The 120,008-nt window shown below is 33.7% G+C and overlaps 1 protein-coding gene across 1 annotated transcript; it reads left to right on the top strand.

The window, feature by feature from the left end:
* The first annotated feature begins 317 nt into the window (after nucleotides 1-317).
* SOHLH2 (spermatogenesis and oogenesis specific basic helix-loop-helix 2) lies at nucleotides 318-62,487 on the top strand. The gene is made up of 11 exons (XM_031960700.1): nucleotides 318-399; nucleotides 10,963-11,177; nucleotides 21,510-21,571; nucleotides 21,650-21,754; nucleotides 25,588-25,690; nucleotides 32,090-32,200; nucleotides 34,391-34,538; nucleotides 34,975-35,066; nucleotides 35,794-35,915; nucleotides 55,671-55,933; nucleotides 57,829-62,487. Exons 1-11 carry the CDS (start codon nucleotides 352-354, stop codon nucleotides 57,847-57,849), a joined length of 1,290 nt encoding a protein of 429 aa, XP_031816560.1. The 5' UTR covers nucleotides 318-351; the 3' UTR covers nucleotides 57,850-62,487.
* Nucleotides 62,488-120,008: the final 57,521 nt, after the last annotated feature.

Here is a 120,008-nt window from a genome sequence, read left to right on the forward strand (position 1 = left end):
CCCGGGCGAGCAATCCCACAATCCATGCACCCGCACCGGCACGCACAGCCAGCCCGTGCCGATGGCGGAGCTCGGGCCGGGCGGCCAGGTGCGAGGGCCCCGGGGCTAGCTCCGTCGGGCCACTTTAAGGCCGGGCCGGGCGCGGGGCGAGGGCGCACAGCTGCAAAGGCACGAGCCATTTGCGTGCTGGAGCAGCAGCAGCGGCGGCGGCGGCGGCGGCGGATGCAGCAGCAGCGGCGGCGGTGGCGGCGGCCGCCTCCGCCCCGGACTGGGTGGTCCTAGACTCAGGTTGCGCTCCCGCGGGGCCGCGGCGTTCTCTGGGCTCCCCCGCAGCACGTGGGCGGCGAGGTCATGGCGGGTTCAATTACAAGCGCTGATCGCTACGGCGGCTTTGCCAAGGTAAGGGGTCTGGAAAGTGGCCGAGCCCGGGCCCCTGGTGCCGTGGTATCCCCGGAGCGGCGCTCCCGCTCCCTCTGCGCGCGGGCGTCGAGGACGCTGCAAAGGGGCAGCGCAGCCAGAAGCTTGCCTTAGCGGGGGCTGCTGCCGCTCGCGCCAGCCTCCACCCTCCGTCTCGTGCGGTCGAGACCCAGCTTCCCCGGGGCAAGCCCCGGTCCGGTTTAAACCCCCTGCGGCCGGTGAGACTGAGAGAGCGGAAAGCCGTTATCTGCGGCCCCGCATTTCCCCCAGGCCTTGGGGTGTGGCCCGCCGATGCTCCGAGCGGCCAGATGAGGGGGAAGGACAAGGGAATCGCAAAAGGGGGGAAACAGGTGGACTTATTATAAGTCCTCGTGCCCTGCCCTTCCATTTCCGTGAATAAAGGGACAACAATTAAAAGCCATTTGTTTCACTCCCTTAGTTTTAAAACTTTTTTATTTTATTTTATTTCCTAGGATCTCATGGTGTGCACAGCTTACCTCTTTCTGCTCGTTAATAACTGATTGGAGTAGAGTATGAAATAGCCTTGCAATAGTCTGTGTTTTAATCCAAGTTTTTCATAGTAATACATTAAACTATTAGAATAGTAGAATCCAGAATTTTACCAGAAAAAAGTAGAGTGTCGCTGTTCCTTCATGCGAGTTATGGTAGCTTTTATATTCTTCCTGTCCTTCATGAAATCTCCACGTTTGGAGAGGGTATTATGCATTGCTTCCTAAAGCTTGTTCTTTGTTTCTTAAACGTTTTAACTTGGCCAAAATGAACTTCCTAAAAGTAATATGGAAATCCAGTGAGGATAGGGACGGGGAGCTGAACAGAACACGTTAGCGGGTCTTTCTTAACTGAAGATCAAAGGAAACTTATTTAAATTCAAAAGAATTAATACTGTATAGGAATATGCTTTTAATACCCAAACAAATATGAATTTTGCCACTATATACCCCAAAGCCGTGTAGCTGAGCAGATAGAACTAGTCTCTGTCTTCCAGAAAGTTGAAGCCCTAGTTGTGTTCCTTGTTGTATTTGGGCAAAGTGCTGCATGGTTAAATTTCTCCAGGCATGGTGGTTTAAATCCCTTAACTCCCAAGGAAACAGGAGTCCAGCGTTTGCTCTTAGAATAAGGGTTTTTGTGGTGCAGCTGCCACTGATTGGGTCAGTGCTGTTTGTTGTGATAACAACGACATAAATAACAACTCGGTAAAATGCAGGAGTAGTTTGCTTTAAGCACTTCTGCACCTGCTGTTACTAATTAAGGGCTTAGTATGCTTCAGATTGCAAATGACAATCCAGTGTTTTAAAAATGTTAGTGGCTAGGGTACGCTCTACATGTTAGATGGGGGTCAGAACCCAAATAAGTACTGGAATATTTCTTGGTTATTTTATATTTAAAAGCATTCATAATTTTTATTTGAAAATGGAAGTGTTAAAATAAGAAAAAAAAGAATTTTGTGCTTAGATTTTTTTTTTTTTAAAGCATTTAGCTTACCATACCAACGCCAGATTTAGTTGATTTGTTTTTGTTCAAGTCAGAAATGTAACTGTTGATCACAAGTGCAGATTTGTGGCATTCGGTTATCTTTCTAAAAAAGACTACTAGTTTCAAAAGAACTGACATTTATATTTACATAAAATCTCTGCATTATCTCCTATCCCACTACAGCCTGGGAGGTGGGTTTAATAGGTAATATCCCCCATTTTATAGATAAGAAAACTGAGGTTTATTAGAAATTGCTTTTACTTACTCATTTCTGCCCCTCCCCTGACTATTCCCTAAGGATAGTCATGGATGTAATAAAACTGACTCTTGAGGACACAGGATGGTTAGTCAAAAAAATTAGTTTTAGAGTGAATAAAACCTGGGTTCTGCTGTTTGTTTACTCACTACATCCTAAGTCTTTGGACATAAAGTAGGGGACCTTATTCTAACTCTTGAATCTTAAATTCCAAAAAGTTCATTTTAAACTGAATAAAAATTTTACAAGTTGAAGATTATTTAACATGAATGACTAGAAAATGATGCTCAGTTTATTTCTTTCCTTTACTCAATTTCCTTTTAGTTAAGCCCCAGGAAAAATTGTAAAGCAGGTTTCTTCTTACCCACCCTAGCCACTCTCTCATGCCTTCTTCAAGCTCCAAATGCATTAACCCTGCTTTCCAAAGTAGGGCTTGGGCACCATCTAGACCTGCCCCCCTGCTAACATGCTGCAAGCTTGTGCTCCTCTATGCTAATATCCTATCTTTGCTTTGTATTGCAACTAATCTGTAGACAAATAATTTAATTTTAATAATCTTTATTTATGTTTAACTTTCCAGAGGGTCTTCTTCTGTAAATAGTTGGAGGAATGCTTAAAGCAGGAGAATCTTAGGTTTTTTGTTGTTATTGCCAAGGCTCCAGTTGGCAATCTGGAAAAGCCCTACTACACACCTCTTCTCAGAATATTGTTTTTAACTGCATAAAATAAAATGCATAGGACTGGGAAAGAAAATCACTTATATTGAAATATAGTTATTAAAATATTTTTAAAAGCAAATTTTTGGACCCTAGGTTAAAAGCCCTAGCCTAAATAGAGTAACTGGATAAAGAACTGTTTTTCATGATTATGTATTGATGGAGACTCCTCTATCTCTGAATCAGAGACCTCAAGAAGAGTTTCTTTGGTTTACTCTTAAATCCTTTTACTTTACAGGTTCAGTTTTCTTCATTTAACATTAAAATCACAGCAATTAAGACTCAAGAGGGTTGGTGATTTCATCAGATCTAAGAATAGAATGCTAGCCTCCTAACTAAAGTTCCTATGAACTGAAGGCTGGTCATATTTTATTTCTAACAAAGAAAAATGCATTAGTAGATAAATTCACACACGAGTCCTTAGAAATAGCTGGACTTCCCTATCATTCCTTGAAGGGTGTGACTTCCTGATTTTAGCTAAACTATTTCCCATTCTGACATAGTTTTCTGTAGAGCTGTCTTAATGCTATACTATTTTGGTAAAAGGCTAGTAGCATAAGTCATGCTTTCACTTTTATGATTTAGAAGAAAGCTATTTACTGATTCATTTTTCTTTTTCCTTCACTGAAGAGACTGTTTCCAGATTATAAGCTTCCTAAAAATCCTTTACAAATAGATAGTTTGGGATCTTGGTCACCAAAGATGTAGTTTTGGGTTTCTGAATAGCATCAGAAAACTACATTAAACAGAAACTTGCTCTAAATTTGTTTTCCTCTAAATTTATCTAAATAAAATACATTATCAAAATTAGTGGCCAGAAATCTTTTGAGATATAAAAATTAACTACTACTTAACAAATAATAGGTATCCAGAAGATATCAAAATCTCTTGAATGATCGCTGTTTCCAGGAGAGTAGTTGTGTTACATTGTGTTAAAGAACATCATTACTTTGATTCAGTGAAAACATAAGTCATTCAAGAAGAATAGGTGCCTTGATTTTTTAGGTTTTTAATGTTGTCAGGAGAAAAACATCAAGCTTCCTAATAAAACAGTAAACAGCTGTGGTTTCTTTTCTTTCCTCTTTTTTTTTTTTCCTTCCTTCTTTTTTGTGGAGGGATTTTAAACTTTGACAGTTTTTTGAGGGATTTGAGAGGAGTGACCCAATCATAACAGTGCATAGGAAGATTAAAATAATATGGATAGATATAAAATGGGATCAATTGAAGATAGAAAAACCAATTGGGAGATTTTATAACAATTTAGGTGATAAGAAATAAGATTCTTCCCTTGATTCCATCACTTGTCAAGCAGATGCATTCTTTTTTCCACTGATTGACAAATTCTAAGAACAGTTTATACTCAATATCAGCACTTTTTGATCACCTACTACCTCCACATTTCCTTATACTCTGAATTCCATCCCTTCTCCTCCCATTCCACTGAATTTCTCTTGTTGAGATTGGAATGTCTTCTTCAATATCTGTTCTGACTTGTATAATTGAGATTATTTATTATTGTGGAGTCATTTTATCTGTCCAGGTGACTCCATTGCTCAAAACCTTACAAAGGTAATTTATAATCCACTAAGGTCATGGTTCTTCATCTACTCACATTCTGACATCACCATATATTTTCAGCTTAATTTTATAAATCTCCCCTGGATATATTCCTATTATGTATTTTAACCCTTTTGGACCACTTGTCAGTCCTTATCCATGTCTTCCTTGCCCAATCTGCTGTGGTTTCTTTTGAAGAGATTTTTCCCTTTCAAAATGACAGGTGAAATAAATTGTGTAAAGCCTGTCATTATAGTAATAATATTTTAAGATAAGGGTAAAAGGAGGGGGAAAAACTCTTATAGTGATTCTTGGGAACTGGTTTTTACCTTAAAATTTTCTTCATTTCTTAAGATCCTCTTATTTATGTTTCATTTATTTGCTTATTCATTCATTTATTTATGAAAACTACTTTCTTTTTTTCTTTTTTTAATTGAATTGAATACATAAGAAAAAACAGAACAGAAAAAGAAAGATTAGAAAAGGAAGATTAAAAAAAACAACAACAAAGCAGAACATTGTCATATGCTCAGCAGAACATCATGGAGGATTCAAAATATATAACAATAAATTTTCATTTTAAGAAAGCATATATAATAATAGAAGAGATTATATTCTTGAATGTTCATCTTTCCTTTGCTTCCTTATAGGTTATTCTTTTTTTTCCCCTTCTATGCTCCAATCTCCCCCAAGGAGGCTACAGTGAAGTACCTATATATATATATATATATATATATATATATATATATATAGTGTGTGTGTGTGATACACACACACACATATATACACACACAGATATATATTTGTCTGACTAGAGAGGAGTTTGTATATGGATATATGTACATGTGTAGGGATGTCCATGTGGCTATATATGTGTGGGTAAGTAGATGGGTGTAAATATATGTAACGCATATATTTATATCCATCCACTTACCCACACATATACATATATACACATACTCCTATATAGTCAAGTATGTGTGTGTATATATATATATATAGTATATATGTATATATACACACACACATACAGACATACACATTTACCTATATGTAAACATGCATCTAAATCAATATTAATATGGCTGATTAATACTGTAGATTTTTTTCCTGATTAACTCTGTTTGACTTTGTCTAGATCAATAATGACTAAGTGCTGCTTTTTTTTCCCTAATAAATTCTACATCTGATCCAAGTCATAATGTTTGTGTATATCTCTTATTTCCTATCCCTGATAACTCTTCTACTTTAATTTTGCTTCTTAATTTGCCTTGTAATTAGTTAACTTCCCCCCACCCATGGATCCCTCCACCCATGGATCCCTCCCTTACCTTCTCCCCCTACCTTTTCCTTTGCTCTTCTTCCCAATTCCATTAATCTGCACATCTTATCTCCTGTTAATCTAAAACACCCTTCTGTACCCCACCTACACCACCGATCCCCCCCCATCCCCTTTAGCCCTTTCCTGTTAATCTCCATATCTTATCCCACTACTATAACTACACACTCTTCTGAACACCACCTTGTCCTTTATCCCTCGCATATTAGTCTACACACTTGTCCCATTGCCATAAATTTACACATCCTTGTATATCCCACTTATCCTAGTCTCTCCCCCTTTATTTCTTAATTTGGAGGGGGCTGTACCCTTTGTGGTACATATGTAGTATTGCTATTTAACCCATTTCCATATGAGTAGGTTTTCTGAGCTACAAGCCCTCCTCGGCTGGGGTACCCCCCCCTTCCTCACCTCTGTGTCTGTTCTTCCTCTGGACCTCATTTGTATAACATTATTATTTTTACCTTGTTCTAGATAGTTTTGCTTTTTTAGAATCAGATCATACTCAACTACCCCAATCTTTCTTTTGAGCTAAACAATTATTGATGTCAATCTTAAACATATGATATACATTTTCATCCAGAAAACAAATAATTTGTCCATGAAACTAATCTCAAATATTAGCTCTTATATGTAAAATATTCTGTAAAGTTAGGATTTGGTTGAAACAAAGTCCTGAAAATCTGAAAGTTCATTGGAAGTCCATTTTTTTTTTTTCATTCAATATTATGGATAATTTTGCTGGATATGATATTTTTGGCCACAGGCTTAGTTTTCTTTTAATTGCTAGCATATCTGATTCTGGGACCAGCAGTCTTTTATTGTGACTGCTGATAAATCCTGTACAATTCTAGCTCCAGCATATTTTAATTGTTTTTTTTTTTTTTTTTTCTTTTTTCTTGCAAAAATTTCTTTGATCTGGGGGGTTCAAAATTTGGCAATAATCTGTTTTCCACAAAGGATCTCTTTGGAATGGTTATAAGTGAATATTTTTTTATTTCTACTTTCCCCTTATGTTCTATCACTTCAGGACAATTTTCTTGAATTATTTCTTGCATTGTCTTGTCAAGGTTCTTTTTTTGATCACAGTTTTAGATAGTCCAATTCTTAGATTTTCTCTTGAGCTGTTGTTTTTCTTATAAACTGTTTTGCATTCTGTTCTCTTTTTTCATTCTTTATATTTTGTTTTTTTGCTATTTCTTGCTCTGTTATAGCTTCACTTGTCCAATTCTAATTTCCAAAGAGTTATTTTCTTCTTTAAGACTCTTTTCTAGTTGATTAACTTTTTTCCATAATCTTTTTATTTTTCTTCGGTTTTTCTTTTCTTTTCTTTTTTTTTTTTTTTAAAGTTTCTTTTCTCAATCTCTCATTAAATTTTTAAAGTTTTTTCGAGCTATTCTATACATTTTCTCTGGGCAAGGATTCATTTAACATTACTCTGTGGGGTAGGAAACTTTTTTTTTTTCTTATTTATTTATTTATTTACTTACTTACTTACTTACTTCGGTGTCCTCTGAAGATGAACCCGACCTTCCTTTCTCTCATAGTAAGTTTTTATGGTTGGATTCTTTGCTTTGTTACAAACAGGTGGAATGCCTGTTGTTAGGCAAGAGCCAAAAAACCTTAAGGCTTGAATTTTCAATTCACTTTTAAAAATTCCAATGAAATCACCTGGGAGAATGGCTGAATCTATTCTGTTAGCATGTTCCTTTTTTTTTTTTTTAAATGAGAAGTATTCGTGTAAATAGCTCTAATTGTGTGGTGAGGGGGTGATGCCTGTAGCTCTGGCCTCTGAGAGTGCCCGCAGCCAGCAGCATCCCTTCCTTCCCGCTGCCTCTGCCCTCACCGGCTGTGCTGCCTCCTCTTCACCCAGGGCCCTCTCTCTGCAGCTCAGCTTGGCCTGGTGTTCCCAATCAGCAGAGGTTCCCTCAGACTTCCCAGACTTAGACCCTGGACTCTACTCGAGGTCCATCCTGGAGGTAAAAATTCCTATGCTTCCTGTTGAGATTCCAACCAAACCCAGCTCACCCCAAGGGTCCCATTAGCCATTTCTGTGGAGCAAGTTTGGAGGTGTTTACACTTCATACTGCTTAATCCTCCACCTGCATTCTTTATTCAAATCTTCTTGGGTTGTTCCCTGAAGGCCCTAATTCTGCCCCAAATCTCTGCTTTTCATCAGTAGTCTGTATTTGCCCTGAGCCACACATTTTTTTTCTGTTTGTAGGGAGAGCTTGAAACTGACCTACTCCATCGTCTTCCCAGAATCCTATTCATTCATTCTCACTTTTATTTGACTGCACCATTAGCATTTTAGTTCTTTTTCTCCAGTTACTAATGTAGCATTGCTCAAAGACCAGGTGTGTTATATTTCTTCCCTTCCCCAGAGTTTTCCTGGACCATTAAGGGGGTTTGGAAGAACCTAACTAAACTCTGCCAATCTCAAGCCCCTCCCAGTTGTGCTTATTCAGTTATGGGGCTCTCCTGAAACCAGTTCCCCTTAACCACTTGACAGATCAGCTTTTACAAAGGAAAAGTTATTTCAGGAGTATAGCAAGAACACTTCCAACATCTGGGGAAGGAAGAAGGAATAGTTCATAGCTTAACTCAATTCCTAGAGCATGGTCTTACCAAGTTACAAGTCCAAAGTTCTCCTGGGCTTCCATCCTAGCATCTAAGCTTCCAAGGCAGCAACACAGTCCACAATCCTGTTTTCCAAGGATGCCATGATTCGAGAGAACTCCCTGGGAAATCTCCATCTAGAATTGAAAAAGACAAGTGAAACAGACTAAAATCCCAAATTTGCTTCTTCTGCTACATTTAAAAGGCCTGGGGAGAAGGTAATCTTTTCCCCACACTTAACTCAATGTTAATTTCTGTAGTTTGGGTGAACAGAACCTTTACCTTCCTTGACTACTGCTGGCAAGTGTTATAATCTGGTATGGTTTTTAAATTTTTATTTAATTTTCATTTCTAGAATAAAATAAGCATTTCCAAACACAGCATAATAAAATAGATGATTGCATGTGAAACTGCAAATCTATTATGTTTAACTTGCTATTCCTTTTAAATATATAATAAAAATTATCACGTTAATTTCTTTTTTTCCCCCATTCTCTCTGGCTACTAGTAGATGTAAATTTGTATATGTCTGTGTTTATAGGTGTATATACACACATATATGTATGTACTTATGTCTGTATACACACACCTATAGTGTATGTGTGTATACATAATGCATTTATGTATATGTTGTGTATATATGACATGTACATATACATGTATGTAAAATCATTATAAATATAACTTCCATTTATCAGTTTTTTTTCCCTGGGTGCATATAGCATCTTTTGTAGTTAAATTGAGTATTTTTAATATTTAAAATAACCTATTCACTCCATGTTGTTCTTAAAGCAATATTGCTGTTACTGGATACAGCATTCTTTTGGTTCTGCTCATTTTGTTCTTCGTCATTTTGTGCAAGTCTGTTTTTCTAAGACCATTCAAGCTCATTATTTCTTGTATTTCATGGAAGTATACCACAACTTGTTCATTCCCCAAGTGATGGGCTGTTTTTACTATGGTGTTTATAATGATGCAGCTGAAGAAAAGAGGCTGTTTCCACCCATATTGCAGTGTAACACAAATGTCTCCTCCCAAGAGCAGATTCCTGCTGTCTCCCATATGAGTGTCTTCATCTTAGGCAATCTGGGCATGTGAAAAGCCCCATTATACTATAGTTTCATTTTCATTCAACAAGTATTTCAGAAGCACATTTTACAAGTAGGCATTGGTCTAGATTCTTTCTACTTTGTTTTGTTATTTGGAGTGGAGGTTATTTCTAAAACTTGATCTCTCCATCTTGCTCAGTTAGAAGTACACCATTCCAGTTCTACTATCCAGCAGCATGGAAGATTTGATTTTTTTTTTTTTTTTTTTTGGTGGTGATTGTTTGGTTGTTTTTAAACTGGACAAGCTCACCCCTGCTTAAATCTAGATCTAGATTTGGAATGGACTTCAGAAGCCAGCTACTCCAGCTCCCTCATTTTATAGATAACTGAAGGTGGTATTGTGAAGAGATCTGAAGCTTTTTGCCTAAGCTTGCATGACTGTGAGCATCAGTGGCAGTGTTTGAACTTTGATCTTGATCTCTAAATGGGAATCTACGTTAACTGCAGTATTCTCAAGGAGTGGAGAATTGTTTTGTGAATATATATTTTTAGCACATCCAGTCTTCCTTATTCCTATTTATGGTATCATCTATTGCCTCCTTTCCCCCTACTTTCCTCCTCCAAATTTAATCAGACTTGGGATCTTGAATAATATATAATTATCCTGCTGCTTTCTGCCCTAGGTAACCTTTATGTAGATTCTCTTGTTCTAGGTGCCACATTTAGGGAGAATATTGATAGGCTGGACAATATCCCAGAAAACTGACTAGAATGTGAAAGATCTCAAGTATATTTAGTCTCAGAACTATTTAAAGCAAGTGGGGATGTTTACCCTGGAGAAAACAAAATTTGAGGTCATGCTTTGTTGTTTAGTTGTGTCCAGCTCTTCATGACTATATTTTTTGGGGGGAGGGAGGCAAAGATACTAGAATGGTTTGCCATTTCCTTTTTACAGATGAGGAAACTGAATTTACTTGACTTTCCCAGGGTCATGAACTACTAAGTGACTGAAGCCAGATTTAAACTTTTGAAGATGAGTCTTTCTGGTTCCAAACTCAGGATTTTATCCACTGGGCCACCTAGCAGCCCTTGGTTATAAGCCTCCTTCATAGCTTAAAATGTGTCTCTGGGGGGAGGGTAGTTATGTATAACTCCCCTTCCCCTTTCTGATACTGTGTACATATAATACCCTCAGTCAAAGAATCTTCTGAGGATCCATGGACTAGCCTGTCTGGTGGATAGACAGCATACACAGTTTCTAACAGATATAGGATAGATAAATAAGTAACTAGATCCTTCCCAACTTAGTGATTCTATGAAAAGTAGACTATTGCAAAACAACTACCCAGTCTTTATTGGAGAAATTATCAGGAATAATACAAACTATGCTAATTTAATGAAGTCTGGTTATTTGCATCATTTATTTTTCTTTGACAGCTATAAATCTTCTCTCAGACTTCATACTAATTATCTGATGGTTGTACTTTCCCCCATCCCACCCCCCATCTCCTATAGGCAGAAATTGACCTCTTATTAGTTGGAGATGTTGCTGTTGGGAACCTGGCTGAAATTATACAGAGATTATTTTCAAATACAGCTGAAATCACAATCACCATTAGTGATGTGAAGAGTGCTGCGGTCTTTTTGGATGATTTCACATTCAACATGATTTTCCTGAAGATGAATTCATTGCCAACTACAGAGGAACTAGAAGCTATCAAATTAATTAGGTAATTTTTAAAAAGATGAGTAAAAGTATAACAGGATATTTTTTGATTATAAAAAAAAACATTTGTTTCCTGTGCTTTTATATAAGTAATCTATTCTACTTTAAAAAGTAAAAAAATAATTAGGTGGGGAAATTAGTTGCTTACATTAGTACTTCTTTAAATCCAGTAGCTATTCCAGGGTAGCATTTATAAACTAAAAACAGAATAAATAAAATGAGATAAAATGTACCTTTATAATATATTATTCATACATTAAATCTTAATGTCCTTGGGCACATTTAGCATTGAGCTATTTAGTTGTCACTGCCCCTTGATTATAACAATTGTGCTTCCAATATCCCAGCATATGGAATCTGTCTGTAGGCCGATGTTTATAGGTCACGTTGGCTGTGAAGTGAACTTGCCTTTTTTGGGAGGGAGAAAAGAGGGTTGATATCCTATTAATGTGTTATTTTTATTTGGAGAAGTTCTGGGATGAAAGCAGGGATTAAAGCACTATATAAATTCCAAATGGTAGTTATTGTTGATATTATTTAGAGCAGTCTCATTATTCTTGTTCTACCTTAAAGCTCTGTGGGCTGGCACAGGACAGTTCCAGAGAACAGAACCAAGGATTGAAGGGATGACCTGCCCTAAGGCTATTTCCTATGGGTCTAATTCCCTTCAGGAGATCTGGACTGAGCTAGTTTTCTAGAGACATATCTGTGGTACCTTGAAACTACCAGGGAGCTCCTATGAAGCCAACCTAAACAAGTATTGCAAACTCTTCTCACAAAATACATACACAGACTGGGGCCCCCAGGTTGAACTGGCCAGGCTAAGGCCTCCTGGACTTAGGTAAGAGGATCCGTGTGGGGATATCCTAGGGATTTATACCACAAGGGAAGTTTAAAGTTGGCTGGTGCCCCTGCACTAGGTCAACTTAACCTTATCACAGCAGTATCCTGCACATTCCTTTTAGATTTCCCAGTGATAGTCTAGGATAAAGCATGGCCACCTTGGAAGGTCATAGAAACCCTTATTTCTCTTTTGGAAAGAAATTTATAATGTGATTTTCCAATGATCATTTAAAAAGATGGAAGTGATATGATCCTATCTAATTATAGAACTCTCTTGCCTTTTGGGTAAGATCTTTTTAGGAGCAGCAAAAAAGATAGCTCTTCCTCCTACCTTTTCTTTTGCTGTCATAGCAACCTAAACTGCTTTCTGAATGAAGCAAGAAAAGTTTTGGGGAAAAATCTTAAGAATATCAAAGATGTTTTCTGATAGCCAAGATGAATAGGATCTTTAATTGTGATGAATTTTGACTGGGAAGCCATAAGGAAGCCTTTCTAATGGTATTTATTTAGACTTCGTCCAAAGTCAGGTAAGCTGGTTATCAACAGGCATTTTATGTTCCAGGTACCATGTTGAGAATACAAATACAAGCAGAGAGAAAGCATCCCTGCTGTTAAAGAGCTTACATTCTAACAAGGGAGCATATCCAGAAAACTGAACTGAAAATTTTATAAGGGCATAGAGAAAGTCCAGAAAGTCAGCAGGGAGAACCAGCCCATCAGGGAGAAGGTTCTGTCTCCCCGGCTTCTCAGCAGTACATCATATTTAAGGAGGACCTGATCACTGAGAACTATTCAGGAGTCCCCTGTATCCTCTCAGCAAAGGAAAAAGACAGATAAAGGTTCACACTCTATAATCTCATCAGGTTAGCTTGGTGACTCAGTGGGTAGGAGCTGGATCAAGAGTCAGACACAGCCACAGGGCTGTCCAATGGGTAAAATCTGGGGGGTATATTGAATTTGGTGGGGGTAGAGAAAGTTCAGAAGGTCAGCAGCATAGCCCCAAACCACATCAAGACCACTACTAAGTCACTTGACATTCTTATCAAAGAGTTAGAAAATTTTATCTCCAATAGAGCTTTTCTTGCCTAGGGAATCAACTAAGAAAAAGCTCAGAGATACAAGAACATTCAATTAGTTTGAACCAGTTTATATAAAGTGCAAGGTTATGATGTAGGTAGGCTGATAATTTAAATTCTTACAACTTCATGCCAATAGGTTCCACGTTGACAGATTTAAGACTTGTTACCATATAAAATGTGGAGTTTCTGTATTCTTTAAAAAAAACTATTATGCATAAAAGGAAAAGGGGATATTCATTCATTTAGTACTTCGTTGTATACTTTGTAAAGAAAGAAATTTTTTTTTTGTAATAATAGTCATAGAATAATAGAAGTTTTTAGAGTTGGAAATAAAAATGGGAATTTGGGTCCAAGTGAACTTTATTGTTCCTTTTAGCCTTAAATGTTGACCATATAAAATACTTTTTTTAAACTCAGTTTTTTTTAAACTATTATTTGTAAAAGGAAAAGGAATATTCATTCATTTAGTACTGCATTGTAAACTTTGTAAAGAAAGTTTTTCTCATAATAGTCATAGAATAATAGAAGCTTTTAGAGTTGGAAATAAAAAGAATTTGGGACCAAGTGAATTTTACTGTCCCTCTTAGCCCTAAATGTTGATCACTTATGAATGTGTTCAAATGACTGCCTCTTCAACAATTATTAATTTTTAGTATTTTAATAACCCTAAAGATCGTATTTTAAGAATCATTTTACCTTTGCTTTCCATGTAGACCATGAATACAAACAAGGTTAAGTTTCCTTCTTAAAGAAGAATCAAAGGGATAGATAGGAAGAATGGTTTATGGATGAATATAAACATTTTTCTTAAAAAGAAACTAAGGGAGTAGGAAAATGATTTTGATGAGGAGCTGTAGAGACAAGATCACTGGAATTGGATTTCTTGGTCTACTTGGCTGCCAGGAATTCTGAGTTTCATAGAATCCATATTGGAAATAACCTCAGAGAACCATTTCCACTGGTCAAGAATCTTTTCTAGACTACCTGCCTACAGTCGCCCTAATGAGAAGAAATCACTTCCTACCAAGGCATCCCTATCTATCTGTCTATCCAAATTTATATGTATGTGGGAATATATATATATATATATATATATATACATATATATATATATATACACACATATATACACACACACATATACGTGTGTCTAAGTCTGTCTCTCTAGAATGTAAGCTCTTTGAGGACAAGGACTCTTCCATTTTTGCTTCAGGATCCTCAGCACCTAATGCAGTCCCTGGCACTGAGCAGATGCTCCAGGGAGTGTTTAGTGCCATCTTTGCAGTCACCCAAGTTAGGGGCAACTGGATGATGCAGAAGACAGAGCACTGAGCCTAGAGTCAAGAAGGTCTGAGTTCAAATTCAGCTTCAGATTCTCACTGATTGTATGACCTTGCACAAGTCACTTAACTTCTGTGTACCTCAGTTTCCTCAGTTGTAAATTGAAGTTAAAAATAATACCCACCTCCAAGGGTCATCATAAGGATCAAATGAGATAATATTTGTAAAACACTTAATGCAACATGTGGAATGGAGTAGGAAGTTTATAATGTTTGTCTCTTTCCTTTCTTCCAGGTTCTCAGTCCTGTAGTTATCCTACTACCTTCTTCCCCCGAGTCTCCAGTGGGTTCCCAAGTCTTGGTGATATCTCAGAACATCTCCTTCTGTCTTTCTCTCTTCTCGGACACTTTTTCCTCCCCATCCCTCCAGTTCAAACCCTCATCACCACTTGCCAGAATGTTACAATAATCTCTTTGGTCTTATCTCTTCTCTTTTTTTATAATCCATTTTCCACACATCTAACATGAACATTTCAGAAGACCGTGTGACTGTTTCTACTTTCAGGGGAAGCTATTGTCATTAGAAAAAAAAAGTCAATTCTCAATTTTTTTTATTTTAAAATTCTTTGTCTTTCATACTACCTCAGTTTCTAAATATATCATGCTACTATCCCTTGTTTTTTTTTTTTTTTTTGTTGTTGTTGTTTTGTTTTGTTTTTTTAAGAAACAAAAGAATAGTTCATCAAAGCTAACCCACAGAACATCCAAATGTTATTAGTAGATGTATTCAAACTACTTGTTTGGTATTTAAGTCTCTACTTTCCTAAACTTGTTTTACATCATTCTACATCTTAAAATCTATAGTGTAAGCAATCTTATCTATTAGCAGGATAGTGTAGTGGAAAGGAACAGGATTTGGCTTCCGAGAAACTGAATTCAAATGATTGGTCACTTAACCTGCCTGGGACTTAATTTCCTCATCTGTAAAATGAGGAAATTGGAGTACATTATCTGTAAGACCCCTTTCATTTCTTAATCTATGATCTTAATACATAACACTCAAATCTTATGCTGCAATGATTTGCTAGCCATTCCTAAAGGGTCTCCACCTCTACTTATCAGAAACCATTTCCCTTCAAGTTTTAGCTCAAGGACTTTTTCCTTTTTTGTTAAAATAAAGCCTTTCCAGCTTTTTACAGTTATTTGTTAGTGCACATATATATGTATATGTATATATACACATACATACATAAATGGGGCTTTACTATACTTTAATATCATCAATGATTTGGCCTGGTTTCAGATGTCACTAAAAGTTTTTTTTTTTTTTTTTTCCCCATACTCTATACTGGTTTCATTCACTAACTTCTCTCATTTTACTTTATCAGAAGCTGTTTGGATTTTTGCTGATTTCCTGCTGCACACTAACCTGTTTGATTCTACTTATTCTTTCTGTGTTGTTTAATGTATATTTTCTCATATATTTAGTATATATTTTCTTTGAGAAATGCCTACTTTTCCTCTCCTTTATCATAAATTCTGTGATGAAGTGATCACATATTCCTAATAGAAATTCAGATTTTATATGTATCCCTAACTTTTAATCCCTTCAAATTCTTAGGTGATTTACTTGCTTCCAAGCCCCTCTTTTGAATTTATGTATCCTTTTGTATCTTTCTTCAGATTAATTATGTCTTAACATATAGAGTATAGTTTTCTGCCTCCTTAAATATGGTTTGTAGAAAATCTGAGTATGATTTATAATCACACACCAATTAAGAGAATAAGAAGTAACAAAATTAAACAGCATTGATAATAAAAATAATTAAAACAGCTATATTTACTGTGAGACCCTGGACAAGTCACTTAACCCTAACTGCCTCAGCAAAACAAACAAACAAACAAAAACAAAACCAGCTATATTTGAAAGGTGTGGAGATCCTTTTAATAGTAAATGTTTACATATGGTTATTTTAATTATTTATAATGTATTCCTGTGTTAAATTTTTCCTTTTTCAAAGAGATATTATTTAGTAATGGTGATAGAAAGGTAGAAAGGAAAGAATATGTAAACTGTATTTCAAACTCTGAAGTAAATAATCAGATTATTGTAGTTAGCAGTTCTGTAAGTTGATGAAATACTATAAAAGTTAGCAAAGCATTTTGTAAATATGGAGGTAGATACTATTATCTTCATTTTTACAACTGAAAAACTGAATGACTTGCCCAGAATCACACAGCTAATAAATATGTGAAGCAGGATTTAGGATTCTTAAATCCAAGTCCATTGCTCTAGCCACTGTGTCATCTTGCCACTGCTTAACTCATACATTCAATTTACATTTGAGATATCTACTGCAGATCATTTTAATTTCTCTGGACTTTTATCTGCATTATTAAATTAGAAATTTATTTAGAGTTTGAAGGGAAAAGTGAAAAGGTATTATCTTGTCCATTCTCTCATTTTACATGTCCTGGAGAAAAGAATTGAGTTGTCAGACATCACAAAACTAGATTTGGCTTTCATGTTTTAAAACCGCAGGTATGCTCAGCAAAAGATAGCATACTAATTTCTTAAGCCTTCAGTTCTCTTCCCACACAGACTTCTTAGGAAGCAATGAGTTTTTCACTTCAGCAGTTCAAGATAGTTAAATCCAAAAAGTTCAAGTTAATTCAGAATACAAACTTACATCCCATAAAGTCCTTTTAAACATCATGAAAGATGATGTACCACATTACCATTGCTTTTTGAGGACTTCGAGAGCTGTAAAATCTTTTTCAATTATAAACTTAGAAATCACAAACTATCAATGTGGTTCTCTTGGTCAGTCCAGTATACAATTATCCAAGCTGGGTGCTTAAAATCCCTGCATTTTAAAAAATGTTGATCTTAAAGTAATAAAGTCTTCCTTAGTAAATTCAAGGAAACTGATAGAAAAATACTTTAGGGACAAAAGTCAGCTCCAGGGAGTTCTGAGAAGGTATACAGCCACAGTGAATGATGATTGGGATATACATTCTTTATTTGAAAAGGTGAATATCTAACTTTTCACATTAACAAATATTTTTTGCCCATTAAAGTATCTATGTTTAAAGCACCTTGAATTAAACTTAATACATATGCTCTCACCTTCAAGGAAACTGGAAGCTTTTAGAATATAAATTATAGGTTCCTAGGTAATAGCATTATATATTTTTACCCAAAAGAGACCTCTGAGATCATCTCCCTGGGTTCTTTCATTTATTAGATTAAAAACCAGGTCTGGACAAGTTAAATGATTTTGGCTTAATGATGTATGATTGGCAGTCAGGGTTTGAACCCAGGTTCTCAGATTCCAAATTCTTTCCACTGTGCCATAAAGTTCTTCAGTTTTTTAATATACACTTAGGCTTTCTGATTTAACGATCTTTGTCTAAGAAGAAAAATAATAAACATATTATTTGACAAAGACAAAAGAATCAGATCCTTTAAGCAATAAGAAGTATATGGGAATTGGGTTTTATCTTTATGCTCCTAGAAATTAGCAACCCTGCTGTATAATTTAATTTCTTGATTGGGAGAGAATATTATTGATCAGCTGAGGTTATGAGCAGACTATTGGATTCTGGGAATTCTACTGATTATTGATTATGGCTATATACAAATATATAATCTCTGATCTATAGGAGGGAAGCTGTCTTGGTTGGCAGTTGATTCTGTATTAATGCCCCAGAGATGAAAGAATTGACTCTGCTTTAAAGCTCATAATTTGAAACTGGTGCATAAAAATACACATTCATAAATCTGAAACATTTTAGTATGTGCTCCAAGCAACTTTTGTCATTTAATTTTTTGAAAAAATATTTTTTTGAAGTAAGGAAATTGAAATTATATGTATAAATATTTCTGAGTGAGAAAATTTCCTAGCAATATTTTTGTGAACTAAAAAAACATTTTTTATTTCAAAAGTTGGACCAAATGCCCCACCATAATCCCCTCTCAGTCAGAATTGTGACTCTTTACAATTGCTTCTATTTTGCTACTAATTGTCTTTTCATTCAAAACCATATGTTAAGCACCTTTTATATGTGTGAGACATTATAGTTGGCCAAAGAAATTAAGATGAATGAGTTGGGTCTCATTCCTCAGAGAGTTTTTATTGTGCTTGAGAAGATAAATCAAGAACTTTAACATAATTATTATAATGCAAATAAGACTATAGCAAATTCCTACATGTAGGCGAGGGATTTACTTCGGATCCTATCTTTACAAAGAAACATGAAATATCGGCGTTATTCTGCTTCTCACTGTCATAGCTACAGCATTTGTACAATACATTATTCCTTGAGGCCAAATATCATTCTGAGGTACCACTGTAATTACCAACCTACTATCCGCTATCCCCTATATCGGCACCACTTTAGCAGAATGAATTTGAGGGGGATTCGCAGTAGACAAAGCAACACTCACACGATTCTTTGCCTTCCACTTCATCCTACCCTTTATCATCATAGCACTAGCCGTTGTTCACCTACTGTTCCGTTCTTTTTTTTCCTTACCATGGTAACTCTATTACTATGTCCTATATTGTCAATCATGCTATCATATGACAGATCCATTCATAATATATTACTGTAATACAATTAAAATATATTTATATTTGTACAAGCAAATATACACGCACATTTTTTGAATGGTTAAGAAACACATAAATGTTATAATAAATGGCGGCATATAAATAAATTTATATGCTATAATAAATAGCATATAAAATGCTATAATTAAAATAAACGTTGTTAGCAATGTTAGACTCTGCTTAACCCACACCCTAGTTCTCATGGCTCCCAGCCTGGCAAGGTTAAGGAAGGACAACCTATCTGGGTAATAACTAGGGAATGAAAACTCAGTTTTTAGGGGTACACTTTGGGGTTCAGGCCAGCTGCCTTCTGCCCACAGCTCTTCCTTCACCAAAAAATATAAAATAAAAATTTCACTTTACCTTGCAAAAGATGGGAAATTTGCTTGTTGAAATGGGCATTTAAAGAGTTATAGTTTGTGAATTATTATCAAGTATTCTTCCAACCTCTCAGGATGATACAGGCAATGAATTGAGGAAGATGGAGATGTTTAAGGTGGGTGTATTTTGTGCTTGATTAAGCTGGGTATGGTATTCTTTTTCTTGCTGAGGAAATCATGCACTAATAAACTTGCATTATATTCAAATTATTCCCTAATTTGTCTGTCACATTGTGAATAAATTCACATTTCAAACAAACTTCATAGTGGAACCAAATACTTGAATACTTGAAGGATTTTTTGTCTCATCCATTTGGATATTCCCTCCACCGATGCAGATGACAACTCTTTGTTTCAGTGGATATATGATTTTATCAGTACAACAGTTTATTTCAGTTCACATATCAGTACAATAAATGTTATTTAGAATTACTGTAGTAAAGAAACTTCACATAAAGACCAGCTTTCTATCGATAAGCCTTTCCAAACTTAGCTTGGCTGATCAAGACCAAGAACTGGGCTTAGAGTTGTGGACAAGCAGAATGGCAAGTAGAAAGTCCCTTCCCTCAAGAAACTTAGATCTTTGCTACATGTCAAAGAAAAATAACAGAAGATATAAATCTAATCACCAGGCTAACACTTAAATTTTGCACCTTTAAGTTCTCTCTCAACTGGAAAAGCCTGAACAGTAATGAACTAGTGGGGAGGGCATTAGGTCTACACAGAATTGACCAGCAAGTAGTTGCTAAGAAATTAGAGCTAGATAGTTGAGATTTTTCCTCTTGTAGAGAAGATTACTGCCCCATCAGAAATAGAGGGCCCAGGAGACTCTTTAGAGGTGGAAGTGGCCAATTGATGAGAAGTTAACAAAGAAAACTGAGAAGGAATATTCAAATAAGCAGAAGAACCGGCAGAATTCAGTGTCGTGAAAGGCAATAGAGGAGAAAATTTTTAGCATATTTAGGAGAGATGGCATAATCAACAGTGTTAATCTCCCATTTTTTTCTCTTTTTATAAAAATACTAACGTTTCTGAGCCACTTTAAAATGTGTAAAATCCTAGCAATAATGCTGTGAGATTGGTGCTATTATCATCCCCCTTTTTCTGATAAGAAAACTGATGCTGAGAAAGGTGAGTAACCTGTAACAATATTCACACTCCATTCTTCTGGACCCAAGGACCTGTGTTGTATTCACTACGCCATACTGCCTTTCCCTCATCCTCAGAATAGCTGTTTTACTATTTTCCCTAATATCTATAGCTAACCATACTGTATCATGAGAGCTCTTTTCCTCTTGTGAAGCAGGATCCAATTTGAGTTGAAATTGGAATTTCATGGAATTTTTTTTTTTTTTTAAAGAGATGTCACTTTGTTGTTGTACAGTCATTTCAATTGTGCCTGACTGACATCATTTTAGGGTCATTTTACAGATGGGGAAACTGATGCAAACAGGATTAAGTGACTTGTCCAGTCAGTGTCTTCCATTTAATCTTCCTGTCTCCACACCTGATACTACTCTATTGCGCCACCCAGCTTTATTACTTTCAAATTCATAAAATAAAATCAATAAGTATATTAAGCACCTAGCACATGGAGGACAGAAAGTATATTGGTAGTGTTGTAGATTTTTAAAGGAGTTTTGATTATAGAATCATGCTTATAATTGAAAGGACTTGAGAGCATTTAGTTGAACACAGCAGAATCTTATGGATGAATGAAGTGAGACTAAGTGATTTACCCAGAGTTACAGAGCTACTGTTTATTGAAGAGATTAAAATGTTTTGTAATGAGCATATAAATTATGTGTGTATTCCAACTAGCATTTCTTACTGCCTAAAATAATTTATTCTTTAAATGTGTTTTAAAATATTTCCCCCAAAATTTTATTTACCATAGTGTTGAGTTCTGCTTTTTTTCTTTTTTCTAAATGGAAGAGTAAACTTCAGCCTAATCCATATCATTTTTATCGTAGCTATGTATTAGTGGAAATCAATGAGGTTTCACCATATTATCCTAATTTTAGATTGGGCAGCACCCAAAGCAAGTCATTCTTCTTCTATTCTAGATAAACTAAACTGAACTTGGAATTTTAGAATATTGATTTTTATCATTTTAACTGGATGTTTCTCCTCTTCAGATTTGGCAAAAAGAAAAACATACACTTGCTGTTTGTTTTTATAATCCCTGAAAATTTTGAAGGTATGTGCCATTCTGATAGACTCTTATTTTCTCATCTAATGAAAACTGCTAATCAATATTTAATCCAAAGATTCTTAGATTGTATTTCAGGCCACGGAGCAGATATTATTTTAACAGAGCCACTAACGATGGAAAAAATGAGTATTGTTCTAAATTACTGGAAATCCTTCTTCTCAAAAAATGGTAAGTGAAAAATATATTTCCAGAAGCTTAAAACATATTATATCTTTAAAGCATTATCTAGTGTTCTGAGATCAGTATCATATCAGTGTTTGACATTTATATATTAATATTCACAGTACATTAATATTGTACACTATGACAGAGTCATAAAGCCAGAGGCTTACTAGAAGGGATCACAGATATCTTTTAAACCAGTCCCTTCATTTGTCAGATGAGCAAACAGAACCTTATAGAACAAGGGTTCTTAATTCATCCTGCATCATGGACAAAATAGGAGTCCATTCTCAGAATCATTTTTTTAAATGTACAAAATAAAATACACAGCATTACCAAAAAATTATACTGAAATGAGTTTATAAAATATTTCTTAGCCAGAGATTAACTGGCTTCTCTAAAGTGCTAGAATAAATTAGTGATCAATCTGAGAACCAGATTTCTGGTTCAATGTGTTTTATACTACATTATATTACATACTACATTGTAACAACCATACTAGCACCCAGGACACCCCAGAATCAACCGGAGTCAGGATAAGCAAAAGTCCTCAGTCTTTATTCTTGGTCTTAGACGCAGGATTGAACAGGATGGAAGCAGATTCTCCACGACTGCCTTCTCCCTCGTCTCCTGCAGAGAGTGTGTCCCTGGCTAGCTTTTCTCCATCCCCTAGTCCCTCCTACAATCCTCTATACACTGATCATTGAGCCAGTACGGATAGTGGAAAGGACCATTTTCCAAGCATATGCCCATAGAGTATTGTCCAATCAGAAGTTAGCCTCAAGCGCTCAGCAGTCCCGATCTCAGTGTATTGATTCCATAGTTTCAGCCCTCTACACTACATTATTCTACTTTTGAATAGGGTAGCTTAAAATAAAATTCATGATACCAAAAATGCTGTTGTGATTGTATACCACCTAAGTGTAACTGTGGTTCAGAAGTCCAGACACCAGGCTTACAGGAGCTAGAATCACTTTTTTTGGTAGAATGGAGCTATTCCCCAAATCTCTCCCCAAATCATTTCTTGTCAGCTTATATCTTGCTTTCAAATCTCAACATATTTGGGTAGAGGGCTGCATATAGAAGATAACCTTTACTTATTTCACCCCACAAAAAAGGATGCAGAAAAAACTAAAGAACTTACAGGAGCCCATAACAGTCACAATATTTTCCTTCCCTGTTTTCTAACAGAGGACCTATATAGGGCTCCAACTTTATGGTGCAACCTTATTGATTTTGGAGTCTTGTTAGAGGGAAACTTGGCTTATTAGAAAAGCAACCCCTTTCCCACGTGTCCTGTACCATTTTAGTAATACATGGCAAGAGGAGAAGGTAAAATCCAGATTTTGCTCTTTTGAGACCTCACGGTTCAGGCCCTTTTTGATCTTCGATTCATGAGCTACAACCACTGCTAGTCAGAGTTGGGGTTCAGGAATACTTGCCACACCTTTAAAAGACTAGCCATGAAATTCCCCTTTCTACAATTCCCAGCCAAGAGGTTCCATTGCTGCCTTTCTGTGCTACGTTCTTGAGATTGAAATGGTGATGGTTTTATTGGAATTGAACAGAGGAAGGGAGACTTTCTCCCTTACTTTTCCCCACCAAAACTCAGGGATCCAGAACTCCATGGGTTGTGCTCAGCTGTCACTAAATTTCTCCTCAAATTTCAGCTCTGCTTCCATTTATAAGCCCATTTCTGATCCCTATCTACTATATGCAAAGTTATGTTCTGAGTATATAAAGACCCCTGGAAAGTCTGTCTTCAAATATCTGACATTCTAGAGTACAACTTAAATCTACAATAGCCTAATCTGATCGAATTAGATTTGATTCTGACACATCCTCCATGGAGATGTTCATATCTCCTAAGGAACCATAGGGACCTTCACACGTAAAGTGATCAACAGTGATCTCATCCTAACTCCTTAAGCTTTTTTTTTTTTTTTAAACTCCTTAAGCTTATGAAGCTGTATTGTGAAGTAAAATATGCAGTCTTCTGCATATGCACATTAATGTTTTTTTGGTCAATTTTTGGGCAGCCTTTCTTTAGTCTTTAAAATCCTTATATCTTTAAAGATATAAAATATTTGTATCTACTATATGCTAGACACTATGCTAAGTAAGCACTTTATAAATATTATGTCATCTGATCCTCATGCACTTATGAGGATCCTCATGCCTCATTATCTCCATTTTACAGTTAAGAAAACTGGGACACAGAAGTTAAGTGATTTTTACATGATCACACATCTATTAAGTGTCTAACCAGGGTTTGAATTCAGGTCTTTCTGACTCCAAGCTCAACACTATCCACTATACTAGTTGCCAAAATGCAATGAATAATGCTATATCAGTGTAAGTTTATATAAGTAAATATAAAGTATTCTCTCATTAATACCCTACATTATTATAATACTTTGTGATTTTCAAAATACCTGAATATAGGGGCAGTTCGATGGCACAATGGATAGAGCACCAGCCCTGAAGTTAGGAGGACCGGAGTTCAAATGTGATCTAACTCTTACCACTTTCTAGCTTTGTGAGCTGAGGCAAATTACTTAACCCATGTCAGACTCTTACCACTTTCTAGCTTTGTGAGCTGAGGCAAATTACTTAACCCATGTCAGACTCTTACCACTTTCTAGCTTTGTGAGCTGAGGCAAATTACTTAACCCATGCCTCAGCAAAAAAAAAAAAAAAAAAAAAAAAGAAAAATCCCTGAATATACAATGTCTCATTTCACTCTCTTTAGGGTCAGCAGGTTAAGGTTCATCCTCATTTTATATTTAAGGAAATTTTGGTTTCAAGAAAGTTAACCAATTAGTGAAAATTTGAATTAGAATTCAGGTTTCCTGACTCTTTTGTTTTTACTGAAGTTGTTATCTAAATGGTATAATGTTTTATTTGCCATTTTGATTTATATGAAGAACAGCTTCCAGACGTTATCTCTGCTAATACCATTGATTACCAACATCTATTGATAATCTTTCCAAGTCTGGGGTCCCTAAGTTAGGAAAACCTCACAAACAGAGGTGATATTTGTACCTCTTCTTGAAAAACCACAGACATAGGATAGGAAGAAACAAATTAATTTAATTTGTCTTCTAGTCTCCAGATAGTACAGTACTTAAATGGCTACCTGGTCCTTTAATTTTTCTGAACATGATTATAGAACCCATTTGGTAACATTCCAGGGTCTTGCAAACTTCCCGGTCTCCAAAGCGCTTCCTAGAAATGGCTAACCACTGACCAAAAGCTTCTTCCTCAAGACCCTTCTCGTAAATGGGAATACAACAGCTGCTTTCTAGCACCTGTTCAATGTCCTTTCACATTTATAACTCATTCTTGTACAACAGGAGTTGATCTCATCTTTGTTCTTGGGCGAGGCAGCTGCAGCACATCTTTCAAATGTCATATTTTGATGGTGCAGCTGTCCATTGCAGACTCATGTACATTTTTACCCTCTCGAGACACTTACCTGAAAACCAGAGCTTGATTTTTTTTCTGATGCATTACTTATTTGGGTATACCACTTCTTCAGCTGTTATAGGGTTATTCTAGATAGAACCTAGCTGGAAGACATCCAGTTGTAGCATGTAGCATACTGTTTGTTTTTCTTTGTATGCCTTATATTATTTCATGCTCTATTCATTCAAATATTCTTGTAGAAAAAAATTTTGTAGGCTTCTTTTGATTTAAAAAGCATTATATCATTAAGCTCCATTGAATGAAAAGTGACAGCTGCTTTCCAAAGTAGAATTTCTGCATTTGATTAGTAGCCATTCTGTCAGTTTTTTCCTGAGTAAAAGGAGCCTATATTGTTCTCTTTTAAATTTCAGCTAAGGATGACAATATATTCAGAGGGGAAGACTCCAGATCATCCCTACAGAGATCCTTTAATGCAAGTCCACGAGATGGTTCCACTGATCTAGTCCCTCATAGGTTAGTTTCTTGTGCTTAAAAAATTCATATATCATTTCAATCAAATTTAAATATTTATTTAACAAATATTTATTGTACTTTCTGTAAGAGTACTTTTTCAAGAGTCGGAGGACCTAGGTTAAAATCCTAACTGCCAACTAAACTATCTCTGTAATCTTGTGTGAATAAACCTCTCTGAGCCAGTTTCCTTATCAATAAAATAAAGAAATTGTGAAGCTGTGATTCTCACTTGCACAAATGCTCAGAATAATCTAAGAGTATGTCACAATTGAAAAAAACTAACAATTTAAAACTGCATAACTAGAAATTTAGTGTTTAGACCAATCAAAATGACGGTCACAGTTGTATTGTGAAGTGATTAGCACCTGTAATATTGACTTGAGCTCTGGGAACTGTGACTTTATTTTTTTTTAAAGCTGTAGATCATCTCAGTGCTGGTGATAGGCTAGTGAGAAAATCATGTAATGGTATAATTAATCATTTAATAACCATCAAAGGAATTAAAGTCATTAAACTTGGAGAAAAGAGAACGTCAGGTGATATGGAACATGCTAATTATCTTCAAGTGTTTGAAATACTATTTTATGGAATAGAGTTGAAACCAAAGGTGTATATCCAATAAATAACAGATTTCACTTCTATTTTAGGAAGAACTTTCTCATAGGGCTATTTAAAAAAAAAGGAATGGGCTGTTTTATGAGGTAGCTCCTTCAAAGACTTGATGATCATTTTTCTAGGATGATTAGTGACAACACTAATTATACTTCACAATTTTCTATTGCTTTATCATTTTCAAAAATATTCATATGTGCATAATAATATTTCAGTCAATCGATAAGCACTTATTAAGTACTTACTATGTTTCAGGTCCTATGATAAACACACAATGAATACATAGACAAAAATGCAAGTCTGTGCTGTTAGGAGAATTTGAATTATAATGGGAGCACATATAAATACATATAAAATGAATACAACATGGTTTTGGCAAGAGCTACACAAATATCTGGGGGATCAGAATAGAAAATGTGGGACTTGAGCAGAATTTTAAAGGAAACCAGGGATTTCAAGCAATGGAGGTGAAGAGGGTGTATGTTCCAGGCTTGGGGGACAACCAGTGCAAAGACAGGGAGACAAGACAGAAGATGGGGAATCACATATAAACCTGAGAAGACCTGTAATGGTTGGATTGCAAAAGTGTGAGAGTAAAATGTAAGAAACCTGAAAAAGTAAGAAGGAACTACACTTTTAAACGTCAAATAGAACAATTTTATATTTGTTCCTAAAAGCTTTAGGCAACCCCTGAATTTTGTTGAGTGGAAGGGAAGGACTTTGATGAATCTGTACTTTTGGAAAATTACTTTAGAAGTGATATATAGAGGATGAATTGAAGTAAGCGAAGACTTGAGGCAAGAAAACCAAATAGGCCTTTGCAATTGTCCACTTGACAAGAGTCACTAAAGTCTTACATATAGAAAGAATAAAGGATGAATGCTGCAATTCTGTGTAGAGATTTAGTGTGTGGGAAAGTGCCGGGTCAAGGAAGGCATTGAGCTAAGAAGATTCACTGCCCTTGACTCCATGGCCAACTATGAGTGCGTTAGATTGCACACTGGGCCTTCAGTCAGGAAGACTTGATTTCAGATTTGACTTCAGACACTAGCTGTGTGATTCTGAGCAAACCACATAATCTCTGTTGGCCCTTAGTCTCCCCAACTGTAAAGTGGGAGTAATAATAGCCCCTGTCTCCTAAGGTGGTTGTGAAGATCAGAGGAGATAACATATATAAAACATTTAGCACAGTGCCTGCCAGGGCATATAGTAAGCAATTAATAAATGCTTATTCCCTTTCCCTGCATGTAATAAGGAAGTTTTAATGAGGAATGGGTCAGTAGAGGAAAAGAAAATGAACATGAGGATTCAAAATATGAAACAAATTTCCATTTCAAAAAAGTCTATATAATAAATAGTCTATTTTGTATTCAGAGCTATCCATCTTTTCTTTACTTCCTTGTAGGTTTTTTTGTTCTCTGCTGTGAACTTTTTAATTTATTCTTTTTTTTCTCTTACCTCTCAAGAAGGTTACAATTAAGCATGAATATATTTATATATATGGAAAAAGAGAGAAATAGATATAAACAGACATACACATATGCACATACATATACATCTATATTTACATATGGATATTCACAGACATCTATGTAAGGCTATACTGTGCTTATTTGTACTCTGTTTCTCTGAAGGTGGATAGAATCACCTTTATAAATTCAAGTCTTTACATATTTTTCTAAATATACCAATTCAATATTTCTTACACTACAGCAATATTCCAACTTTATAATACCTAGTTATTTAAAATAGTTTAAAACAATATTAATATGGCTAGCATGTAATATAGTTTCTCTATTTTTCTCTTGACTAAATTTATTTTAGCTTTAACTTTGAGATCAGTGATTATATTTCCTTTCCCTGCTGACTCCTCAGCTTTACTTCTATCCACCACCTTACCTTGCTTTTACTTAACCTGTCTCAAGATCTCTTCCTTATCCTCTCCCCTCATTCTTTCCTTCCCTCTTTATACCATAAATTCTCTAATTGATGGGCATCCACTCAGTTTCCAGTTTTTTTTCATTTAACTTGCTCAGTACTCTTTGAACACATTCAGGTTCTGAAGGGACCATTGCTTCTTCTCCCCCATTAGAATATTAGCATAATATTATATAAAACTTCTTCAAATTGCTCAAATAGTTACCTTCCAGAGTTTCTGTTGACTCATGTTTGTGTTTTAAAGCTAATCCTCACCTCTGATGTTTTTCATCAGCAGTGCTTGAAAGTTTCTTTTTCATTAAAGATCTATTTTTCCCTCTACAAGATTATATTCACCTTTGCAAAGTAAGTTATTTTTGGTTGTAAGTGCATAGATTTTGCCCTTTGGTATATTGTATTTCAAACTCTCCAGTTTTATAGTAGAAGCTACCAGGTTCATATTATCCTGACAGAATTTCCTTAGTATTTAAATTTCTTCTTTATAATGCTTATAGTTTTTTTTTTTTTTTTTAGTTCTGAATTTTTGTTATGACATTCCTAAAACTTTTCTGTCTTCTTTCTTCTTACCTCATAAGAGAAGGGATCAGGGAATGTTTTCCATTTTCATTTTGCCCTCTGGTTCTAAAAAATCTGGACAGTTTTCATAGAGAAATACAGTATTTAGGCTTTTTTAAAGATTCCAGAGTTTTCAATGATTTTTAAATTTTCTCTCTTTGAGCAATTTTCCAGGTTAGCTGCTTATAATACTAATGTATTATTTTCTTCTTTTTTTTCAGTCATTTTATTTTGAGCTAACATTTCTAGCTATTTCATGAAATCATTGAAATATGTTTTATTGTGTTTTTCAGAGATTCCACTCGTTGGCTAAGATTTGCCACCTTCTATTACAAACTATTTTTTCTGCTTGCAATTCTTTTAGTTTTATTAATCTCTCCTTTGATTTTCAGAATTTCTAATTTGGTAGTTTATTGGGGATTTAAAATTTGTTCTTTTTTTTAGCTTTTTAGTTGTATGTTCAATTCATTGATCTTTCTTTATCTTTTTCATATATGCATTTAAAGATATAAAATTTCCTCTAATAACTGCTTTGGCTGAATCTGATAAGTTTTGGTATATTATCTTATTATTGTTCTCTTTGATGAAATTATTAATTGTTTCTATGATTTATTGTTTGAACCACTCATTTTTTTAGGATTAGATTATTTAGTTTCCAATTAGTGTGTATATATATATTTTTTTTCAGTTACATGTAAAAACATTTGTTTTTTAAAACTTTGAGTTCCAGATTCTCTTCTTCCTTTTTCCCCAATCTACCCCCCATTGAGAAGAAACATGTGAAGTTATACAAAACATTCAATGAGTTTTTCATCTATCTTTCCATGGCCTTTTATTATATGTAATTTTTATTGCATCATGATCGGAAAAGGATGCATTTAATATTTCTTTCTGCCTTTGATTGTGAAGTTTTTATGTCCTATATAGTCAGTTTTTGTGTAGTTATCATATACCACTGAGAAAAAGATATATATATATATATATTTTTTTCCCCTATCCCCATTCAGTTTTCTCCAGATATCTATCATATCTAACTATTCCAAAATTCTACAAACCTCCTTAACATCTTTCTTATTTATTTTGTGTTTAGATTTATCTGTTCTGAGAGGAGGAAGTTGAGGGTCCCTTGCTACAATAACTTTGCTGTCTATTTCGTCCTATAACTCATTTAACTTCTCTTAGAATTTGGATGTTATACCATTTAGTGTACGTATGTGTATTTCTATGTATAGCTATATATACTAAACATATAGATATATACACATACACACGTGTGTATGTACACATATGTGGATGTATACATGTATATGTAGATGTATGTGTATATATATATATACACACACATATATATATATATGTATATATATATATATATATATACTCTTAGTACTTCATTGTCTGTAGTACCTTTTAGCAAGATGTATTTTTCTTCCTTATCTCTTTTAATTTGTTGTATTTTTGTTTTTGCTTTGTCTGAGATCAAGATTTCTACCCATTTTTTCTTTTACTTCTTTCCATCTCATTACATTTCACACGTATTTCCTATTCTAATTCTCCACCCTTGATTAGCAAGCTCTCTGTTCTTGCTGTGTTTTTGAGTAAAGTGGTTAGTCCAGCTTTGTCTTACCTTGAATTAACAAGGGTCTTTTCACTAACTTAGAGTTCTGAGGATTTACCTCTCTATAGTTAAAACAGAAAACTGTATTAGGGCCCTCTAAGGCACTTGAATACCCCTGCACTTTTTGTGGGTCCCAGTCTAAGTGTTGCTGTACCCTTCTCATCATTGTCATTCCTTGAGACATCTCAGGTCCCCATTTTGAGTTTTTTTGTTGTTTTTAACCTTTCTGTAGCTTTCTCTGGGGACATCCTTTGAGTATTGGTTGCATGGAATCTGACAGGACATAGGATTTGTCATTGGTTATTCTGGGAAGTTGAGCCTCCAAAGGGGAGGCAGAATAGTCAGAGGAAGTAGAACCTGAGTTGAATTTTGAAGGAAGGAAGGAACTTCACATACACACATGAGCCCTCCTCATAAGCAACGTTCTATATAACATTTAGCAGATTTATGTTTTTATTCTTAATAAATTTCTAAGGAACATAAGAATATCCATTAGGCAAAATGGAATCACAGTCATCCATGGACCCTTCAAAAAATGGCTATATAGCTATTTGTATTCTCATTGAATATAGTAATATATAAGTCACAGTTTATACTTGTCACACTTCTAAATATTTTTGATAACATTGATAAAGTACTTTCAGATTTATTGGGAGACAACTAATGAATGGTTTTAGAGTTGAGTGTATTTTTACCCTAAGCCAGTGAGGATAATCTAAGAGGGTGATTTGAGTATCTCAGATTTTATATTACAAAGATTTCCCATTTATGGACATGTTTCAAGATTTTAATTTCTGAATTAGAAAAATAAGTTTTCTGATACTATTTATAATCAGAGATTGGGGAAAACCCTGAAAAGCTTTGAATCTTTTAGTATTATACCATCATTTGCTGCTGCTTTTTTGATCAGATGGCTAGTCTGTAAAATCTCTTTAAGTAAATACTAGGGTTTGGGGAACAAGATTATTGCCATTTTTTTCATATGGCAGGTTATCTCTGTTGAAAATCTCACACTAATATGGAAATTAATAGTTAATTATTTTTTCAAATAATGATTTGTATAACTTGAACTAAATGCATTAAAATTAGACTGTAAATTTCTTGAGGGAAGACTATATTTTCTGATGTGTTTTTTTTTTTTTTATTTGTATTCCATCAAAGTTCTTAAGTAGTGTAGTACAAATAGTGTAGTATAAATAGTAGATGATCGGTAAATGTTAAGTGAATAAAATTTAAAATGTACTGAATTTTCCAGTGATTAGGAATAAACCAAGAAAGAGAATGCATAATTTTCTTCTGTTTATTTTTCTTATTAGTTCATGATATGCTAATCAATCTCTCCATCCCACTTGTCCATAATGGCTTTATCTTTCTGGTAGAATATGTGCTATTATACAACAATGAAAAACAATAGCTAATAAGGAAATAAATGAGCAATAATTTGGGAAATGGAGTGTTCAGTTAATTAAATACTTAACTGAGTTTCAACTACCATGATGTGTTAGTTTTTAGAAATATTTAAGTAGAAAAGTTCTTTTTGAAATAAGTACTGTGTTATTTGAAATGTATAATATTGAAAAAAAATACAAACTGTATCCTTTAGGTTTTATGTTGGTTTGTTAGGTTATTTACTTATTCCTTTGACTCTTTATGATATATTTTTATTTTGTTTCTAGTTCCAATTCATTAGGAGACAACCCTGGAGTTGGACAAAAGACTTCATTGTCTGATTCCAGGAAAAATAAAAAGATTTCTCTTCTTCATTCAAGCAAAGAAAAGCTGAGAAGGTGAATTTATATGTAGTTATACTACTGTTCCCTTTGTAGTAAAAAAAAACCTTAAATATATGGTTTGCATAATTCAATTGATAATAACTCTATAAAAATCATTATGATTATTGAATAGAGGCCTAATGTCTAATAGACTAAAGAGTGGTTCAATCAGTGACTTCGTTTAAGGACCAGAAATACTGAATTTTAAGGGAAATCTGTTTGCTGAATTATAACGTTGTAAAGGAATTGTAACAGCCTTCTCCATCTTCTCTTCCTTTTCCTCTCTCACTCTCTCAAAAAAGGTTACAGAGGAAGCAAGCAGACATAGTTTACCTTCTCTGGCCACAGAATAAAACTACCCATTCTCAAAAATGGCAATATGAAATTGATTGGCATTGATGGATTGATAAATATATATATTTATGTTGATAATATATATTGACAAACATATTTAAAATACAATTCCAACCCTCCCAAAATAAAAAAAAATCATATGTATGCTTGTACATATGTAAAATGTCAAATATATGCCAGTCATTGTGCTAAGGATACAAAGAAAAGTTTTTCCTTTAGTGTCTACTCTTGGGTTCACAATCTAATGGGGGGACACAGCATACAAATAATTATTTACAAACAAGATACATACAAGGTTAATTAGAGATAGAAGGGAGGTACTAGAATTTTAGAGGAATTGGGAAAGGCTCATAGTAGAAAATGAGATTATATTTGGATCATGAATTAGGAAATCTACAAGACAAAGATGAGATAACATGTTCACATCAATCTCACATCAATGCCAATGTTTAATTCATTATTAGCTGTTTTGTTGGGTTCTTGTACAACAAGAACATACAAGAACAAGAACATAACAAGTGGTTATGACAAAAATAGATAAAGCAAGAGGAAAAGGATTGGACTATATTAATGAAGTGATATTTTTTGAAAATTCAAGTCATATTATTAGCATTCATTCAAAATTAGCATCCTCATGCAGTTTATCTTGCTTCCCACCCATGAAAACAAATCTAATACTAACCAAACTGTTCAAAGAAGATAAAACTAGAAGTATCATGAACATCCAGCCGCCTACTCCAACTGATCTGAAATCCAAAGTATTATTTATTTCGGGAAATTTGTATCAGCACAAGAAGAACCCAGTGAACTGACCTAAGTAGCCTCCTAGTATTTTTCTCTATTGAAAATGAATTGCAAACAGATTCACTCTGCTTCAATCTTGATCTGGTTTAAGTCAGAATTCTTCATTCAGTTAAATCTTGTATCACATTGATCAGCAAACACTTCATCAAGCACCAAAATATACTGGCTACTTTTGTTATGACCTGGAAAAACATCTAGAAAGATCAAAATCTCTCCTCTAAAGATGCACTTTATAACTTCCACTCTGAGTAATTTCTATTTGAAATCAGGCCAGCAGGCTCCCATAATTTGCATGATTTGTTCTAACTAAACCAGTATCCTTATTTTCTTAGATTACAAAAATTAATTAGTGAGTTCTTGGGTCTCCCGCATCCATTCAGGAATTTATGTCAAGACAGGATGTAATGAGAAGATCTTTGGATTTGCAATCACAAGAGAATTTTAATCCTGTTTTGAGACATATTTATGTGACCTAAAACAGTTCCTTTAATATCTCTAAATCTCAGTTTTCTTTTATATAAAATGGAGATGATAATAGTTGTATCACTTGTTTCACAGAGTTGTTGTGAATAAAACATTTTTAACCTGCAGAGTACTATATAAATGTAAAGTATTCATATTGCTATTATTTGCAGTCTTATGATTCTATCTGTTCATACATCTTGAAGAAGAATTGTACCAGCTTCTATAGAGTGACAGTGGGAAATGTTTTTGCCCTGGCTACCTGAACATAGTACTACTGAATTGCAGGATTTTTCCTTAAATTCATATTCTGCCGGATAATCCATGAGGCAGTAGTGATGGAGCAAGTGTAGCACTGAGTTATATTATAGCACCCAGTGTTTAATCCTTGAAATAGCCAGCTTCCTATGCTCCTTTTTGAGCAACACAGGAAAAAAGTACTTATAAACAACTGAGAAAGCTATTGGCTGCCAATAAAGCACTGATTCTGTCCTGTGCACCTTATTAGAAGGAGGCCTAAAAGTTGGGTTGTTTGTGTGAAATGGTGGGTCAGGCTTGCTCCTAACGTACAGTATTTTTGAGCAGAGAACGAATCAAGGATTGCTGTGAGCAACTGCGAACTCTCTTGCCATATATAAAGGGGAGGAAGAATGATGCTGCTTCAATTCTTGAGGCAACCGTTGATTATGTGAAGTGTATCCGAGAGAGAATCCCTCCAGCTATCATGGTTCAGGTACCTTCTCAGTTCTTTGAATTCTGCTTATACAAGACCTTCAGGGATCTGTGTTTTATTATTAGTCCTCTTAAAGATCACAGGCCTTATCCACGGCACAATTAAAATCTCCATGAGATGCTGTTGTGATTAAAACAAAACAATAAATAAGATGGAAAACTGAATTCTCTGGTAACGAGCCTTGTGGGGATGAACTTTCAAACTTAGCTCTCCTGGTCCTCTGATAATAGATAAATAAGATGAGCAGCCAACTTTCCCAGCATGACTGCACCTATCAGAGAACTAAGAATCACTTCCACATCACAGTGAAAAATCAAAAGATGACTTTAGTGGAAAAATATCACTTATGGAGAAAGGCTGGAAAAGACATATCAAAAATTGTCTTGAGCTATGTGGAATTTGCATTTACCCCTGCTGCTTTTTTTTTTTTTTTTAGATTACAAAGATGCTTCAAAGCAACAGAAGGTTTTGTAAGAAGCAGCATGTAGCCAACCAGCCATTCCTCTCAAGTACTGTCAAGACACAAAGGTAGGAAATGAGCCGTGAGTTCTTATTAAATTCAAGTTTTTGTCACTAACTTACAACTTTTGGCATAGGCAAAGTACTAAGCCACTAAGCCTTCACTCAGCTTGATAATTTATTAAGAAAAGGGACTTTTCCCCTCCTTTCATTAGTAGTTGGGGGATTTTTGCTTTTAGTCCTTGGAATGTGTACTTATGTGAAATGATAAAAAACAGACAACAATTTTAGATCAACACAGTATTCCTTGGTATTTAATTATAACCTCAAACATTATAATTGGGCTCTTATAAGCAGTTTGAGCTATGATAATCTAATGTCCTTTCAAATGACAATGCATCATGGACATTGGAACACTATGAATTGAGTTAGATCAAGTCTTTGGATCATGTTCAGCTCCTTTCCAATTAGGAGGAATTTCTGGGCAGAAACTTTTAAGGAATATTTATTAATATATGAAATGGCACAGTAGAATTTAGTTAGGTAATTAAGTTTATTAGAATATACAAGTAAAATAAAATTACTTTGTATTTCAAAGGCAGTCAGTTAAAGTTTAAGTTAAACCAAACAATATCCCAAAGAATCTGGGAGTCTAGTCCACATTTTTGTGACAATACAACAATGATGGTTTGTTTTTACTGCTTTCATGATAGGACTAACCATAGAGTTTAATGTTTTTCTTAAATAAAAATGTATTTAAGGTTTCTTCCCTTTTCCTCCCTCTTTCACTTTTAAGGGAACGTAATGTGGTGACAAATAGGCAATCACCTGTGAAAGAAATCAGATTCCTGGGTAATAAGTGCTTGAATGTATACTCTCTTCCTGCTTCAGAGTGCCCATTGGATGAAGCCTTGAAAGGTGATGGTCGATATCTCCTCAACTTCTTGCAAATAGTTTGTACTAGAATATATATAGACAGATATGTAATTTAGCTTGTTTTTATATGCATCTCCTGGGAATTACTGATTTTAAAATTATAGTTTGGTTTTGGTTTTTTAGTCTGTCTCTTTGAAGGAACTAATGAGTAAACATTTGTTAAGAATTTATTAGATGTCAGATAATATGTTGACCTCTAGGAATATAAACAAAAGAGATACAGTTCGTACTCTGGAGACTATATTCTAAAAGGTCAAGATTACATATATAGAAAATGGTGACTACAAAAGATGTGCTGTGGTCCAAAAATATGGGAATGATGAGTGGGAGCATATTTCTATGCCAATTCGTATCAACTGATATGAACATTTCAAAAATAATGACAATATTTCATCACTGTTTTCCAAAGCAAGAAGTGGAAAGTGTGTGTTTGCAGGGAATTGGGAGGAGTTGACGTAAGAGGAGGGAGTATTTTCATAGGACAAAATTGTAAACTTGTGACTGGAAATGGTTAGATGATATGATATACACTTTTATTAATCAGAACAACATAACCCTAAGGTAGTAGCTGGAGGACAAAGTCCCTTTGGTATTTAAGTGGTCTATTCAAAGAAACGATGGGTAAGCTGGACTTGAAGCCCAATGACTTGAAATAATGACTGTGTTTATTATTTGTAAAGTATCTGAGGATTTGGAAGGAAGGTCCAAGTTATGGAGAGCCTGTAAAACCAGGCAGAAGGATTTATTTTTAATAATGGTAGAAAATAGGAAAGTATTATTAGACCTTGAATGCTGATCAAAGGTACATTTTCTTTAATTTCTTAATTTTTCTTAGTCTTTTTGTCTGTTTTTATATTTTCTTTCACAGCATAACATATATGGATATGTGTTTTGCCTGACTACATATGTATAACATGTTAAATTGTTTGCCTTACTAATAAGAGGGGGGAGCACAGGGAGAGAATTCCAGAAAATTTGGAATTCAAATTTTGAAAAAAAAACTATTAAAATTATCTTTACATGTAACTTAATTAAATCTTAATTTAATTAAACATTAAATTTTAAGATAAAACAGCAAAAAACAAAAAAAAAAGGAAGGTAAGGAGAAGAATGATAGAACAAAAGTTAGCCAGCATTTTTTGAGTACCTACCATGTTTTAATCTCTATGCTTATCACTGGAGATAAAAAGACAGGCAAAGAAAAATAAAAGCTCAGGAATTCTTCTTTCAAGAGGCTAATGCTCTAATGGGAGACAACATACAAACAGCTATGTAGAAACAAAATCTATACAGGATAAATTGGAGATAATCATCAGAGGGAAGCCACTAACATTAAGGAAAGAGGTCTTTCAATAATAGCCTAACACAAATATGAAAAATTAATTAGAAAAGGGAAAAACCAGAAGAAGGGAAATCCACTAGAAAGATCTGTTGCACGGTGACAAAAATCAGTTTTAGAAAAGTTATTAAAGGAAGTGCTTTTCTGCCTTATTTTGTGTGAGGTAGGATTGATGCTCCCTGTGTCTCCAAACTTACTAGTCATTTTCCCGAGTTTCTATTAGCCTAAGCCAATGTTGACTAAATTTCTGAAAAAAGTTTCTTTATGAAGAAATCACTGTCAGTTGCCTTATAAAGTATTCCATGACACAAAATACATGTACAAACCATCTCTGCTCCATTCTGTTTCCCTAAATCTACTTGTCATCTAATGGCATTTCTCTCCTTTTAAAAATCCCACCAATACATTCAAAGCTTATTTAATACATTGTTCATAAAACCTTCTCTAATGTCTCTGTTGCACTGATGAATCTTCTTCCTAACTCTCTCAAGTCTTCCTTTTCTATATCAGATATGTTGATTCTTGATTGTATTCTAAATTTCACATGTATTTGCATACCACTGCATCTTCTTCTCTAATCAGTTCATTTAGTCTTATATCCCCCAAATTATGCACCTTCTAACATCCCTTTAAAGAGTTGATTAAAGTTTTTCCATGTTTGAATGTCTTCTACCCTACATGATTTTAAAGAGTAGAAAGCTTTTCATATATTTAGTATTTCTCTTAGTGCTTGGTATAATATCGTGTGCAAAGATCATTCAATTTTAGAGTTGAAAGAACTTTAGAGATCATGTAGCCTGACTTCTTCATTTTATTGAAACTCAAAAAGGTTAAATAACTTGTTCAAGGTTATATTGGTATTAATTAACAACTAAAATTCAAACCTCCTGATACCAGGTCCATGAATCTTTGTTATTTCATGTGGATGCTTGATAAATATTTATTAAATAGCAATTCACATGTAACAAGCGCTGAGATTCATTCTCACAATCCATACTTGCATTGGTATATTGGGTCTCTAAAACATCACTTCCTTTATTTCCCTTCAGGGTTCTAGGGGTCATCATGAAGTATTAAAGATTTCTCTAACATTGTTGCTCCTAACTCCTCATCTAGTATGTTCCCTCAATATCAGTCCCCAGTCAATAGCTCCCCAATGTCACTTATTAATATCATCAATTAGTTTTTCCAAAGAATATTTACTGAGAAGATATAACAAGAACCAAAGTACTGAAACTTCTGTTTAACTGGCAGCTCTCTCTCTTCCTCTGTCACCTTGAGCCCTGGGAAGAATAGAGTCAAAGTGGGACTACTAGATATTTTCCTCACCAGGTTCCATTCTGGATGTGGAGTGGCTGATAAGTATGTAAGTTCTGTACTGACTTGGCTGGGTCAGACACTCCATCAATTCACTGCTGACCTGAGCCAAATAGGTCCTTCCTTAGAACTGGCTCCTTACTAGTTTGACTGCTGCAACTAATAGTATGTGCTCTGTAATGGATTGTAGTTGTTAGACCAGTGGTGGATATTCTGATCTTTTGAAGCTCACAAGGTCATAAAATTTCATCTTCACTGTTCATTTACTTGGAATGAGAAAAAAATAAATACTGTAGAAAGCGAAATAGGGGCAGCAGTACATATCTATGATTATGTGGCTAGGAGGGGAAAAGAGGCGATGGACTGCAACAGGATTTTTATGACTGACTCAGTCATTTCTACTACCTCTGCCCAATCCAGAGACTTTCAATATTTTTTCTTCTTCCTCACTGGGATCCCAAGGAAGAAGGAAAGAGTTGATCCATTCAGGTGTTCTGTATGCACATTGAATTCTGCCCAGGAGCTAATATAGACACATAGTCTGAAGCTAGGAAGGGTCTTAATTCATTATGCTTTTCTGAAAATAAGCTCACCATATCTCCAAGCAGTTTGACACTGGGCAAATATTGCATATGCTTAAAGCTCTATGCTCTCATTGGCCAATCCACTGTTACACTCTTTACCTCATGAAAAAAATTGCCATTAAAACAGCTAGGATATGTCTTAAACACATTGTCCATATCCCAAATCTAGATTCTTTCTCAGGTGTCATGGAGCATTTTTCTTTTTACTTCCTTCCCCTGTGCCATATAGTTAGGCAAACATGGGATGGTTCTTACATAATCCCTCATGTATAAGTCACAATGACCCATAAATACACAGTTTTGCAGATTCAATAAAGAATATTTTAGTGTTTATTGATCACTTAATACAGCATGAGAGCCTCTCTTAGAACTACAAATGACTTTCCACTATGCAAAGACAAAAAAAAAAAAAAAAGAAAAAGGCAAAGAAAATCTAGTTTATTATCTCAGGAAAAACTATACTTTTATCCTATAGAGATTTCTAGACTATATGGGATTCTAATACAGGGATTAGGGATTTAGGGTTTATGGGACTTGACATTTAGGTAATAAATCAGACCAGTTTGGCTTGCTGTTTGTGTAATGTACTTAGTCAGGCACTAAGGTCTATAACAAATTGACCCTGCTCTAGTAGAAATTGGGACGTTCTTCTCCTTTCATCCACACAGCAATGTCATTTTGGTCCTCTTTGAGTACAAAAGACAACAACCAACCATCCTCACCCTTCCTCTGGACTCACATTCAGTTTAGTTTAGTTTAATTTTGCAAAATTCTTGGATTTTACAAATAGAGCACTCTTCCAAAAATTTTCCAGAGAACCTTCAAATATCTTGGAGAGCTTCAGATAAATTAACTCAGAGACACTTGAAATTTCTTCAATGGATTCCTACCACTTCAAGGGACAGCCAGTTGGAATTCCAAACTTATCTAAAAACAGGACAATCCCCAGATGTGTTTAGGCTCCCGAAAGGGATTAAATAGTTGGATTTGGTTATTCAGAATTTCTAAGCCAGAAGTCAAGTGAATCTGCAGTTTTCAAGTATCTCACAAGAAGGTACGCAGCCTGGATCTATTTAAAAGAAAAGGCATTTATGATTCATTCACCAGCATTTTAGTGGTCTAAAATCCATATTTATATTATTTGCAATACTAATACTAGGTACAGTAATACAATAAATAATGGTACATAAAACATTTAAGTAAGCAAAAATTATAGCAAAGAGACTGGTCTGACTTTAAGGAAGCATGCAATATAACTTGCAATATAAACTAAAATGAGAGAGGGGAAAAAAATTACCATTTTTTTTGACAGTAGGCTCATAACTATACATACTTTTAGTAATGAAGCCTCCCTAGCCAGTTACTCCATTATACTTTGAAATCTATTCCTACATAAAATCTAAAGTAACATTAATTTTTTTTTTACATCATTGCTTTCCATAGATACTGCTTTAAGCCTGAAGTATTCAGAAAGTTAACTAATGTTCTGGAATAATCTCCTAAAAGAAATGTTAGACCAGACCAGACAAAACTCTTATCTGTTATTGTCCTTTTCTTCTTTAAACAATCACAGTATCCAAAAAACCCCAACTTGTTAGTAAAAGGAAAAAGTTAGAAAATGCTTGTTCTCACATATGTATATATATGAAAAAGCAATTTAATTTTTAGCCGAACATCTAATAAGAACCCAGCATCCTTTGATGAGGGACACAGAAGCCATCTCCACCTTAAATCAGGGAGGTTAGCTAATTGTAAGGAAACATACCTTAGATAAATGGAGAGAGATATAAGATAGTACATAATTAAGATTCAAGGTTATGTGGGTCTAGGTATAATAATGAGTGCAGTGTAGCTAGAAATTGTCCTAAAAGGTTTCATGGAGGAAATGACACTTAGATTCAACAAAATTTAATCCTTAAAAATTGTTGATTTCAAGAGATAGAGAGAGGAAAGGATGGCAAAGAGTCTACCTTGATTAGAAATGAGTAGACGTGTGTTGTGGGGAAGGAAAAAAGGAATTAGCTAGAGCAGAAGAAATGGTAAGGGTAATTGAAGATAAAGTTGAAAAGTTTGTCATTAAATGGCAAATTATGGCTGGCCTTTTGTTCAAATGAGATTACCTGTGAGGCCCTCTTTGGTCTGATGGAGGGATTATAAAAACAAATCTGGAGACCTCAAAATCATGTAGTCCCTCTCTTTGAGAGAAAACAGGCTGACACAACAAATTGACCTGTGCAAGGTCACATAGGAAATAATACATCAGAGGTATGATTTGAATTCAAGTCTGCTAAACCCAATTGTTTTATTTTCTTTTTTTAATAGATATTCAGATTACAATATTTTGCTGTCAACTTTTTAGCCCTACGATCATTTTGCTATAATTTCATAATCAATAATATGTAAAAATTAGGATAGGGAATGATTATTTGGGAAATAAAAGAAGGATTCTCTTGTCCATTTTTTGCCATTTGGCTATACTTAAATTATACCAGCAAATAAAAATCTATTTAATTTCTTTTCATCATCTGTTATAACATTAGTTATTATGGAGAGGCCAAATGGGCTGTTTATAGAAAGAGCCATTATCTGGACTAGTGATCCAGGTTCAAATTTTGGTTCTGTCACTATCAGTCACTTCCCATTCTGTAAAATGAGGATTTTGGACTAAATCAGGGCTTCTTAAACTTTTTTCTACTCATAACCTATTTTCAGCAGAAGAATTTTTAACATGACTCCAGATATATAAATCTATAAAATACAAGTGTACAAATCAAACTCTTACTGATGATCATAATTTTGCAACCCTCATATTTAGTTATGAGATTGCATATGGGGTCACAAGCCACAGTTTAAGAAGCTGGGGACTAGATAACATCTAAAGTCTCTTCCACCTCTAAAATGGAAGTAAATGCTTTTGGGACTCCTTACCATGTCTATAAATATACTTATCCTTCAAATGCTTAAGAAACTTGGCCATTTCCTTTTTTCCTTTTCTAGCTCTTTGATTCCTCTCATATCATTCATAGCTAAACATTTTCTTAAATGTTATTTTATCTTGAAACTTGAAAACATAAGTATCCAAACACAAAAATAAGGGGATTACATATGAAACTTTTTTTTATTACATACAGCTTTTAAATAAATAAATATATGTACACACACACATGAAATTTAATATAGTAAGACCAACATAGATCAGCAGTACTCAATCTTTTCAATACTAATATTTTTCCTAGTTTTCCTATATGGCTAGAAAATGAGGATATTAGAGTTAAAGATTATCATCAATCATAGGGAAATGGAAAGACACATAGGTGGGTGTGAACAGGCTACAACATATAATCAATGAGAAACCTCTGGCAAAGCATATTGTCAAGGAGCTTTATGACAGGAAGAGATGGATTAGTCATATGACAAGATCTAGGGGTAACAAGTAGACAGAGTGCCCCACTTTTGTACCCTCATGATGTTGGAAGAAAGGTTTCTGACTCACTGGGCACACCATCTAAAACAGTGGCTTTTAAGCTGGGGTCCCTGAACTTTTGGAGAAAAATAACTATTTTGGAATAATTTGTTTTCCTCTATAAACCTATGTATTTTACTTTATGTATTTAAAACATTTTTTTTCCTGAGAAATAATCTGTAGGTTTCATCAGACTTCCAAAGTGGTCCATGATACACACATAAAAGTTAAGAACTCCTGCTGGATGGTGACCTTTTGGGAGGACATCAACAACAGCCATATAGTATGGGAAGACATGGATAGGGTACAATCTGCATTTTTGGAAGGAACTCCATAATCGATGAAAATATAATTCTATTCAAGTATTTTAGAGAATCAGTAGTGTCCTACTTCTGTGTCTTCTTCTGAACTTCCTTCTGTAAAACTTTGTGAGTTTAAAAAAATATTTCATTGAGGCTTTTAAAAATATTTTTGTGGAGTCACTGTTCTATAACTTTCCCCTACAACTCTCCTTCCTTATAAAAGTCTTCTCTTATAATAAATTAGTCAAACAAATGAAATTCATACATTGGCTGTATCTGAAAACATTATCTCTGTCTGCACCAATAGTGTATTACCTCTGTCAAAAGGTAGAAAGTATCTTGAGTTTTCTAGAGTAGTGATTTCTCACTGCATTATTTCATTCTTCAGTCTTTTAAAGTTATTTTCTTTTACAGCATTGTATTCTTAAAATAAATGTTGTGATTTTTTTTACTTCATGTTTTACTCCAAAAAAAATTTCCAAGTTTTCTGAATTACGAGTTGCCCAGAATTTGAGAATTAGATGGCATTTCAATACTCTACTAGTCTAGCTCATATAAGAAAGGAATCCCCTGTAATATTCCTAACAGGTAATGATTGAACTTCTCCTTGAAGACCTCCAAGTAGAGGAACTCATCACCCTGTACATTTGTCCTCAGGTTACTAATTTCATTTTTGCACAGCTTAGGATTGATGTTACTTATTGGGCTTCACCATAACTTTCCATATGTTACTGTTGGTTCTGATCTCTAGGACCAAACAGAATATATCTCATCTTTCCTCAATATGACAGGCTTTCGAGTATTTGAAGACACCTATTATGTTCTAACCGAGTCTTCTGTTCTTCAGACCAAATATTCCCAGGTTTGTCAATCACAATTCCTATGAAATGGATTCATGGACCTTCATTAACATGGTTTTCATTCTCTGGATACTGTTTAGCTTATAAAATAGTCTTCTTAACTGTAGATAAAGTATAATAAGGACAGAGATATTATCTCCCTATTCCTAGATCCTCTTAATGTAGCCCAAATTTCATTTACCTGTTTTTGTGCAATTTGTTATGTTGCTGACTCGTATGAAGCTTGTAGTCTATGCAATCTCTAGATCTTTTTTCAGAATAACTCCTTTCTAATCCTGCCTCACCAACCTTGGACCTATAAAGTTGACTTTTTTGTATTCAGGAATAAGATTTTGTATTTTTCCTAAATGAGGTTCATTTTATTAAGTTCATTTCAATACTCTAGTGGCCAGCTTGTCAAAATGCTTTTAAAATCTAACTCTTTTTTCCAGTATGTTAGCTGAATCTCCCATATTCATGTCATATGTAAATTTGATGAACATGCCATTCATGCCTTTATCCACATCATTGATAGAAATGTTAAACAGCTCAGGGCTAAGAATCCCTGAGGATATTCCACTAGAGATTTTCTGCCTTGCTGACTTTGAACCATCAACAACTGTTCTTTGATATCAATCTTCCAACAAAGTGGATGAAGCCATCTTATTTTATTCTCCTTTAATTAATATCTCTGTATCTCCTCTCCAAATAGTATTAGATGTTTAAACCCACCTTTGCCAAATCAAGATAAACTATGTCCACAATATTTCTCTCATTTACTTAGTTCACTTTTTTTTTTTTTTTTTTTACAAAAAAAGAAATGAGGTTAGTATACATGATATATTCTTTTTTAAAATAGCTTTTTATTTTCAAAATATATGCAAAGATAGTTTTCAACATTCATCCTTGCAAAACCTAGTATTACAATTTTTCCTTCCTTTTCCCCTTCTCCAGATAACAAGTAATCCAATATAGGTTACATCTGTCCAATTCTTCTAAACATATTTCCACATTTATCATGCTGCACAAGAAAAATCAAATCAAAAAAAGAAAAAAATGAGAAAAAAAGCAAACAACAAAAAGATAAAAATGCTATGTTGTGATACACATTCAATCTCTTTCTGGGTGCATATAGCTATCTCCATCACAAGTCTTTTGAAATTGTCCTGAATCATCTTATTGTTGAGAAGAGTTATGTCTATCAGAACTGATCATCACATAATCTTGTTGTTGTAGTGTATAATGTTCTCCTGGTTCTATTCACTTCACTTAGCATCAGTTCATGTAAGTCTCCCCAGGTCTTTCTGGATCATCATTTTGCTGATCATTTCTTATAGAACAGTAATATTCCATTATATTCTGTATGATCTATTCTTGATGAAACTATGCTGGTTCTTTAAAAGTTTCCTTTTCTATGTGTTCACCACTCACCTCTTTAATTCTAGATTTTTCCAGATACTAAAGGTCATTTTCACTAACCTATAGTTTACATTTTGTTTTGAATATCAGAAAAACATTTACCATCTGATAACTTTCTTTTTATGATTTCTTGTTATGGGCCAGAACTCTTATACTTAACACGAGGATTCTTACAAGGTGCTAACTCAGTGGAATTGATAATACAATGGTTATCTTGTTTAGCATGGTGATTAACAGTTCTCTAGTTCAGTATGTGTACTTAGTACTTAATATGGTTCTACAACATTCACATCTATAATGATGTAATTATAATAGAGTATATATAACATCCAGCGAGAACTCAGAGCCAGATTCATTCACTTCATCTCACACCACCGTGGTGGCTGGCCTCCTGCACTCCCCCCATGGAGACCAAGGCCGGTCTGAAAGGCTCTCCAGAAAACTGGCCCGGCCCTAGGCAAGGAGACAATAAAGAATATGGATTTTATCCCTGGCAATTCTTGTGGTGATTAATCTGCTGAAACAAAAGCTGCTCCCAAGACCTCCAGAAAACCAACGAAGAACATTACAATTTCTCTAATATCATTGGCAGTCATTCAGCAGATACAACCACTACTTCTTTTAGCACCTGGTGATGTAGTTCATTTAGATTAGGTAGTTCATCAGAAGAAGCTGGGCGCTCCCTTACTGTTTCCTTATTTTGGATACCAACTCTTTATTAGTCATCTTTGTTCTGTCATCTCAGGTACAGATTTTTATTCATGAGAGGAAAACAGAAACAAAATATAAATTAAGCAGCTCTGTGTTGTCAGTTATTTTATCCACTCTCAGTCTTATTTGTTCTTTGATCCTCTTTTTTTCCATCTTTTTTAATCTTAAAAAAATCAACCTTTTTGTTGTTCTAAGTTTTATTAGCATTACTAATGTTATTTTAGTAGGAACATAATTCATTGATCTTTTGTTACCTAGCATTTCTTTTTCTTGTGCATTTCTTTTTAAAATCTGGATTGAGTTGATTAGTTCCCCATGTATCCACATAAGTCTTTTCAAACAGTTCTTTCTTCTTCCTCCTTCTAGTTGTTTCCTTTTGTGCCTTCACAATTTCATTCTTGAGCATCTTCCATCCCTCCTGGATAAACTTCTGTTAAATCATCTTAGTTCATAGGATCTTGCTTATCTTTCTTTTGAACCCTTTCCCAAAATCCAGGGTACAATTCCAGTAGTTCCCAGATTTCCTTTCCTTTTGAGTTCTAAGAAAGGCCATTTTTCCCCAGGGTTCCCATTATTTACACCTAAGCAACCGGTTCCTTTCTGTTAATGAGAATTAGGTCCAAAAATGGAATTTACTTTTGTTGTTTCCTTTACATTTTGAAAGATATCACTGACATAAGTCAAGAGAAGGTATTAGCTGCTCTTCTCTTACCAAAAAGGGAGTTACAATAGGTGGCTTGGATAATCGAAATCCCTTATCTACACTATAACATGTCTTGTTTCATGTAATAATAATAGCCAACATATACTGTGTGCCAGACACTGTGCTATGTACTTTACCAGTATTATGATTCTCACAATAATCCTGGAAGATAGGTGCTATTATCACCACCTCCATTTTACAGATGAGGAAACTGAGGCAAATAGAGATTGTTATTTGCCTAAGATCATACTAAGTGTTTGAGGGCAGACTTGAACTTACTCTGACTCTAGGCCTAACAACTACACACTTTGTCAACTAGCTGTCTATGTTTGTGTTTCAAATATTCTACTCAATTTCTTGTCATCTGGAATGCTTGAAAGTTTTCTAAAGATTACTTTTACTCTGTAAAATGATACACAGGCATAACTTAGAGAGTAAGTTAATCTTGGTTGTAATCTCTTTCATTTTGCCTTTCAGAACATCATATTCCAAGATTTCTAATTTTCCTTATTTTCTGAATTCTGTTTGCTCTTACATTTGTCCTTTTTATTGACAAAAGGACCCTATTTTTCTTTTAATTAAGAATAATTTACATTCTTAAGAGACTTTTAAAAAATCATTGAAGAACAGAAAAAAAAATCATGGTTTATCTGCTTGATAGTCTCTGAATCTGAAAATGTATTTTTATTTTGCTGAAATGATTAAACAGATAAAAATCAATATCCCATAAACTTAATTCAAATGTTGTTCTTATACCTGTTTCTTTAGTCTACATTTTCTTTTACTGTACAGAGATTTCGAAGGTTTTCTTCCCATAACAGTTTTATTTTGTGTTCTGTCCTGTATATGTTGTTTTGAATCATATAAAGGACTATTGCTTAAAAGCCTCCAACATGCAAATTGATCAGGTTAAAGGAGGTATTTCAGAATTGACTTTGTCCAAATATATATCAGACAATTTTTAAGAATCATTTTTCTGGTACAAATTGTCAATATTTGTATTTCAAGTGAGAAATAAATGGAAAGCAGTACTCTTCTAATAGTAATGTTTAGAGGATATGAGGCAGATTTATGTTATACACAATAATAGAATTTCTTAGGCTTAAATTGTTAGCGTGACTTTGTGCATTTTATTTACTAGTCATCATAGTGTAGATAGAGATCACTAGTGATCCATCATGGTAGATAGATCCTACTGACCCATCATGTTTTCATTAATGAAAAACCATGTCAGATTAACTGCCTACCTGCCTATGTTCTTGCTTTCCCTCCCTCTCTCCTTCCTTTTCTTTCTCCTTCTCTCTCCCTCCTTCCTTCCCTCCTTCTTTCCCTCCTTCCCTCTTTCTTTCCCTTTGTCCCTCCCTCCCTTTTCAGGATTGATAGATTAAGGAATTGCCACAAATAAATCTAGTATATCAGAATTTCAGCAAATCATTTCTAAAAGTTACTCATAATATCCTTCTAGTCAAAGGATATTTGACTACGATTGTAACAGAGGATATAGGGTTATAACACAGTTGGTATACTTAGAACTAGTTGAATATGTACTTAGATTTTGGTAATAGAAGTATATTTCCAATGTAAAAATTATTTGCACACCATATTCTGCCCTGACTAAAATATATTTAGATTGCCATACTCAGTTTTGGGTGCCATGTTTTAAGGAAGATTTTAAATTGTAACATGTTTGAAACAGAACAATCAAAGTGGGGAGGAGAGTTAAATTGTATCATACAATGACATGGTAGCATATTAAGTGGAGTATATTTAGAAGAAAACAACCAGGATAGAAATGGAATCTAAAAATTATGTCAAACAATAACTGTTAAAGAAGCTAATGATGTTTAACCTGCAGAAGAGAAAATAGGAAGAAAATGATTCCTGTCTTAATTTTGAAAGGGCTGTCATGGAAGAGAGGTTAAATATATATATATATATATATATATATATATATTCCTTTGATAGGAATCTTCTTATTGCCTAGCAAAAACCTTTGGTTAAGTTTAGCACCATATGATCAGAAAAGTCAGCATGCCCACTATAAATAAATCAAGTTTCACTTAACAGTCCCTGGTGACTAAACCTAAAAGTAGGCAAATAGGCAGGGCAAACAGGCATATTGCCATAGGAGTGACTAAGAAGCACAATAAAAATACTACACTTGTCTCACAAATGTGCAAACAAATATATACATTATGAGTAATAATCAAAGTGAACTAGAAATTCTGAGGCAAGAGGGGAGACTTGACCGCACATGGGACTTGATCAGGAAAGGATGTCCCTTCTTCAGAAGGAATAGAATTATTTGACAAGTGTTTATTGTGCAGATATCTTGTGTTGAACTAGAAACTATGAGATCCCTTTCAACTCTCAAAATTCTGTGACTGATTCTGATAATAAATTTTTAAAAGATGAGAGGACAGTTGAATAGCATATATTAAGAAGATATAGGAGAATATTCACAAATCAGAAAGGAGTACAATAAAGTAAACTGCATTTAAATGCAGATCATTTAGGAAGGGAAAATCTATTAGTTGTTGCAGGAATATACTGTAGGCTAGCTGGACAAAAGGAGGAAATAGATGAGAAATTCATGAAACAAATCATAAACATGGTATGTAGGTATGATGATTTATTGACTAGGACTTCAGTTGTTGGAATTCTCTACCAGAAGCAGAGACACAGATGAATTCTTCATTTACCTTAATGATAATAATTTACTTAAAGGGAAATAGTGTGGCAAAAGAGAGAATTGACTGTTCTTGGAGTTAATAAGCTTGCGTTCAAGTCTTGCTTCTTGCAAGTACTAGATGCATGATGGGCAAGTCATTTACCTTTCCAGGCATCCAGATAATTCTGTAAGACCAAGTTATAGATGAATTCTGGACTGGTATTGGTAGAGAAAAATTCCCATCAAATCATAAACAATTATAAGATACTTACTATGTAAGTCAAGCACTGTTCTAGGCAATGGAGATTCTAAAAAATGAGATAGTCTCTACCTTTAAGGAGTTTAATAATGTGAATTATATATATACACACACACATATGTATGTTATATAGTATATTCACATGTTATATACAAACACATATCCATGTATGTAAGTACAAGTATATACACCCACAGAAACACAGTAGATTACAATATGATTTTAATTTGGGGAGGAGGGGAAGGACACTAGTAATAAGATTAAGAAAGCCTTCATGTTGAAGAAAAGTGAATTGAGTTGAGGACAAGGTTTTGAAGTGATGGAAGTGAATTTATTTAAATATTATTTGAGTAAGTAAGCAAAGACATGGAGAATGAAAATAAAGTATAAAAGGACCAATAAAGACAGTTTGGTTGGACCACAGAGTGCACAAAAGGACAAAAAGTACTAAAACTGGAAATGCAGGTTAGGGCTAAGTTGTGATGGCCTTTAAATGCCAAACAGAGGAGTTTGTTATTATCCCTAGATGCAACATGCAGCAGTTAGTGAATAGAGGAATTCTGTGGGATCAGAACTGTTCTTTAAGAAAATCACTTTGGCAGCTAGCTATGTAGTGGACAGATTTGAGACAGAAGAGAAGAATCACTCAAGAAATAATCTGAGTTTAAATTAGGGCAGTGACTATGAATTAAAAGACAAGATGTAGAAAAGATGTTTGAAAGTGGAAATGACAGTGATTGGATACCCAGGTGGGTGAAGGTAGAGAGCTGGCAAAGGAGTTCCCCGTACTGATGAAATTATAAATCTAAAAAATGGAAAATCTTTCTAAGTTAATGGAATCAATGAGTAAAACTGCTGTTCAAGACCTAATTCTAACTAAAAAGGTGGAATTGGTAGCTGAAGAAGAAATTATGAAAACCTAGTACACAAGTAACCATTTCATCTCAGAATTTGTAATAGGAAAGGAGAGAAAATATAGACATAGTCTGATATGCACCCTAGATTAGGAGAGAATCATTTTCAAAATTCAGATAAAAATAGGTAATATCTCATGATATAAAATTCATTAGCAAAAGTTGGTTCAACGGGGACAGGAATAAAGATTTAATTTTAACCATATTGCTTTCATGTGGAAAAAAAAAGGTACCACATAAAGAGAATGATGTAGATACATTAGAAAACCATCATTATAAAAAGACATAATAACTGAAAATGGATACAGTAGAGTACATAACATCTGATAAGAATAGTTTCAGGACACAAATATATTAAGATTCAGATCCATTTCTAATAGACAAATGGTCAGAGGATATGAACAAATCTTTCAAAGAAATCTTATCACTTCCTTAGAATTATTTAAAAATCACCAATAATCAGAGAAAATGGAAATTACACATCCTGAATTATTGTTGAACATCATAAACTAATGAACATATTAAAATATGGGAAAACTCCTTGTTGGAAGGGCTGTGGGAAGATATGTTCACTAACTTCAGCTGGAGTTGTGAATTAGCTTAGACATTCTGGAAAGGAATTTGGAATTGTGTAAGAAACATTACCAAATTTTTCATAACTTCTGCCCAGAGAACCCGCTATTGGGACTATATTATGAACAAAGAAAAGACCCACGTGTATTCACAACAATATTATTTCTTTTTTTAAAAGAGGCAAATAAGTGCCCCACTAATGGGCAATTGATGAACAAAGTAATATTTACTACATGGTAAGGATTGACAAATATAAAGTATTTAAAGAAAAATGGAAAGATTTGTTTAAAGTTATAATGAATGAAGAGAACTAAGTCAAAAGTGTGAAACACAAAATGACTTCAACCATGTAAATAAAGTTAACACAATGAGAAAATAAATTCTGATTAAATGCAATGGTCAGTATTGATCCTTCACTGCCAAAGTCTCTGAAGGACAGTCTTTCTGTTAATAATAATGGTGATGACTGAGGAATATAATTTAAAAGGGAGATTATTTGGGTATTGGAATAATTCATTGTCAAAGCAAAATGTATCATTTTCTTAAACATAAATATATCAGGAGTTCTATATTCAAACTCTTTCAAGACTAGTAATGAGTGTTGAGGACAATAATAGCAAAAAGCTTTAGATATCTTAGGTTCAAGAGGAGGATAAAAGAAGAAAGAAAACTATTTCTTAATATAGATGGTGATAGTAGATGACAGTGAGATAACAGAACTCCTGAATTATTTTGTTTCTCTTTTTTTCTGACAGAGAGTGATCCTTGAACACAACAGATAGCATAAAAAATTGTTAACAGGAAATTGAATTCCAAAATAAATAAGAACATGGTGAGAGACCATCTAACTACTCTTTCTGAGTTTAAGCCCTCACATTCTGACAAATAACATAGGGTTTACATTAGTATAATTTGTTAAAAGTTCTGTTAATAATCTTCCAAAAATCATGGAGAGCTAAGAGCTGCCATGAGACTAGGGAAAGAAGACCCTATTTTGTCCCTATTTTCAAAATGGATACTTCCTCAAAAAGAATTATATTTATTCTTCGAATTATAAATCAATAAGCTTAACTTTTGTTCCTGTAAAATTCTGGAACCTATCATTAAGGGAATGTCATGATTATCTAGAAAGACATATATATTGATTACAATCAGAAAGAGTCAGTATGATTTTATTAAAAAAATATACCAAGTCAAATCACCTAAATTTCTCTTTTGTCTGGGAGTTCCATACATTTATTTTATACATATTTTAGCAAAATATCCACAAAATTTCTCCTATCTTTTTGGAAAAGACAGAGTAATGAGTGTTTTTGGAATTGGAGTTCAAAGACTTGAGCCAAGGGATAGTGCCATTGTCACCTTGACAGTCAAATAATAATCAAATGAAATAAAATCACTGAAATCCTTCATTTGTATTCAAAGAATCAGCTGTGAAGGAATAAGGTAGACTATACATACTAGACAACCTTCAATATGAAAAAAAATCTGGAAGATTTGATATAAATGTGTTGTGAATCAATTGTACTAAATGACAACTAAATGAGTAAATTCCATCTTGGGCTGCATTAATGAGAATAGTTTCCAATACAAATAGGTGATAGTACAGTTAGACTTAATCCTGGTCAGATGACATGGGGAATATCATGTTCAATTTTAGGTGCCTCATTTTGTTGAGGACATTATCAAACTAACACTCATGTAGAGAGGGGTAATTGGGATTGTGAGGGAATTGAAAACTACATGGAAGAAGAACAAGTGGTAAGAACAGGAGTTTAACTCAGAGAAGGTTTCAAGGGGAAATGATAATTGTCTTGAAATTGAAAATGAACTTGAACTATTTACAGGATTATCGTGGGGAAAAATGATTAAACTCCCTCTTACATAGTATTGGGGAGCAGTACAAGAGGTAGTAGTTGGAATTTGCAAAAAAGCAGATTAAAAGTTGATGTAAAGGAAAATTTCCACACAATCTGACCTGCCTCAAAATGGCTTGGTCTCCAACATGTGGCTTACCCATCACCAAATGTTTTTAATCAGATATTTTGTGACCACTTGCCAAGGATCTTATAAAAGGAATTCCTGTTCAGTTATATGTTTCAGTAGGTAACCCCTGAGATCCTAGAATATCCCCAGTTTTCTATTTTTGAGGATGTATAAAAGTCCAAAGATGAAGAGCACCAATCCTTTTTCTTCATTTTTCCTATTAATGTCACCCAAAGTTTAACTTTCAGGATGCACATTGATATAAATAAATATATGTTCCTTATCACTAGATACTTATAGACATTGTACAAAAACGAGTTCAAGTGTTTGTCCTCATTTTACAGCTTTGAAAATGGGATTCTTACAGGTCAAGTGCTTTCATTTAGATCCCATAGCTAGTAAGTGGAGTTCCTTAATGTTGTGTATTTTCTTTAGAATCATAGAGTTTGATAGAGCCACAAAGGCTTTCTAGTCAAATCAATATCACAAATATCAAGTTCTTCTACAGTATCATTGAAAGAATGATAATGAAAAGAGCATTAGATTTGAAGTCAAAAGACTTGGGTTCTAAATTTGACTTTATCACAATTATACAACTTATCATTGCTTGATGCTTTTTTTTTTCTAAAATGAGGATATTAGACAAGATTATGTCTTTAAGATATATATAACATCAGGTAAAACTCTAATCAAGTCACTTTTCCTTTTGATGCTTCATTTTGATGTTATAAAATAAAGAGTTGAATTTAAATGATCTCTGTGGTCCTTTCAAATTGTGATGTTCTATGGAACTACTCTCTGCTAGGGTTCCTAATGGTCCATGAATTGCAGCTCTGATGACCTTTTCTCCATGCTCATCTTTCTTCCCACTGCAGCATCAGATGTGCTACCTATCTCTCATCCTTTATAGGTTCTCTTCCCTGGATTTTAATAAAAAAGATTTTTTTCTTTTTTCTCTTTTTACTTGCCCAAGTCTTTCTTCTTTGTTTCCCTTTTTAATTCAACATTCACATACCTCCTAATTCTAGATGTATTGCAAGGTTCTGCCCCATTTCTTTTTTCTATATGTACTCTTTAATCAGTTTGTGTGGGTTTAATTATGATCTTTCTGCAAATCATTCTTAAATCTATATATCTAGATTTAATCTCTTGCCAGAGCTGCTGTTATACATTTGTACCTTTCTGTTAGGCATTTTAAATTTAATATTCCATATATAACTCAAATACAGTGTATTTAAAACAGAATTCGTCTTCTGAACTTCATTTCTGTGGAGGATATTTCCATTGGACTATGACCATGATGTTATTCTCAATTCTTAACCACCACTCCACAATCCAGTCAGTTGTTGTTTTGCCTATGTTTTTAGGTGTCATCTTTTCCATTAGAACATAAGCTCCCTGAAGAACCTTGAGGGACTTTTTTGATTGCTTCATACATTTTTTTAGTTATTATAAATAAATGGTCTTCTAGTTTCTGAATATCTAAAATTTAAGAAAATTCACTATTCCATTGATGCAAAGCATTCCTTTTGATATACTACTAATTGGTATAACTCAAATTGAACAGCTCCAATCTCTAGACCTTTTTATATTTTGATTCTGTTATACAGCATTAGCTGCCCCAGCTTCAGCAAAGCTTGCAATTGGATTATAGATTTAGAGACTATAAAGACCATCTAGGACAATTCCCTCTTTTGGTAGATGAGGAAACTGAAGCCTTAAGAGGTTATCCAAAGTCAAATACATAACAAGTATCAGACATAAGACTTGAATGCAGGTATTCTGACTCTATAGCTGGTGCTTTTTTCACTACACCATGCTGTCTGCCTTTCTTAATTATCTGTTTGCAAAAATCATTGATTAAAAATACTTACCAGAGCTTTGGGTTATTTCATTAGAAACCTTTCTTCAAGTTAATATCTATTTCTTTAAAGTTTTTAAAATACCTCCACTTTTTCTCCATCATCAAAGTAAGTTGTAATGTCACTTCCCTTTTTCATTATTGAGAGCTTTCCATCATTCTTGAGGTAGCTTTTACCCTACCTTTTATGTTATTGAACTTTGAAAAAAAATCTGACTTTTCTAAAGTACAATTTCACCCCATCCCCAATATTTCCCTTCTTATTTGTCACAAATTTAAGTATTATATTATTATCTTTTCCAAGGTTCTGATAATTTGCACCATTTAACTGATAAGAATCAAATCTACAATGATTTCCTCTAATTTCTAAAATAGGAACTCATCATCAAGACAAGTTTAAGAATTTGTAAGACGATGTCCAGAAAGTTGAAATCTCCCATCACAACTATATTCTGCCTCCATGACAGCTCTGTGAACTGTGTCAGGAGCTTATCCATTTCCCACTGTTGGCTTGGATGTCCCCTACCAGAGCATTTCTTTTTCCTTCCTTTATTCCTTTTTCAAATTTATTATTAAAATTTCTTCCTTCGTAAAATTTCTATAGAGGCAGATCTACTGTCTTACTATTTTAGATTCTTCAATATTGTATATTTCTTTTGAATAGTACCAGTATTTGATTGTTTCAATGGGGCAAATGTGCAGCACAATATAAAGAAAATTAACCATAATACTTTTAAACATAAAAGGTCAGAGCTTTAGTTGTTTATATTAATTTTTTTTCCTTTTTCTATTAAAGGTCATTCTAGCTCCACTTCGCAAAATGCTGTTGGTGATATGTATAAGATTATTCCCACTGAAATGCTTTCTCTAAATTCTTTACATGCTGATCAGCCTGTCAGATATTATGCCAAAGTTGTTCCTTCTTATGAAGCTACTACCTTAGCAAATCAGAGCTTTTCAATTAATTTTTCATCTGTTTTGCCAAAAGTCTCAAGATTTCCTTCTCACTACTACAGTTCTGCTTTGGGTCAGACCTGTTCACAACATCACAAATGCCTGGTAAGTCTTTTGGTTGTGGCTTCATTATTAATTAGAGAAATAAACCAGATTTGAGTCTTCCTAGTTTTTTAGTAAATGTCCCATAATAAAAGATTATATATATACAGCATTTTGTCTCTTATACCATGCTTTCCTTGATTAAACTATGTAGAACCTGACTTAAAGCAAGTAAGTGATGAAAATCTTGAAGTAAATATGAGGAAACAAGTTCAAAGAAGTTGAAATTGCTTTTTTCATCACATGGATAGTGTCAGAGCCAGAACTCCAAACAAAGTGATTTTATTATAATTTTGATGCTCTTTGCAGCATATCATGATTTTGCTTTACATTTTCAATTATCTCAAAAGTTGCATTGTAGAACAATGAATGGGCTGCCTTCTAAATTTACTTACGTTAAACTAGCTAATTACTAACTGAGCTTCAGTTCTGTAAAATGAGGGAATTGTGCTAAATAACTTCTAATGTACCTTCTAGCCTAGAATCTGACAAATGATATAAAATCAAGGGACATGATCTTTGTATTTAAGTAAATGGGCAAAATAGAATAATTAACTAAAAACTGGACTTTTTGAATTCAAGAGTTTGAATCTAAATATGACTCTGCCATATGGACTTGAACTTGCCATTTGCTTTTTGTGATTGGATGGGAAGATGCCCAATCTAGCATAAGATTTTCCTTCAGTCATCTCCATATTTTCTCTAGAGAAACCCTGTTTCATCACTGCACCTATACAGGGGTGCTACATTTCCCTTTCATGGGCAGACTTGTCCAATTCTGCTCTTTTTTATTTTGGTTACCAGTAGCACTTCTACTTTATTCTTACTTTGGGTTTCCATATCTACATCAGGATCATTCAAATTCTAAGACTAAAAAAAGGGACCTTATGGGTGATTTATTGCAAGCTCATCAAAATAAAAAACCGAGGTTCAGAAAAATTAATTAACTCACATTTATACAATTAAAACTGGCAGTATTGGGACACAAACTTAGATCTTCTAAATCTTTGTTTCATTGTCCTTTCCTTCATATCACAATGCTTTCTAATCCATTAGGGACTGAAAAGACTCTACACAATCATCAAATTACTAACCAGTTATCTGAGTAAAAGGAGAACATTTCCCAGGATAGGTGTTCTATGTTTGAGGTAGACCCAAACCTTACTAACCTACACAAATAAAGAAATCTCATTGTTCTGATTTATCCAAGATATTGCTTCATTTAAATTTATGAGAAAATGCTGATTTTTCACAAGAGAATAAAAGAGAAATCTTATAAAAATTGTAAAGACCTTGCAAAATAGGAATTACATGGTAAATCAATAATGTTGCTAAATGGTGTTAAGAATGTGGAGGGTTGCTTACAGATAAACTGTGACTAATGAATATCAGTGTGAAAGTGTATTGTAGCAGAAAAATTACTTGAATTGTAGTCCAAGAACATGGTTCAAAGAATGCTTTTTTGTTTCCCAAATATTGGGAAAATCCTTTTGTCTTTCTGAGCATCAGTTTCTCCATCTGTAAAATCAGAAGAGAGATACATTTCTTGAACCAGTTTATGAAGTATAATTTTAAAAATTAAGTTGTGAAAAAATAAATTTGTGGGGAAAAACAGACTTTTTGTACCTTGGTGTTTTTAGAATGGGAACTAGTTATTATTTCTCCTTTCATTGGTACATTATAAATTCTTTATCATAGGCAATCACTTTTCTAAGAAAACATCAAAATAATTGTTTCTTCTGAATTGTAGTATTTATCTTTAAATGCTTCTAAATCATATATTTTTAGTAATATGCACTTTACTTTTTGTGAATCTCAGGGATTGTGGGTATGTGTATGTGTGTTTATAAACAACTGGAATAACAAGGATTAAATGATTTTGTTTTTCTTCTCTGCAGCATCAATCTTGGGCATGTTAAGAGAGCCTTCTTGAACTCCATGCTCTTTGTAAGCATGGAGTAGTTTAGTAACAGCTTTGTTTCAACACTTCAGGAGGAACAAGCCAAACAGCATTCCTGAAATCAATAACCAATGACTGGATTGAAGGGATTTAGATTGTATTACTCTTGGAAAAACCCTAGTGCTTCACAAATCAGAAGGCAGTCTCAGAGGTGTGCTGGCTGCATCTTTCCTATACTCACCTTCAGATTCTCCACTTCTCACTATGACATACTTCATCCAGACAGCTCTAAGACTGTTAAATTAAAAAATTAAAAATGTTGGCCTATGCTAGCTAAGCCATAGTTCTTTTTAAAAAGGAGTGGGGGTGGGGAGAGGAAAGATTTAATTGATTGGAGGGAGAATTGCAAAAATTCAAAAGTCATATGAGTTGAGATTATTGATGAAGAACATGGATAGCTAGATCATTGGCCAATTTAGGATTATTAAACATAAATATTGTAATTAAGTTGTACTGTGCATCCCCATTCCTTTACCACAAGCCTTATGTTTGATCATAAAGGATCCTTCTACTTCTAACACTCATGTATAATTAGTGTAGTGGAAGGGCTCAATTAGCCTAAGTAATATGAATAGCCTGTGACTGTTTTGGGACTGATATATCTTCGTACCTTGTTAAAAATCAGTACAACTCATGTGTATCTGAAATCCCATGGTACTAGTTTTTCTACATTTAGCAATTCAGAGATTCTCTCTAGCCTAAAATAAGACATTAACTGAGAAATGTATTTCTTTCACCTTTGACTATTACATTTGTCATTATAAATATGTTCATTTTTGTATTTCATTATATCTTACGTGAAATGATAGCTAGGAGGTAAATACTCTTTCTCATTTTTAAACCAAAGTTCAGTGCTGATTTGATTTTCTTTGTTTTTGTCACTTCCTCCTAAATTAGATGTTGAAATGAAGAATTTGAAAAAAGTTTGCTTTTAATTTCACAAAAGTATTTCTTTTCCTGGTATATAGTATACTTGATATTGCTTTAAAAAATACTCAGTTTTAGCTCTATACTAAAAAAATCTAGCACCTCTAGTGAATAAGGATCCCCTTCATTTTGAAGCACTATAGAGAAAATTTATTTTACTAACTTTTCATTTGAGAAACAAAAAAGATTTTAAAAATAACCTAATTTTAATACTTTTGTCATATAACTTTTCTTGGAGAACACTTAAAATTATGGAATCAACAAACATCTGACAAATAATGAATGCTTACTGAGAAAATAGATTTTCCCCCTAAATGTGAAGTTAATTGATCAGTAAAAAAAGTTTTGCAATATACATATATACGTATATATATATATACACACACACACATATGTATGTGTGTTTACACATGTATGTGTGTAAATATATATATGTATATATTCATTCATGAAAACCATTTACTTTCAGAATGAAGTGTTGTGGGCTTTTCAAGGAGACTTTGTTGGGATATCTTAACCCTGGTTCCTTACATGTAACATAGGATTGCATGTGGCACTTCATGCTATTAAAGCATTAGTTTGGGAGTTTTAGTTCTTTTCAGAGTGGACCAGGGTGAACAACTTAAGGTTAAGACTTCCATTAACAGAAAAAAAAAATATGGCCAAAATGTGGCTTCTGTGAACTCCCAATATGCCTCCTGCTTTCTTGTCCCCATGTTTCTCTACCAGTGCTCTTAATGGAGAAAATTTACATCCATTCATTATCCCAGCTCTAATTCAACAAGCCAGAGTCATCACGGTGAACTTTAATGATGTATACCCATTATTTTGTCATCCTGGGACGTTAGTATAATGAATTCTATTGCTCCAAGTTAAAAAAAGAATGTCATCCCAGCAAAACAGGCCTGTAAGCCTTTAGCTATGAGGAGAATGGCAATGTTTTTGTATAAAATAAAATACTGTTATTAAACAAAAATTTTCTTTAAATGATGAAAAATGTGTGATGATCTTGCCTAAAAAAGAGAAAGTAGAGCTGTAGTCATTAGGGTCTAATATTTCTTCTTCATGTAACTATTGCTTCATCTCAATACTAAGACACTAAACTTGGACCAGAGTTTCAGGTAGGAAAAAAAAGGAAGCAGTACCTATTCAGTCTGCGTCCAACTTTCCTGCAACTTATCAGATCTCACTCTGATACAGCAGCTATATATGTTTATGCAGTGGAACTAGGTCACTTCATTTTTATTCTTTTCAATTAATGAAACTTCTTTTTACCAAAATATTTCCCAATCTTTTCCTTCCAGGAAGCAATTTTAAGATCTGCCATATGCATGATGTTAATTATATGACCATTTGCTGCATTACAGTGTTGGAATAAAAGTTTAGTAACATGTTATTTAGTAAATAAGTAATTTAACTTATTATAAGGAATAAAAAATATATAAACAAGAACTGAGGAAAGTATTCAGTGCACTAACATGTGTTTACCAGCATGTCTTTGTAGTTAGATTTTTTTCAGAAATCAATGTTATAAGGATACTGTGAAGATATCCCTCATGTATCTGACGTTAGGCATCTTATAAAATACAGAAAATAATCCAATTTGTATACTTTGCATTTTTAAGCAGATTTTCAGTAATCTTGGTCAAGCAGTGGAGAGTTTTATGGTAGAAAAATAGAATGATGAATGTTCATTGGAGCAGCATGAAGGTGGTTATCAGAATTATCTTTACATTAAACATTTATTAATTATATGTTATAAGGAATATAAATGAGCAAAATAAGTCTTTTTCTCAAGAAACTTACAATCTATTAGGATATATAAAACAAATACAGTAAAATGTGGCTTTCCAAAAAATCTAGTGCTGAAATGGGGGGGGGGGAGAGGGCAGAAATACCTGATTTAGGGTTAGAGTGCCTGGATTTGAACAAAAATTCTGCTACTTTCAATCTATATAAAGTTGGATAGGTAACCTCAATTTTCTTACCTCTCAGAATAGTAAGTTGGACTGGAACAATCGCTAAACTTCCTTCCAGTTCTTAATCATATTGTATCATATAGAATCATGGAAGTATTGTGTCCAGAGACATAATGGACCTGCTGTACCTCTACCCTTGTCAGACCTTCTCTATAACATTGCTTAAGTTGAACACATCCAGAGGAGAGCAAAGCATGCTATCTTGAAGTACTTGAAAGTCTGTCATGAGAAATAATGTTTAGAATTAGTCTATTTGTCCATAGAGATTAAAAATGGAAAGAGAAATTACTTTGAGAAGTGCTAAATTATTGCATTAAATTATTTCAGCAGTATTAGCCTGGAGGTGTTTATACTTCATAGGGGTCAAACCTTAGTCCTGGTATCTTTTTGTGTTAAATTATTAAGAGCACTATTGGAAGCGCTTATTTAAGCAGAGACCTGATCTGACTATTGTTAGGAGAGTTGTGGAAAGAATTCATTCTTGGTATAGGGTTCAGACCAAATTATCTGCTGATATTGAGATTCTTCGATTTGATGATTACTTCTGATCATGAGTAGTTTAAAATGATAGGGTAGAAAATAGATTACAAGAGTTAAATATTAAGGAGTGGTGGAATAGAATTAAGTTTGGAGTCAAGAAGATTTTAGTTTAAAGTCCCACCTCTTATAAACACTGACTGTGTGACTCTCAGCAAATCCTTTAATCTCTAGTGCCATAGGTAATCATCCCTATACCAATGAAATGCGTTCTGATCCAAAAAAAGATAGTAAAGTTTAAAGGAAAAGAAAGAATAGTAATGTCATAGGGTAGCACAGTCAGAGAAGGGTTATTTTAGGAGTTACTAACAACAGAGGGGTAGAATTTTATTTGAAAGAAAAATAACATCTTGTTATAAATCAGACTTCCTCATTTCCTAAGTACCTAAACAGTTATTTCCTTAAGAAAAATTGCTTATATAGTCTAATTGCTTTAAATATCTAGTTATATAAAATTCCTAGGAATTCTTAATAACTTAGAAATTTAACTTTGGTACAAACAACATACAGTAGTTCATTTAACAGTCTATAGAGTTTATATAAAAGAATTAAACAGCAGAATGCTCCTTAAAGTAAATATTTAAAATAATTAAAATTATAATTTTAGTTCCTGCAACTCCCCCTTTTGTGTATGTAAAACCCTAGAAAAACTACCCTTATTTTCAATGGTCAGCATCTACTCAGAACCATTAACTCCACTAATGTATATACTCTTTTACTAACCAGCCAGAGGACAGAGTTCAGAACAATACATTTAATCCACCTTCCAAAGCAAATAGAAAAAAATCTTTATGCACACACTGGTGTACATCTCCTATAGGCGGGGCAGTGATGTACAGGGAGAAGATGTGGCTAAAAAATAGACATAAAAGATAGATTATATATATATCAAGAATATGCATAATGGGGTATATGTTAGAAACCTACATGTTTGTTACCTTTAATGTTACAGGACTAACAATATCCTCTGCTGATGGATAATTTTCTCTATTCTGCATTAACTATTTGAACTTTATACATTGTTTTCTGGGTGTCTCTGTAGGTCCTAACATTTTCTGACCTTTCCAATACCCTTTTTTCAGCTGTTAGGAGCCATCATCTGGCTCTCTCCTTGATGAAGGATGCTTAACTTCTCTCTCTCTCTCTCTCTCTCTCTCTCTCTCTCTCTCTCTCTCTCTCTTTCTTTTAGAAAGCTCACTTCCTTTCTATAATACTGAGGCTGATTTGGTGTATTATCTAGTATCATTATTTTAACTTAAAGTCACTAATACATGGATTTTTTTTCAGTGAAAGTATAGTTCTTATAGTATACATAAAAATATTATTTATACAAATTTATGTTTTGGGCAAAGCACCTAATGCATAATAATAGTGACATCACAAGCTGTTATTGTGGGCCAGCAAAATGTCTTTCTGATGTAAAATATAAAATTTTTGTTCAGGTTATATTCATTGTAACTGGATTTGACCTGTATCTAGCCAATCTCCATTGTTGACTCTTCAGTTTCTTGACATGTATAATCAACAAATATCTCAAAAGCTACTACATTCAAGATGCTATTAAGAGATTTAAGAAATTCAAAAAAAGTATAAATCTCTACCTTTAAAGAACTTAGACTGTAGTTAGAAAAGATATATATGTGTAAAAAAATTTAAACTAACACAAAAGCTAAATAACATCCAAGATCAGCAAACTACAGCCTATGGGCTCCAGGCTGTTTTTTCATATTTCATGAACTAACAATTTTTTTTAATATTTCTAAGTAAAGTTTTATTGTATTTTAAAATGTAACAGCCTTCCTCAGTTCATCTAACTTATAAATAGAGACCATGAGCTGTTGGCCCTCAGATCATATTTTGCCATCTCCTGGGATAAATGATCAGAAATTTCATAAGATGGCATTTGATTAATTTTATCAAATGAAAATTACAAAGTACTAAGGAAATTCAGAAAAAAAGATTACTAAGGCCATGATAGGAAAAGTTTAAGAAGTGATATTTTAATTTAAATTTGGATAGAATGAAGGTTTTTGGTATGATGGAAGAAGGCTAGCTTTGGAATCAGAAGATGCTGATTCAGATCCCAGCTCTACCACATATTATCTGTGTGATCTTGATCACATCATTTCCTCTCTGAGTCTGCTTCCTTATCTGTATAAAGGAACAGGAGTAGAATGTATAATCTGAGAAGTCCCTTCTAGCTCTCAACGTATGGTCCTATAAAGGGAAGGGTATCAAATGGACGGGATGGAACAAAGAAAAAGTAAAGTGGCAGAAAAGTCTTAAGGTATTTCAGGATATGACAAAGCAATTTGGCTGAAACATGATCTTGTAATGCCGGAGAAACTGAGCAAGATAGAGATTAGAGAGTATTTAATAGTTTATTAAATGGAGAGATTTACTGGGATCAGATGGCTCCATGGTTTGGCCCCAGGGCTGAATGAGACTATCATCTCCAAGAATCCAGCAAACAATGTGAGTTCTCAAAGACATATAACATGTGGCTCAGATGCAGGGGGTAGACTGAGGCAGGGGCGGAGTCAGGGTACTGAGAGCGGGACTGACAGGGTGCAGTGAGCCTCCTGAGATGAGATGACATAATCAGGGGGAGGCACCTGGGCATGGGGTAAGGCATCTTGATAAGAGGGTAGCTGACATTCCAATAGCTTGGGAGGGGGAGAAGCATTCTGATAGTCTAAAACATAAGATCTTTTATCCTTATCAAATATTTTAATAAAGAGGGAGGGCAGGTCTTGCAGGACTGAGAAGCAGAGAAACTGAGTCAGGACTTGGTCAGGATAATTATGGAAACTGAGTCAGGACAATAAAAACAATAAAAGAGAACTGTGGCATAACAGTTGGTAATATGAACTATTACCAAGAAATAGCCAAGTAATATGAGATAAATCTGGACATTGAGGATGGGACTAAATAACAGAAGGCTGAGTGCCAAAGCTAAAAAGTTGGTTTTTATATCATAGATAAGTAGATAAGCATGTAGTAAGTGTTTATTCTGTTTGAGGCACTATGCTAAGCACTGGAATAAAAATTCCAACAGAAAGACTATCTTGGGCATTAGGATTGTACATTCTATTTGAGGAAGGCAACAAATAAAAGGAAGCTGAAAATGGGGTGGCAAAAGAGACAGGAAGGTACCTAGCACTGGGGCATGGTAGAAGTCTGGAGAAGATGCTCTCAGAGCATCCCAGTATCCCTGATCAGCCAAATCTACAAAGTTGGAAGGTGGGTCCAGTGGAGACTACTTCCTTCATCACAAAAATTCCTCTTTCCTTCCCTGTTTCTATTTTTCCTGAAGTGACAGAGTGGGAACAGAGAGAATAGGGAGTAGGGAGAGAGGAAAATGAAGCTGGAACTCTGGGATACCTAGGAATTTCTTGCTGTCTGCTCTGACTGAATAAAGTCCCATTGCCAAAGTGGAAAAAGTGAAAAGACAAAGGCTGGAGAGACAGGCATGCAGCCTTGAGACGAAGGAAGCCACGGCAAACCTGAGCCTTAGGATGGAGGTTCTGGGAGGAATCGGTTAATCAGAAGGAAAGGCTGCAGGGGGGAGGGTACTTCTAATATGAAAAGTGTCATGTGGCAGGAGGTTCCAGGATGAAGAGTTTTCTACAACTGTAATAGGAGCAATAGGATGTCAATGGAAGTTTTGATTTTGTTTGAGAAATGTTAACTTGGCAGCAGTGTATAAGATAAATTGGAGAAAGAAAACGGGGAAGGAGACCATATGGGAAGTTATTTCAATAGCTAAGGCATTAAAACAAGATGGACAAAGGGATAGTTATCAAGAATATTTCTAAGGAAAAATTGATGGAGAAGTATTATTGATTGATTCAATATTGGTTGGACATTGGAAAAGAATTATGAGGCAAAAAGAGATGAAGCTGATGAGGTCATTGATATTTAAATTTTTTTTTTTGTTCAGTGGCTTCTTATGTATCCCTCAATATATCCTGCTCTTCAGATTTTATTAATACGTTTTCCTTTCCTCTCTTTTTCAGTGTGAATGTCTGATGAAATTCTAACAAGAAAGTAGGGTTTGAATAAGGGCAGTGCTGTAGTTCTGAATGTGAGATATCCAACTCAAATGTCCTACTATGCCCATGTAGTCCTTTTAGACTCTTCCTTAGGGAAATATATATTGTTGTTTTTTAAAATATGTCATTAAGTGGGAATAGGATAAATGGGGGGAGAGAGAGTGAAGGGAGAGGTTGAGGGAGGGATACAAAGGTGGGAGAAGGAGTTAAGTATTAGAAAAGCAAGTCAAAGAGTGGGAAAAAAATAGAAGAATTAGGGATAGAAAAGTAGAGAGGGAACTTGATTTCAAAGTCAAACTTAAAGATTCAATCAAAAGAGATATCTATATTATATCTTAGCCATATTAATATTGTTTTAGATGAATGTTTATGTATGTATAAATGCATATATATGTGTGTGTATGTATATACAAGCAAGATATATGTATACATATATCTGTGTATATATATGTATGCATTTGAGGGTGTGTGTAAGTGAATGTGTGTGTGTATATATATATATATATCTGTACTTAACTGTAGCCTGCTTGATGGAAGTAGGGGAGATGAAAAGAGAAAAAAAGAATAAAGTAAAAAGTGCCCAGCAGAGAACAAAAGAATAACCTAAGAAAGCAAAGATGGAAATTCATAAATATAATATCTTCTATTATTATGCATGCTTTCTTAAAATGGAAATTTGTTACATATTTTGAATCCTCCCTGATATTCTGCTGGAAATATGACAATGTTTTATTTTTTCCTTTTTCTTTTTTTTCTATTTGTTCTTTTTCTTATTTTGAATTTAGCTTTAAATAAATAAAATTTGAAAAATCTGTCATTAAATTATTAAACACCTAAATGCATGGCATGGCACTAAGCAGGATTTAAAAAGAAATACATTAAGTTTATATCTTCTAGGAGTACATAATCTAAAGTCATAGACATAGATGAAAATCCATGTGAAAGTCAAAGCAGAATAGAAGCATTAAATTAATACTATACATAGTGAGATATTTATATAACATACAAATCAAATGTGTTTTGGGGCTGAAGGCAAGTGTTAGCACGTAATTATGGTAATCAGAGAATGGAGGAAATCCATGTCCAAATCAGTCAGGGAAAGACAATAAATAGCACCTCTGATTAATTCAGGAAGGCTTTTAAAGGAAGCAGACTTTCAGGAGCTGTCTTAATGATGGGAGAGAACTGACTGGGTGAGGAAAGACATTGTAGATATCCAGCATGGGTTTTGGACAAGATTTAGAGATAGAAAGGAAGAGATTACAGACTCTCAGAGTTGAGGGAAACTGCAAAGGCTACCAAGTCTGAAACTTTATCATCTAGCTTTTCTATGAAGTCTCGCCAGTGAGGAGAAATACATTATCTTTGAAGGAAATCCTTCCCACTTTTATATATCAAACTTTATAACATCCACTCATTGTTCTTCTGTTTTGGGATCCAAGGAGGCCAAGTTTAATCCTTTCTTCCACCTAGAAAGCCATCAGAGAGCCATCTTACTCCAGCTAAGTCTTATCTTCTACATCAGAAATTCCAAAGAAATCATCCAGGACAAAACCCTCATTTTGACAATGAAGAAAATAGTAAGATAGGTGAAATACTGAGCTCATGGAGATAGTGGGTAACAAAGCTAGATTTGAACTCAGGATCCATATATCTCATTTCAGTTCTCTTTTCACTAAATGCTAGATCCAAGTAAATGTTCTTAATATTCCTCATGGGTAGAAACTAAATGTGAAATTGGATAGCAATGAAGCTCTTAAACTTGATCAACAGGGGAGTGAGTTACTACTATCCCCAAATATTAGGTGAGTGCTTAGCATTATCACAATTTCAGGCAAAGAAGAATGGTTTTTTTTTTTACAAAGAATCCACATTTTCTAAAATTTGTCTTTAGTTTCAGATCTTTCAGATGCACAATTGGAATCATCACCCTGTTCAGTTTTTTGTGTGTGTCCTAGGCCTCTAGGCCAGTCTGGTAGAAGCCTGTGGTCCCTTGTCAGGAAAATGTTTTAAAATATTTGAAGAAAATTCTAAATGTTTCATTTAGAGATTAGTGAAAAGGAAAAAAATGTAATTCTTTCCCATCCAAGTTCATAGATTCCCTATAAAGTATCTATGTATCCCAGGTTAAAACCCTAGCACTAAAAGCTGTATGACTGATATTACATAAATGATCACTGGACATCTAGTACTGATTCAGCAAACATTTTATTCCATTTACTTCTTTTTTTTTTAATTAATTAATTAATTAATTTTTATTTAATAGCCTTTTATTTACAGGATATATACATGGGTAACTTTACAGCATTAACAATTGCCAAACCTCTTGTTCCAATTTTTCACATCTTACCCTCCCCCCACCCCCTCCCCTAGATGGCAGGATGACCAGTAGATGTTAAATATATTAAAATATAAATTAGATACACAATAAGTATACCTGACCAAAACGTTATTTTGCTGTAGAAAAAAGAATCAGACTCTGAAATATTGTACAATTAGCTTGTGAAGGAAATAAAAAATGCAGGTGTGCATAAATATAGGGATTGGGAATTTAATGTAATGGTTTTTAGTCATCTCCCAGAGTTCTTTTTCTGGGCATAGCTAGTTCAGTTCATTACTGCTCCATTAGAAATGATTTGGTTGATCTCGTTGCTGAGGATGGCCTGATCCATCAGAACTGGTCATCATCTAGTATTGTTGTTGAAGTATATAATGATCTCCTGGTCCTGCTCATTTCACTCAGCATCAGTTCATGTAAGTCTCTCCAGGCCTTTCCAGGAAATTATCCTGTTGGTCATTTCTTACAGAACAGTAATATTCCATAATATTCATATAGCACAATTTATTCAAACATTCTCCAACTGATGGACATCCACTCAGTTTCCAGTTTTTAGCCACTACAAAAAGGGCTGCCACAAACATTCGTGCACATACAGGTCCCTTTCCCTTCTTTATAATCTCTTTGGGATATAAGCCCAGTAGTAACACTGCTGGATCAAAGGGTATGCACAGTTTGATAACTTTTGAGCATAGTTCCAAACTACTCTCCAAAATGGTTGGATTGCTTCACAACTCCACCAACAATGCATCAATGTCCCAGTTTTCCCGCATCCCCTCCAACAATCATCATTATTTTTTCCTGTCATCTTAGCCAATCTGACAGGTGTGTAGTGGTATCTTAGAGTTGTCTTAATTTGCATTTCTCTGATTAATAATGACTTGGAGCATCTTTTCATATGACTAGAAATAGTTTCAATTTCTTCATCTGAGAATTGTCTGTTCATATCCTTTGACCAATTTTCAATTGGAGAATGGCTTGATTTTTTATAAATTAGAGTTAATTCTCTATATATTTTGGAAATGAGGCCTTTATCAGAACCTTTGACTGTAAAAATATTTTCCCAGTTTATTGCTTCCCTTCTAATCTTGTCTGCATTAGTTTTGTTTGTACAAAAACTTTTCAGTTTGGTATAATCGAAATTTTCTATTTTGTGATCAGTAATGATCTCTAGTTCTGCTTTGGTCATAAAGACCTTCCCCTTCCACAGGTCTGAGAGGTAAACTATCCTATGTTCCTCTAATTTATTAATAATTTCATTCTTTATGCCTAGGTCATAAACCCATTTTGACCTTATCTTGGTGTACGGCGTTAAGTATGGATCAATGCCTAGTTTCTGCCATATTAGTTTCCAATTTTCCCAGCAATTTTTATCAAACAGTAAGTTCTTATCCCAAAAGCTGGGATAACAAACATTTTATTAAGAATCTTCTTAGTACCAGAGACAGATAGGTAATGAGCAGACAAAAAGTAAGGTACAGTATAACTCTGATCTGACCTATTATAGCTCTGATGGAGGAGTTTTTGGAAAGCTGTGACACTATCTGTATAGAAGGAAGTCTAAGGATTTCCACCTACCAAAATATCTAGTAGTCACCCAACCTTGCCTTTGTTTATAGATGAATATGTTTCATTCTGGACCAGTACCTTAAGCACTGATTCTTGGGTTACTACTTACTGGATGTGTGATCTTGGATAAATACCTATTTCATTTTCCTCATTGATAAAATAATAAGAATAACACCTACCTCTTTGGATTGTTGTGAAGATAAAATGAAATAATATTTATAAATCACTTTTCAAGTCTTAAAACACTATTATATACTAACCATTGCTATTTTCTTTTGATCATATATTAGAAAAGACAGTATCTTTGTGAAGTTTATGTGATATTTTAAAAAGCAAAGTATGAATCCTATATAAATTTTAAAAAGTAATAATAATAAAATGTAGGAAATGCATTTTATTTCCATGACAGTAGACACTGCCACATATTAGCCAGGAATAATACTCTTGGCCATGATTTGTCCTAGGATCTCAATACAAATCATAGAAGGCCAATTACTTCATTCTATCTACAATTGATATTCTATTTAGAAAGAATAAAAGGAGAAATAGGAAGCTTGCTTAGATCCTTGGTTAATCAGTTATCCAAAGTCAGTGGTTTGGTCACCATGGAAACTAGATGCTGATTTTGAAAGGCAAAAGAACGCTTCCTCCTCTTATTTCAAGGCAATGTTCATAGAATTATATTCTCCTTGAAAACAAAACAGGGATATACATCTATGCATATATCACACATTCATCTTTTAGAGTAGAATGTGCAGCTGGCATTTAAATGGTTTAATTTTAGAGAAAAGATTCATCAGGGATTTTGAAGGCCAGGCTCACAAGCAAAGGAAACATGCTGGAAGTTAGGCTTTAAGCTGGACTATACTTTGGAACTTCTGGGAACAATGCCAAGAAAATAGGCTTCTCATATGCAAACTGATGGGTTTGACATATGCTGAAGCCTGTATTCCAGGAAGCTGTCAGGGAAATATTTTCCCATCTATGACTATTTCTTCCTAAAAGAATTTTCCCTTTTTTGGGGAAAAGCTCCCCCAAAATGCTAGATCCTTCTCCTATTAGTCAATTCATAGCCAATTTCTATGTATGAAAAGAATCACGAAACTGAAAAAGATTCTATGGATGAGTCTGTTAGTTCCTGGGCCATTTGCTTAGTGTCTGATTTTAGGCACCAAAATGACAAATTTTAAGATAATTTTTTTTAGTCCCAAGCAAAAACATTAATTAAAAAAGAGGGAAAATAGATGAAGTAAAAAACGACCTATTGATAGAATAGGTACCAAAAAACAAGAACAAGCTCATTTTATTCTCTCTTCTGTCTTCAAAATAGTACTGGTTGTTTATGTGGGAGGTACTGATCTGTTTTATAAAATGAGCTTGAGTAAGAAGAAAATTCCCTATCATGTTTACATTTTGTGGATCAGTTACTCAAATAATCTTTTAAAATTATTTAGGCCTATATTCATATACAGTCATAAAATATAGGCTGATGTGATAGAAAGACTGATTTTTACTTTCCTCGTCATAGAATATTATAAATGAACTATTTTTATAATATTTAACAATTGAAAGAATTATTTGAATCATTATCTAGCTGAAGCAGGCAATTGAGATTTTTCACCATGAGATGAAGTTCTCATTTTTCTAGGGCTTTGAGAGACACAAGCTGGACTAAGGAATGAGGTTGAGCAGACAACATAAAAGGCTTTTCATTGCTTTAGGAACAATTGTTTTGTTGTCTTGTATTTTGTTTTAAACTAAGTCAATTGAAGGGAGTAGAAAATTATGAATAAACAAATGTTAAACTTGAAAAATATTGTGTTACCAGTAAAGAAATCCTAGATGTACTTTCTGATGTTATAAAATTTTTGGGTTTTAAAAAATTTTTTAAAAATTTTTTTTTAATTTTTTTTTTTTTTTGGGGGGGGGGGGGGGGAAAAAAAAAAAAAAGGGGGAGAGGAAAAAGGGGGGGGTTTTTTTTTTTTGGGGGGGGGGGGGTATTTAAGGGGGGGTTTTAAAAAAAAAATTTTTTTTTTTTTAAAAAAAAAAAAAAAAAAGGGGGGGGGAAGGGGAAATTTAAAAGGGGGGGGGGAAAAAGGGGGTGAAAAATTTTGGGTTTTTTTAAAAAAAAATTTAAGGAAAAAGAAAAGGAAAAAAAAAAAAAAAAAAAAAAGAAAAAATTTTTTGGGGGGGGGGTTTAAAAAAGGGGGTTTAAAAAGGGAAAGGGGGGGAAAGGGGGGTTTTTAAAAAAGGGGGTGTTTTAAAGGAAAAATTGTGGGGGAAAAAAAAGGGGGGGGGAAAAAGGGGGGGGGGGGGAAAAGAAAGGGTGTTTTGGGGGTTTTAATTTTTGGGGTTGGTTGGTGGGAAAAAAAAAAAGGAAAAGGAAAAAAAAAAAAAGAAAGAGGGGGGGGTTTTTTTTTGGGGAAAAAAAAAAAAAAAAAATTTTAAAAAGGGTTTTCAAAACAAAAATTTAAAATTTTTGAAAAAAAGGGTAAGGGGGTGTGAAAACCAAAGGGTTGGGGAAAAAAAAAAAAAAAAAAAAAGGGGGGAAAAAAAAGGAAAAAAAAAAGGGGGAAAAAAGGAAAAAAAAAGAATGGGGTTTGAAAAAAAAAAAAAAAAAGGGAAAATTTAAAAAAATTTTTTTTGGGAAAAAACCAAAAAAAGGGGAAAAAATTTTTCCCAAAAAAAAGGGGGGGGTTTTTAAAAAAAAAAGGAAAAATTTTTTATTTAAAAAAAGAACCCAAAAAAAAAAAAAACAAAAAGGACCAAAAAACAAAAAAAGCCCTTTAATTTTTTTTTTTAAAAAAAATAAAAAAGGGGGAAAAAAAAAAAAAAGGGAACCCAAAAAATTTAAAAAGGGGGAGGGGGGAAAAAAAAAAAAAAATTTGAGAAGGCTTAAAATTTTTTTTAAAAAAAAGGAAAGAAAAAGAAATTTTTAAGTTTTTTTGGGGGGGGAAAGGAAAAAAAAAAAGGGGAAAAAAAGGGGGGGGGAAAAAAGGGAACCAAAAAAAAAGGGTTTTAAAAAGGGGGGAAATTTGGGGGGGAAAAAAACCAAAAAGAAAAAATGTTTAAAAAATTTTTTTAAAAGGGGGAAAAGGAAAAAGGGGGGAATTAAAACCCAAAAAGGAAAAAAAAAAAATTTTTTTTTTTCCCGGGAAAGAAAAAAAAAGGGATAAAATTTAAGGGTTTTGGGTTTTTTGTAAAAAAAAAAAAATTTAAAAAAAAAATTTTAAAAAATTGGAAACAAGGGGGAAAAAAAAAAATTTAAGGGGGGGAAATTAAAAGACCAAAAAAAAAAATTTAAAAGGGTTTTTTAAGAACAGAAAAGGGAAAAAATTTAAAAAATTTGGTTTAAAAGAAAAAGACCAAAAAAAAAAAGGGGGGTTTTTTTTTTTTTGGGGGAAAAAAGGGAAAAATGGTTGGGTTTGGGGGAAAAAAAAACAAGGGGGGGGGGAGACAAAAAAAAAAAAAATTTTTTGGGTTTGGGAAAGGGAAAAAAAAAAAAAAATTTATTTAAGAATTTTTTTGGGGGGGAAAAGGAAAAGGGAAAAAAAGGGGAAATTAAAAAACCAGAACCCAAGGAGGAAAATTTTCCCAAAAAGGGGGAAAAAACCCAAAGGGAAAAAAGTTTTTTTTGGGGGGGTTTAAAAAAAAAAGACAAAAATTTAATTTGGGTGGGAAAAAAAAAGGGGAAAAAGGGGTTTTTTTGGGGTTTTGGTGGTTGGGGAAAAAAAACCAATTTAAAGGGAAAAAAGAAAAAGGGAAAAAGACAAAAAAGGGGAAATTTTTTTGGGTTTGGTTTTGGGTTTGGTTTTGGGAAAAAAAAAAGAGAAAAAAAAAAAGGGAGACAAAAAAGGGAAAGGTTTTTAAAAAAATTTTTTTGGGGGGGGGGAAAAAAAAAAGAGGCCCTTTTTAAGGTTTTTTAAAAAAAAAAAAAAGAGAGGGTTTTAAAAAAAGGGGGGGGTTTTTTGGGGTTTAAAAAAACCCAAAAAAAAATTTTAAAAAAGGGGGGGGAAAAAAAGGGAAAGGGAAGAAGGGGGAAATTTAATTTTTAAAAAGGAAAGGGGTTAAAAAAAAAAGGTTTTTTAAATTTTGGGGGGGGGGAAAAGGGAAAGGGAAAAGGGGAAGAAAAAAAAATTTGTTTTGGGGGAAAAAAGGAAAAAAGGGGGGTGTGGTTTTAAAAGGGGGAAGAAAGGGAATGGGAAAACCTTTTAAAATTTAAGCAAGGGTTTTTTGGGTGAAAAAAAGGGGAATTTTAAAGGGGGGAAAAAAAGGGGAAAAAAAAGGGGGAGGGGGCCCCTTTTTTTTTTTAAAGGGGGAAAGGGAAATTTTGGGGGGGGGGAAAAAAAAAAAAGGGGGGAAAAAACCCTTTTAAAAAAGGTTTAAAGGTTTTAAATTTTTTTTAAAAAAAATTTTTAAAAATTTGGGGAATGTGGTTGGAAAGAAAAAGGGGAAAAGGAAGGAAAAAAAAAAAGGGAATTTAAAATTTTGGGGAAATTGGAAAAAGGTTTAAGGGGGGGAAAAAAAAAGGGGGGGAAAAAAAAGGGGAAGGGGGGGGGTGGGTTTTTTGGGGGAAAAGGGGGGGGGTTTGGGGGCCGTGGGTGTGTTTTGGGGGGGGGAAAAGGTGGGGGGGGGGGGGAAAAAAAAAAAAGGGAGGATTTAAAAAGGGGGGTGTGGGGAATTTAAGGGTTTAAGAAAATTTTAAAGGGGGGGGGAAGAAAATAAGAGGAAAGAAAAAGGAAGGGTTTGGGGGGGGGGGCGTTTTTTTTAAAAACCAAAATTTTTCCTTTTTTTGGGGGGAAAAAAAAAGGGGGCCAAAGGGGGGTTGGGGTTTTTAAAAAGGTTGGTTTTTAAAAAAAAGGGTTTTAAAGGTGGGGAAAAGGGGGGTTTTTTTTGGGGGAAAAAGGAACCCGGGTTTTTTTTAAAAATTTTTTTGGGGAAAAAGGGGCCAAAAAAAAAAAATTAAAGGGGGGGAAAAAGGGAAAGGGGAAAAGGGATTTTTCCCTTTTTTGGTTTTTGGGGGTTTTTAAAAATTTAATTTTTTAAGGGGAAAAAAAAAAAAAAAAATTTTTTTGGGGTTTTTAAAAAAACCAAAATTTTTAAAAAAAAAAAAAAAAAAAATTTTAAAGGGTTTTTAAAATTTTTTTGGGGAAAAAAAACCCCAAAAAGGTTTTTAAATTTTTTTTTTTGGTTTTTAAAAAAAAGGGGGTGTTTAAATTTTTTTGGGGTTTTTTTTTAAAAAAAAAAAAAAAAAAAAAAAGGGGAAAAAAGGGGGGGTTTTTTTTTTTTGGGTGTTTTTAAAAAAAGGGGGGGAAAAAAAAAAAAAAAAAAAAAAATTTGTTCCTTTTTTTTTGGGGGGAAAACCCCCGAAATTTCCCCCGGGGAAAGGAAAAAAAAAAAGGGAAAAATTTTAAAAAGGAAAAGGAAAAGAAAATTTTTCACCAAAACCCCCCCCTTTTTTCCCCCGGGGGGGTTTTTTGGGGGGCCTTGGGGGGGTTTTTTTTCCTTTCCTTCCCAAAAAGGTTTTTCAAAAAGGGGGGGGGGCCCCCCCCCCCCTTTTTGGTTGGGGGAAAAATTTTTTCCCCAAGGTTTTTTGGCCCCGGGTTTGGGGGGTTCCAGAAGCCCATGTGAGGAGAAATTATAAAGATGTCTGGAGAATGCTGGTAGAGGGCAAATGTAGGATTTTCTCTCCTGTCTTGGCTCTGCCCCACAGGTGGTCTTTCAGCAGTCAAGTGTCTTCTATGGCAGATGAACCAGGATATGCTGAGTGCCCTGACAAGTAATAAAGCTTTGATGTATTCTAATAGCTTTTAATCTGGCATTTCCACTGCCACTTATCTATAATCAAGGCAAAGATGCAAGCACTTGGATCTACAGGATATCAGTGACTCTTACACCTGAAAGAATGGCTTCATTTCTACCAAATAGGTCCTGTGATCATTTTGCTCAACTAATTTTGCATTTCCCTTTCAAATTCCCCACATATGCACCTGTTATCACTTCTACATTTAAGGGCATTTTTCCTTTAATGTATGAACTTTTATTTGAACCAGTCTTAAATCTGTGTCCTTAAAAAGCTCCCCCCCTCACCCAAATGTTGACAGGAATCTCTTTTAAAACAAATATAATCAAGTGTCCTGAAGATACACATGATTTGAAGGCTACTTGTCTCTAACAAACATTCATAAAATGTTCATCTAAGTTTAAAAACTTTGTTCCATTATACTGAGTCAAACCAGCAAACCAAGCTCCTTGACAACCTCATCTCTTTTGGGGGAGCAGGTATGGCACAATAAACAGCAGGCCCATTAAATTGAGAAACTGACAAAGGACAATGAAGGCCAGATTCACCTAGCCATCCGATCCCCACGTTGTGCTCAGGCGGGGCAGTGATGATTTTTTGTGGTGCGGGACCTACCTAGGCTTGCAGTCTCTTCCTGCCTCCTGTCATCAATGCCAGGTTACAGTGGCACAGCACCAGACCGTATGGGATGGGTATAGAGAGCCCCATGGGCATCCACATCACACGTGACTGAGTTGAAGGGAATTCCTTGGATTCAGCAGGATTCCCTCCATAGGCTAGATGGCTGCATGGGGTGGGGGGTGTTTGGGAACACCCAAACCTCCCTTTACAAATGACGATAACCTGGCCATATGAGAAGTTGGCCTTCTCTGTAGAATAGCATGGTGCGACACTGGCCTTCTCCGCCTCACTGTCTAAGGCAATGAAGCACAGCTTTTCTCTTGGATGTCATGTAGAATTTCCCTTTCACCTATGGTAGCATAGTTACTGCCTTTCTCAGTCACACCTTCCTGAGTTAGTCCTTCAGATCACAGGCAGCCAGATCTAGATGGAGGATGGCATGGAGAAGGGCATAAGCTCATAGAGATACACAGTCCCGCCACTGAAATGCCAGTAAGACAATCAGAGGCAAAGAGGGCCAGCACAACAGGGCAAGGGGTGGGAGAGAGAAGGGTGCATAAACTGCTCCTAGTAGAAATTATGGGGCCAGGTTTTCTTGATGTTATCCCAGTAGGTGACAATACCATGTTCAGAGGGGTCCTTCAAGGTTAGAATCTCTCTTTTGCTCTGAGTCTCAGCCCCACAAAGCTGTCTTTCTGGCTCATAGCCACAGTCATATAATGATGTCAGGGCTGCTCCACAATGGAAGGGAATATAGCATCATCTTCTGTAAAGCTAGCTTTGTATGTTCCAGAGCCATTCTCAACAAGGAGGGCATCAGGATCATCATCCTTGGAAAGTACTAAAGTGGCAGTAGTTTAAGCCCTTCAGAGAGAGGTTTTGATCAGAAGGGGAGGAAGGTGCTGGTTGAAGAGCTCTAATACTCTACTATATTTGCAGTAATTGATAGCTCTTCCAATTGAATTTGAGATGGCCGCTTCTTTGCTCTCTGGTCCCATGAGTTTTGCTTTTTTCAGAGAAGGTGATAAGGATCTGATTTATTTCAGCAGATTTTTGCTAACCACTACAGACTGTTACAAGACAAGATACTTTGGAAAGCATTTTATCTCTGTTGTAGACCTCTGTTCTAAGCATTTGGACCTCTGCTCAAAAAACTTGACCTTTGAAGCAATAGGTCTCACACTATGCTATAATTCTCTCCAGGCTAATTAGATTCCCAACTAGATACCCTACATCCAAAATCCTTAGTCCATCTGACATATTCTGAGACTATTCATGTCTTACTCCTGGTCTAATCTTCTTTCACTACTCATCTTTGAAGTAGTCTTTTAACAATATCACCCACATTTTGAAGGTTTTTCTCCCTCTGCTTCCTTTGTGATATGAAGCACATAAATTGCTTCTGTTTTCAGAATAACCAAAATTCCTTTGTAAGCATTTCCATACCAGAAGATTGTGATTACAGGAGTGACTTGAGGTTTTCCATCAGCTTCTTCCACTTTTCAAGGTCACATCCCTATCACTGATGTACTCTATAAGGACATCTCATCAAAAACCTGAATAATCTCTGAAGAGCCATGTGTGTCTTTGGGAAGCTTCTTTGTTGAGTCATTGTGTAAGTAAAGTCTATGTACTGATTAGTAGAGATATTTCTCAGCATCTTTAGCTGTTCCTGTTTCCTAAGGTTCTATCTAGCAATCTATCTCCAAATATTCCTTCTCTGAGCTCTGAGTTGATTCAATCTAGGATTGATTCAATCTCATTAAGAAACTGTCTAGTGATCCACGTTCAAGTATATTTCAAAATGTTTCTTTCACTAGAGATTTTTAATAGCTTTTTTTTCTTATAGGTCACTACAAGCTTTGAACTATCTCTTCCTCTTAGTCTCTAAGTACTTCACATCTCCCCAGGACAGCTCAAAGCACTTCTTGAACCAGCTGGTTACTTTTTGGCTCTGTACACCACAATCCTAAAGTCCACTTTTGGCTTTCATACACCCAATCATGTATGCAGACATCTATATTCCACATTAGCCCATGCAAAACTTTGCGATGCTTATCTTTCACTGTCCCTCCCTTTAAACAAAACAAATCAGAAAATCCACATATTCAGTGACAGCCTTGAATAAAATGAAAAAAAAATTCTCCATGTAGTTTTGGAAAATGTCCCAAAGTTCTGAATTAATTAGTGTGACCTTTCTGTAGTCATGAACATTTCTTCAACTCTTCTAATATCCTGTTAGAATCCTCGTGTTAACTCAATGGAATTGATGGAAGCAATGCTTGTATGCCAGGGTTTACACCTTTGAGAGTTCACACATTAGCTCACACATTAGTTCACAAGTTTGGAAGATTCACAAGTGTTCACAAGTATGGGAGATACACAAAGTTAGCTTTGTAACTTTGTGAATTCACACCTCCCATAATCCCACTCTCAGAGGAGGAGTCACCCTTTGAGAGAACATAAAAACAACTGAGCTCAGTCAGGACAGTTCAGTTGAAAAGATTGACAGGGGAGCATCAGTTGGAGATTGAGAAGCCACAAGTCGGAGTTGAGTTAGAGGCAGAAACTGGAAGAGCTAAAAGACAAGCTGCAAGAGCTCTTGGAACCAAGGAGGGAGATAGGCCTCTAAGAAAGCTAACCGGGCCCAAGGAAAGAGACAAAACTTGGAAGGAGAAAATAAACGTTTGGATTTTATCAGCTGGCTGTATTTGGAGTGATTACTACTCTGAACTGAAACTAAGGCTGCCTCCAGAAATCTTCCCAAGAAACCTGCTCCCACAGAGAACCATTATACATTATTTTAAAGAAGAGAACACCACAATATCCCAGCTTCATACCACAAGTAATAAGATCTATTTAGTCTTCTGGATGAAAGTTCCCCTCCCCATTCTTCATCCTAACCGTCTTTGAAGATTTCTTCAGTTTCCTCGCTTATACTGATGGAGGAGAATTGTAGAATTGTCTGCTGGAGAGACTTAATTATCAGAGGATTTGGGGGATAACCCTAGGGGAGCACCTTAACTGAAGAGAACAGCTAAATAACAGAGGAATCTGAATGAACCCACAAATTCTTAAAACAGATTGAAAACCCACTGCTCTTTATGGAAGAGGTTTTTGAACACAACATTCCCAGTAGATAAATGTAGTTAAATCAAGGTGCTAACAAATGATAGGAAATCATAGGATCCATAGTAGATGGAATACAGGGAATCCAATGACCCTCAAAATATCCAGAGTGAAGGAACAGTTGGAGTGGAGAAAAACACCTGACAGGGAATGTTTTTAATAAATAGGCTTCTCACGAATTCCTGTTATCTTGATTTTCTTCTTATTTTCTTTTTCCAGAATTGCCTCTATTCTCAGTTTTTTTTTGATTCCCTTGAGGAGAATATTCTTTTCTTTTGGATTTAAGTAATAAAATCCCTTTAGAAAGAAGATTGAAAGAGTTATTTTAAACTTGATAACTTAAAAGAGTTTCCATAAATTCACACTTGAATTTCACTTCAAAACATTTGAATGAAATTAGTTTTTTCATCAGGAAAGATGTTGTGGAGAAAAGTTTTGCAGGAATTGCTGCTAAGAAACAATGATGTATAACAAGAACAACAGTTTATTGGAAAAATTAGTTACCAACAAAAGAGAATATGTGTATATATATATTTAGACTTTCTAATTCATGGCATGGGGAGAATCTCATATTTTAAAGCAGTAAGATTTAAAATGATTAAGGAAATCACTAATTACTTCTAAATAAATGTTTTTTTTTCCAATTTACCATGAAAAATAAGCAAGTCATATTCTTGAAATTATATAATTGCCTCTGATGTTAATTAAGGGCTATTAAAATCAGGAGTAGTGGGGAAAGAAATGGGATGCTCCAGGCTTTCCTATGGTTAATAAACTACAAAGTGAAAGATTAACCTGCCTTATTCAAAGGGGTGGCAAAGTCATGAGCTTTAGTCAAGAACCCCAGGTAACTATTTGCTTCCCAATTTGTGATTCCATGATTTAAATTATACCATATATTACCATCCTCAAAACTTAAAATCTTATAACTTTAGAGACATAGGTAATTTTGGCCAACTCTCAATTTATTACATGTGATTTGTAGTTTTTAATTAATAACTTTTTTTGCAGAACCCATGCCAGGGTAATTTTACAATTATTATCCCTTGACTCATTTTCTGTTTCAATTTTTCTTCCTCGCCGCCTCCCTAAGATGAAGAGAGTCTTATATGCTGAATTGTCACAGTATATCCTAGATATGTGTGCAGAACCAACAATTTCTATTGCACAGGGAAGTTGAATTCAAAGGTAAAATAACCGGGAAGAAAACAAAATGCAAATAGTTTACATTCATTTCCCAGTGTTCTTTCTTTGAGCATACTCTTTTTCATTTGATCAATTGAAAGTATTGGTCTTCTGTCAAAAAACTACTTCATCAGAATACATCTTCATACAGTATCATTTTGAAGTATATAATGATCTCCTGAATCTCTCATTTCACTTGCATCAGTTCATTAAGTCTCTCCAAATATTTTGTATACATCCTGCTGTTTTCTTACAAACAATATTTCATAACATTTATACCACAATTATCCAACCATTCTTCAATTAAAGAATCATTTTCATTTCACCACTACAAACAGGGCTGCCACAACATTTTGGCACATACAGTTTTCCTTCTTTAGTATCTCCTTGTATAAGCCAGTAGTAGCACTACTGGTCAAAGGAATACAAGTTTGATAACTTTTGGGCATAATTAGATTCTCTCCAGAATGATTGGATCCATTCACAAATCCACCAACAATGATCAGTGTCCCAGTTTTGCCAATCCCTCCAACATTCATTATTTTTCCTGTCATCTTCCAATCTGAAGGTGTGTGTGGTATCTCAAGTTGTCTTAATTTGCATTTCTCTGATTAATTATGATTTGGAACACTTTTCATATGGTGGTAATAGTTTCAATTTTATCATTTGAAATTCTGTTCATATCATTTGATCATTTATCAATTGGAGAATGGCTTCATTTATAAATTAGAGTCAATTCTCTATATATTTTGGAATGAGGCTTTATCAGAACCTTTAACTGTAAGATGTTTCAGTTTTTGCTTCCCTTCTATTCTTGTTTGCTTAGTTTTATTTGTACAAAGGCTTTTAATTTGATTATAAATTTTTCATTTTATGATCAATAATGTCTCTCTTGGTCCAAATTTCTTCCTCCTCCACAGGTCTGAGGATAAACTATCCTAGTTACTCAATTTATTTATAATCTTGTTCTTTATCCTAAATCATGGACCCATTTTGATCTTATCTTGGTGCATGGTGTTAGTGTGGTCCAGCCTAATTTCTGCCATACTAATTTCCATTATCCCAGCTTTTGTCAAATAATTGATTTTCATCCCAAAGTTAGGATCTTGGTTTGTCAAACACTGGGTTGCCTATAGTTGACTATTCTGTCTGGGAACCTAACCGTTCCTGATCAACTAATCATTTCTTGCCAATAAAAATGGTTTTGGTGACTGCTGCTGAATAATATGTTTTAGATCGGTCACAAGGCCATTCATTTGATTTTTTTATTAATTCCTTGAATTCTTATTTTATTACCTTTATGAATTTTCTAGATGATTAAATATTTTTTGGAGTCTGATTGGTTGCCTAAATAAATAGATTAGTTTAGGGATATTTTTCTTTTATTAATTTTCTCCTTCCGAGCCTTAATAGTTTAATTATTTAATCAAATTTTTTTTAAAGTTTTTGTAATTTTTCCCATAATTCCTGACTTTCCTTTGGAGTGGTTTTTTTTATCTATCCACAGTTATTCTGAATAGAATTTCTCTTTGTATCTCTTGCTATTGTATTTTGTTGGTGATGTATAAAAATGCTGATGAGTTATGTGGGTTTATTTTATATCCTGCAACTTTTCTAAAGTTATAGATTATTTCTAATAGCTTTTTAGTAGAATCTCTGGGGTTCTCTAAGTATACCATTATAATCTCAAAGGGATATTTGGTTTCATTACCTCTTTAATTCCTTTAACTTTTTTAACCCCTTTGCCAGATTAGTGTTTCTAGTACAATATTGAAGAAAAAGGTTATGAACCCTTTTCCTCCAGTCTCACAGAAAGGTTCCAGTTTTCCCATTGCATTGATGCTTACTTATATTTTAAATATATGCTCCTGACATTTTGGAAAAAGCCCATTTATTCATATTCAAGTGTTTTTTATTAGGAATGGATGCTGGATTTTTCAAATTTTAAATTCTTTTATTATATGCCAGAATGGTTGGATGTATTCCAAATTCCACCAACAATGTATTAGTTCCCTGTTTTCCCATATCCCTCAACATTCCTAATATCTTCCTGTCATTCTAACTGAGGGTGGTAGTGGTATCTCACAGTTGTTTAATTTTTTCTCTGATTAATTGACTTGGAGCATATTTTCATATGGCTAGAAATAGTTTCAATTTCTTTTCGGATTTTGTTCATATCCTTTGACCATTTATCAATTGGAAATGGCTTGATTTCCTATAAATTAAGTCAATTCTCTATATATTTTAAATAAGGCTTAATCAGAACCTTTGACTGTAAAAAATATTTTCCCAAATTATTGCTTCCTTCTAATTTGTCTGCATTACTTTTGTTTGTACAAACACTTTCGTTTTGATGAATAAAATTTTATTTTTGATCAATAAGCTTAGTTCTTCTTTGGTCATAAATTCCTTTCCCTCTTCCACGGTCTGACAGGTAACTATCCTGTTTCCCTAATTTTTTATAATCTCATTCTTTAAACCTGGTCTAATCCATTTTACATTATCTTGGTTGCAGTATTAATTTTAAAGATCCCAGTTTTCCATACTGTTTCAATTTTCACAGCAATTTTTGTCAAACAGTAAGTTCTTATCCCAAAAGCTGGGGTCTCTGGGTTTGTCACAAACTGGGTTGCTATAGTTATTGACCCTTTTGTCCTTTGAACCTAACCTATTCCACTGATCAACGAATCTATTTCTTAGCCAATACCAAATGGTTTTGGTAACTGCTGCTTTATAATATAATTTTAGATCTGGTACAGCTAGGCCACCTTCATTTGATTTTTTTTTCATTAATTCCCTTGAAATTCTTGACCTTTTGTTTTTTCATATGAACTTTGTTATTATTTTTTCTAGGTCACTAAAATAGTTTTTTGGGCGTCTGATTGGTATAGCACTAAAGAAATAGATGGAAAAGGGTATTGTCATCTTTATTTTTTTCGCCCTATCCAAGGCATTTAATATTTTTTCAATTGGTTAGATCAGACTTATTTTGTGTGAAAAGTGTTTTTGTAGTTTTCTCATAAATTTCTCATTTTCCCGAATAGATTCCTAATATTTTTATACTATCAGTTTTATTTAAATGGAATTTCTCTTTGTAATCGCTGTTGGTTTTTTGTTAAATATATCTTAATTGTTTTTATTTTTTCCTGCAACTCTCTAAAGTTGTGGTTACTAACAACTTTTGGTAGAATCTCTGGGGTTCTCTAAGTATCATCCATCATCGCAAAGGAAAATTTGGTTTCCTCATTGCCTACCCTAATTCCTTTAAACTCTTTCTCAACTCATTTGAAATAGCATTTCCTAATACAATATTGAATAGTAATGATGATGTGGACAACCTTTTTCCTCCTGTCTTATTGGAATTTTGGTTTTCCCCATTACATATTTTGCTTACTGATGGTTAAATGGTGCTCGTTATTTTGGGAAAAATCCATTTTTTCCATACTCTCCAAGTTTGAATAGGAATGGATGTTGAATTAAATCCTTTTATCAAAATCCTTTTTCTGCATCTATTAGGATGATCATATGGTTTTTTTTTTGGTTATTAATTGGCCAATTATCTGATGTTTTCTAATAATGCCAGCCCTGCATTCCTGGTATAAATCCTACTTGACCATGTGTATTTCCGGGATGTTTTCGTAGTCTTTGCTAAATCTTATTTAAGATTTTGGTCAGTATTCATTAGGGAGATTGGTCTATAATTTTCTTTCTCTGTTTTCCAACCTACCTGGTTTTAATTCAATTACCATGTCTGTGTCATAAAAAGGAATTTGGTGGACTCCTTCATTCCCTATTTTATCAAATAATTTCATAGCTTGGGGAATTTTTTTAAATTTTGATAGTTCCAAAATCCATCTGATCCTGGGGTTTTTCTTAGGAGTTGATTAATAGCTTGTTTTATTTGTTTTCTGAAATGGGATTTTTAACAATTTTTCCTCCTCTGTTAATCTGGGAATATATTTTTAGGTAGGCATCCATTTCCTTGGTTTAAATTTATTGGCATAAAAGTTGGGCAAAGTAACTCCTTATTATTTCTCTAATTTCCTCTTCATTGGTGGAAAGTTCTCCTTTTCATTTTTAAGATTACTAATTTCATTTCCTCCCTTTTTTCTAATCAGATTTACCAAAGGCTTATCTATTTTATTGGCTTTTCATGAACCAACTCTTAGTTTTATTAATTGTTCAATAGTTTTTTACTTTCAATATTATTAATTTCTCCTTTTAATTTTAAATTTCAAATTTATATTTGATTGGGGGTTTTTTTGGTCTTTTCAAAGCTTTTTTGTTTTGCAAGCCCATTCATTGATCTTCTCTTTCTCTATTTTATTCAAGTAAACCTCTAAGGATATAAAATTTCCTCTTATTACTGCTTTGGGTGCATCCCACAAATTTTCATATGATGTTCATCATTGTCATTATCTTGAGTGAAATTATGGTATCTATAATTTGCTGTTTCACCCAATCATTCTTTAAAATGAGATTTAGTTTCCAATTGCTTTTTGGTCTATTTATCCCTAACTTTTTGTTGAATTGGTTTTATTTGTATTAGTCTGGAAAGCATTTACTATTTCTGCCTGCCTGCATTTTAATTTTGGGTCTTTATATCCCTAATATATGGTCAATTTTGTATATATTCCATTTACTGCTGGAAGAAAGTATATTCCTGTCTTCTCCATTCAGTTTTCTCCAAAAGATCTATCATACCCTAATTTTTCTAATATTCTTTTACCTCTTTAATTTCTTTCTTATTTGTTTGTGGTTTGACTTGTCTAATTCGGAGTGCAAAGGTTGAGATCTCCCACATTAGGTTTTTGTCTATTTCTTCTTGCAACCTCTTAACATCCCAGGAAGTCAGATGCTATACCATTGGTGCATATATTTTGTATTGATACTGCTTCATTGTCTATGCTACCCTTTAGCAAGATATGTTTCCTTTTATCTCTTTTGATTAGATCAATTTTTGCATTTGTTGATCGAGATCAGGATGGCTACCCTGCTTTTCTGACTTCACCTGAAGCATAATAGATTCTGCTCAGCCCCTTTTCTGTATGTATCTCCCTACTTTAAATTTTTCCTGTCCAACATATTGTAGGGTTTGCTTTGATCCATTCTTATCCGCTTCCGCTTTATGGAGAGTTCATCCCATTCACATTTAAGGTTAAAATTACTAATTCTGTGTTTCTTACTATCTCTTATCCTCAGATTTCTTTTCTTTTTTGCCCCCCCCCCTTTTCCCAGTTTAATCTTATTGCCCCACTTTATTGCTGCTCACCCTCTTTGCATCCCTCTGTCCCCTGTTTGGATCTCTTCCCCTTTCTTGTACCCTTCCTTTATTTTCTTTTCCTTTTCCCTTTTCCTCTCCCCTTTTTAATGGGGGAGAAGATTTTCTTAAAAAAGGATGCTTATTTTCTCTTTGAGCCAACTCCAATGAGAGTAAGATTCACACAATGATCCTCCTCCTCTCTAAATTCCCTCGGATATGATGTTTCCTTTGCCTCTTTGTGGGATGTAGTTTCCCTCTTTTTATCTCCCCTTCCATTTCTACTACCCCTTTTTATGTTATATCAGTAAAATCAGAATATATATTACTGCAAGCTGAGTGCAGATTGAGCAGGCCAGAATGCCTGGGAAAGTACAGCTTGGAAATAGCAAGCTATGCCTAGCCAGGCTAGGCAGGTGTAATTACATCAACAAGGTTAGACAGGTGTGATTACCTGGGAGGTCACAGTTTGCTGTGTAGTAATGAACCCTATGGAACCCTATACCCCGCTCATATTTTTCTGGCCCAAATATGCAAAAATGTTTTCATTTTCAAATATACATTTTCTTAGTCTTTGTCCTTCCTTAATATGTCCTTCCTTGACTCCCTGTTCCTTTGGATGCAGCAAACTTTTCTTTTTTATACAGATTTTCTTCACCCACTTTATGACACTGCTCTCTCCTGGTTTTCTCTTCTGAGTTGTACATCTCTCTTTTCTCTCTGTGGGATCAACTGAAATCTCCCACTGAATAAAGATGCAAGTTCTCTTGCAATTTATGCTGTTTTATCTTTATACTTTCTTTCCTGTGATCTCATCAGTTCCCTTTTAGTATATGAATATCTCTGCAGAATATACCCAAATCTAAATATCCAAGCAACGTTATTACTAGAAATTCATTTCATCCTCAATACATCCAAATTATCTTCCTTAAAACTCTTCTCTCCACTAAGTTTTGCTTCCTTTGACTGAGGACACAGACTTTAGGTCGGTCATACAGCTCTCTGAGTACAGTCATTCCTGATTCTTTTTTGATGTAAAAATCATTTATATATCATATTAGTTGTTACATCTTGTGACTTCTAACCCTAAAACATCTCAACAATTTACCTTTTGTATGTATGCACATGAACATTTCTTGTCCTGTTTTGCTTTCTGTTGCCTCTAGCTGGTAATATTCAAGTTTTTTTCTAAAATGTAATCTTTTTGATAACGTTGCTATAAAAATTGTCAATATTTTTCAAAGGATTGCACCTCCCTTGTACTCCACACACTATTTGAAATATTTTACAACATTAAAAAAAAGTAAAAAACATTAGCCAAAAAAGTCAAATTATTGAAAAAAAAGTTTAAAATTATAGGCAATATTCTTTTTTTAAAATTTTATTTATTTTTTAATGGCCTTTTATTTACAGGTTATATGCATGGGTAACTTTACAGCATTAACAATTGCCAAACCTCTTGTTCCAATTTTTCACCTCTTACCCCCCCACCCCTCCCCCAGATGGCAGGATGACCAGTAGATGTTAAATATATTAAAATATAAATTAGATACACAATAAGTATACATGACCAAACCGTTATTTTGCTGTACAAAAAGAATCAGACTCTGAAATATTGTACAATTAGCTTGTGAAGGAAATCAAAAATGCAGGTGTGCATAAATATAGGGATTGGGAATTCAATGTAATGGTTTTTAGTCATCACACAGAGTTCTTTCTCTGGGCGTAGCTGGTTCAGTTCATTACTGCTCCATTGGAAATGATTTGGTTGATCTCCTTGCTGAGGATGGCCTGGTCCATTCGAACTGGTCATCATATAGTATTGTTGTTGAAGTATATAATGATCTCCTGGTCCTGCTCATTTCACTCAGCATCAGTTCATGTAATTCTCTCCAGGCCTTTCTGGAATCATCCTGTTGGTCATTTCTTACAGAACAGTAATATTCCATAATATTCATATACCACAATTTATTCAGCCATTCTCCAACTGATGGGCATCCATTCAGTTTCCAGTTTCTAGCCACTACAAAAAGGGCTGCCACAAACATTCGTGCACATACAGGTCCCTTTCCCTTCTTTATAATCTCTTTGGGATATAAGCCCAGTAGTAACACTGCTGGATCAAAGGCACAGTTTGATAACTTTTTGAGCATAGTTCCAAACTACTCTCCAGAATGGTTGGATTCGTTCACAACTCCACTAACAATGCATCAATGTCACAGTTTTCCCGCATCCCCTCCAAGAATCATCATTATTTTTTCCTGTTATCTTAGCCAATCTGACAGGGTGTAGTGGTATCTTAGAGTTGTCTTAATTTGCATTTCTCTGATTAATAATGACTTGGAGCATCTTTTCATATGGCTAGAAATAGTTTAAATTTCTTTGTCTGAGAATTGTCTGTTCATATCCTTTGACCATTTTTCAATTGGAGAATGGCTTGATTTTTTATAAATTACAGTTAATTCTCTATATATTTTGAAATGAGGCCTTTATCAAGAACCTTTGACTGTAAAAATATTTTCCCAGTTTATTGCTTCCTTTCTAATCTTGTCTGCATTAGTTTTGTTTGTACAAAAACTTTTCAGTTTGGTATAATCGAAATGTTCTATTTTGTGATCAGTAATGATCTCTAGTTCTTCTTTGGTCATAAAATCCTTCCCCTTCCACAGGTCTGAGAGGTAAACTATCCTGTGTTCCTCTAATTTATTAATAATTTCATTCTTATGCCAGGTCATGAATCCATTTTGACCTTATCTTGGTGTACGGTGTTAAGTGTGGATCAATGCCTAGTTTCTGCCATATTAGGTTTCCAATTTTCCCAGCAATTTTTATCAAACAGTAAGTTCTTATCCCAAAGCTGGGGTCTTTGGGTTTGTCAAAGACTAGGTTGCTATAATTGTTGACTGTTTTATCCTTGAACCTAGCCTATTCCACTGATCAACTAATCTATTCCTTAGCCAATACAAATGGTTTTGGTAACTGCTGCTCTATAATATAATTTTAGATCTGGTACAGCTTCCACCTATTGATTTTTTTTTCATGAATTTCCTTGAAATTCTTGACCTTTTGTTTTTCCATATTAATTTTGTTATTTTTTCTAGGTCATTAAAATAGTTTTTTGGGAGTCTGATTGGTATAGCACTAAACAAATAGATTAGTTTAGGTAATATTGTCATCTTTATTACATTTGCTCGCCCTATCCAAGAGCATTTAATATTATTCCAATTGGTTAGCTCAGACTTAATTTGTGTGAAAAGTGGTCTGTAATTTTGCTTATAAAGTTTCTGATTTTCCCTTGGCAGATAGATTCCTAATTATTTTATATTATCAGTAGTTACTTTAAATGGAATTTCTCTTTGTAACTCTTGACTGTTGGATTTTGTTAGTGATATATAAGAATGCTGATGACTTATGTAGGTTTATTTTATAACCAGCAACTTTGCTAAAGTTGTGAATTATTTCTAATAACTTTTTTGTAGAATCTCTGGGGTTCTCTAAGTATACCATCATATCGTCAGCAAAGAGTGATAATTTGGCTTCCTCATTGCCTATTCTTATTCCTTTAATCTCTTTCTCAGCTCTTATTGCCAAAGCTAGCGTTTCTAATACAATATTAAATAGTAACGGTGATAGTGGGCTACCTTGTTTCACTCCAGATCTTATTGGGAATGGTTGCAGTTTGTCTCCATTACATATGATGCTTACTGATGGTTTTAAATAGATGCTGCTGATTATTTTAAGGAAAAGTCCATTTATTCCTATTCTCTCAAGTGTTTTTAATAGGAATGGATGTTGGATTTTGTCAAATGCTTTTTCTGCATCTATTGAGATGATCATATGGCTTTTGTTAATTTGGTTATTAATATGGCCAATTATATTGATAGTTTTCCTAATATTGAACCAGCCCTGCATTCCTGGTATAAATTCTACTTGATCATAGTATATTATCCTAGGGATGATTTTCTGTAGTCTTTTTGCTAATATCTTATTTAAGATTTTAACATCAATATTAATTAGGGCGATTGGTGTATAATTTTCTTCCTCTGTTTTCAACCTACCTGGTTTAGGTATCAGTACCATGTCTGTGTCATAGAAGGAATTTGGTAGGACTCCTTCATTCCCAATTATAGGCAATATTCAACCCTCTTGTATTACTCACATCCAAAAGAAAGTGAGAGAAAGAAGTGTCTTCTCTTCTCTGGTTCATATTTTTTCATTTTTTCTTTAAAGTATGTGGGAAAGGTCTGCCTCACCCCCTCACCCCCATCTAATTAATCAATCATGACTTAGGAGAGGCAAAAAGGAATTTGCTTTCTCATAAGGACACTCCTGGTGTTGATCAAAATGGGGTCAGCAAAAGAATGCAAGAACTCAACAAAGCACAAAACTTTGATTCCTAACACAGGGTTTCCACCCACCCCTGGCTTTTCTTCCCATTGGCTGGGCTTTGCATTCAACAGACATGGTCTTGATGTTACAAGTTTATCATTGCTCAGAACCTTGATTTAAAGAAGACATAAGGGAAGAGGAAACTCATAGCCCCATACACATTAAAGTGGGCACTATAACAAACCAAAAACAAACATACATGAGTCATCAGTCACTACTCTGAGGAAGCTCCAATATCTGAATTTATTGATGGGTCTTGAATGAGAGCCATTGCTGAGTAATTTTATACAAGACTTCCTAGCCTAAATCCTCAAAGTCCTATTTTATTAAGGGGCTTTTACAGGCTGAGTATTTTCATTTTGTTATTTGACTCTTGAGACATATCAGTCTTCCAGGTACAGGATACTTCATCATAAGAAACCCACCAAGGAGAAAATGTCTTCATTCATTGAGTAGGACTGTGTTTATTCAAAGGAACTGGCCAGGCAATAAAGGATACTAATTAATTTACGAAGAGTTAGCTTTCAACTCTTTTGGGCTTTTCCCTAGAACATCAGATAACATCAAGGAACATTCTCATGTTCTCAGCAAAAAGTTACACAGAGAAACATGGCTGAGACTTGATTTGACAAGGATTCCTTCATCCTCTAGAATTAGACGGTCTTCAATTGTCACATAAAACGAAAAAAAACAGAGCAGTTTGAATGCTCAAAATACCTGATCAGGCAATTTTCTTATTTCTTCTTGCATGGCAATGTTTTTACTGTTGAACGACTGCCATACAGGTTTAAAAAAACATAGCATTTGAATGCTCAAAATATCTGATCAGGCAATTTTGTTATTTCTTCTTATGTTGCAAATGTTTTGTATATTAGTTGAATCGCCATACAGAAAGAAAAATAAATAAATAACAAATAAACCAGAGCTTTTGAATCTCCAAATATCTGAACAGGCAATTTCTTATTTCTCTTTGTGTGTAATGTTTTTTTACTGTGGAAGGACTGTCACAGAGATTAAAAAAAAAACCACTATTTTGAATGCTCAAAATATCTGATCAGGCAATTGTCTTATTTCTTCTTATATGTCAATGTTCTTACTGTTGAAGGACTGCCATACAGATAATTTAAAAAAACAAAAACAAAAACAAAACAAAACAAAACAAAAAACAGAGCACTTTGAATGCTCAAAATATCTGATGAGGCAATTTTCTTATTTTCCTTGCGGCAATGTTTTACCGTGAAGGGACCGCCAAAAGATTTAAAAAAAAAAACAACATAATCGAATCCTCAAAATAACTGATTAGGCAATATTCTTATTTCTTCTTGTTTTGCAGTGTTTTTACTGTAGAAGGAATACTATACAGATAAAAAAATACAGAGCATTTAGAATGCTCAAAATATCTGATGGGGCAATGTTTGTAGTTCTTGAATGGCAATGTGTTTACTTTCGAAGGAATGAAAAACAGCGAGAAAAAAACCACACATGATTGTGAATTCTCAAAATATCTGATCAGGCGATTTTCTTATTTCTTCTTGTGTGGCAATGTTTTTATTGTTGAAACACTGCCATATAGATAAAAAATAAAAAAAAAATTTGAATTCTCAAAATATCGAATAAGGAAATTTTCTTATTCCTTCTTTGGTGGCAATATTTCTACGGATGAAGGACAGCCATAAAGAGGAAAAACTATGATTTGAATTTTCAAATATCTGATAAGGCAATTTTCTTGAAATTTTCCTTGTGTGGCAAATGTTTTACTGTTGAAGGACTGCCACACATTAAAAAAAAAAAAAAAGAAAACAGCATTTTGAATTCTCAAAGTATCTGATCAGGAAATTTTCTTATTCTTGTGTGGCAATGTTTTTTTACTATGGAACAACTGCCATAGAGATAAAAAAATGGAGTATATTGAATGGTCAAAACATCTGATCAGGCAATTTACTTGTTTCCTCTTGGGTGGCAATGTTTTTACTGTTAAAGAAAGGACTGCCATATACATAAAAAAAAAAAAAACAGAGCATTTTGAATGCTCAAAATATCTGATCAGGCAATTTTGTTATTTCTTTCTTATGTTGCAATGTTTTTATGGTTGAAGGACTGCCATACAGGTAAAAAAAAATAAATAAATAAATAAACCAGAGCTTTTTGAATTCCTCCAAATATCTGAACAGGCAATTTCTTTATTTCTCTTGTGTGGATAATGCTCTTTACTGTGGAAGGACTGTCACAGATTAAAACCACTATTTTGAATGCTCAAAATATCTGATCAGCAATTGTCTTATTTCTTATATGTCAATGTTCTTACTGTTGAAGGACTGCCATACAGATAATTTAAAAAAACAAAAACAAAAACAAAACAAAACAAAACAAAAAACAGAGCACTTTGAATGCTCAAAATATCTGATGAGGCAATTTTCTTATTTCTTCTTGTGTGGCAATGTTTTTACTGTGGAAGGAGATACTGAGGTGAGGTTTTGTTCAGATTTTTTACAGAGTACTTAATAATTCTATTTGACTTCTCTCAGGCTTAAGAACCATAATCACAAATCGCTTAAGACATCTGTAGTTATTAAACCCATTCTCAAAACATAGTTTAACTTAATTTGAAGTTTTAGATGTCCTATTCTTACAACAAACAGACATCATTCTAAATTGTGTAGTTCTATAAAATTCTGTTTTTCCAGCAGGGTACAAGCATTCACTGTCATTACTTCTTTATGACTAATCATATATATATATATATATGTATATGTATATATGTATATATATATATATGTATATGTATATATGTATATATGAAAGACGGCAAACTGAATTTTTAATAATGTATCCTTTTTAGTGATATGTTTCCCAACCTAAGTCTCCAATACATTGTGACAGGGAACCCATTCTGACACTAGATATTTTGGGATCCATTCACCGATCAGTCCTGATTCCTCCTCCTCAAACTAGTAATGAAGTCCTTTGGGCAGGTGAATGACCCCACCTTTCTCAAACTACTTCCCGTTGAGAATGGCTGTAGAGCTACATCATCCAACAGGGTCCCATATTTTATGGGGATGAGGAAAGGTTGATGAGCTGGAAATGTTTGAAGTATCCAACGGTTGATTCAGACATCCCAAGCTGGTCATACGTAACTGAGTAAAATCTAGAATAAAAAATCTAACAAATAGAAGTTTGGAAAGCCTGAGAGATAGAAAGACCAGGTGTCGCAGAAAGATTGCAATAAACTGTAGAGAAGCCACTTCAGAGTGACCTGTAACTTTCATGTAAAGAAATATGCGGCTCACAGGAGACAGTACAAAACAATTGTTAAAGATATTTCAGCTTTGGGCTCAACAAAAATAAAATAACAGGCCTCATGATCATTGTGTTAATTGTTTTACCTTTTATTTTGGAAACATTTAGAAGCACCTTATTGCCTATACAGAATAAATATCTATAGCTCATGACTAGACCAAATACCATTCACTCTAAAAATCAGAGCAAGTAAGATACTGAAGAATTAAAAGTTCGCTATTTATTGACCTGTTGCTCTGATTATAGAAATTGCTATCAGAAGAAAAAACAAGGCACAATTATACTACCATCAAATCTTTCCATCAGCCTCAGCCTGGGAACACAATAATAACAGGACAAAACATCCTTAGCTCAGTTTGATAACCAGTCAGCGATAACCAAAGTTGATAATCAGCTGTCCCAATATAGCCACACAGGAACAATCAAGTGGGTTCTTATTCAAAGAAACACAACTGGGAAGATGAGTTAGAAGGAGCCCACCTAAATGGAGGCCAAGGTCCCACTGAACTCTTGTCCAGATATGATCTCCTGGGTTGTAAGTCATCGCCGCGCTTCTGAGATATATATTATTTCTCAAGTGATGGGTCTCTGATTAACACTCCAAATTGAAAACCCTTAATAAAATATTAGTTACAATCCCAAGAGATTCTTATCCTGCCAACAAATTTCATTAGTCAGAGGCTTCAGGTTTATATACAAAAACCTTACAAGTTCAACACATGTACCAGCAGGTACAGCAATCAAACTAAGAGCAGGAATATGAGGTCTACATTCTGTTCTCTATACTTCAAGAAAGCTGCTAGATCAAATTTTGCTATTTTAATAACCAAAGAAACCATTATGCACCCCACAATATTAAAAATTTTTCTGCAGACAAATGGAGACCTTGTTAGCTAACTCATTTGCACGTCCCAATAAAACCCTTAAAAGTTTGCCCATCTTGGCAGTAGAACCACTGCATCACAAACAGACTTTTGTCATAAAACAGACATAATAAACTTGACAAGTAAAAAAGGCAGATTATTTAGTTATTCACATTGTGATAACATGAAAATTTTTCAAAGCTGTCAGGACAAATTGTCAAAGAATTCCAGTTTAACCAACAGGGGGCCCAGTTTCCAAGGCAGGGGTTGTTCTTGGAGACTATCACCATTCTGTAAAGGGGCAAGAAGGGCCCCAACTCAGAGCATCTTATACCCAACTGATTAAAAGTAAAAACATGAAATCATACAATTTTTCAACTTTACTTTTTAATAAAAACATTTGTGAAGGATAACCAACTAAGTCATCTATATTTTTTCTTTGTATTGAAATTTCATATCTCTGTACTGCCGTGAGTAATCTGACACACAGCTGTGTTCGGCCTTGATTTGAAATCAGATACCTCACAAAACAAAACTTACAAATTGCATAACAGAAATCTAAAGAACACCTTACCCAAACATGACCTCTTTAGGTTCAGTAAGCTATCAGGGAAAACTTTGTTTAAACACAGATTTAAATTTCCAGTAATTTTTCAATATTTTAAACAAATTTCTAAGGTGTTATGCCTAAAATAAACAAATTCACAATTTTAGCACACACCAGTTAATAGTGGTTGCCTTATATAATTGTAATAATAAGATTCATCACATAAAATGCACAACTCATTGTGATATTTAAGGTGAAGGCCTTAAGGTCAACATTCTTAGTGTGAAAGTTTTCAATCATTAGAAATTGTCTACTTAATAAAGTTGTAGTTCATCAGAAAACTCATTCATGCATTATGACCCATAACTAAATGTTATTTTCATTTTAAATTTAATAGCCTTTTTATTTACAGTGGATATATATATGTGTCTCATAAAATACTGTCTGCCAAATCTCTGTCCAATTTTTCACCTTCACCCCACCCTCCTAAATTAGCAGGATGACCAGCAGATGTTAACATAATAAATATAACTTAGATTCATAATAAGTATACACATGACCAAAACATTATTTGCTGTACAAAAAGAATCAGACTCTGAATTATTATACAATTAGTTTGTGAAGGAAATCATGTGTGTGCATAAATATAGGGATTGGGAATTCAATGTAATGGTTTTAGTCACTTCCCAGAGTTCTTTTCTAGTATAGCTGGTTCAGTTCATTGTCGTCTAATAGAAAGTTTTGATTTGAAGCCGGGATCTCAATGAGTTATATTTACTGCCTGATCCATCAGAACCAATATCATCTAGTATTGTTGTTAGTATAATGATCTCCTGGTCCTGCTCATTTCACTCAGCATCAGTTCGTGTAAGTCTCTCCAGGCCTTCTGAAATCATCCTGTTGGTCATTTCTTACAGAACAGTAATATTCCATACCCCTTCATATACCACAATTTATTCAGATATTCTCCAACTGATGGACATCCATCTATTTCCAGTTTTGGCCACTACAAAAGGGCTGCTACAAACATTCGTGCACATTACACAGGTCCCTTTCCCTTCTTTATAATCTCTTTGGGATATAATCCCAGTAGTAACACTGCTGGATTAAAGGGTACAGTATGCACAGTTTGATAACTTTTTGAGATAGTTCCAACCACTCTCCAAAATGGTTGGATCTATCTGCCAACCCACCTTCTCAACAATGAATCAGTGTCCCAGTTTTCCCACATCCCTCCAACAATCATCATTATTTTTCCTGTCATCTTAGCTGAATCTGACAGGTGTAGTATCTTAGAGTTGTCTTAATTTGCATTTCTCTGATTAATAATGAGACTTGGAGCATCTTTCATATGACTAGAAATAGTTTCACTTTCTTTCATCTGAGAATTAAATCATATCTCAAGACCATTTTTCAATTGAGAATGGCTTGATTTTTATAAATTAGAGCACTTATATATTTTGGAATGAGGCCTTATCAGAACTTTGGACGAAAATATTTTCCCAGTTTATTAAGCTCCTTCTAATCTTATCTGAGATTAGTTTTGTTTGTACAAAAATCAGCTTGCAGCAATCGAAAGTTCTCTATTTTGTGATCAGTAATGCATCTCTAGTTCTGCTTTGGTGATAAAGACCTTCCCTTCCACAGGTCTGAGACAACTATCCTATGTCTCTAATTTATTAATGATTATTCTTATGCTCAGGCTTCATGAACTCCATTTTGACCTTATCTTGTTGTAATGGAAGGTTAAGTATGGATCAATGCCTAGTTTCTGCCATAATAGTTTCAATTTTTCCCAAAGCAATTTTAATAGTAAGTCTATCCCAAAAGCTGATCATGGGTTTGTCAAAGACTAGGTTGCTATTTGTTGACTGTTTTATCCCTTTGAACCTACTCTATTCCACTGAACACCAATCTGGCCTCAATAATACCAAATAGTTTTGTAACTGCTGCTCTATAATATAATTTTAGATCTGCAATAAAGCAAGCCACCATCATTTGATTTTTTTTCATTAATTCCTTGAAATTTGACCTTTTGTTTATTAAGAACTTTGTTGTTATTTTTCTAGGTCATTAAATAGTTTTTGGGAGTCTGATTGGTATACGCCAACAATAAATAGATTAGTTTAGGTAATATTGTCATCTTTATTATGTTTTAAGTTCCTTCTATCCAAGAGCATTTAATATTTTTCCAATTGGTTAGATCAGACTTAATTTGTAGTGCGGTCTGTAATTTTGCTCATAAAGTTTCTGGATTTTCCTCAGCAGATAGATTCCTAAATATTTTATATTATCAGTAGTTACTTTTGAAATGAATTTCTTGTAATCGACTGTTGGATTTTGTTAGTGTGATATAAGAATGTTGATGACGTATGGGTTTACGTTTATAACCAGCAACTTTGCTAAAGTTGTGGATTATTTCTAATAACTTTTTAGCAGAATCTCTGGGGTTCTAAGTATGATTATCATGTCATCGCAAAGAGGATAATTTGGCTTCCTCATTGCCTATTCTTATCTTTTAATCTCTTTCTCAGCTCTTATTGCTATAGCCATGTTTCTAATACAATATTAAAGGTATGACAGTAAAACCTTGTTTACCCAGATCTTATTGGGAATAGTTGCAGTTTTGTCTCATATATGATGCTGATTATTTATTTTAGTTAGATGCCAAGATTATTTTACAAGGAAAAGTCCATTTATTCCACTTCAAGTGTTTTAATAGGAATGGATGTTGAGTATCAAATGCTTTTCTGCATCTATTGAGATGATCATATGTGGTTTCATATGGTTTTTGAGTTAATTTGCTATTAACATGGCCAATTATATTGATAGTTTTCTCATTATTGAACCAGCCCTGCATTCCTGGTATAAATCCACTGATCATAGTGTAATATCTTGGAGATGATTTTCTTGTAGTCTTGCTAATATCTTATTTAAGATTTACATCAATATTCATTAGAGAGATTGATTCATAATTTTCTTTTCTGAGCTGGAGCTAATATATGGTCAATTTTTTGAATAGGTTCCATGAACTGCTGAGAAGAAAGTATATTCCTTCTATTCCATTCAATTTTCTCCAAAGATCCAAATATACCTAATTTTTCATTATTTGCTTCATTTTTAATTTCTTTCTATTTGTTTTGTATTTGATTTATTCAATTCTGAGAGTGCAAGGTTGAGATCTCCTACTATTACAGTTTTGTTGTCTATTTCTTCTTGCAACTCTCTTTAACTTCTCCCTTTAGGAAGCTGAGTGCCATACCACTTGGTACAGCATGTTTAATATTGATATTGCTTCGTTGTTTATGTTACCCTTTAGCAGGATGTAGTTTCCTTCCTTATCCTTTAATTAGATCAATTTTTTACTTTTGCTTGATCTGGAGATAAGGATGGCTACCCCTGTTTTTTACCACCCAGCTAATATAATAGATTTTGCCCTGCCTCTTTACCTTACTCTCATATGTATCCCCCTGCTTTAAATGTGTTTTGTAAACAAATATATTGTAGGGTTCTCACTTTTGATCCAGTTCACATATCTGCCTCCTCTTTAATGAGTTCATCCTATCTACATTTACTTAAAGTTGAACAACAAACGGTATTTCCTGCCATCCGTAATACAACTCTAGATTGTGCTTTACTTATTCTTAGCTTCCCCAACCTCTTCTTTCCCTTAAACTTTATGTACCCCTCTTTGTATCACGCCGATACTATCATCCTCTTTATAATCCTCCCTCCCCCTTTGAGTCTTCCTTTCCCCTTCCTTCCTTATTACTTTTTCTTTTCCCTTCCTCTCCCCCAGCTTTTAATGAGGCGCAGAGAGAGAATTTTCTAAAACAAATGTCAATTATTTTCCTTGAGCGCAACTCTGGATAAGAGTAAGATTCACACAATGTCTCCTCTCCTCTAAATTCCCTCAGATATGATAAGTTTCCCCAGCCTCTTTGTGGGATGTGGTTTTCTTTATCCTCCTTCCCACCTTATTCTGCCATATCATCCCTTTTCCATATCTACTTCCTTTTATGTTATATCAGTACTATCAAAATTTTACATGTATTTTTTTTTGTATATCCACAACAGAAATACAATTCTCAAGAGTTATTTTTTACCTTTTCTGCATCTCTGGAGTTCTATTCTTGGATCAAATTTTTGCTTGTGTTCTTGGTTTTTTTCTTCAGAAACAAATGGAATTACTTGTTTCATTAAATGTCCATCTTCTTCCTGAAGAAAAATGCTCAGTTTAGCTGGTAGTTTATTCTTGCTGTATCCTAAGTTCTTGTGCCTGGAATATCATATTCCAGGCCGCCTTCTTTCTTTAATGTGAGGCAGCCAGGATCTAAGTGATCCTCAGGTATTGTGTACCCTTGTATTGTAGGAAATGGTTTTTTTGGCTGTTGTAAAATTTTTCCTAATCTGATAGTTCCAGTTCTCATACAATATTCCTTGGGTTTTTATTTTAGGCGGCTCTTTTCAGAAGGTGTTCGAGAATTCTTCAATGCCTATTTTACCTTCTGATTCTATTGCATCCAGCAAGTTCTCTTTGATGAGATTCTTGTAAAATATATCTAGGCTCTTTTTTCATCATAGTTTTCGGAAAGTCCAATAATCCTTGATTATCTTCCTAGATCTATTTGAAGTCTGTCATTTAGCAAGTAGATAGTTCATGGTTTCCAGTTTGTCATTTTTTTGGTTTTGCTGACTGATTCTTGCTGTCTCAATGCATCATTAGTTTCCACCTGCTCAGCCCCACTTTTAAAGAATTATTATTTTCTTTCATTAGCTTTTTTACTTCTTTCTGTATATTTCAATTGAGCTTTTTGAATGTATTGCTCTTGGTCTCGCAGTTCTTTTCTTCATCGAATGGCCTTTTTTTTGTGCGGAATTATTTTCTTTTTCCAATTCAAGGAATCCCGCTTTCATGCGGTTCTTTGTCTTTCCAATCACGATCCTACTTAGTGAATTCTTTATTTTTCCAATTCACCTCTCATTTCAGATTTTTTTTATATTTTTTCCACCACCAATTTTGTTTCCCTGCACTTCCTGGAATTTTAAACTTTCCAATTGTATTTTTGTAGGAAGAAGGTTTCAAGGCTTCTTCCTTTCCCCATTTATCTAACTCTCTTTGAGACTTTTTAATGGTTCTTCTATGAGAGCATCAAAGTGTAAAGATGGAGGACAGTCTGATGCATTTTGCTGTTTGAGGTCTTCAGGTTTGTTGACCTGCTCTTTCTGCATAGAAGCTGCTCCATCGCTCTTTTCATCTTTTATTCATGTTTTAAAGGCCTTTAGGGTGGCTGCTTCCTAGGCAAGGTTACCAGCTTCCTCTGCAAGAGCAGGAAGATTTAACCGATTTCCTCGGCTCTGAGAGGGCGTGAGTGCCTGAGCAGGTTTCTTCCCCAACAGGAAGTGGACCCAGCACTGGCCGAGCTATCAAACGGGCCAGAAGCCGAGTGAGCCAGTGGTTGCCCTTGCCAGAGACTGGGCGGGGTGAAAGTGTCACTTCCTCGCCCCAGGCCGGAGCCTCTTGTGGGACTGTAGGAGTATTAGCAGCTGACCGCAGACCGCAGACCCAGACCGCAGACTGTAGACCGTGACCGCAAACCGCCCGGAACTCTGCCCCCAGTGTCTGCCCAATGTAAATCGCCCTGAAAGTTTCATGGCTCCAAGCCGAGCTCCCACTGGCGCAGATTGAGGTTAACCCGGCTGCGCCCTCCCGTCAGGCAGGTGACTCACAGCTGCCCCAAGGAAGAGCCCGCATTGCTGGATGGGCCGCGCCGCTTGTGCTGAGATCTGTGCCTTCACCCTGGGTTTGAGACTCTCGGAACTCCAATTCTCTCCTGCCTGTGCGTTGATCTCCCTCTGGCCCCTGCACCAACCTTGGTGAGACTGCAGATTTCGGCCATGAAGTTGCCCTGCTCTTACCTTGCCTAAATTGCAGCAAGTCGCATTAAGCCTTGAAAGTTCTATATAATATTGGGCTGATAAGAGGTAAGAGAAGAGCGAAAGTCGCGTGGTGTCTTCTCCGGGCCATCTTGCCCCGCCCCCTGAATGTTATTTTCAGATGATAATTTACCAAAGATGGTTTTTAAGAAACTTAACAAATTTGCACCGAGTAGGAATTCCAGAAAAAGATCCTGATTGCTCCGTTTGTTTTCCTTGTCTACCTTCTTGATTGTTGGCCCGTTTTCTTTGTTCTTCACCTCTACAAACCTTCATCCTTTCAGGTCTCTAGGCTTTCTCAGTGAAAACCTGAACCAGATAATGCTTTTTTAACTCGACCCCAGTCTTCTGAAGGCTGACAGTGTTTGTCAGTCTTATTAGTTTTAAACATTTAAAACAAACTTTAGTTACAGGCTAAATCCCATTTCCTACATTTTCAGAAAGAAACCATTACCTTTTGATTATTTTTCCCAACCTGTCAATAAATCCTTTCCTCAGAATCAGAAAAGGGTTAAAACCTGTTATTGGGAGATAACTGTTTGCTGCCAGGGACTTAAAAGCAGCCAGTGATTATTCTGTTTCCAGAAATCCTGGGCCAAATTCTTTCTTCCAGGCCATGTCCTTTCCTTCCAACATGCTGAAATTTTCTGTATTTCTAGTCTAACCCTTCTCTGGCTCTTTCTATTGGCTTTTCACCATCATTAACTCCATCTATTTATTTTTCCAGAAGATAAATTTTCTATAATAACGTGAGCCCAAGGATGTGGAATTTGGAGATTGGGATCAAACGACGTTCAAAGTCCTCACAGAAGCTTAAGTTTCTTTAGCCCACTTAAAGGTACAAGTAACCAGTATCCAGGAATCTTGGTTCACTTACCTATATAGGTGGGGCTGAATTCTTCCAGGGCTTTGCTCACTGATCCACTAGGAGCATTTGGAATGAATGTGCAACAAGCAGCACCAATCATCACATAGACTCCCCCTTTCTCTGCCGATAACCCATCCAGAGACATTGTCCAGAGACATTCTATTTTCCCATGCCAGTACTCTGCTATTCTCTTCACTGTTGCTCTGGTATAGCTTTTACCCACCACAGTAGGAATGAAACAAATGCAGAACTAAATAGATTTCCAGCCTTGAATTGGGCCATTACTCTCCTTAAGCCAATCTCTAAATGCCAGAGTAAAAGGAATGGCCAACTGGATTTAGTGCCCAGCCCACTCAGTCTCTAGGCTTGAGGAGAGTGTACCCTTTGATAGCATCAATGAAAGATTGGGGTTGGGGCAAGCTCATCCTCATGAGGAATTGCCAGAGCCCATTACATAAGGGTAACTACTGTCCCAAGACTTTGAATCAAACTTTCTGGACATAATTTGAAAAATAAAGGGAACCTCTTTTGACCCAAAGTAATAACACTATAAGGTTTAAAAAGGATCTTTTATACAATATTTAGCAGTTTGCATAAGAATTTAGGATTGATTAGGCTCCTCTTTATTCAGGATAAAAGTTTTACTTGAGGTAAGTTTTTAATGAGATTTAAGTGCTGGCAAGAAAATGGACATATGCCAGAAAGTCGTGAAAATTTGGTGGTCTTTATAAAAAAAACGCCAGCATGGATCAGCATTTACCAAGACAGAAAAAACATTGCTTCATAAGAAGGGGTAAAGCCAATGAACCAAAAATTAGAAGGAAAACAGAAAAGTGAGGGAAATGTTTCCCCTATCTATCAATCTGATCAGTCCTCTATTCTTTGATATCTTAATTTGCTGGTGGTGATCCTCTGTGTAATTTCTTCTTGTGTAGCAATGTTTTTACTGTTGAATGACTGCCATACAGATAAAAAAAACAAAAACAAAAACAAAAAAACAGATCATTTTGAATGCTCAAAATATCTGATCAAACAATTTAGGTCTTCTTTTTTGGGAATCTTTTTACTGTGGAAGGATTGCCATACAGATAAAAAAAAACAGCATTTTGAATGCTCAAAATATCAGATGAGGCAATTTTCTTATTTCTTCTTATGTGGCAATGTTCTTACTGTTAAAGGACTACTATACAGATAATAAAAAAAAAAAAACAGCATTTTGAATGCTCAAAATATCTGATGAGGCAATGGTCTTACATCTTGAGTGGCAATGTGTTTCTTGTTGAAGGACTGCAATACAGTAAAAAAAAAACAGCATTTTGAATGCTCAAAATATCTGATGAGGCAATGGTCTTACATCTTGAGTGGCAATGTGTTTCTTGTTGAAGGACTGCAATACAGTTTAAAAAAACAGCATTTTGAATTCTTAAAAGATCTGATGAGGCCATTTTCTTATTTCTTCTTATGTGTCAATGTTTTTACTGTTGAAAGACTGCCATACAGATAAAAAAAAAAAAAAAAAAAAAAAAAAAAAAAAAAAAAAAAAAAAACAGATCATTTTGAATGCTCAAAATGTGTGAACAGGCAATGTTCTTCCTTCTTCTGAGGCAATGTTTTTCCTGTTTATGGTCGCCCATACAGATAAAAAAACTGAGCATTTGGAATGCTCAAAATATCACATCAGTCAATTTTCTTATTTCTTCTTGTGTGGCAATATTTTTACTGTTAAAGGAATGTAATAAAGATAAAAAAACTGAGCATTTTAAATACTCAAAATAGCTGATCTGACCAAAATTTCTTCTTGTGTAGCAATGTATTTATTGTTGAAGGAGAGCCAAATGAATAAAAAAACAAAAACAAAAACAGAGCATTTAGAAGGCTCAAAATATCGGATCAGGCAATTTTCGTATTTCTTCTTTTGTGGTAATGTTTTTACTGATAAAGGAAAAAAAAAACCAGAGCATTTTGAATTCTCAAAATACCTGTGTAGGCAATTTTGTTATTTCTTCTTGTGTGGCAAAGTTTTTACTGTTGAAGAACTGCCATGCAGATAATTAAAAAACAACAACAAAAAAGAAAAAAACAAACCATTTTGAATGCTCAAAATATCTCATCAAGCAATTTTCTTATTTCTTCTTGTGTGACAATGTTTTTGATGTTGAAGGACTGCCATACAGATAAAAAAAAATAGCATTCTGAATGCTCAAAATATCTGATCTGGCAATATTTGTATTTCTCCCTTTAGCAATGCTTTTGCTTTAAAGAATTGCTGCTTACACAGAGATGAAGAAAAAAAACATCATTTTCGAATGCTCAAAATATCTGATCAGGCAAATGTCTTATTTCTTCTTTGTGGCAACAGCCACTTTCGTTGAAATCCAGACTGCCACAGGCTTAAAACATAGCATTTTTGAATGCACATCTGATCAGGCAATTTTGTTATGTTTCGCTTCTTATGTTGCAATGTTTTATGGTTGAAGGACTGCCATACAGGTAAAAATAACAAATAAATGTCAAACTGTGGCTTTTTGAATTTCCAAATATCTGAACAGGCAATTTCTTTATTTCCTTCCTCCTGTGTGGTAATAACAAGTGTTTTTTACCGGAAGACCGTCACAGAGATTAAAACCCACTATTTTGAATGCTCAAAAATATCTGATCAGGCATTGTCTTATTTCTTCTTCATATGTCAATGTTCTTACTGTTGAAGGATCACATACAGATAATTTAAAAAAACAAAAACAAAAACAAAACAAAACAAAACAAAAAACAGAGCACTTTGAATGCTCAAAATATCTGATGAGGCAATTTTCTTATTTCTTCTTGTGTGGCAATGTTTTTACTGTGGAAGGACTGCCAAAAAGATTTAAAAAAAAAACAATATAATCGAATCAAAATAACTGATTAGGTAATATTTTATATTTCTTTCTGTTTTGCAGTGTTTTTACTCGTAGAAGGAATAATACCATATAATAGATAAAAAACACAGAGCATCATAGGAATGCTCAAAACATTGATGGGGCAACAGTTCTTGATCGGCAATGTGTTTGTTTCTAAGGAAATCTAAAATAGAAAACACACATGATTGTGAATTTCAAAAATATCTGATCAGGCGCATTTTCTTATTTCTTTCTTGTGTGGCAACGTTTTTATTAAGCTGAAAACACCGCTGTTGTTAAGCAGATAAAAAATAAAAAAAAAATTTGAATTCTCAAAATATCGAATAAGGAAATTTTCTTATTCCTTCTTTGGTGGCAATATTTCTACGGATGAAGGACAGCCATAAAGAGGGAAAAAAAACAGCATTTTGAATTTTCAAAATATCTGATAAGGCAATTTTCTTGAAATTTCTTCTTGTGTGGCAATGTTTTTACTGTTAGCGATCAAGCACACATTAAAAAAAAAAAAAAGAAAACAGCATTTTGAATTCTCAAAGTATCTAGATCAGGAAATTTTCATCTTTGTGTGGCAATGTTTTTTTTGCTACTAGCGGAACAACTGCTGTTAGAGATGAAAATACATATTGGAATGGTCAAAACATTCACCGTAGCAATTTACTTGTTTCCTCTTGGGTGGCAATGTTTTACTGTTAAAGAAAGGACTGCCATATATACATAAAAAACAGAGCATTTTGAACAATGCCCAAAGTATCTAAAAAAGGCTACTATCTTCATTTATTCCTGTGTGGCAATTTCTTTATTGTTCAAACATAGCCATACAGATTTAAAAAAAAAAAAAAAAACACACACAGAGCATTTTGAAAGCTAAAAATATCTGATCAGGAATTTTTTATTTCTTCTTGTTTGGCAATGTTTTTACTGTTGAAGGACTACAATAGAGATTAAAAAAAAAAAGAGTATTTAGAATGTCAAAAATGTGTGACCAATAATTTTCTTAGCTCATTATGAGGCAACAAGTCACTGTTGAAAGATCAGGATACAGATAAAAAAAAAAAACAGCATTTTGAATACTCAAAATATTTCATAAGGCAATTTTCTTATTTCTTCTTATGTGTCAATTCTTTTACTGTTGAAGGACTGCCATACAGATAATTAAAAAAACAAAACAAAACAAAAAAACACCAGTTTGAATGCTCAAACTATCTGATCAGGCAATGTTCTTCCTTCTTCTGTGGCAATATTTTTACTGTTAAAGGTCAGCCAAAAAAACTGAGCATTTTGCATGCTCAAAATACCTCCTCAGACAATTTTCTTATTTCTTCTTGTGTGGCAATATTTTTAAAAGTTAAAGGATTATTTACAAGGTAAAAAAAAATTGAGTATTTTTGATATCAAAATATTCGATCGAGATCAAAATTTCTTCTCTGTAGCAATGTATTTATTGTTGAAGGAGAGTCAGACAGATTAAAAACTAGCATTTAGAAGGCTCAAAATATCTGATCAGATGACTGTCTTATTTCTTCTTTGTGGCAATGTTTTACTGCTGAACGAATGCCATACAAATAAAAAAACCCACTATTTCCTATTCTCAAAATATTGGATCAGGCAATTGTCTTATTTCTTCTAATATATCAATGTTCTTACTATTAAAGAACAGCCATACAGATAATTAAAAAAAATAAAAGAGCATTTTGAATAGTCAAAATATTTCATCAGGCAATTTCATATTTCTTCTTGTCTGGCAATGTTTTTGTTGTTAAACAACTGCCATACAGGGAAAAAAAAAAAAAAAAACCAAAAACAGAATATTTTGAAAGCGTAAAATACCCGATCAGGCAATTTTCTTTTTTCTTCTTCTGAGGCAATGTTTTTGTTGTAGAAGGACTGTCATATAGATGAAAAAAAAAAGAGAATTTTGAATACTCAAAAAGATCTGATCAGGCAATATTCTTAATTCTTCTTCTGTGGCAATGTTTTATACTGTTGAAGGACTGCGATACTGGTTTAAAAAACAGAGCATTTTGACTTCCCAAAAATATCTGATCAGGAAATTTTTTTTTATTCTTGCATGGCAATGTTTTTACTGTGGAACGAGTGCCATAGAGATAAAAAAAAAATGGAGTATATCAAATGCTCAAAATATCTGATGAGGCAATTTTCTTATTTTTTCTTTTGTGGCAATGTTTTTACTGTTGAAGGTCGGTCATACATAAAAAAACTGAGCATTTTGAATGCCCAAAATATCTCATCAGGCAATTTTCTTGTTTCTTCTTGTGTGGCAATATATTTATTGATAAAGGATCGTTAAGTAAAAGGGGAAAAACAGAGCATTTTGAATTCTCAAAATACCTGATTAGGCAATTTTCTTATTTCTTCTTGTATGGCAAAGTTTTTACTGTTGAAGAACTGCCATGCAGATAATTAAAAAACAACAACAACCAAAAAAAATCATTTTGGCTGCTCAAAATATCTCATCAAGCAATTTTCTTATTTCTTCTTGTGTGACAATGTTTTTGATGTTGAAGGATTGCCATACAGATAAGAAAAATAGCATTCTGAATGCTCAAAATATCTGATCAGGCAATATTCGTATTTCTCCTTTGGGGCAATGTTTTTGCTTTTTAAGAACTGCCATACAGATGAAGAAAAAAAAACCAGATCATTTTGAATGCTCAAAATCTGATCAGGCAATTCTCTTATTTCTTCTTATGTGTCAATATTCTTACTGTTGAAGGACTGCCATACAGATAATTAAAAAAACAACAACAACAAAAACAAACAAACAAAAAAAAAAAAAAAAGAGCAGTTTGAATGCTCAAAATACCTGATCAGGCAATTTTCTTATTTCTTCTTGCATGGCAATGTTTTTACTGTTGAACGACTGCCATACAGGTTTAAAAAAACATAGCATTTTGAATGCTCAAAATATCTGATCAGGCAATTTTGTTATTTCTTCTTATGTTGCAAATGTTTTGTATATTAGTTGAATCGCCATACAGAAAGAAAAATAAATAAATAACAAATAAACCAGAGCTTTTGAATCTCCAAATATCTGAACAGGCAATTTCTTATTTCTCTTTGTGTGTAATGTTTTTTTACTGTGGAAGGACTGTCACAGAGATTAAAAAAAAAACCACTATTTTGAATGCTCAAAATATCTGATCAGGCAATTGTCTTATTTCTTCTTATATGTCAATGTTCTTACTGTTGAAGGACTGCCATACAGATAATTTAAAAAAACAAAAACAAAAACAAAACAAAACAAAACAAAAAACAGAGCACTTTGAATGCTCAAAATATCTGATGAGGCAATTTTCTTATTTTCCTTGCGGCAATGTTTTACCGTGAAGGGACCGCCAAAAGATTTAAAAAAAAAAACAGCATAATCGAATCCTCAAAATAACTGATTAGGCAATATTCTTATTTCTTCTTGTTTTGCAGTGTTTTTACTGTAGAAGGAATACTATACAGATAAAAAAATACAGAGCATTTAGAATGCTCAAAATATCTGATGGGGCAATGTTTGTAGTTCTTGAATGGCAATGTGTTTATCAAGGAATGAAAACAGCGTAGAAAAAACCACAATATGATTGTGAATTCTCAAAATATCTGATCAGGCGATTTTCTTATTTCTTCTTGTGTGGCAATGTTTTTATTGTTGAAACACTGCCATATAGATAAAAAAAAAAAAAAAATTTGAATTCTCAAAATATCGAATAAGGAAATCTTCATTCCTCTTTGGTGGCAATATTTCTAATGGATGAAGGACAACATAAAGAGGAAAAACTATGATTTGAATTTTCAAATATCTGATAAGGCAATTTTCTTGAAATTTCTTCTTGTGTGGCAATGTTTTTACTGTTGAAGGACTGCCACACATTAAAAAAAAAAAAAAAGAAAACAGCATTTTGAATTCTCAAAGTATCTGATCAGGAAATTTTCTTATTCTTGTGTGGCAATGTTTTTTTACTATGGAACAATGCCATGAGATAAAAATTATATTGAATGGTCAAAAATCTGATCAGGCAATTTATTGTTTCCTCTTGGGGGAATGTTTACTGTTAAAGAAAGGATGCCCTAATAAAAAAAAAACAGAGTTTTGAATGCTCAAAATATCTGATCAGGCAATTTTGTTATTTCTTTCTTATGTTGCAATGTTTTTATGGTTGAAGGACTGCCATACAGGTAAAAAATAAATAAATAAATAAATAAACCAGAGCTTTTTGAATTCTCCAAATATCTGAACAGGCAATTTTCTTATTTCTTCTTGTGTGGTAATGTTTTTTACTGTGGAAGGACTGTCACAGAGATTAAAAAAAAAACCACTATTTTGAATGCTCAAAATATCTGATCAGGCAATTGTCTTATTTCTTCTTATATGTCAATGTTCTTACTGTTGAAGGACTGCCATACAGATAATTTAAAAAAACAAAAACAAAACAAAACAAAAAAAAAAACTTTGAATGCTCAAAATATCTGATGAGGCAATTTTCTTATTTCTTCTTGTGTGGCAATGTTTTTACTGTGGAAGGACTGCCAAAAAGATTTAAAAAAAAAAACAAAACAGCATAATCGAATCCTCAAAATAACTGATTAGGCAATATTCTTATTTCTTCTTGTTTTGCAGTGTTTTTACTGAAAGGAATTTACAGATAAAATACAACATTTAAATTCCCAAAAATCGATGGGGCAATGTTTGTAGTTCTTGAATGGCAAGTTTTATAAGGAATGAAAAAAAGGAGAAAAAAAAAACACACATGATTGTGGAATTCTCAAAATATCTGATGGGATTTTTATTTTTCTTGTGTGGCAATGTTTTTATTGTTGAAACACTGCCATATAGATAAAAAATAAAAAAAAATTTGAATTCTCAAAATATCGAATAAGGAAATTTTCTTATTCCTTCTTTGGTGGCAATATTTCTACGGATGAAGGACAGCCATAAAGAGGGAAAAAAAACAGCATTTTGAATTTTCAAAATATCTGATAAGGCAATTTTCTTGAAATTTCTTCTTGTGTGGCAATGTTTTTACTGTTGAAGGACTGCCACACATTAAAAAAAAAAAAGAAAACAGCATTTTGAATTCTCAAAGTGTCTGATCAGGAAATTTTCTTATTCTTGTGTGGCAATGTTTTTTTACTATGGAACAACTGCCATAGAGATAAAAAAATGGAGTATATTGAATGGTCAAAACATCTGATCAGGCAATTTACTTGTTTCCTCTTGGGTGGCAATGTTTTTACTGTTAAAGAAAGGACTGCCATATACATAAAAAAAAAAAAAAAAACAGAGCATTTTGAATGCTCAAAGTATCTAAAAAGGCTACTATCTTCTTATTTATTCCTGTGTGGCAATTTCTTTATTGTTCAAGCATAGCCATACAGATTAAAAAAAAAAAAAACACACACAGAGCATTTTGAAAGCTAAAAATATCTGATCAGGAATTTTTTATTTCTTCTTGTTTGGCAATGTTTTTACTGTTGAAGGACTACAATAGAGATTAAAAAAAAAAAGAGTATTTAGAATGCTCAAAATGTGTGACCAGTCAATTTTCTTATTTCGTCATGTGAGGCAATGTTTTCACTGTTGAAAAACTGTGATACAGATAAAAAAAAAAAAAACAGCATTTTGAATACTCAAAATATTTCATAAGGCAATTTTCTTATTTCTTCTTATGTGTCAATTCTTTTACTGTTGAAGGACTGCCATACAGATAATTAAAAAAACAAAACAAAACAAAAAAACACCAGTTTGAATGTAAACTACTGATCACAATGTTCTTCCTTCTGTGGCAATATTTTTTTACTGTTAAATAAAAAAACTGAGCATTTTGACTCAAAAATACCCCTCAGACAATTTTTCTTATTTCTTCTTGTTGGCAATATTTTTAAAAGGATTGTCATAAAGGTAAAAAAACTGAGCATTTTTTAATACTCAAAAATCTGATCAGATCAAAATTTCTTCTTCTGTAGAATGTATTTATTGGAAGGAGGCCAACAGATTAAAAAAAAAAACCAGCATTTAGAAGGCTAAAATATCTGATGACAATTTCTTTTTCCTTTTTGGGAATGTTTTTTTTACTGCTGGGAATCCAACAAAAAAAAACCCACTATTTCCTATTCTCAAAATATTGATCAGGAATTGTCTTTTTCTTCTAATATATTTTCTTCTATTAAAAGAACAGCCAACAGATAATAAAAAAAAAACATTTTAATAGTAAAAATATTTCATCAGGGCAATTTCATATTTCTTTTTTGGCAATGTTTTTTTTGTTAAACAACGCCCTAAAGGGAAAAAAAAAAAAAAAAAAAACCAAAAAACAGAATATTTTGAAAGCGAAATCCCATTTCAATTTTCTTTTTCTTCAGGCAATGTTTTTTGTGAAAAGCAAAGATGAAAAAAAAAAGAAATTTTGAATACCAAAAGATCATAGGCTATTTTAATTTTCCTTCTGTGGCAATGTTTTAACTGTTGGGACTCGTACCTTTTAAAAAACATTTTGACTTCCCAAAATATCTGATCGGAAATTTTTTTTTTTTTTATGGTGTTTTTCTTTGGAACAAATCCAAGAATAAAAAAAAAATGGAGTATATAAATGCTCAAAATATCTAGGGAATTTTTATTTTTTCTTTTTAATGTTTTTTTTAAGGTCTTTATAAAAAAAAAACATTTTAACCCAAAATATCTCATCAGGCAATTTTCTTTTTTTCCTTTTGGTTATTTATTGATAAAGGACTGCCAAAAGGAAAAAAAAGAGCATTTTGTTTAAAATACCTGATTACAATTTTCTTATTTCTTCTTTGTATGGCAAAGTTTTTTACTGTTGAAGAACTCCATGCAGATAATTAAAAACAACAACAACCAAAAAAATCATTTTGGCCTTCAAAAATTCATCAAGCAATTTTTTATTTCTTCTTGGTGACAATGTTTTGATGTTGAAGGTTCCATGATAAGAAAAATAGCATTCTGAATTCCAAAATATCTGATGGAATATTTATTTCTCCTTTTGGGGCAATGTTTTGAAGAACTCCAAAAAAAAAAACGTCATTTTGAATGCTCAAAATCTGATCAGGCAATTTTATTTCTTCTTATTAATATTTTCTTTGAAGGACTGCCATAAATTTAATTAAAACAAAAAAAAAAACAAAAAAAAAAAAAAACAGTTTAATTAAAATACCATCACAATTTTCTTTTTCTTCTTGCATGGCAATGTTTTTACTGTTGAACGCTGCCAACAGGTTTAAAAAAAAAAAAAATACTTTTTGAATGCTCAAAATATCTGATCCAATTTTTTATTTCTTTCATGTTGCAATGTTTTTATGGTTGAAGGACCCATACAGGTAAAAAATAAATAAATAAATAAAAAACCCTTTTTGAATTTCCCTTCCAAATATCTGAACAGGCAATTTTCATTTCTTCTTGTGGGTAATGTTTTACTGTAAGGACTGTCACAGAGATTAAAACCACTATTTTGAATCTCAAAAAATCTGATCACAATTGTCTTTTTCTTCTTATATGTCAATGTTCTTACTGTTGAAGGACCCATACAGATAATTTAAAAAACAAAACAAAAACAAAACAAAACAAAACAAAAAAAAATTTGAATGCTCAAAATTCGATGAGGAATTTTTTATTTCTTCTTGTGGTTGTTTTACTGTAGACTTCACAGAGATTAAAACCCTATTTTGAATGCCCAAAATATCGTCACAATTGTCTTATTTCTTCTTATATGTCAATGTTCTTACTGTTGAAGGACTAAACAGATAATTTAAAAAACAAAAAAAAACAAAACAAAAAAAAAAAAAACAGAGACTTTAATGCTCAAAAATATCTGATGAGGAATTTTTTTTTTTTTTGTGGTTTTTACTGTGGAAGGTGCCAAAAAGATTTAAAAAAAACAAAACAGCAAATCGAATCCTCAAAATAACTGATTAGGCAATATTCTTATTTCTTCGTTTTAGTGTTTTTACTTAGAAGGAATACTATAAGATAAAATACAAAAAAATCTCAAAATTCTGAGGGGAAATTTTTGTAGTTCTTTGAATGGCAATGTGTTTACTTTCGGAATGAAAAAGGAAAAAAACACAGATTGTGAATTCTCAAAATATCTATCAGGCGATTTTCTTATTTCTTCTTGTGGGCAAATTTTTTTATTTTGGAAAACATGCCAATAGATAAAAAAAAAAAAAAATTTCAAAATTCAATAAGGAAATTTTCTTATTCCTTCTTTGGTGGCAATATTTCTACGGATGAAGGACAGCCATAAAGAGGGAAAAAAAACAGCATTTTGAATTTTCAAAATATCTGATAAGGCAATTTTCTTGAAATTTCTTCTTGTGTGGCAATGTTTTTACTGTTGAAGGACTGCCACACATTAAAAAAAAAAAAGAAAACAGCATTTTGAATTCTCAAAGGTCTGATCAGGAAATTTTTTTTGTGTGGAATGTTTTTACTATGGAACAAGCCCATAGAGATAAAAAAATGGAGTATATTGAATGGTCAAAACATCTGATCGGAATTTTTTTTCCTCTTGGGAAATTTTTACTTTAAAAAAAGGACCCATAACATAAAAAAAAAAAAAAGAGCATTTTGAAGTAAAGTATCTAAAAGGCTACTATCTTCTTATTTATTCCCTTTGGCAATTTTTATTGTTCAACATAGCCAAAGATTAAAAAAAAAAACACACGAATTTTTGGCAAAATATCTGATCAGGAATTTTTTCTTTTGTTTTAATGTTTTACTGTTAGGACCAAGAGATTAAAAAAAAGGTATTTAGAATGCTCAAAATTGTGACAAATAATTTTTCATTTCTCATGTGAGGAATGTTTTCACTGTTGAAAACTTGATAGATAAAACACATTTTAATACTCAAAATATTTCATAAGAATTTTTCTTTTTCTTCTTAGGCAACTTTACTGTTGAAGGACTGCCAACAGATAATTAAAAAACAAAAAAAAACAAAAACCCGTTTGAATGCTCAAACATTCGATCGGCAAGTTCTTCCTCTTCTGTGGCAATATTTTTACTGTTAAATAAAAAAACGGCATTTTGCAAAAATCTCCCGAAATTTTCTTTTCTTGGTGGCAATATTTTTTACGTTAAAGGATTGTCAAAAGGTAAAAAAAAACGGATTTTAATTTCCAAAATATCTGATCAGATCAAAATTTCTTCTTCTGTAAAATATTTATTGTTGAAGGAGAGCCAGACAATTAAAAAAAAAAAACCAGCATTTAGAAGGTCAAAATATCATCAGACAATTGTCTTATTTTTCGTGGCAAGACTGCTGAAGGAATGCCACAAATAAAAAAACCCCACTATTTCCTATTCTCAAAAATTGGATCAGGCAATTGTCTTTTTCTTCTAATATATCAATTTCTTACAAAAAAGAACAGCCAAAGATAATAAAAAAAAATAAAAACATTTTGAATAGTCAAAATATTTCATCAGGCAATTTCATATTTCTTCTTGTCTGGCAATGTTTTTTGTTGTTAAACAACTCCAAGGAAAAAAAAAAAAAAAAAAAACCAAAAAAGAATATTTTGAAAGCTTAAAACCCATCAGGCAATTTTCTTTTTTTCTTTTCGAGGCAATGTTTTTTTGTAGAAATTCATAAGATGAAAAAAAAAAGAATTTTAAACCAAAAGATCTATGGCAATATTCTTAATTCTTCTTTGGGCAATGTTTTATACTGTTGAAGGATATACTGGTTTAAAAAAAAAAAAAACAACATTTTGATTCCCAAAACGATCAGGAAATTTTTTTTCGCTCAAATTTTTTACTGTGGAACGAGCCATAGAATAAAAAAAATGGAGTATACAAAGCCAAAAATCTGATAGGGCAATTTTTTTATTTTTTTTTTTGTGGCAATGTTTTTTTTACTGGAAGGTCGGCTAAAAAAACGGAGCATTTTGAATGCCCAAAATCCATCACAATTTCTTGTTTCTTCTTGTGTGGCAATATATTTATTGATAAAGGACGCCATAAAGTGGGAAAAACAAGGATTTTTGAATTTCAAAATATGATTAGGCAATTTTCTTTTTTCTTCTTGTTGGCAAAAGTTTTTACGTTGAAGAAACTGCCATGCAGATAATTAAAAAACAACAACCAAAAAAAATATTTTCGTTCAAAATATCCATCAACAATTTTTTATTTCTTCTTGTTGGACAATGTTTTTTGATGTTGAAGGATTGCCAACAGATAAGAAAAATAGCATTCTGAATCTCAAAATATCTGATCAGGCAATATTCGTATTTCTCCTTTTGGGGCAATTTTTGCTTTTTAAGAACGCCAAGATGAAAAAACCAGATATTTTGAATGCTCAAACATCAGGCAATTCTCTTATTTCTTCTTATTGTCAATATTTCTTACTGTTGAAGGACTCCAACAGATAATTAAAACAAAAAACAACAAAAAAAAAACAAAAAAAAAAAAAAACAGAAGTTTGAATCTCAAAATACCTGATGGGCTTTTCTTTATTTCTTCTTGCATGGCAATGTTTTTACTGTTGAACGACTGCCATACAGGTTTAAAAAAAAAAAAAAAACATAGCATTTTGAATGCTCAAAATATCTGATCAGGCAATTTTGTTATTTCTTTCTTATGTTGCAATGTTTTTATGGTTGAAGGACTGCCATACAGGTAAAAAATAAATAAATAAATAAATAAACCAGAGCTTTTTGAATTCTCCAAATATCTGAACAGGCAATTTTCTTACCTTGTGTGGTAATGTTTTTACTGTGGAAGGACTTCACAGAGATTAAAACCACTATTTTGAATCTCAAAATATCATCAGGCAATTGTCTTATTTCTTCTTATATGTCAATTTCTTATGTTGAAGGACTGCCAACAGATAATTTAAAAACAAAACAAAAACAAAACAAAACAAAAAAACAGAGCACTTTGAATGCTCAAAATATCGTAGGAATTTTCTTTTATTTCTTCTTGTGTGCAAATTTTACTGTAAGGACTAAAAAGATTTAAAAAAAAAAGCATAATCGAATCCTCAAAATAACTGATTAGCAATATTCTTATTTCTTCTTGTTTTGGTGTTTTACTGTAGAAGGAATACTATACAGATAAAAAAATACAGAGCATTTAGAATGCTCAAAATATCTGATGGGGCAATGTTTGTAGTTCTTGAATGGCAATGTGTTTACTTTCGAAGGAATGAAAAACAGCGAGAAAAAAACCACACATGATTGTGAATTCTCAAAATATCTGATCAGGCGATTTTCTTATTTCTTCTTGTGTGGCAATGTTTTTATTGTTGAAACACTGCCATATAAAAAAAATAAAAAAAATTTAATTCTAAAATTCGAATAGAAATTTTCTTATTCCTTCTTTGGGAAATTTCACGGATGAAGGACAGCCATAAAGAGGGAAAAAAACCAGCATTTTGAATTTTCAAAATATCTGATAAGGCAATTTTCTTGAAATTTCTTCTTGTGTGGCAATGTTTTTACTGTTGAAGGACTGCCACACATTAAAAAAAAAAAAAAAACAGCTTTTGAATTCTCAAAGTATCTGATCAAAATTTTTTATTTTGTGTGGAATGTTTTTTTTACTATGGAACAACGCCATAGAGATAAAAAATGGAGTATATTGAATGGTCAAAAACATCTGATCAGGCAATTTACTTGTTTCCTCTTGGGTGGAAATTTTTTTACTTTAAAGAAAGGACTCCATAATAAAAAAAAAAGAGCATTTTGAATGCTCAAAAATCTGATCACAATTTTGTTATTTCTTCTTATGTTGCAATGTTTTTGGTTGAAGGGACTGCCATGGTAAAAAAAAAAAATAAATAAATAAACCAGGTTTTTAATTTCCAAAATCTGAACGGCAATTTTTTTCTTCTTTGTGGTAATGTTTTTATTGGGAAGGACTTTACAGAGATTAAAACCACTATTTTGAATGCTAAAATATCTGATCAGGCAATTTCTTATTTCTTCTTATATGTCAATTTTCTTATGTTGAAACCCAACAGATAATTTAAAAAAACAAAACAAAAACAAAACAAAAAAAAAAAAACAGAGCACCCGAATCCAAAATATCTGATAGGCAATTTTCTTATTTCTTCTTGTGTGGCAATGTTTTTACTGTGGAAGGACTGCCAAAAAGATTTAAAAAAAAAAACAAAACAGCATAATCGAATCCTCAAAATAACTGATTAGGCAATATTCTTATTTCTTCTTGTTTTGCAGTGTTTTTACTGTAGAAGGAATACTATACAGATAAAAAAATACAGAGCATTTAGAATGCTCAAAATATCTGATGGGGCAATGTTTGTAGTTCTTGAATGGCAAGTGTTTACTTTGGGAATGAAAACAGCAGAAAAAACACACATATTTGGAATTTCAAAATATCTGATCAGGCGATTTTCTTATTTCTTCTTGTGTGGCAATGTTTTTATTGTTGAAACACTGCCATATAGATAAAAAATAAAAAAAAATTTGAATTCTCAAAATATCGAATAAGGAAATTTTCTTATTCCTTCTTTGGTGGCAATATTTCTACGGATGAAGGACAGCCATAAAGAGGGAAAAAAAACAGCATTTTGAATTTTTCAAAATATTGATAAAAAATTTTCTTGAAATTTCTTCTTTTAAAATGTTTTTATTGTTGAAACCCACATTAAAAAAAAAAAAAACAGATTTTGAATTCTCAAAGGTCATCAAAATTTTCTTTTTGTGTGGAATTTTTTTTACTATGGAACAACGCCATAGAGATAAAAAAAATATATATTGAATGGTCAAAAACATCTGATCAGGCAATTTACTTGTTTCCTCTTGGGTCTGTTTTACTGTTAAAGAAAGGACCCATATACAAAAAAAAAAAAAACAGGCATTTTTGAATGCTCAAAGTATCTAAAAGGCTACTACTTCTTATTTATTCCGGGGCAACTTTTTTTTCAAGAAGCCAACAGATTAAAAAAAAAAACACAAGAGCATTTTGAAAGTAAAAAATTCTGATCAGGAATTTTTTATTTTTCTTGTTTGGCAATGTTTTTACTGTTGAAGGACACAAGAGATTAAAAAAAGAGTATTTAGAATGCTCAAAATGTGGACCAGTCAATTTTCTTTTTGTCATGTGAGGCAATTTTTATGTTGAAAACTTGATACAGATAAAAAAAAAAGCATTTGAATACCAAAATATTTTAAAGGAATTTTCTTATTTCTTCATGTGTAATTTTTTTACGTTGAAGGACTATACAGATAATTAAAAAACAAACAAAAACAAAACACCAGTTTGAATGCTCAAACTATCTGATCAGGCAATTTCTTCCTTCTTCTGTGGCAAATTTTTTAATTTAAAGGTCACCAAAAACACATTTTGATGCTCAAAAACCCCTAGACAATTTTCTTATTTCTTCTTGGGCAAATTTTTAGCTTAAAGGATTGTCATAAAGGTAAAAAAAAAACTGAGCATTTTTTAATACTAAAATATCTGATCAGATAAATTTCTTCTTCTGTACAATGTTTTTGGTTGAAGGAGACCAGACAGATTAAAAAAAAACCAGCATTTAGAAGGCTCAAAATATCTGACGACAATTGTCTTTATTTTTCTTTTGTGGCAATGTTTTACTCTGAAGGAATGCCAAAAAAAAACCCACTTTTCTATTCTCAAAATATTGGATCAGGTAATTGTTATTTCTTCTAAATATCAATTTCTTACTATTAAAAAAGCCATACAGATAATAAAAAAAAAAAAGAGATTTTGAATAGCAAAATATTTCATCAAATTTATTTTTCTTCTTGTCTGGCTGTTTTTTTGAAAAAACTGCCCGGGAAAAAAAAAAAAAAAAAAAAAAAAAAACCAAAACAGAATATTTTGAAAAGGTAAATACCCACAGCAATTTTTTTTTTCTTTTCCAGGCAATTTTTTTTTGTAGAAGGACGTCATAAGATGAAAAAAGAAATTTTGAATACCAAAAAAGATCGATGGCAAATTTTAATTCTTCTTCTGTGGCAATGTTTTATACTGTTGAAGGACTGCGATACTGGTTTAAAAAAAAAAAAAAAAAAACAGAGCATTTTGACTTCCCAAAATATCTGATCAGGAAATTTTTTTTTATTCTTGCATGGCAATGTTTTTACTGTGGAACGAGTGCCATAGAGATAAAAAAAAAATGGAGTATATCAAATGCTCAAAATATCTGATGAGGCAATTTTCTTATTTTTTCTTTTGTAAATTTTTTTATTTGAAGGTCGGTCATACATAAAAAAACTGAGCATTTTGAATGCCCAAAATATCTCATCAGGCAATTTTCTTGTTTCTTCTTGTGTGGCAATATATTTATTGATAAAGGACTGCCATAAAGTGGGAAAAAAACAGAGCATTTTGAATTCTCAAAATACCTGATTAGGCAATTTTCTTATTTCTTCTTGTATGGCAAAGTTTTTACTGTTGAAGAACTGCCATGCAGATAATTAAAAAACAACAACAACCAAAAAAAATCATTTTGGCTGCTCAAAATATCTCATCAAGCAATTTTCTTATTTCTTCTTGTGTGACAATGTTTTTGATGTTGAAGGATTTCCCAAGAAAGAAAATAGCATTCGTTCAAAATATCTGATCAGGCAATATTCGTATTTCTTTTTGGGGCAATTTTTGCTTTTTAAGAACTGCCACAGATGAAAAAAAACCGAATTTTGAATGCTCAAAATGATCAGGCAATTCTCTTATTTTTCATGTGTCAATATTCTTACTTTGAAGGACGCCAACAGATAATTAAAAAACAAAACAACAAAACAAAAAAAAAAAAACAAAGCAGTTTGAATGCTCAAAATACCTGATCAGGCAATTTTCTTATTTCTTCTTGCATGGCAATGTTTTTACTGTTGAAGGAATGCCATACAGATTAAAAAAAAAAAACACTATTAACAATTTTCAAAATATCGGATCAGGCAATTGTCTTATTTCTTGTTATATGTCATTTTGATTACTATTGAAGAACAGATAATTAAAAAAAATAAAACAGAGCATTTTAAATAGTCAAAATATCTCATCAGGCAATTTCATATTCTTGTCTGGCAATGTTTTTGTTGTTAAAGAACTGCCATACAGGGGGGGAAAAACAGAATATTTTGAAAGCGTAAAATACCCGAACAGGCAATTTTCTTATTTCTTCTTTTGTGGCAATATTTTTGTTGTGGAAGGACTGCCAAATAGATGAAAAAAAAAAACCAGAGAAGTTTGAATACTCAAAAAGATCTGATCAGGCAAGATTCTTAATTCTTCTTCTGTGGCAATGTTTATACTGCTGAAGGGCTGCCATACAGGTTTAAAAAAAACAAACAGCATTTTGACTTCCTAAAATATCTGATCAGACAATTTTCTTATTTTTTCTCAATGTTTTTACTACTGAACGACTGCCATAGAGATAAAAAAAAAAAGTGTTTTGAATGCTCAAAATACCTGGTCAGACAATTTTCTATTTCTTTTTTTATGGCAACGTTTTTACTGTTGAAGGAGTACAATACAGATAAAAAAAACAAAGCAATTTGAATACTGAAAAAGATCTGATCAGGCAATATTCTTAATTCTTCTTCTGTGGTAATTTCATACTGTTGAAGGACTGCCATACAGGTTAAAAAAAAAAAAAAAAAACAGATCATTTTGAATGCTCAGAATATCTGATGAGGCAATGTACTTCCTTGTTCTGTGGCAATATTTTTACTGTTGAAGGTCCACAAAAAAACTGAGCATTTTGAATGCTCAAAATATCTCATCAGGCAATTTTCTTGTTTCTTCTTGTGTGGCAATATTTTTACTGTTAAAGGACGGTCATAAAGATAAAAAAAACTGAGCATTTTGAATGCTCAAAATATCTGATCGGATCAAAATTTCTTCTTGTGTAGCAATGTATTGATTTTGAAAGAAAGCCAGATGGATAAAAAAAAAAAAAAAAAAAAAA

Source organism: Sarcophilus harrisii, chromosome 3 (genome assembly GCF_902635505.1).
Source record: "Sarcophilus harrisii chromosome 3, mSarHar1.11, whole genome shotgun sequence".
NCBI lineage: Eukaryota > Metazoa > Chordata > Mammalia > Dasyuromorphia > Dasyuridae > Sarcophilus > Sarcophilus harrisii.

Bases quoted from the DNA above. Each gene is read 5' to 3' on its own strand.
- SOHLH2 (XM_031960700.1), top strand. From the start codon at position 352: ATGGCGGGTTCAATTACAAGCGCTGATCGCTACGGCGGCTTTGCCAAG. The intron at 400-10,962 runs GTAAGGGGTCTG...CATCTCCTATAG, and splicing joins GCTACGGCGGCTTTGCCAAG to GCAGAAATTGACCTCTTATT. The intron at 25,691-32,089 runs GTTAGTTTCTTG...TTTTGTTTCTAG, and splicing joins ACTGATCTAGTCCCTCATAG to TTCCAATTCATTAGGAGACA.